The sequence below is a fragment of the Mytilus edulis genome, chromosome 10 (genome assembly GCF_963676685.1).
Source record: "Mytilus edulis chromosome 10, xbMytEdul2.2, whole genome shotgun sequence".
Lineage (NCBI taxonomy): Eukaryota > Metazoa > Mollusca > Bivalvia > Mytilida > Mytilidae > Mytilus > Mytilus edulis.
The window spans coordinates 66,548,699-66,692,877 of record NC_092353.1 but is presented as its reverse complement, the minus strand read 5'-3'; the positions used below and the strand labels follow the sequence as shown (position 1 = coordinate 66,692,877).

The 144,179-nt window shown below is 32.4% G+C and overlaps 3 protein-coding genes across 14 annotated transcripts; 1 reads left to right on the top strand and 2 right to left on the bottom strand.

The window, feature by feature from the left end:
• Positions 1–1,233: 1,233 nt before the first annotated feature.
• On the bottom strand, positions 1,234–27,375 carry LOC139491703 (KH domain-containing RNA-binding protein qki.L-like). 11 transcript variants are annotated; one of them, XM_071279517.1, is made up of 11 exons: positions 27,098–27,362; positions 22,240–22,373; positions 21,354–21,470; positions 19,481–19,624; positions 14,408–14,525; positions 12,495–12,581; positions 11,920–12,012; positions 10,782–10,817; positions 8,829–9,113; positions 6,754–6,841; positions 1,234–4,515 (listed from the first exon to the last, which is right to left on the bottom strand). In XM_071279517.1, exons 1-10 carry the CDS (start codon positions 27,222–27,224, stop codon positions 6,768–6,770), a joined length of 1,215 nt encoding a protein of 404 aa, XP_071135618.1. In that variant the 5' UTR covers positions 27,225–27,362; the 3' UTR covers positions 1,234–4,515; positions 6,754–6,767. The 11 variants fall into 11 exon arrangements, with proteins under 11 accessions (XP_071135618.1, XP_071135620.1, XP_071135621.1 ...); XM_071279519.1 differs by lacking the exon at positions 14,408–14,525 and adding an exon at positions 14,598–14,700 and having other exon boundaries at positions 27,098–27,349; XM_071279520.1 differs by lacking the exon at positions 10,782–10,817 and having other exon boundaries at positions 27,098–27,375.
• A 22,262-nt stretch (positions 27,376–49,637) lies between these two features.
• LOC139492276 (uncharacterized) lies at positions 49,638–94,894 on the bottom strand. Its single transcript, XM_071280493.1, has 15 exons — positions 94,710–94,894; positions 92,304–92,399; positions 91,534–91,587; positions 89,697–89,921; positions 84,927–84,989; positions 83,168–83,306; positions 82,462–82,562; positions 81,586–81,785; positions 79,557–79,671; positions 78,345–78,484; positions 77,148–77,309; positions 62,685–62,837; positions 54,352–54,522; positions 53,486–53,663; positions 49,638–50,771 (listed from the first exon to the last, which is right to left on the bottom strand). The coding sequence occupies exons 1-15, from the start codon at positions 94,729–94,731 to the stop codon at positions 50,638–50,640; spliced, it is 1,953 nt and encodes a 650-aa protein (XP_071136594.1). The 5' UTR covers positions 94,732–94,894; the 3' UTR covers positions 49,638–50,637.
• Positions 66,949–110,539, top strand: LOC139492278 (uncharacterized). 2 transcript variants are annotated; one of them, XM_071280495.1, is made up of 6 exons: positions 66,949–66,976; positions 99,317–99,420; positions 102,553–102,868; positions 103,972–104,157; positions 108,921–109,275; positions 110,201–110,539. In XM_071280495.1, the coding sequence occupies exons 1-6, from the start codon at positions 66,964–66,966 to the stop codon at positions 110,280–110,282; spliced, it is 1,056 nt and encodes a 351-aa protein (XP_071136596.1). In that variant the 5' UTR covers positions 66,949–66,963; the 3' UTR covers positions 110,283–110,539. The 2 variants fall into 2 exon arrangements, with proteins under 2 accessions (XP_071136596.1, XP_071136595.1); XM_071280494.1 differs by lacking the exon at positions 66,949–66,976 and adding an exon at positions 95,014–95,156.
• The last annotated feature ends 33,640 nt before the right edge of the window (positions 110,540–144,179 follow it).

Here is a 144,179-nt window from a genome sequence, read left to right as displayed (position 1 = left end):
AAACAAAAAATATAAATCTCTGACTACATGAAGTTGTGTTGTCAATTTACAAAACCATCGCGATGAACTAACTAAGGATAAATAAATACAAGTCCCACCAAGTTCAAATTTGGGCTACTGAAGTTATCTTATATAAGTACCAAATGTTAAAAAGCCATTGATTAGAAGTTTTGAATGTAGTGTCAGTGTATAAATGGATTTCTGGAAAGTCATGCCGTTAATTATGAACACTCAAAGCATGTTAAATTTGTTAGAAATGTGTTAATAATAAATAATCAAATTTACTATTACATATACTAATATTTATGGGCTATGATTTTTTGGGGGGTTATTTTGTGCTGACAAGTTCACATTATGACGAAGCGATGTCAAATGTAAATTCTCTTTGGAGTCTAAATTCTATCTAAACTTTAAATAACTTTTCCTCTTTGAGGCTAACATCACAATGGGTAATGAATTTTTGATTGTTTTTTTGGAGGTATGCTGCCATTTATTGTCACATGCAAATGCTTCAGGTGTAGGTTCTATATTATTGCTTAGAAGTATTGTTGAGATTTGACAGATAAAACCTACCTTGCTATGCTGTGGTTTGTCCATGCATCAGGTGAAGTTACAGAGAGAGAGAGAGGACTTGGGTCTGAGCAATGGTTAGTTTAAGCTCAAATCAAATCAACAAGCAAAGAAATTAACAGGATAGTAATTAAACTCATTTCATAACAATTGGTTTGAAAAGACACCGATATTCAAACATTAATGGTCTGTATCTTTTTTAAATATTTATATACCCCTGTGAAAAATGTATGGACTAAAATTGGTCCTGAGCATTCAGATTCTAAATATATACCCTGTAGATACCCTGTATACCTGTAAAATGCCCATCAAATGGTCATGTTCCAGACAAATGCATCATATTGAAAGATTTTGTTTTATAATTTTAAACTTAAAGTAGACAATCATTAGTTACATGACCTAATTGAACCCCCTACCCTTTCCGATGCAAAATGTTCCATCTTATCTCCTATTTAATGATGTGACCAGGAGTCGATTTCACAAAAAAACTTACAACTAAGATTGATCTTAATGATTTGTTCATGACTTAAGGTTAATCTTATTAAGTTTTTTTGTGTAACCGACTCCAGAGTTTTAACACATATCTGAATATCAATGTCTCTCAATCAATGGGGTCAACAATGCATGCAATAAGTGTGTTAGTAAAAAACTGAACAGAAAACATTAAAATCCATGTTTATTATCATCAGCAGCAGCAGAGATTAGCAGCAGTATGGAGTATTCATAATATATTGTTAATGAGATTCGTCAAAATACTACATAACATACTGAACTGACAGAATTTACTCAAACATTTTATACCCAAATCTTTCCCATATCTTTTTTGTTCATCTGTACAAGTCTCTTAGTATATACCCTCATTATTCTGTCAGAATCAGTAATCATCTATCAAAGAAATACATACAATTTTACCCCCCTCCCCTTTCCTGGGAAACTTGTATAAAGGATTTACTATTTACATACATGTACCGGTACTACCAATATTTATGGTTCTGATTTTTCTAAACATTAGAAAGAAGTCTCAGTAATTCAAAGACAATGGGCAGATACATATAGTTTAACAGAAAGATCATGTGTCCTATATGCATCCTTTTTGTATAAAACTCGACAGAATTTTCAATAGCTTAAAAAAGATGATTTTTTTCTGTCTCAATTACACAGATCTATTTATCAACCAATTCCAAATGTTTTTAAATCGGATACCACTTAAATATTAAAATGAAGAAAATCCAAAACCATCAAAAAATCAACAAATTAATGAATACTTTTCAATAAAAAAACTTTCCACTATATTGAGTATGTATTTCTATGATAGCAAAACAAAAAGTTTAATTCATAGTTAGTACAACAATATTATGCCTTTAAAACAGTCAACAAAAATCTTTGTATCAAAAATCAACACAAGAAAAATGCTATAGAAATGATCATGCTTGTATATTTTGAGTTATATTTTAGAAATGCATGACTGAAAGTTGACAGATATGTATGGCTGTGAAATGCACTTTATAAATCAAAATCAATTAACAAACCAATTTTAAATAAGTATTTGCTATTACAATTTCAACCTAAGCAATGAAACATCAGGCAGTGTCAATTATTATATTTTGTATATTAACTTTTTTCCACACAACCGTTTACAACCACTTGTTGCCTTCCAAACAAAGAGTGCCTGGAAGCACAGCCAATGAAATTGCTTCACAAAAAAGATTTTCAACGAAACCTTACTCTTCTTCTTGCAATTATTACAACTTTTAAATTATTACTAACCCTTAATAGGGGCTTATTTTTAACAACCTTACCCTTAAAAAACAAGGATTTTGTTTATCATTGAATGATTGGTAGTATTTGCAGATAGATACTAATATATTTATATATAAATGTATCGTATACGATTTTACCTCTATATAGGATTAAGCATTTAACAGCCATACATACGTTGAGTACATTATCTATAATCTACAGTGGAGGGTCTGGTGGGTTGTTTTTTTAATACATGGTGATATAAGAGTGAATTGTATTGCTATTACATAATGCTGTACAATACACGAGTACAATTAATTGCACTTGTAGCATAATCTCATATAAAGTAATTGGTACTTCTGACAGCAGCTGAAGTATAACATTCTCAAGTACATAATTAATGTCCATGTACGGCTTTTATAAAAGCAAATTAGTCCTGATAGAAGAATTTAAAAAAAAATCAAATTGTTAAGTTTTTTTTGTTTGTTTTATATTACTAGGTTAATAAAGCTATATTGAAAAAATAAATAAATATGAAAACCTCTTCAAAGCATAATATCCAAAAGAAAATTTGTTAAGATTGAAACTTGAATTGTGCATATAGCTATGGTCTAAATCCAAGAGCCTAATGTTTCAAAGAACTTCAATTTTTACCAAATAAATTTCCATTCATTTAATTTTAATTTATATACATATCTCTTCGGGTTTATTTTTTTCTTCAGAGATGTGATATAGATACAGCTGCTGTTTGAAGTTAAATGTTAAATATCTACATTATTTTGTGACAATATTATGAACTGTTTCGCTGAGTATGTACACAGGTCATGTGACAGGTCACATGATACATCACATGTTAAATAAAATAATCACAATTTCATTGCATAGCGACTATTATCCATATCTGATTAATGAAGCAATGACTATTGAACAAAGTTAAATTATTATACAAAATCTGGTGCATGTTTCTCATAGAACACTTCATATAAAAATGTAAAATGTAAAAGCCGTTTGATTTGTCATAAATTTTTCTACTATTAAGCCATTACCAATTAAAATTGTTTTGGATTCCTCTTACATTTAACAAGATAGTACATTTTCAAAATGAAAATTGTGAATAATTTAGTGTAACGTTTATATAAGCAATAATAAAATAGTGTTCTGTTCTATAAAGCCATCACAAATACTTAATCTGGTATCATTAATACAATGAACCTAAATGCATAAGTATCTTTGGAGCAATTTGTTCTTCCAAATAAGCACCGAAATAATTAATTACAAATATAATACAACGATCATCTTCAATAAAATATAAAAAAAAAGTTTTGATTCTAATATCTAAGTACTTGATGCCAAAAGTTTGAAAAAATAAAATATATAAAAAAGTTAATCTCTTTCACAAAAAACAATGATATGATTTGTTCTATAAATGTGGATATAAATAGCTTGTTACCATAGTGACAGAAAAAAATCAGTTACCATGGACAATTAATAATATATAACCATAGCAATACACTTGGTTATTAAAGAAGACATGATTGTTACCTTGGCAATTTATACTGGTTATTTTGTGGAAATATCACAAATTAAGTTGTTCTTATAGTAATATAGAAAATTTTAATTAAGGAAAGGCTCAGAAAAATTCACTTTCTATTCATATCAATTCTCAGAATATAAAACTTTTGATATCAATTGAAAATAATATCTAAAATGATAGCCGAGAACAATTCTGAGCCTTTCCCTGGAAGACACCACATGATTAAAGTACAGTAAAAGCACAAAAACTAATGTCTACGTTTTAAACAATAAAATATGAATCATTATACATAAACAACAGACTTCTGTTAATAACAATGTGTTTTCAGCTGAGGTGAATAAATGCAGATTCTTTACATAACAATGTTAAACTTGAGTATAATTACAAAACAATATAGTCAACAACAGTTAGTTTGTCAGGCACTTAACTGGTGATAAATTTGTTGGCACGGATTCGATTCAACCAATCCTGGACAAAAGTTATTGAATCTGTGGTCCTGAGTTAGTCTTGGAGTATGATGACCCGAGTTAGTGTTTATTCAGCATTCTGTGGTACCCACCACAAGAGAGAATTCTCGGGTGCACTGAGAAACTCCTACCAAGCCCTGGTTACTAGTGGAAGCGGATCAGGCATGGGATCTTTGTGACCAGGATTGTGTTAGTTGAATGCAGCTGAAGTTTTAGTGAAAATAAAAAGAAAAAGAAATTTGTTAGTTAAATACAGCTACCTGAATCATTCGGATATTGTCACTAGTAAGACACTACTTACTAGTTAGAAGTGTGCTGACTCTTCAATCTCATGCTTGCCATGTTAGGGCAGTAAGATTTAAAAATTTTTTCATACTTGATCAATGAGTATAATTTCACAGAAAAGAAATGAATTTAATGAAATTTATATATTGTTAAATTTTAAAGATCTGGTAATTGTGATCTTTCATGCTTTGACCGTGGATAAAAGAGAAGGGACCAAGCAAAAGGTCAAAGGTCAAGCTTTTTAAAAGTTGGCTAATTTTTTCTCACAGCACAAAGTTTTATTACAGCACAACTCTAAACAGTTAGTAATGCCACATTAGTGATAAGTAAGCCTATAATAGTATATTATAGAATACGTTGTGACTAATTCCTTTGGTGCAAATCTATGTATTAGAATAACCATGAACCATACAAGATTAGAAGCTACATAAGATTTTAAAGAGTATTTGTTGTTTGCCATTTAAATCTTGACATCATTATTAAACTTTGAACTTCTTTGTCTTTAAGAAGTTTAAAACTTGGCATGCACATAAGAATTATTGTGAATTTTGTGTGTCATTGCAATATTTTAAACTTCTTAATTACCAACATAATGTTTCAGTTTTATATATATTTATATAACAATATAACCCTAATACTTGAGAAGCTTAATATACCAAGCTAAGCATTATTTGTCTTTGTACGTCCCCTGTAGAAAGTTTGCTAGGGAAGCTAGTTGTCTTTGTACATGTGTCCCCTGTAGGAAGATTGCTAGGGAAGCTAGTTTTTGTTGTATTATAGCAGCAATGCATAAAGCTTGCCACTTTTTCACAGTTTCAATACTTGTGTTTACAGAATGAATTCAGACTTCGTTTCAAATTTTTCTTTATTTGATAAAACATGTAAAAATGTATAACAATTGCACGTTTTTCACGTGTTCGACAATAAAATCAAGTCTTTGCTAAAACATTCAACATAAATCTGTACAACATTTTGATCATCAATGCTAATTGAGCGAATTAAATGGAATGTTCATGTATACACCACACTCAAACTACAAAAGACTGTCTTGTTTAGACAGATTTTTTTATATTTCAGTTCGAAATTCAAGAGCGACTTTATACAGAAAAATTTACATTTAATAAACTATTCGTTTTGAATGGTATTTTTGTAAGATTGGATTTAAAAAGTCATTCATGTAAAATATATTTTGAACAACTTAAAACCCATTTTTTATATTATGTCTGAATTGGAAAAATAAATTTCTATCATCTAAACATTACAGCCTAATTATTGTTTGAGTTCAAACACAACACGCCACAACACTGAATATTGCAACAGTGGTAATACTTTTGATAAATGCTCTTTTTCCTGAGACTTTCTAAATGCATGCTTTCAGACAATAGAAAAATCACCCATGAATTCCTACTTTGATGAAACCTAAAAACTAAATTTACACAAATGAATTCTGAAATTCTTTTGTTATCATTTCTTAGGAAAAATGTTCAGGGAGATTTTTGTCCTGTCTGAAACCAATGATTTGTTATCGAGTTTTGATTTTGAGCTTTATACGTCATACACTTCAATTTCACTAAAATATGTACACATTCATTTAACAGAAAAACAACCTAAAATCGGAAAATGAGAAGTACGCCACATAACACGGATAGTCTGTAATAAAAAATATCTAGTAAAAGTCTTAAAATGTAAATATATATATATATTATAATAAATATTTTTCGGTAGAAATAAAACATGAATAATCTAATTGCAAATAAATAAAAGAAGAATGTTTCTTGGGAACCCATGCCCCTGCCTTCAACAGGTGACTCCATTCATCAGTCATTTTCGACATGACAAAACAAAATATATGGCATCATCAAAGGTACACACAGGAAGGGCAATTATTTTTGGGGGGCATCTTTCCAATTTTAATTATATTCTAAATAAAATACGGAAGGCCAAGGGCAATACTTAAATGTTCCCATTCCCTGACAAAAGGGGCATGCAAATCTGATTGTCATAATTCTGAAGCATGAAATATTCACTTTGTGAAACAAAACCAGGTAGGTAACAAAAAGCTTGTCTCATTATCATTACTTTCCCTGTTTTCTTCCCGATAGAGATTTCATGCTTCTCTAAGGTCATATCCCAAGGTCATAACATAGTTAAACTAACCTTCCTTAAATCTATTATGAAAGTGTCACCCTTGCATAAGGGTGCGTTCTAAGTCCTTCGACTGCCCTCCTGATTTTAGGCACAGCACCTACAATAGCCCAATAGTATAGAATTCTACTCATATAAAAATAACCATGTTGAGCTAGTCTGTACATTCAACCATTTTGATATCATTCCGTCTACATTGTATACAACCATTCAATTTCTTTAGTTAGCACAATGAGTATGTTTTGTTAGATGAACCAAATTCTGCATTAACGAATCAAACTTGTTAATATATGATGAAGAGACAGAATTTAACAACAAGCATCATCTTAGCACCAAATTTTGAAAACAAGAAATAACCTGAACATAAGATGGTCACATGATATCAAAATGGTGGAAATACTGGCACCTCCTGGTTCAATATATATAAAACAATTGCGTAATTATAATTCAACAACAACAAATAATAATAATAACTTCTGAAAATTCTGTAAAAATACTCTTTGAAAGACAACTGGTTCTAAAAATTAAAGCCACAGGGATTTATTGCTGGATAAACGGTTAATTCTTGTTAAATGGTGAAAGTTAACAAATTGGTTAATAGGATTAAATTTTCTGCTCAATATAACAAGTAACTGTTTCTATTAATCTAAATTAGGTCAAAAAAAGAAAAAATATTAATTCCCTAGTGAGGTTAATTTAAACAACCAGGAGATGTAAAGGGGACTTAATTACAATGGAGACAAGCTTAAATTAATCTTAATAAACAAAAAGAAACACAATGGCAACAAAATAGTTAAAATCCTATTATGTACACTTTAAATCCACCACCAAACATTTTATAATCTGTTACAGTGAATAGCCACGCTTTTAATCTACCTCTACATGTCCTACTTTTTACCTGCGACAAGAAACAAATTCTGATTTTACACAATGTTCAAATGATTCCGTACAGTTTTCAAAGCTTATTTTCTATATATCCTCAAAACTTAAATCAAAAGTTTATGTAATAATGTAATTCAAAAAAGAAAGATATAAACTTATCGTCAAATTCCAAAATAAATCAAGAAATTTAAATTTTTAGTTAAATAAAGATTATTTTCAATCAATTTCTGAACTTGTCAGCTATGGCAATCATTAGTTAAATGATTTTCAAGTTTCTCTCTGATTTATCAAAAACAAAGTTCTGACTTGTAATACATTCATCAAATTAAATAAAGATCAAATCAATTCATTAAGCATAATCAATAAATTACTGCACACTTTTTTGGAATGTATTTTTTTGTTAGCACTGTGAACAACTTTCTGTACAATAAGCAAATCAATGCTCCTGCATAAATCAACAGGAATGTTTTGTAACAAGCAGGTACAATTTTATACTTATTAAATAGATGCATTCAATTAAAGAACATTTTATGTGTTATGAGGTACTTATTATTAATTGCATAACATTCTGAATGTTTTGATTAAATGTTACCGGGACTAAAGTAAAATGAACAACATCGTACTGAGACTAAACCTACCGTCTTATCCTCATTCTGGTAGGCATGTAAAGTAATAAAAAATCATCTTAACTGTGCGACAAAATTGGCTAGCTTAACAGTATTATAATCATGCTCATACAAGTTGGATTGAAATTTAGTAAAAAAAAATCTACTAAGAGCCACTGTTATTTTTAAAAAATAAATCATTAATTTTCACTAAATAATTCTTAATCATGTGTTTAATTTAAAATTCTTATTGAAGATTCTTCTTTTTTCTCTCTAATTTTTGCTAGCCAAATTAAATATACCTAGCAATTTTCACTGTAATTTCATGCATGAGGGTTTGAAATAAAAAATTTATGAATGTAATAACAATTTTATAGAAATACTGTACATATAAATATTAAGGTATAATTTAAAATTGTAGACTATAAAACAAATTAAACATATATATATATATATATAAATCATAATAATAATGGGATTTGATTGGAATAAATCCTGATTGTCTGGGACTGTTGATTGTCAGTTTGGGACTGTTCTTAAATGTTGTGTAAAATGGAATGACTGATGACTGAAACATCTAACGCACGAAAGAAAACATACCAGCTGCAGTCTGGTCTAAGTGACTGGGATATTCAATGATTGATGCCGCCGGTGAATACCCATAAGGGAAATCACTGTAGGGATTATATATCAGACTAGCAGCACCACTGGCATCTGTTGGTGAAACAAGAGGTGGTGGAGGACCCCCGATCAGGCCGGCTGAACTTGTGGGGATGTTTTGCATTCTTGGTGCCAAGATGAGAGGTGCTCCTGCAGGACCAGGAGAACGCATTGTCTGTTGTACACCAGTCAAAGGTGAAGTTGTAGCTATCATTCTATGAGCCTCTGGAAAAAAATAAACAGATCAACATTAAGACTATTATTCTAGCTCAAAAGTTTGAACATATAAGTTTCAGAAACATAATAATTTTATGTCCACTTCAACTATCTGAGTATTTATAGACAGTATAGCGGTTTTATTTTATTTATTAAATATTACCACTTTTTTCTTGCTATTTTTTCATATGCAATTATATCATTTAACGAGTAACACACTAATGGCTGGTTTGTTTCTATAATTACAATAGCTAAAAAAATCTTGTTCAAATAACAAACAAGCAAACCTGACATTTTAAGCACTGCACACTTGAATACTTCAGCTGTAAGATGGGATTATTCAAGAAGAATCATCCAAACAAATTACTGGAATGTTTTTTGTTGCAGTGTATTTTATAAATTAATTGTCTGTTTGGCAGCATTGTATTTACAATGCATCCCAGCTTTTATGTAAATAATTACATTTTAAAGTGTTATTTTAAGTTCCTTTTGCTTACATTTTCATTTTTTTTTTTACTAAAATCATGTCTTAACAAAATTAAGGTGTAGCAAAATGGCATAGCATTTAATTCAAAATTTTTCTCCCATATGTTTTCAATTTACAGTGGGCAATAATATTTCTACAGTGGCATAGAATAATTAAGTTTACCAATCACATAAAATGGTAAGCCTGATGTAAAACAGATATGGAGCTTCTTATGTACAATTTACATTAGTAATCAACAAAATTATACACAAACAGTTAGCATAACTAACTATTAAATTTATTCTTTTCTGAAGCAGTTATGTGATATAGGTCTGGTAGTAACTTGTTTTTTGTTCAAGAAAAAGTTGTCTTTTTTAAATTCATTAAACATACATTCATTATCTCAATCTAATTCCATGATGTAGAAATAATGTTATGTTAAAGCTGATTCAATTCATATTGTGTTATAAAGATTCATGCATCTATCTCACCCCTCCCTTAACAGACAACCCAACCTTTGTACGCCATACTTCAAACACAATCCTATTCCTATGAACCTTTCCTTTACAGTCGACCACATTATTTTTTTAGATTGAAATTCCATCCCTTTTTCTTCTATATAACTTCAAATAATATACACAATATTCCACACATTTTCTGTTTATTTCCCACATATATAGACAATCACACTCCTTTTACTCTGTTCAACCTTCTCATGACATTTATCCCACTCTTTTTTATACACACTCTTCTTAATAGAGATCCTTTGCTAGTTATTTTTAAGTTAACCCAAGTTGTCTACCCCAAAAAGACGAATTCGGGTTGTATTTTTGAAGTAATCAATGACTCTTTTGAAAGAACTGAAAAAGATGTCAAGTTAAGGCCCAGTGTTTTCCCCCAATACCCTTTCAAAAAATGTAAAAAAAACTACACTAGTACCTAGGACAACACATTGTTGTATTTTTAAGTAAACAAAAATATTTTCTTAATAATTAAGGGAGTGGGACTGTCCTTTCTTCTGGTTAATACTTTACAACTTAAAAAAAACTCCTCAACACCCACCAGAACAATTTTTCACAGAGAGCAAATAAAAAATCAATTTTCTATAAGGAAGTCTTTTTTTTCTTCTTCAAATTTCCAAAATACGCTGGGTTTACAATGATATCTCCTCCTTATTTTTATATTACAAACACATTACTTATCATACATACCTGACAACCTCTGAAAGTAAGAATGTGGGTCATGACCTGCATTGAGGAAAGAAATATCAGGTCAAAGTGGGTACTAAATTTGTTCATGTTAAGTCATATATAAAAATAAGAAGATGTGGAATGGTTGCCAATGAGACAACTATCCATCTATTTATTTAAGATATTCAAAAGTGCAAGATATTATTTATCTATTTTTCATTTTTAATTCATAGCAAATATTTGAGTTTTAATTTTCTAGAGATTCATTTTTGATTGATTGATTGTTGGTTGCTTAACGTCCAGTGGCAAATATTTCATGCATATTCAGGACGATGATTCATTTTTGAATAATTAATCATATAATATAACAATAATAAAATGCATTTTTTTTTATCACACGATTTTCTGGTAATTCATCAAATAACGTTTCCTGAACTCTTCCTGTTTTTATATAAATTCCCTTATATGAAGTTTGAGAACTAGGGCATTTTTGATGATGCAACATTGTTAAAAGTAGTTTTCGATTTAAACTCCAGTAAGAGTTATCTTCCTTACATTTATTAACTACCCCCTTACACTTTTTATTCATTTGTGCTTGAATGATCCATCTTACCCCAATTTCAGGACATTTGACATTTGAAGTCTGATCAATTGAGTGATGTGTGACCATTCTATCAATCAAGTGACTTAATATTGTATTAATGGCTATTAAGAATGCCTAGTAATTTTGGTCATATACGGAAATACGGGCAAGCCAATGAACTGAAAGGAAATTGCAAGTTATGTGGAGATTGGATCAAGTCCCAGGTATGCCCTTTGAAGTTTGGTATATAAAAGTATGAAACTACAAAAAAATCAAAAAAAAATCACCTTCTCACCAGAGCTGTCGAAACATTTTCACTTGCACATTCAACAAATTTACTATTTACCAGAAAAAGTGTGGTATTGCAAAGCTCAGACTATTAACTGTATAATATATGGTGTATATCTATAGTATACAGTAGTCCAAGTTGAGAGAGAACAACTTGTGCAACCAAAAATACTCAGAAGGATCAGTTTGTTATTTTAATTGGAAGCAGTTCCAAAGCGTTTCATTTTTCTGTTTATATTTTTGTAATTCTAAATTGGACTGACAAGTTAAATATAAAATATAACGCACCATGGCCATTCATTTTGGATGGGTCTGTAAACCCTCCGTTTAGTGCAGCAAAAGGGTTGCCAAATTGAGATGACAAGAGCATTCCACCATCAACTAAAATTCAAAGAAACACAAACGTTAATAAGCACCTCAATAATATTGTAAGATCAAATTAGGTCATAAAGATCATGTGCATTTTATAGTTGTGTTCACTGCATAATATTCTTTACACCATGAACCAAAACAATTATCATCAAAACCAGAAACTAATTGAATATTGAAGGTATTTATAAGTAAATAATTCCCAAAAAAAGTTTTGTAAAAAAGACATTTAAGATTGTCTGTGTCCTCTACAATGATGTTTGGACACTTATTTTATACATTTTTTTGGTCATTTCACGTTTAAATAAATAAACATATTTTTGGCTTTAGAACTTTCCTACCAATTATTTGAAGAAATAAGGCTTTTAATTTAATATCAAAGAATATGATAAGTTTGAGCTCCAACCATTTGTTGTTCCTTGGTGAAAAAAAGGTTTCTTGTCTGTCAATAAAGTTAGTAGAACTTAGCAAGACAAGTTAAGTATATAACGCACCCTGTCCATTCATTTTGGTAGGGTCTTGTCCGTTTAGTGCAGCAAAAGGGTTGCCCATTGGGGATGTCAAGATCATTCTACCATCAACTAAAAATTAGAGAATTTCAAAAATAACAAACATGTTAATTCTGTCAAAGTCTACTTTATAAAGATTTTTAGTTTCTCATTTCATTATCAAAAGGCAAAACCAATTTTTCTGAGTTATTGCAGTGACCTATCACAATGCATATGGTGTTTTCTATAAGATATATCTTCATTCTTTTTACTGACTAACTATGACTTGGACTTATATTGAAGTCACAGTACACAAGAAACAGAATTGTACATTTCACTGAAGTGAAGAAATGTACATGAATAAGAGATTAAATATTACTTAATAGTTCCAAAAACAAATTTTTATTCTAAATAGGAAGAGAAACTAAATATCTTTGAAAAAGACAATAAACAGTGAAATGCAAGCATTCGCTGACATGTTGAAACACACGACCTTATAAGGCAATAACTCACATGCACAATAGAATCATCACATGATCAAATTTATCTTCTAATTATTGGAAAAATATTCAAATCTTTCAAATTTATCAGTTTAAAAACAGCAGTATTTCAATCAAAGCAAACTCTACACAAGTTTAATATTATTCCCCCTTTTTCCAAATGACATTTTACATAAATCAAAGGTAAAGTTTGCTTTAAATAATAACAAAAGTTACAAATGTTTTCAATTCATAAATGAGCAATTAAAACTGGAACCAAGGGATTTTGATGAAAAATCAGTCAAGACAACTTTGAACTTTTCATTTGAAATGCAAAAGAGAAATATTTATAGCTAAATTCACACAAATTTACGTAAAAATCTTGACTATTCTTTAACCAAAACCCCTTGGAACCAAATACAATACAAAATGAAATGTAATATCTGTACGAGACTGGTGCTCAATATAAGGACTCTTGTATAAGCCTGAAAAAAAAACATACATTAAATCTACAGGGCTAAGCAACCAGTCTTGCACAGAAACACAATATATCAGGATACAAAATAAAATACAATATAAATCATGCAAACATTTATCCCAAATAGTTACTCCAATATCCAAAACATGCATTGCTGCTGTCCGTTTAAAATAAATTCCCTCCTAACAACATGCATTTTAAACTTTAAGAAAATAATATCAGTATATAAATATAAAAATATTGGAATATAGTATGAAAAATGAATAAAAAATATAATGGGGGTTTAAGAGTTGAATTGAAAAAAAGTAAAAATATGTAGAAAAGAGAAAAAAAAGATTTGTAGAGTACTACACCGACACCAAGGAAAAGAAGTGCTGAAGATATACAGAAGTGACAATTAAAGAAGGTATAGATGTTTAAATTGTTTAACAAATGTTTCTATGTCAGTTATATTGAATAAAGTGTAAGTAGCAAGTTTCATAAATAAATGCCCATATGTAAATCTTAAATTTTGTGTTTTTCTTTTTTAAAATATTAATGAAAACTGCTGCAATTTACAAGTTATCTTTTTTCCATCTGCCAAAATGCAAAAATATGAGTAAAATTCTTACTAAATAATAATTGTATCATCTTTTTATAAGCATCTATACCTTCTAGATTACATAGAAATCTATAAAACCGTATAAAATGTGTGCAAGGTGAGATTTTACTATATCTAAGAGTCTACAAAAGGGAGGTAACTGCAGTTACCACGTGTGAAATATGACAGCAAATCTACCATTAAAACCAAATAGATAAAAAATACCAAAAAATAGCAAAATGAATCATGCATCTAGACATAACCAAGATGTGTAGCCTCATTCTGATGCAAAAAAAGAATATACAGTGACAGGCAAAAAAAATGGGGAAGCTAATCCACTGCACACCGACTTTTGGCAGCATATACAGGCCACCTAACTTACGAGTCGTAGATGTTTGTGAGGCCGATGATGTAGAAGGTTTAGAAGTGTCACGATAAGTGCCATTTATGATAGCTAACTCCATGAGTTGTCGTTTCTTTAAATCGTCTTCCCCATCGGGCTGAAAAAAGGCAATAATTAATTATAATCTGAACGAATATACTATTGAGCAGCATGTAGCTGCAACACTTACGAGTCAATGTTGGGATCATTGCTTTTGCTTGATCTCTATATGTTCCGTTTAATATGGCAAGTTCCATTAATTGCATTTTCTTCAAGTCATCCTCACCTTCGGGCTGAAATTAGACCATACAATGTTAAATATTCCATTGCTTTCACACTCTGAACTGAAAAGACCATTGGTAAAATGTCTCGTTCAGAATAATTGTCAGGTGTTAGTGACAGAAATCATCAATGTAGCTGACAAGCGGAAAATCTAACAAATCGGAAAATTGAAAATCCACTTCTCTATTTATCATTAAAGTTCAACAGGTAAACCATGGTTATCTGGACATCAATCTTACAAACTTGGCTGAATAAGTTAACAATCAAGAAACTTGTTAAAAGTGTGCAAAACAATTTAAGTCTTAGTGAAAAAAATTATCATGGAAAAAGGAAGCTGCTGGTTTTAACTTAAGTTTTGAAAGGTTCTTATCCAAGTGAAAAATAATCAAAACTTAGCATCTACATGTATATTTCTTCATACTGAAATAAATAGACGCACATAAGAATGAATATACTTCAACATCATTTAATAATAGTTATTTGAAAAAAAAACATAAACTGCTGAGGTCCAACATGTATACAATAAACCTATTATTCAAAATCTATATGTGAGCTTTAATTACTCATTGAAGATTTCTATGCCTTTTGATATTGTGTAAGGTCTAATTGCTGACTATTCTACTGGATAACATTAAATCAACGGAGATTACCATCGGTAATCAAATTCCAGGTATGACATCTGATTATAATAAATATACCCTATTCAAAACAGCTTCAGTAAGTCAGGCATGTTATTAAAATATCAATTAGGGTAATGGCATCTCCTTTCAAGTCCCAATCTCCCAAAAAATGAGATTAATTATTGAATATTCATAACTTATTGTCACATATCAATTAATGTTTTATTTATTTGATTTCTGAACCACATTCAAAGTCTACAAGAAATACCCCCATAAGGGTAAAGACAGAAACTGCTGATGTGCATTATATGGAAATGGAAATATTGGATAAGATTCGTTCAGGCGAGACAAATCAGTGTCAAGTTTCCTACCTAGTATTTACCTGCAATTCTCACTCAGGTAAAAATAGGTGAAAAAGCATCCTATTAGAAAACTTAATAGCCGAGGCTTCTTCTTAAATTACAATAATATATTTATAAAGGTATTTACACAAACTCATATATACATACATTTTGTAGTTCTTGAAGGGTTTCAAAAGGATATTTTATTATATTTTTACAAAAGTTCACACCAATTTTCTTTCAAAGCCATCTTTTACATATACTTTACAGGTTTTGGACAAGTACATAAGAAATTAGTGTATTTTTTTTAACTATTTATTCTAACCTTGCTTTCAAGCCCTACAGGTTTATTATTCTAAAGATTTTAAAGCGTAATTAAATAATTTGTAGTATTTAAATGGACGGGAGTGTTTTTTAATCTGATCTGTTTTTGAAACAAGTTTGGAACAAAGTGTCTTTAACATTAATGTGCTGTACAAATACAATCTATACAAGACATGACTTGAATAGCTTTGTAGTACAAAAAGAGACAAAATATCACTGTGAACTTCTACCCTAACATTTGCTCTAATCTCTAAAGTTTTTGTTACAAATTAAATTACTGCATAGAAATCTCCCAACAGCTTATTTGTCGACTAACAAAAGTGTTTATTATTCAACAATTTTCTATAATAAGTTGAAATCAATAATTTGTAGAAGGACAATTAAAGCATTTGAAACGGCTTATAGTATATATACTGTGTAAAGTTTAGTCGAATCACTGAATCCTTTCAACAGTGTCTTCTCTGGAATATGTAGTCTACCTGTGTATTGTGTACCTGAATACATCTCTCAAATCACCTGTGTTTACAGGTCGATCTATGTCAACAGGTCCAAAATTAATTTGCATAAATTATACATATATTATATATACATGCTTTTATTGCTCCATGTATGACTGACAATCATTCACATAAAAGATGCCAAAATGAACAAAATCTTGATTCTTGTCCGAAAATAAAACATAAATTTTATTATTCTTCATACATACAATAATTTTAAGAGACCTTGAGTGGTTGAGTACTTTATTTATGTTTGGAGAAACACTTTGGCCAGTATATAATATAAAGACAGAGTATTAATTAATGAACATTCAAATATCATTCTTATAATCATATACAAAATCAAAATCAAGTTCGACAAAAAAAAAATCTTTTTCCAAGAAAACATTTAACTTATACTAATAAAAGCAATTACTTTGAACAGATTTTTGTTGAAATTAATATCTTTTAAAAATATCTACATATTTTTTTTTAAATATATAACATAATTTGAATAAATTATGCAATGACAGCTTTTGTCAACTGTCGACAACAATTTTACTTCCTGAAACCTGAGATTTGTCAATAGGAACTAAACATTTTACCCAAATTTGGAATTTCAAACACAGATTCAATTTTTAGAAAATAGCAAATTAACAAAGAACAGGGAAATATTTGCCTTGTTAATTGTTCATTAATAATTTCCTTATTACTTTGTCTTCCTCTGTGGGAAATTTTACGAGTGTCAATTTCCTTGTTTGTTATATGCCAATCACAAAGATTATCAATTTTATCTTTCTATCAAAAATGAAATAGCCCAGAGATAATTATCACTCAGCAAGGTGCCCCTTTGTATAAACTAAATCTCCATAGCCTCTGGGATGACTACTTTAACAATAGATGTAAATCATAGCCTTTGTTTAATACTGAGTTCATCCAATTAACCTTCTTTTAAACAAGTTAGAAGAAAGATAAATAACTTTTATTCTTCTAAAACATTAAACAATATTTTTGGTTTTATGACACTTCCCTGTGATAGCCTTTATTTTTTATTCCGAAACAATTAGGTTACATTATAACTCTTGCCTACAAAATTTTAAAGGAATTCATGATTTTTTTAATTTTTTTTTTAATTTCTGACTGAAGCAAAATTATCTCATCTTTTATCAGTCAGGGGTACTACTTTTAAACAAGTGATTGCATTATCACTTCTTCCAGTGATTTTGACTGCAAAAAATTAAAATTGAAGCAATATCAATTCATGATTGTATTTCGGTCTGTTGATCAAAAATGGTAATCAATCCCACAGGGGTAGTAATGTCCTTTATTTATGTAACTGTCTTCAATTACTGACAATCGACTAAGATGTGCTACTATTTGTACCAAATTATAACTTATCTAAGATATTACATTGAATCACTTTACTGTCTGTAATTTCATTCTCTGCCAAAATCTGTGACTTGACAATGATGAATGTTACTATTCACAGATCATTGCTCTAGACACAGCTGGCTATTTATAGATCATTTCTCCATTTCAATAAGGGTGAAAGAAGGTGTCACAAGGGAGATACAAGTTTATCCTTCCATTCTCTCATGAATGTATTAACAGTATTTTTTGGGAACAGACAAGGTTCACTATATTTTTCAAATATTTACCCACTACCTAAAAAATCACTTATACATAATTCGCCATCTATGAAAGATTTCTACTGTCCCCTTAACCATTAAAAGCATAAATTACTAATATTTCCCCCCAAAGTTGATTTTTAGAAGAAACAAAATCTAATTTTCCCCCTGGGTCACCTCTGGAAACAGACAAACTAATTACTGTTTCCAGAGATTACCAGTATACAAAAGTTTGCCTTATTTCCCAAATCAGTTATCTATCTAATCATCTGTAAAATCCGTCTAATTATTGGACTTCTGAAGATCTTATAATTGCAACGACCTCCAAAATTTGTAAGCAAATATCGATCCATGTTAGGTATCAATACATGGGGACAAAGTTTTGAAGCAAGAAATATTCAAATTGGTTTCTATTTCTAAGGTCAAATTCTTCTTACACTAATTTCAACGAAGTGTCGTTCCTTTCATAACTGAAAAATTGATTTGGGAGTTTTTGAAAAACCAACAATTTAATACCTTGAAAATGGAGGTATAATACATTCAGAATACAGAAGGAACTCAACTTAAACAAGAATTAAAGGCCAAGAAGTGCCCTTTACTTAACATATAGTAAACTACACATACATTTAGTACTACTTCTGATAATAACCTGAGGAAATTGTAAAGAATTTAGACACAAGTTGAGTAAACAATTAACTAAGTATTCTAACATATTTGAAAAAGATCTGTTTTACAAACTGCTTTAGGAAACATGTTTTATGTAATTCATATTAATAAAAAGTGTGTTTCCAAGACCTAACTTAATCTTGATCAGCGCAGTGCTTATAAAATTTAATGCATTATTTATCCTATCTTTTAACAGCATTTTTGCAAGATGTTCTCATGTACTGAAAGATCTTATCTGACTTGTAATCTTCTGTATCTATTACATCTTTCTATGTCACTACTTACACAGTAAGTTGGCTTGAAGAAACTGTTTTGGACGAGACCGTTCCAACAATGTTATTCAGTTGGTTATAAAATTCATCAAAACTGGTGTACCTAATTCATTAAGACTTCACAGACTTACTTATCAAAGCAAACATCTTACTATTCTTTAGATTTGCATAAACATCAGAACTTAATATAACCCCCAGCTGACGGTCAATATTCATCATAACTATAGTAGTACATTTGTCATTTTCAGAAAAATCACATTGAATGAATAACATATAAAACTGAAGTTTTGTAATAAAGCAACCTACTTTAACCATGAAATTCTCAATATTTGTAATAAACTGCTGAACTCTTAGCCATTATATTTAAGTGAAAGCATTTTACCTTTATTGTTAACAACTTTCCTGCCATAAAACATAAAATATCATTAAGATTTAGATATAAATAACATAAAATATAAACTTACTGCTGGTACTAATAATTTCTTAACTTCTTCTACTGCCTTTTTTAATTTGGCTTCAGCTCTATTAGCTGTGTCTTCTACTGTTAGTAATACATGTAGTTCATCATTTAAATGTTCCCAGTTAGGTTTGCCCTTATTCTGGTCTTCCTGCAAAACAAAGATTTGTATTGTTAGAATCAAGCACAAGTAGAAACTTATAAACTATCATTAATGTAGACATGCAGTAAAAGAGGTTAAGAATTAATGTTCTAACCAATGAAATAGAAAACTAGTAGTCCCAATATCTAATTTACATGTGTAACATAAGTGAATATTTGCAAACATCAGTTTAACTACTTATCTGGGATAACTATTAAACTAATATCTGTAATAGCACAACCAGTAGGGGAAAGTTGAACAAAAATTGAACAAGTCAAGAATTATAATTTCACACCTGTGTTTCTCATCTTGAAAGTAACAGAAATTTGTCAAACTTGATTTAAACGAAAAGGCAAAAGAAAATAAGGTTTAGAGAAGTAAAAAAATAAAACAACATTTTCAATGTGTAGTGAAATTTGTCTCTGAGGTAAAACAAGGAACTAGAAACATAATTTATTTCTCAATGAAACATATCTATTGCCCTTAATACTGAATATATAGGCAAATCTCAGTCTCAATTGGGTGCCAGAGTTCTATCATGAAATATCTGAATGAAATTTTACATTTCATTTATTTGTTGTTGAAAAATAAGAACAGGTGAATACTGCATCACAAGGTACCTGTCTGAGCCTTTTTTTCTCACTGGTTAGAGGCTGCACAGATTTCAGAACAATTTCTTATCAGACATTTAAAGAAAATTATAGATAAATATCCATTACTTTTCCCTTTTCAAGTTTTTAGAAGATAATTAATGAACACTTGAAAACAACACAGAAGCTGACAGTATAAGATAATGTGTAGGAAATGTACATGTACTGATGCTGAAACAAATTATTCTAAACAACTTTTGCCAGTTTGATGATTAAGGCTGTTTTATCTTTGAAATTATTGTTATTTTATAGATTTCACCAACTGATAGCTTAATCTTGAAGTTATAAAAGAACCCATACTCCAACATAGAATTTCAATTAATTCTTATCATACTGAGGAATACATTATGATCTATTCTGAAATGTTTTGTGCCAATTTGAATAGTATTTATTGAACTCAGAGCCATTAACATAATGAAATATACCAAGAGAACTGTCTTAAAACCTAGGTTTTCCTGAAAGTGTTATACTTCTTTTTGGTACTGACAGCAGTTACCTTATGATAAATTAATGAAATCTGACCAGTGTGCCTATAAAGTTTTAACATAAAACAAATTGAACCACAAGAACAGGTGTGAAGTCAATGGCAATCTTTTAATTTTTGGTTATCAATTATTTGCAATCATTCAAGATTTCAAGATGGTCATGGCTTTTGCGATTTCACTATTACAACTTGCATTAGAATTTTTTTTACATAAGGGTGTAAACATCAACAAAACTCAATAGATAAATAACAAAGACAAGGACCTTACTAAAGAAAAAGTCAAAGTTAAGAGTCTATAAATACTAGTCAGGCCATAAAAGAATATCTTCCTGTTTCTTAATACACAGTGAAACCTGGCTAAACCAAATCCTGCATAAACCGAAAACCAGTATAAACCAAACATGTTCTTAAGCACCGTCATATCAGATTGTATGTTCTATGAACCTGATAAAACCGAACATTAGTCAACACCGAACCAAATTTAAAGTCCTGAAGGGGTTCTGTTTGAACAGTTTTCACTGCACATGCAACTGCTAGAAGATACATAATCAACTAATATTAGCTATAGTCCACTTAAAGGGTGCTTTATCAATAGGTGGCTTACCTTCTTTTTATCTCTCATGGAACCTTTTCCTCGTACCATTATTTTACAGCCTGTGTATTGTTCCAATTCTTTTGCTGTCATCCCCCGGGGTCCCAATATTCGACCCACAAAATTAAACTGTAAAATGCAATATAAACATGATAAAGCTTATAAAAATAATAGAGCTGTTAGAAAATATTGTGAAATTTTTAATACTGCAGTTTCTTTTTTTGATGTACATGTACAATAAAATTCATGGTATTTTTCAATGATTCACCTCATTTTGTAGATTTCGATAAATATTTTGATGTTCCACACTAATGACTTGGTTCAAATTTGTCATTTGTAAATGGCTACCCAAATTCAAACTTGTAGGTAAAATCTAACTGAATTCAAACAACTTATTTATCAAAAGTTTAATATTGAATGCGCAAGTTTCAACATTATAGAAAAGAAATGGACTATTCCCTTTATAATATCGGTTGGTGAGACCTGTTTTACTCACTCCTACATTTGTATATGACTAAGATTGATGGATAGAAATGCAGAATGAGGAGTAGTAAGCATACATATTTCAGAATGTGTAATAATATTATACATATAAACTTGATATTTTCAGATGCAGAGCTAAACACATGCTGAATCTTATTCTTTTATAGTTTTGACCAATAATGAAATCTAATCACAAGTAGAGCTTAACGAATGATTTATCATGACATCCTTGGAGTTGTTTACTTTGATTAACAAGTCAAGATAAAAAATCCAGTTGTATCCTACATGTATAATGGCAACAATCTATGTTTCCAGTTTGACATTTCAATATATATGTGAACCCTAGTTTATATTAAGGAATCTTATACACACACTATTTGGTAAAAAAAAAAAATGGGAATGAATTGAAACCTACTTCGGGGTGATCTTTGGTTGGTACATATAATTTTTCTGAGAACGTCTGTACTGCACCAACTCCATCAGGTATAACTAGCTCTTCTCGTTGATTGCCTTTATGATGAAATAATGCTAATCTCACACGGTTAATTTCTGAAAAAGCAAGTGACTTATTAAATCAGTCTGTAAATATAACATTGGCCACTGATAGAACAAACTTCAACTCTAACCTCTAAAGATAAGGTTACATTTCAATTGTTGTTTTTCCACAAATTATCAAGTCTCACAACTCAAAGAAGATCTGGTATGAAAAAAATTGAATAAGGATCATGGATGACAGACAAACACAAGGTGAAGTCCAGCAATATCCACGGTACAACATAACATGCAGAGAATGGTGTTGAAAGAAGAGACAGGAAACAAAAGTGCCCAGTGAATTGCCATAGTAGGAGTGAGGATTGAGTGTGTGTTCATTGAATTGGCTATATTTATAGACCATTTGCATCTCTCAATTCAAATATTATGGATACCCAAGTCTCCAAAGGCAAAAATATTGTCACACTGTTCAATGGTCAAAGAGTTCTAACCAAACAATGGTCAAAGAGCAGTACAAATCTGGTTGGCAACAGGTGAAATCACTAAATATCTTAAAATTTTGTGAGGAAAGTAGTCAATGTGTCACAGGTGCACAAATCTCGGTGAAGAGATCTAACATAAAGATAATCATTTCACATGCATTTTTTAATAGATTTGTTTTGATTTCTTAGACAAACATGCCTATTTACAACCACCAGTGATGAAGAATTAAATAAATATCTGGGGGCAAATCATGTTATTCCTATTTTTTTCCCCATTTCAACTAATGAGCTTGTCTGGAATTCCTACTGTGAAACAGGGGGGAGTTTCCATGTGAACCAACAAATTCTTCTTCTATTACATATCCCTGACATCTGGAAGCCATAACTACCACAGAGAATTTCTACTTCTCACATTTCAACATTTAAATTATGACTCAAACAAAATTAGAACCTCATGTGTTTTGATGGATATCAAAAGAGAAAGCTATTTTAGCATCAACATATAATTGGTAAAAACTTCTTGTAGAAATGCGTAATTTTTTTCTTTAGAGGTTAATTAATATTCTCATATCTGCCAATTATTTATCAAAGATCTATTTGATTTGACAGGGTTTTCTAGTTAAAAAATGTGAATGTAAGTTGTCTGATCTACAAGCCATATGTTTTCTCTATTTTTAACATATATTTGAGAATAAAGATTTCTTTGTTATATAAAACACATTTTTTAACACATTTTCTGCATGTACATGTATGTATTTTAAATTAGATTCTTGAAAAAACAAATTTTTACAAATACATTTTCTGCATGTATGCACTTTGGGTTCTGGAAACTCCTTATACAAATACATGTACATGTAGCATGACCAACATTAGTGTCTCGTATTAAAGATGTTATGAAACATTGTACATGTACTGATGCTTACAACTGACAACTTCCTTTCAAAATGTATTTGATGTGAAGCTGACCTGTGACTATTGCACAACAATATGTGTATTACCTAAATATTACCCCAAGGGCCAACATTCCACCAGTATTCACTGGTCAATAACTCATGTTCTGACACAATATTCATTAACTTGATGAAATGACATATAAAACACAAGGTCAAGTGGTCATTATTCAGTAATAATTTCACACTTAATGCATCTTCTGACCGATAAAAATTCTAAGGACTATGCAACCTCTTTTATTTACTGAAAAATTATGTTTTTTATGTCCTACCTGTACATATGTACATTTTATAGATTGGTATAATGTCACTCAAAGTTCAAGTCAAAAAGATATTGTAGTTTTTCTGTTTTTGAAGTCTTAAGTCTCTTAAATACAAATAATAAAAAAAACACCAAACTTAAACAGTAACGTCTACTTTTAAAACTACTCCTACAAAGCTCAAGTCAAAAAGATATTGTATTCTTTCAGTTTTGAAGTCTTAAGTCTCTTACAAATGTATAAAATAACACCTCCAAACTATAACATATACTTCTACTCCTACATTTTTTTTGTACATGTACATTGTACATATATAGTGTTTAAAAAGGTTGATACATGATCTCATAATTGAAAGTTAACATACTTCAACATTCATCTTCCTTACTATTTTTTTGCATTTCTATTTTAAACCTACTTAACAATAATCATGATGATAGTATTTTTATGATACCAGGGAATAGTTATCGTCTGATGTAAAAATTGTTTACTAAGACATTAGATTACTTCTGAGGTTGAAAGACATTAAAGAGATACATTTTATTTGTATCTTAATATTACTTACGTAATGTTGAAATTTATTTTAAAATATCTCTTAACGACCCTAATAGCCTATATTGATTTGCTAAGTATTTATATAACCTATTCTTATTGGAATGATATTCGAAATTTAATCAAGCAAGAAAGCTGACACTGGTCAATGCATATACATTGTAGGTTAAAAATACCGTCATATAAAGTCTTTACATGATCCTCTTTTCTGAACAAAACATATTCGTGTAATTCTTTAATAAGTCTAGTAACTTATTCAGTAATACAAAAGACTTAAATCCTTTATTTTGCGGGCAATGTGTACATTATTTATAGAAATCATGGGAATGCTTCCAAACTGAGCAAATCTTCATTTGTATCTTGATCAAATAAAATGGCTTAAATTTCCAAAATCATTCTCTTATTCCAACTTGTGCACCTGTGACGACAAAGTAACCGAGAATATGATACAAAATGACAAAACTTCTCAGATCACCTTAAAAATGCAACATCACCGATACAAAATCAGTGGTGTATTTTAAACAATTTAAAGGGATGTGAAATCCTACCCCATCCAAAGATAATTGTCCACCTAGAATCTGAGATATTTTTTTGTGTGTGCTCATTGGACCTTAATCACCGATTGTGATCACTCGACTGAATTACACAGTTCTATTGAATATTGTCAGACCTTGCAAGAAATAAACAAAGATTTGATGATGGTATTTGTATCAGCCAGATTTTATGATCACTGTTCACATCTCGGCCTTTGTTTGACGATAACAATTGACTAAGATCTATAGATTTAAATAATTGCCACAAATATGCTACTAATCAACTATTTTGGATTACAATGGTCATAGAATTTTTAAATCCTTTTTAACAGCAAAGTATGAATAACTCCATATTTATATAAGTAAGCTGGCAAATAAGAATACACTAAACTGCCTCCAGACATGAAATATTCCATTTTCTTCTATCCATATGAAGTGTCACAAGAATTTGACATTGAAATTAATGATGTTGTCTTTCTGGGAAGATTCCTTTCTACTTCTCTAATAAATGTACGTTTTTTGTCATTAAATCACAACTCCTGTTCTAACTATAGACATAAAGTTATAATGTGCATTCACGTTATAATATATGAATTTGTTCTAAACACATATCATTCTACCATACCTTTGCTTTAAGGTGTCCAAACGTTGTTGAAGCATTATACTTGTTATCCATCGCTGAATCTCCTTGATGCTGTTTATCAAAATATGAATCCTTTTGAATTTGTAGTTCGTATATTTTTGTTCTGAGTTAGTATATTAGATTGAATAAACTCCCAAGTGCTAAGTTCCAGCAGCAAACGATGTACATTAAAAAACGGTGGGATAAATTTGAGTAAACTAACAGCTACATGAGACCATTGTTATTATTGTCACATATAATATAACAGCACTTTTATATAGTGTTCTAATCTTTAAGATGTAACATTGTGAGAATAACTAGTAATTAATTGGTAGTTTATACCAACAAGCAAATCAGAAGGCAAAGAAGTATTAGAGAAGAGGTTACATGTACAAGGTGTGTATTGAAGCATCAATATAATAATGTTAATTGGTAATAAAAACATGCTTGAGATGAATTCTCGTGCGAAAAACATGTGATAAGGGGGGATAACTCCACAAACTGTGCAAATCATAGAGCGACACAATATAACCCAGGATATAAAAAAGCCATACAGGATTAATGATGAACAAATAGATTGTAAGCCATTATCCAATATGTGTTCCCAGTTGAAAAACGTGCAATTTAATACTCAAATTAATTGTTAATTTTTTTTTATTAACCAGAATATAACTAGGGTTTTAATTTTTATCATTTTCTAAATTTCTTGATTGTAATTTTCAAAAAATAAGGAAATTTTTGAATTTTCTGGTCACTGTTCAAACACAGTTGTAAAATCTAAATTTTCTTTAGTGAAAATGACAGCCAGGTGATAATTTAAACAGATGTGTTTACTTTGAGATTATCTGCTTCTGATAACCAGATAACATAAACGCGGGAGATTTTCAATTTTCTATCAAACAGCGATGACAATCCTTCAGAGAATTTAATCATTTTTTACATTTTTAAGCTTTTATTGGAAATTTATTGTTAAAAATCTTGTGTGATCACCAGAGGGCAATAGATTGTTTACGTCGAATAATGGCTGCCGAAAAATGTAGGCCAAGTGTATCGGAATGCTAGCCAAAAACCTGTTGCTGTCAGAATTAAACACTCAAATACTATTTATTTCCTAAAGATTAATTTTCATTAGGGATAAATGTTTGCGAAAAATATTCAAGACTGACTAAAATCATAAAAAGAATCACTTTTATTCACTTTCTAAAGAAACTTTTCTTATAAACTTTCCGAAGTGTCAAATTACTTTACTCCTTACGTCAATAAGAATTTTCTTTGTTTTGACGCGTAGTTGCATATTAAAATTAAAACAAAGTTAAGAAAAAAATGGACAAAATATCAGTAAAAGTCTGAAATATTTTTCATACAACATTTTCATTTACACTTACCTTCATCTAAAAGTTTTTCCAAGTGAATAAAAACACTTGGAAATGCCTGAATTTGTTTCTTGTCTTTTAATAACTGTGCTAAATATTCTGGCGTGTTACGCTCATCTTTGTTAGTTTCAGTCCCCATGTTAAAAGCTTTCAGCTCTGTAGCAAAACTACCTGAGTTAAGAAGGGTTAGATACCAAACTACAAACACTACACTATTCTGATCCCTCTTTCATGAAAACTTTGTTTATGAACACGTGCTGGTCTATGCGCATGCCCAAGACTATACTTATTTTTCAGGTGTATGACAGGATAGAATTAGATATTACAAAACATTACGAATAAAAGTTGTGCAAAATTATTATTTTTCTAACGTAACTTGAAATCAAGGACATTATTATAAATTTATTGATTGACATACATTTTGTTATTATTTTCAACGTTAGTAATGGATTAAATTGCCCAGAGGGTCAGTTTTATACATATGTATATGTTATTATAAGGTGTTTATGATTAACCCATACCGATTTAATGAATTCTACGGTTTCTCATCGTTTATAGTTGTCATTTGTCAAAAGATGACAAATTTCAAATATTTCTGTCAAATTGTCACATCATTTCAATCTCTCTGGATGCATGACCAAGCCGGAATGACCAATACCCTAATACATCTTTACAATAAAACTTGATTTTTACCAAAAAATAAAATCATATTTTAATTATAGTTATCGAACGGAATATTTTCCTGGTTTGAATCCTAATTAACAACATGGAGATTAATTAAATCCCTTTCAAAAATAATCTTTTAATGAACGTCCGAGGAGGCATGATTTTACATGTTTTCAATAGTGACTGTTTTTCAAATTAGCGGCAGGTCTACACGATGTGGCGTGCAAATATACCGTCCGCGGATATAACAAAACATACTCTTCTTTTTGAAGTGGGGATATGCATTCATTATGACTGTTCCTCCTTGTTCCCACTCCTACGATACACTAATCCATTTCTTATTTACATGTATGATAAATATGTAAACTATAATGCAACTTGAAATCGACAAAGACTTTTTAATACCTGAAATATGCTCATTTATTTTATCTTCAAGCTAGTATACATATTAAAAGTTCACTCACATTCGTGTAAAAAACAAGGACTCATCGGTTGTCATCTTTAACTATAAGGGGAACTGACTGGAGTTTTTGTATTCTACGCAACCCCTTTATTTTGTAATTTTCATTTCAATTCAGACCGTGACTCCGTCTATCGTCTGAGTTTGTGATTTGTGAGTGTGTTAACTGGCTAGTTGCAGCTTTTAATCACATGCTTTTTCTAAACTTTATCAAATATTTAAAAAGTAATATTCGGATATTTTTTATATCAAAATTTGTTTGTTTGCTTATCGATTGAGTTGCTTTCTTTTTTGGGAACTATTTACAATTCGGTGCTCTCTAAGACGTCCGCCATTCATTAACGATATGAAAAAACATTAAAAAGTAAACAAAAGCGTAGAATCTTTTTTACTGTATGTAATAAAACCAAATCGATCAATGAAATATGCGAGGAAGAGACGGACGTGGAAGAGTATGATAATAAAAAAAAAAAGTTTGCTTATCGATTAAGGAACTTTCTTTTTGGGGCACTATTTACAATACGGTGCTCTCTAAGACGTCCGCCATTCATTAACGATAAGTGCTTAGTATGCGTCTGCAACTCACACATGAATTTTGCGTACACGTCCGCCGCCAGTAACTTTTACAACTGTCTCTGTTCAACCTTTAGACAATTTATAAAAATTTTAAAAAGTAAACAAAATCGTAGATTTTTTTAGTGTATGTTATATTACCAAATCGATCAGTGAAAAATGCGACGAAGGGCGTAGAAGAGAATAACAAAAAAAAGTGTTTGCGTATCGATTGAGCTACTTTCTTTTTGGGCACTACTTTCAATTCGGTGCTCTCTAAGACGTCCGCCATTCAGCAATGATAGGTTCTCTTCAACTGAATATTGCGTACACGTCCGCCGCCAGCCACTCTTACCATTGAGTTCAATCTTTAGAGAATTTATATTGAATAAACAAAAGCGTAGAATTTTATCGCTGAAGGGTATAATATCGAGCCGATTAGTCAGTTTAAGAAAATACACCAATTGTGACACCGGAAAGAGAAAGAGAAGCAGGGGCGGGTCCAGCCATTTTAAAAAGGGGGGTTCCAAATATATGTCCCCATTCAAATGCATTGATCGGCCAAAAAAGGGGGATTCCACCCCCCGGACTGCCCCTGGGTCCGCCAATAAGAAGGGTGGGGAATTATAATCTCGAGCATAAACTGCAAGTTTTATACATATAATACTAACTATGCTTTTAAACTTGGAGTTGGCGGACGATCTCCAATTACAAGGACATGTAGTATGTGATGAGGGTGGTAAAGGGGGGTGCTTGCACGAAAAAAACGTGAAATAAGACATAATTTCACGTTGCACGAAAAATAAATACTTTTATTTGAACCTTTTGTGACCTTTTTGTATATATTAACTCTTTGTTTTACTTGATATTCCCGATTTAGTATACACATTTATGATATAATTGGTTTACGGCTTTTAAAAAAGTATTTCAGGGCCGTAACTAGGGTTCGAATTCAGGGGAGGCAGGGTTTGGGGGCCGCTCCTAAAAGATTTTTTTTCTCTCATTAAAATGGCTAAAAATGACCCGTTTTCCTTCGATTTTCTTACTTTAAGAAACATCATTATTGCTTGAATCTGGAAGCATTTTTTATGCAAAAACAAGCTGAGATTGTTGTTCGGGGTTAACTTAGGGTTCGTCTTGAAGACCGTACTTTAACCTACAATTGTCAACATTAAATACATTGTGACCGCGGATTTTTTTCTCAATATGGCTAAAAATCACCCATTTTCCTTCGATTTCCTTACTTTAAGAAACATATCAGTATTGCTGGATCCTGGAAGCAATTTTTATGCAAACAATTATTATCTGTTTTTAAAGACATTTTTGTTAGAAATCAAACTGGTAACTGAAAAATACATGTAAAGCAAGTTCATAGAACGCAAGATATTTTTTTTTATCAAGGACCTTGAATTTCAATTTTGTTGAAAGCTGAACAGACATATATAAGTAAACTACAACCAGGGACTTTCTATACTAGTATATACTTAGTGTAGAAAGTATCTGCTACAACAATTAGGAGTGTTTTTAAAATTACTAAGGCATTGACTATAATGTTCTCGTACGATCGGAAGACGTAAAAAAATTAACCCAACAGTTGATTCAGTCGTTAATGAATTTCCGATATCATAAAAGATTAACAATATATTATATATAAGGGAACTTTCTTTGCTTAATTGAGCCCCTAAATACATGTGAATAGTTAAGTTTTATTCAAAATTGTCGAAAGCAAAGTTTCAATCATATGTGTAGCCACATTTTGTGTATCGTAGCCACACGAAAAAAAAATTAAAAAAATACTGAAACGGTCCACTTTCGATAAAAAAAAATCCGGAAAATGACAGATATCACGAATTATCATAACACTGTTAAAACTGTAAACTTGTGTTGTTTATAACATATATTCAAGTTCTTCGTGTACATATTGTCAATATTTCATTTCATTACTTCAAAAAAAAATTTGGAGTAGAAAATTCAGGGGAGGCAGTTGCCTCATAGGTAGTTACGGCCCTGTATTTCTTGATGATCCCTGCCAAGTGTTTGAATTTTATTTGAAAAATACCGAGTACGCAAAATAAGACTTTGAAAATCACGATGCACGTAAAATTAAATAAGCAGAACACGTTGAACGAGGCACCCGTCTTGCACGACTGAACGTCAAATAAAAAAGTAAAAACACGTTGAACGTGAAATAAAAAACGGCGATCACGTTGCACGAAAATAACCCTTTACCACCCTCTGTGATCTTTTTCAAGAGGAAATCTGTTTGTAAATCTCTGCATCATCGATGTCAATTGCTTCGTGTACTTTGTTGTACCATATTTTTACGTTTTCCTAAACATATGCTGCTTGGTATGTATATACGGTCTACTAAACTCATACTTTACTTTACTATACATATTTTTTTCTTCTTCGGTGGTATATATATCGTATCGGTATCGAAAATCTTTTTGGTGTTGCGTAGACTGCTGCCTATATAGATCATATAAGACTCATATAAGACTATGAAGATGTGATATGAGTGCCAACTCTTCATCCAAGTCATAATTTGTAAAAGAAAACAATTATAATTCAAAGTATGGTTTATAACACCGAGTCTTGGCTCACATCTAACAGTAAGCTATACAGGACCACAAAAATGGCTAGTGCTAAACCATAAAAAAGGAAAACCAAAGGTCTAATTTTTAAAAAAAATGTGAAACGAGAAACATTTATGAACCATCTCAACAAACGACAGCAAATGAGCATCAGTTTCCCGACTTAAGACAGATGCAAACAAATGCAACTGGTTTAAACGTATTAATATGTACCAACCTTCACCCTTACACGAAACAATAGTGTAATACCACAATATAAAAAGACACACTATAAGATATCAATTGAAATGGCTTAACTCAATCAAAAGACGTATGCAAACAAACAAGTGTATATAGTTGGTTTAACTTTTTGTCCAGTGATGGTTTATATACCTGCTTCCTATATATGGCCGCAGTCTAGTGCAGCTGATTGTATTGCTGAATCTACTTTGTCAATGACTGTTGTGGCAGTACTGTAGCTTAAGGATATCATGTTTTCAATGCAGTTGGCACTTATCATATACTATATTATAAACACGACCGAGCGAAATACAAGTAATAGAGATGGAAGTCCAAACTGCTTATCCGGGTCATCTGTGGTACCCTGATCTAGACTACTCTAGATTTGGAACGTGTTGCTAAATGTATACTAAATGTATACTAAATGTATACTGTTTTGTCGACCCGTTTTGCTTTGATATCGTCAGCCTGTTTTTGACACACAATGGTTTGTTGTGTCCCTGTATCTTCTTATCGGAGGCAGATTTAGGGGTGGCAGGGATCCTGCCCGGCCACTTTTGTTGGAAAAAGTCAGTGGGCCCCCTTTTATGGAAATTTCTAGATCCGCCACTGTTAATTGTTGGGTTTATATGAAATTGACATGAATATACACATAAAGTAACAAATCAGACTGCAATTCTCACGTACTAGATAACAATGTTGAAAGGCAACATTTTTTCTCTCGAAAAATATCAAATTATATTGTCAGCAATTTTAATAAAAACGCATATATTTTAACTATGAAGCAGGACATACCGCTGAAAAAAACTCTGAACAAGGAAGAAATTGTTAACACGATATGTTACTGCAACAATGAAAAACACAAAATATAAACCACTAAATAACTATTCCTCGATGTTGCATGACAAACGCGTTTATAATACTCGGGTAGTTTTTATGTTCATTTGATTATTTGTTTATATGTCTTTTGAATAATTTGTTAAAATATATTCAGAGGTCGGGGACCTTGTAACAAAAATAAGGCCATATCAATTTTCTTCTATAATAAAGGACACGCAAATAACTAGTTAAAGGAATATTTCGTTCAGTTGGTCTACACGAATGGTATCTTCTAATAGAAAATTAACTAATCAACTGTCATGACTATACTTGTAAATACTTCTGAATACAATCAATGAAAAAGGGCCTTAAATTTATAGCAAAATACATTTACGAACTCAATAATTGTTTGAAATAGATATCTCAATACATGGTGCATGTAAAGTCATGATCTGTACTACTATAATCCTGAGAAATTTGTTAATTCACAACCTCATGGAAATCGATCCTAACCTTTGTTGACATATTAAAACATACTATCTTATCTTTTTGCATAACAAAATGATAAACATGTTAACTTACTTGAAATGTTTAAAATTGGAAGTACTGGACACCTTCATCTTAATTTGTCTTTAGGGAAATGAACATTGGGTCTTTATTGTCGTGAGAAAAATCTAAAATACTTTACAGTTAAAGTCTACCCAAGATATAATTGTATATGAGGGACTCCTGTTAATACTTCTTAGTGTCTTTTTGTTGTTGGGATGTACAAGTACCCGGTCATGTCCACTCTGTGTGTTTTTTTAAAGATTAATTAGACCATTGATTTTCTCGTTTGAATTGTTTTACACTTGTCATCATGTAGTTCTGGGCCTTTAATAGCTGACTATGCCGCCGGCACGGGCTTTGCTCATCGTTGAAGGCCGTACGGTGACATGTGTCATTTGGTCTCTTGTGAAGAGTTGTATCATTGGCAAAGATACCACATCTTCTTTTTTATACTTAATACATGTCTTAAACGGTATGACATGTTCACCCATTGTTGTCATGATATAATGAAATTGTATGCGACTGTCATACAAGTGAGAGGTTCACCTAGCTATGAAACCAGGTTTAAGCCACCATTTTCTACATACGGAATGCTGTACCAAGTCAGGAATATGTTGTTTTCCATTCGTTTGATGTGTTTGAGCTTTTGATTTTGATTTTTAAGGGGACTTTCCGATTTGAATTTTCCATGGAGTTCGGTATTTTTGTAACTTTACTTTTTTTGTAATTATGTCGTCATGCATGCATTTCTATTGATGGAGCCGGTTGAATGTTGCCACATATGTCCTTTGTCTGTTTTTGTTGTGACTTTGCCGTCTCATTGACGTTTACCCCATATTTCCAAAAAATCCGATTTTTTATTTACCGCTATTTGTGGTTGCATAGAATAAACAGTATGAGCTACTGAGAGACTTATTAATTCTTGTAGGTTTACCTTTGAGTTGTCGAGTTTGTCAGGAAGGATTATAGGTACATCCATCAATTAGAGAACGTGTCCCGTATCACCAATGTGACCAATTTACCTTATAAATGTTTTACCCTACAGAGGGATTGATTGGATTATAAAAATTGATGCAGCTTAGTCTATTATGTGTAAAATTCGCGTCAAGAAGACTTTTCTTTTCGCTTCATCTTTAGAGATTGCAATACCTGTCCCTTTTAAGTTTGCCATAACTTTCAAACCTTTGAGCTTTTTACATCGGATAAAGAACTTTTATGCATGCCAAATTTTGTGTCTATGCACAGGGACAACAGAATATTAAGCAAGTGACATTTTATGCGTAAGCCCTAAAGCTTAAAAGATTCCGAACTGTTGCTAAGGAGGTTGTTATATGTTTTTATGTATGAATAAAATGATATATATGTATATGTATATTTCTAACATAGAAAGCAAGTAGATATCAATCTAAGTGTACATAAGTAACGGCAACAGTAGTATACCGCTGTTCGAAAGTCATAAATCGATTGAGAGAAAACAAATCCGGGTTACCAACTAAAACTGAGGTAAATACATCAACTATAAGAGGAAAACAACGAAACAGCAGAAACAATGAAGTGCAACAAAATACAAAACGACAATGCAACACACATAGAAACGAACTACAAGATAATAACTGCCATTTTCCTGACTTGGACTTAGATGTGTCGTATCGAAATCGAAAAGGAAACCTAGAGGTCAGCAACTTATAAAGGTCGTAAAAGTATATACGTGTTTGTATATAAATTCGTCAGCAGTCTCAAAAATGTTGTTAAGAAATTCAACTGAAACTACCAAAGATCTACAATATTTAAAGACTTACATAATAAACAATGGCAGACATCTTAAATTATGGACCTCGCCCCCAAACGGACATATGTTATCAGTGACAGTTCTTAAATATGTCACCTTTATATGTGAATCGGGCAATTAAATAGATTCTCCATAGACATTTTAAGGATAAAGTTTTTTTTATGACCCATCTAGGATAGTAGAAGGGCATTATGTTTTCTGATCGGTGCGTCCGTTCGTCTGTCCCGTTTCAGGTTAAAGTTTTCGGTAAAGGAAGTTTTTGATGAAGTTGAAGTCCAATCAACTTGAAACTTAGTACACATGTTTCCTTTGATATGATGTTTCTAATTTTAATGCCAAATTAGAATTTTTACCCCAATTTCACGGTCCACTGAACATTATAGTGCGAGTGCGTGTACTGGGGACACATTCTTGTTTTAGTTTCTAGTAGAATCTAGTTATTATATTTTAGAAACGACAAAAGGTGAACGACTTATAAGTGAGAAGTATAAAGCAGTAACCATCCAGAACAATATACATCAGAAAATGTCAACCGGCTTAAATATAGTTCTTATTATGCTTTCATTGTTATTTCAGTACCTCTATCTCAAAAATAGAAAATCTGACTGATTTCTTCTATCGAAACAGTTTTGGTTGCTAAGTAATAATAGTCTGCTGAATGAATTATACGCGTTTATTTAATACAATATCTAGTCTGAAGGCTTACAACGTATAACAAGTGTTATTACATTTGAAACAAGTAAAAATATCGTTATATGTTTTTATTAATAACGTGTTGCATTTGAGGTAATGCAATAAAAAGTACATTAGTGACGAATGAATTAAGTGAACACAATATTTGTTTTTACATTTTTTTTACGTGGTTTTTTTTTTTTTTTTTTTTTTTTTTTTTTTTTATCTTGGATTGGAAAAGTAAACAGCTGTCAATAATGATGCAATTATTTTTCTATAATGTCAGTTTATGCTGTGTTGCAGTTAGTTACTGCACAAACTACCTTGATAACCTCCCCTTTGCTGGTTAAAAAATGGATCACAACTACACACAGGAGAACTTACCGAAATATTTAATTTAATCTGATTAATTTTACGTTTATCCAAAGAGGAATAAACCGACCAAAAGTCGAAATATACCAATGTTACCATATACCTTTAGTTTAAAGCGGCTTAACAGCAAAATTTCCCATAAGAAATAAATTGTTCAGATCTTTTTAACTATTTAAATACAACTATTAAGTAAAGTATACCAAGGAATTTATCTTGACCTTTATATTGTAATTAAGAAAATTTAATGTCACCACAATTATATATATAAAAAACCGCAACGTAAACTTTTTAATCTGTACTCATTTGTATTATTGTTAGTTTTTTGGGTGCTTTGTAACGATCTGATGAGTTTAGCCCTTTCCAGCTGATTTTGATAATTTCTTATATTGTACTGTTACACCGCTGTCTTAGGCTAGGGGAGGGTTTGGCGCCAGCTAACAAATCTAACCTCGCCACATTCTCTATGTCCCTGTTATTTGAAGTTGTTGTTAGTTTCTGTATACATATCATATTTGTTCATAGCGAAAGTTTGTTATTTAGTACACATATCAGACAATTAGTTTTCTCGTTTGAAATGTTTATCATTTGTCATTTAGGGGCTTTTTATAGCTTCCTATGCAGTATGGGTTTTGCTCATTGTTGATGGAAGTATAGTGTCTTATAGAATTTCTACGTCATTTGGTATCTGGTGAAGAATTGTCTCATTGCCACACTGGGAATCATATACATATTTTAAATTTTATTTTCATAGCTTACACTAATTTGTTAATATACTCCCTAAAATTATATACCAAATAACTAACCAAATGGCAAATGAACGAACTAACGAACGAACAAACGAATGAACGAACGAATGAACGAACGGAAGAACGAACGAACAAACAAACGAATGAACGAACGAACGAACAAACAAACGAATGGACGAACGAACAAACAAACAACAAAAACGCAAGCAAACAAACATACCCAAAAACAAACGAACGAGTAAATGAGGAACGAACGAACGAATAAATCAAGAAACAAACAAGCAATTGCATGAATGAATGGATGAATGAATGAATGAATGAACGAACGAACGAACGAACGAACGAACGAACAAACGAACGAACGAACGAACGAACGATCGAACGAATGAAGGAAGGAAGGAAGGAACGAACGAACGAACGATCAAATTAATGAATAAATGAGGAACGAACGAACGATTAATCGAATGAATGAATGAATGAATGAATGAATGAATGAATGAATGAATGAATGCATGCATGAATGAATGAATGAATGAATGAATGAATGAATGAATGAATGAATGTATGAATGAATGAATGTATGAATGAATGAATGTATGAATGAATGAATGAATGAATGAATGAATGAATGAATGAATGAATGAATGAATGAATGAATGAATGAATGAACGAAAGAACGAACGAACGAACGAACGAACGAACGAACGCACGCACGCACGCACGCATGCATGAATGAAAGAATGAATGAATGAATGAATGAATGAATGAATGAACGAACGAACGAACGAACGAACGAACGAACGAACGAACGAACGAACGAACGAACGAACGAACGAACGAACGAACGAACGAACGAACGAACGAACGAACGAACGAACGAACGAACGAGTGAATGAATGAATGAATGAATGAATGAATGAATGAATGAATGAATGAATGAATGAATGAATGAATGAATGAATGAAGGAAGGAAGGAAGGAAGCAAGGAAGGATCAAATTAATGAATAAATGAGGAACGAACGAACGATTAATCGAACGAACGAATAAACGAGCAAACGAGCGAACGAATGAACGAATGAAAAACCGAATGAACAAACGAATGAATAAATGAGGAAAGAACGAACGAATAAATTAGCAAATGAACGAACGAAAAAAAGAATGAACAAATGAGGAACGAACAAACAAATGATCGAACGAACGAACGAATGAATGAACGAACGAACGGACAAACAAACGAACGAACGGACTAACGAACGAACGAACTAACGACTGACTGAATGAACACAGACACGAGTGCCTGTGTGAATGAGTTAAGAATAAAGGGATGAAAAAATAGACGAAAGAATGAAGGAATGGAAGGAATAAATGAATGCATGGAGGATATAAAGGAGGAATTCTATACAAATAAGCATCTACTTAAATATATTCATACTATATTTCCGAAAATAAAAGAAGAAAATTTATCATGTTTTGTTATCTTAGTTCAACTTTAAGAATTTGTATTCAAGATATCTTACAAAAATATTAGTTATCATCCATGCAGTAAATTGGCCCGTTATAGACTCCTGTGACTATTATACAACATAACCAGTTTATTAAATGTCATGGGACAGTATTTTACGGAGTACCATCTGTAATTGTGGACATAGTACATGCCAAAATATCACCACAGAGACACCTGCAACAGTAATTAACACATTTCTGCAGATTTTCTGTAGAACTCAAGCAGAACTAATGAAGTCTGTGTTGCTCTGCTACACATTATTATTGATTCTTTGTTTTAAATGTAACCTTGGTCGTATTCTATACGTTTGATGACTTCAAAATCAAGACGGAATTAGAAGCTTGAAATCTGATAGATGTTTTTATTGTTCTAGTGCTGTCTTTGGTGAGCTGACGTCTCATGAGAAAACCTACTGTTTTGTCACTTTACGTAAATTCTGGTTTGTTTAGGTACGTTTTTATTAATATAAAAAGAGAAGATGTGATATGATTGTCAATGAGACTAAATGGCACGGAAATTTAAATCAACTATAGGTCACTGTACGGCTTTTAACAATGAACAAAGCCCATACCGCATAGTCAGCTAAGCTAAAAGGCCCTGAAATGACCAATGAAAAACGAAAAAACTAACGGCCTAATTTCATGTCAATCTCTCTGGAGCATAATATAATATTTAACAAGAGTGCACACGCTGAAATGTCTCTCCTTCTTTACTAATCATTGATATTATGTTGATCGTCTTAAATATAAAGCTTTATTACAACTGTCACATAAACTTAACATTAACCAAGAAAATTAAACATTGAGCAATGAACCATGAAAATGAGGTCAAGGTCAGATGAACCATACCAGGCAGGCATGTACAGCTAGTTGACATATTGCTAATAGTTTAAGAAAAACAGACCAAAACACAAAAAGTTAACACTAAACAATGAACGGTGAAAATGAGGTCATGGTCAAATAAAACCTGCGCGACTGACATGTAAATCATACAATATTTCCATACACCAAATATAGTTGACCTATTGCATAAAGTATTAGAAAAAACTCAGAAACTTAACTTGACCACTGAATCATGAAAATGAGGTCAAGGTTAGATGACACCTGTTATCTAGACATGTACACCTTACAATCATTCAATACACCAAATATAGTAGATCTATTGCATACAGTATAAGAAAAACAGACCTGTCTGACGGGCATGAGGACCTTGCGGGGAACGCACATTCAAAATCTATATTCCTATTGCTTATAATAAGACAGAATTTAACATTACAAAAAAAAAAAATCTTCACTCTCTTTTCAAGTAGTCACTGAACCATGAAAATGAGGTCAAGGACATTGACTGACAGAAACTTCGTAACATGAGGCATCAATATACAAGTTATGAAATATCCAGGTCTTCCACCTTCTAAAATATAAAGCTTTTAAGAAGTTAGCTAACGCCGCCGCAGGATCATTATCCCTATGTCGAGCTTTCTGCGACAAAAGTCGCAGGCTCGACAAAAACTAAAGACTAAGCACCTTAAACCACACCAAAAACTGGGGGTGATCTCATATTTTCTGGAAGGGTAAGCAGATCCTGTCCCATCAGTGGCATCCGTAGTGTTGCTCATGCTAGTACAACACCGATAACAAGACTAATTCGGTAGGTCACATTCACGAAAAGGGGACGGGATTGTAATTACGACATAAGAAGCATACCTGCTGTCATCTGTGAACTGTGAAACGGATATTGCATAATGGCTAACACCCTCGTGATGGCGTCCGTAAAATTTAACTGAGGCTCTCACATGTATCTACTGTTGATTTGGAAATCATGTACAATAAGTTTTAAATCGAAATTAATAGTATTAGATACCGTAATAATGATTGGGACCAAGTTTGGTTTAATTTGGCCCAGTTGTTAAATTAAAGGCAGGTCTTCCCAATACGATTGTGGTCTTACAATAGTCACTGAGACCCCTTCTCATTATTTGAATAGGTTTTCAAGTTGCGCCCAATTGAAATCAATTTTTTCCATAGGCTTCTATAGTTATCCTTTATCTTATATTTTTAGCCATGGCGGCCATGTTGGTTGGGTGACAGTTTTTCAATCAGCTACCCTATTGAAAATTGTGGCTTAGTTTAACTCTATTTCGCCAAGTAGATTAAGTGAAGGAATTGTAAAAAAATCCTATTAAGGACAATATCTCCTTGAAAACTTAATTGACATTTTTTGTCATATGGACTTATTTGTAGCTCGTACTTTGCTGAACATTATTGCTGTTTACAGTTAATCACTATCTATAATGATATTTTAAATAAAAACCAAAAACTGCAAAATTTCCTTAAAATTACCAATTCAGGGCCAGCAACCCAACAACGCATACGGTTACCTATAGTTGTTAATGTCTGTGTCATTTTGGTCTTTTGTGGATAGTTGTCTCATTGGCAATCATACCACTTCTTCTTTTCTTATAACGCATTGTTTGATTTTTCTAAATATATCAGGGCTGATAGATTTAACCGTGTTGAACATTTCTACCCCAGTCAGATTTGCTCTAAATGCTTTAGTTTCAGAGATATAAGCCACAAACTGCATTTTACCCCTATGTTCTATTTTATGCAATGTCGCCTATGTTGGTTGACAGGCGGGGTGATCGGACACATTTTAAAAACTATATACCCCAAGTATGATTGTGGCCTAGTTTGGTAAAATTTGTTTTACTAGTTTCAGAGAAAAAGTTTCTTGTAAAACATTAAAAATAAAATGCTCCACAGGGCGCAGCTTGATACGACCGCAAAGGTAAAACTGAACAGTTGGGGCAAAAATGGACACAACATTCAAGCTTGATACAGCTCTAAATTTGGATTGTGATTAAATAGTTGACACAGCATAGGTTTTTGACACAGAATAAATGTGGTCTAGGAACTTAATTTTTTTTAAATTGGATATTTACCTTTTATGGTCCAATATCCAAAATCGAAGTACATGGTTTTAGATTAAGCATATCAAAGAACCCCAAGAATTCATTTTTTGATAAAATCAAATAAATTTCAATGTTTGACCCTTTAGACCTCAATGTGGACCAATTTGATAACGGGGCCCAACTATAAATAATCTAATTACATGGTTAGATTCAGCATATCAAAGAACCCCATATATTCAATTTTTGTTGAAATCAAACAAAGTTTTATTTTGGACCATGATTTAGACCGACTTGAAAACTGGGCCCAAAATCAAAAATCTAAGTACATGTTCAGATTCAGCATATCAAAGAACCCCAAGAATTTACTTTTTTTAAAAATCAAATTTAATTTAATTTTGAACCCTTTGGACCTTAATGTAGACCAATTTGAAAACAGGACCAAAAATTAAGAATCTAAATACATTGTTAGATTCGGCATATCAAAGAAACCTTATAATTCAATTTTTGATGAAATCAAACAAAGTTTAATGTTGGCCCCTTTTGGCCCCTAATTCCTAAACTGTTGGGACCAGAAAACCCTAAAATAAATCACAACCCTCCTTTAGTGGTTATAAATCTTGTGTTAAAATTTCATTGATTTTTATTGACTTATATTCATTATTATCCGGAAATCATCCGTCTTCGGACGACGCTGACGACGTGATACCAATATGCGGTTGTATAAAAATAATGAAAACATGACTATAAAGGGCAATAACCCCTGAACATTATTGCTGTTTATAGTTTATTTCTATCTATAATAATATTTACGATGATAACAAAAAACTGCAAAATCCTTAAAATTACCAATTCAGATATAAGCCAAAAACTGCATTTAACCCTAGGTTCCATTCGGTTTGTTTACAATGTCATAAATAAGTCACACAGCCGGACATGACTGGAAACGCCATTTTTCAATCTTTCAAGAACCATAACTCCTGAACGGCAAAAGTCAAAATCGTCATAATTGACCTTGATCTCAATTTTGTTGTCAGTAAAAACATATTAAAATTTTAAAAGCTTTGGTTGAACGCCCACCGTACATCCCCAAATCAATAACCGACATTTTTGTCACAAAAATCCGGTTAAACCGGTTAAAAATGTAAGTCACCACTCAGCTTCAGCTTGTTTACAATGTCATCAATGAAATTCACACGGCATCAGCTTGTTTACAAAGACATCAATGAAATTCACTCGGCTTCAGCTTTTTTACAATGTCACCGATGTAAGTCACCACTCAGATTCAGCTTGTTTACAAGGACACCAATGAAAGTAACACGGCTTCAGCTAGTTTACAATAACATCAATGAAAGTCACTCAGCATCAGCTTGTTTACAATGACATCAATGAAAGTCACTCAGCATCAGCTTGTTTACAATGACAACAATGAAAGTCACTCAGCTTCAGTTTGTTTACCAGGACACCAATAAAAGTAACACGGCTTTAGGTAGTTTACAATGACATCAATGAAAGTCACTCAGCATCAGCTAGTTTACAATGACATTAATAAAAGTAACTCAGCATCAGCTTGTTTACAATGTCACCAATAAAAGTAACTCAGCATCAACTTGTTTACAATGACATCAATGAAAGTCACTCAGCATCAGCTTGTTTACAATGACATCAATGAAAGTCACTCAGCATCAGCTAGTTTACAATGACACCAATAAAAGTAACTCAGCATCAGCTTGTTTACAATGTCACCAATAAAAGTGACTCAGCTTCAGCTTGTTTACAATGACATCAATAAAAGTAACTCAGCATCAGCTTGTTTACAATGACATCAATGAAAGTCACTCAGCATCAGCTAGTTTACAATGACACCAATAAAAGTAACTCAGCATCAGCTTGTTTACAATGACACCAATAAAAGTAACTCAGCATCAGCTTGTTTACAATGACATCAATGAAAGTCACTCAGCCTCAGCTTTTTTACAATGACATCAATGAAAGTCACTCAGCATCAGCTTGTTTACAATGACATCAATGAAAGTCACTCAGCATCAGCTAGTTTACAATGACATCAATGAAAGTCACTCAGCATCAGCTAGTTTACAATGACATCAATGAAAATCACTCAGCATCAGCTTATTTACAATGACATCAATAAAAGTCACTTAGCATCAGCTTGTTTACAATGACATCAATGAAAGTCACTCAGCATCAGCTTGTTTACAATGACACCAATGAAAGTCACTCAGCTTCAGTTTGTTTACAAGGACACCAATAAAAGTAACACGGCTTTAGCTAGTTTACAATGACATCAATGAAAGTCACTCAGCATCAGCTTATTTACAATGACATCAATGAAAGTCACTCAGCATCAGCTTATTTACAATGACATCAATGAAAGTCACTCAGCATCAGCTTGTTTACAATGACATCAATGAAAGTCACTCAGCTTCAGTTTGTTTACAATGACATCAATGAAAGTCACTCAGCTTCAGATTGCTTACAATGACATCAATAAAAGTCACTCAGCTTCAGTTTGTTTACAAGGACACCAATGAAAGTCACTCAGCATCAGCTAGTTTACAATGACATCAATGAAAGTCACTCAGCATCAGCTAGTTTACAATGACACCAATAAAAGTAACTCAGCATCAGCTTGTTTACAATGTCACCAATAAAAGTAACTCAGCATCAGCTAGTTTACAATGACATCAATGAAAGTCACTCAGCTTCAGCTTATTTACAATGACATCAATGAAAGTCACTCAGCATCAGCTTGTTTACAATGACACCAATAAAAGTCACTCAGCATCAGCTAGTTTACAATGACACCAATAAAAGTAACTCAGCATCAGCTTGTTTACAATGACATCAATGAAAGTCACTCAGCATCAGCTTATTTACAATGACATCAATGAAAGTCACTCAGCATCAGCTTGTTTACAATGACACCAATAAAAGTCACTCAGCATCAGCTTGTTTACAATGACACCAATAAAAGTAACTCAGCATCAGCATGTTTACAATGACATCAATGAAAGTCACTCAGCATCAGCTTATTTACAATGCCATCAATGAAAGTCACTCAGCATCAGCTTGTTTACAATGACACTAATAAAAGTAACTCAGCATCAGCTTGTTTACAATGACATCAATGAAAATCACTCAGCTTCGGCTTGTTTATAATGACATCAATGAAAGTCACTCAGCTTCAGCTTGTTTACAATGACATCAATGAAAGTCACTCAGCATCAGCTTGTTTACAATGACATCAATGAAAGTCACTCAGCTTCAGCTTGTTTACAATGACACCAATAAAAGTAACTCAGCATCAGCTTGTTTACAATGACATCAATGAAAGTCACTCAGCTTCAGCTAGTTTACAATGAAACGAATGAAAGTCACTCAGCTTCAGCTTGTTTACAATGACACCAATAAAAGTAACTCAACATCAGCTTGTTTACAATGACATCAATAAAAGTCACTCAGCTTCAGCTTGTTTACAATGACACCAATAAAAGTAACTCAGCATCAGCTTGTTTACAATGACACCAATAAAAGTAACTCAGCATCAGCTTGTTTACAATGACACCAATAAAAGTCACTCAGCTTCAGCTCGTTTACACAATGACATCAATGAAAGTCAATCAGCTTCAGCTCGTTTACACAATGACATCAATGAAAGTCACTCAGCTTCACTTTGTTTACAATGACACCAATGAAAGTCACTCAGCTTCAGTTTGTTTACAATGTCACCAATGAAAGTAACTAAGCTTTAGCCTGTTTACAATGACACCAATGAATGTTAAAATTGAGAATGAAAATGGGGAATATGTCAAAGAGACAACAACCTAACCAAAGAGCAAACAACAGCTGAAGGCCACCAATTTGTCTTCAAAGCAGTCAGAAAATCCAGCACCTGGAGGTGGTTCTCAGATGGCCCCTAAATAAGATTGTGTACATAAGTGAAGTCTAGTTGCTTCCAATAAATAAACATTAGTAAGAAAAATTTTAATTTTTCATTTTAAGACAGCATTTCACTGGATCTGAAGAGGCGGATTTAGAAGGGGAGAGGCCTGGGCCCACTTTTTGTTGGAAACAAATTGGTTGATTACAAAGGGAACCACGGAAGCATGACTGGAGCAGACCCACACTTTTGAAAATTTCTGGATCCGCAACTGATCCCAGATGGTAGAGGAAGACCTGGAATGACATGTAAGGGAACTGTAGAGACAAAAGCTTGTAAACATCAGACATGCAAAACTGTACAGAAAACTGTCACAACCAACAAAGATGGAAGATCTTCCTACATGCCAATGGTGTCCAGGGCAGTAAGTAAATACAAAAATATTACTTAAACATTAATGACATCCCTAAAAGATCTAAAACGATTCATTTCAAGCTTCTTCATTTCAGTTTTAAAATATGGCTCAATTTATCATTTACTTACTGCATCAGACAATTTACTGGTAATATTGCGTTCTATGACAAAATGACAAGGGATCTGTATTTTTTTATATATATTTGTATATTTGTTCCACCTAACAGAAGTTCCAATGGAAACTTTGTTATAAACATTGTCATAATATCTATTCCTGTTGGACCAAATATTTTATACCATTTATTCCGTTAGAAACATATACTGTAATATTTATTCCTGTGGAAATAATATTCCAGAATATTTTTTCCTTTTGGAACTTATATTATGAAGGGACTTCTATTCCGTGACAGTTTTAAATAAATGTTATTGAAAATAAATACTGTTTTTCTTGTTTTCTTGTTTTTTTCTTGGTTTCACTTTTGTTGGCCTTTTAGAAACTGTTCTATCAAATTTTGTACAGAATTTGTGTTGCAATGTTACAAAAATTTTCAAAACAAATATGTTAATAAAAAAGAAAACAAAATATGTGTTTGCCACAGTGCAAACGACCTCTTGCCTGGCTATAAAAGCCTTAAATGTAATGATGTCCGTATATCACTTTAATCAAAGTCATTCAAATCATAATACAATTTAACAAAGTTGAGATGGCCCTGACAAGCCTTTATAAATTTTCTTCTTGCAACAAGTTTGTTAATTCTGCCTTAAAACCATAGGGATTTAGATACACTGTATGTCACTATAACAAATAAAACCTAACTAAGAAATAAAGTTCCATATCTCAGTCCAGGGACAATATTAACATTAAACTCTAAAATAAATCTTTATTCCGCAGACAAACTGAAATGCCTATAAATGACCAGTAATTGTCCAAACATTAAGTATAATGGACATGAAATTGATTTTTAGACTTAATACAATTAAAAAGCACTAAAGGAGTTACTATATGAATTCTGTGGGGACTACCAACCTGATTATCTGTGAACTTTTATTACCGTCACCTTCCATAATGGTTGCTGTATAATATGATTACAATCAAAGCATAGACTTTTTGAACAGATTGATACAATTCTTGTTGTCAAATTATGAAGTATAGAATGCAAGGTGAAATAAGAACCGTTATTAAGATTTTTTTCTTTGATTTTAAAACAATATAATAAAAGCAGAATGGGGTGATCATTACTTAGATAGCAACTCAACAAAACAAATAAAAAATAAACCAGGTGCTCCGCAGGGCGCAGCTTTATACGACCGCAGAGGTCGAACCCTGAACAGTTGGGGCAAGTATGGACAAAACATTCAAGCATGATACAGCTCTGAATTTGGATTGTGATCAAATTTTTGACATTACATGGTTTTCTTTTACACAAAACAAATGCCAAGATTTTACAAATCAATTAAAGATTTCTTCTTCAAACTTTTTAAATCTAAAATTAAATAGTTGACACAGCATAGGTTTCTGACACAGAATGAATGTGGTCTAATGAACTTAAAAGGTTTTTTTTGCCTTTGAGCAATTCACTATGCTGTTGAATATTAATCCTCTCAAAAAAATGTTTGAAGAAATTTTCTTTTTATTTATGAAATCTGAAATGAGAAAAATTTAACCCCCCCCCCCTTTTTTTTCACATCCCCGTTTCCCTTTTTCAAAACTGATATCAATTCAAATTTCTAATGGAGTTTGCAACAATAACTACTCATTTAAATACATCATAAAATATTAAGATGTAAAAAAACTGCTTGTTATCACTGAATGGTAAAGATTATTTAAATTTATCAGTTGGTAGTAAAAAGTGTATATACATTGTATATTGTATATAACAAAGATTTAAGTTGATTCTGGACAAAGAAAGATAACTCCAATTAAAAAAAATTCTTGCTATTGCACAATATTGTGCAATAGGATATTTCTTGCTTACTATTCTGGACAAAGAAAGATAACTCTAATTAAAAAAAAATTTGCTATTTCACAATATTGTGCAATTAGATATTTCTTGCCATTGCACAATACTGTGCAATTGAAAAGACTTGCTATTGCACAATACTTAATATAATAATTTTAGATCCTGATTTGGACCAACTTGAAAACTGGGCCCATAATCAAAAATCTAAGTACATGTTTAGATTCAGCATATCAAAGAGGCCCAAGAATTCAATTTTTGTTAAAATCAAACTTAGTTTAATTTTGGACCCTTTGGACTTTAATGTAGAATTTGAAATTGAAAACAGGACCAAAAATGAAGAATCTACATACACAGTTAGATTTGGCATATCAAAGAACCCCAAAGATTCAATTTTTGATGAAATCAAACAAAGTTTAATTTTGGACCCTTTGGACCTTAATGTAGACCAATTTGAAAACGGGACCAAAAGTTGAGAATCTACATATACAGTTAGATTCGGCATATCAAAGAACCCCAATTATTCAATTTTGATGAAATCAAACAAAGTTTAATTTTGGACCCTTTGGGCCCCTTTTTCCTAAACTGTTGGGACCAAAACTCCCAAAATCAATACCAACCTTCCTTTTATGGTCATAAGCCTTGTGTTTAAATTTCATAGATTTGTAATTACTTATACTAACGTTATGGTGCAAAAACCAAGAAAAATGCTTATTTAGGTCCCTTTTTGGCCCCTAATTCCTAAACTGTTGGGTCCTAAACTCCCAAAATCAATACCAACCTTCCTTTTGTGGTCATAAACATTGTGTTTAAATTTCATAGATTTCTATTTACTTAACCTAAGGTTATTGTGCAAAAACCAAGAAAAATGCTTATTTGGGCCCTTTATTGGCCCCTTATTCCTAAACTATTGAAACCAAAACTCCCAAAATCAATCCCAATCTTTCTTTTGTGGTCATAAACCTTGTGTCAAAATTTCATAGATTTCTATTAACTTAAACTAAAGTTATGGTGCGAAAACCAAGAAAATGCTTATTTGGGCCCTTTTTGGCCCCTAATTCCTAAAATGTTGTGACCAAAACTCCCAAAATCAATACCAACCTTCCTTTTATGGTCATAAACCTTGTGTTAAAATTTCATAGATTTCTATTCACTTTTACTACAGTTAGAGTGCGAAAACTAAAAGTATTCGGACGCCGGACGACGACGACGACGACGACGCCGACGCCAACGTGATAGCAATATACGACGAAAATTTTTTCAAAATTTGCGGTCGTATAAAAATTGTGGAATGTGTCCAAGGGACACAGATGATACCCCTGCTTTCATATCATATAAAGCTATAATGGGACATAACTGAAGAACCGTATAAGTGACGCTACCCCAGTTTGAACTTGATCTGTGTTTTTTTGGTAAAAAGTATTATGTATAAATTTCATAACATTTGGTTGAGGCAGACTTAAGTTAGAGAATAAGTAAAGGGGCATAACTCTTAACAGTTTAAGTGACACAACCAAAATTCAAACTTGATCTACATGTATTTTTATAATAAGCATTGTGTATAAGTTTCATAACATTTGGTAAAGTCAAACTTTAAGTTAAAGAACGGAAACCAAAAAATCAGCAATCAATTTTTCCATTTGTAAAAGGCATCACTCTCAGACAGTTAAGGTACCACCACCAAAATTCGAACTTGATCTGTATTTTATGGTAATAAGCATCGTGTATAAATTTTATCTATACATGTACTATTAAATGAGAAGACCTCATATTGTGTGTCGCTTCTCTTCCTTCCACAATAAATTGATCATTATTACTCTGTGTCCTATGGGTACCATGCATAGTCGCATTTGTCATCCTTGCTAATAATTATTTGGTTTGGAATATTTTTCTCTATATACTTTCGATACCTTGCCTAAATTTCCTCTGTCAAAAAATCTTTTTGTACTTTACCATGCACTAAATACCCTCAATATCGCTGGTGTGTTCTAGTAACATTTGATAAAGGCAAACTAAAGTTAGAGAACAGAAACCAAAAGTCCAGCAATTTTTCAATTTGTAAATGGCATAACTCTAGAATGGTAAAAGTGATGCCACCAAAATTCAAACTAGCAGTAGACTCTGTGAAGTGTGACCAACTAAAAGAAGTACAAGCTTACAATTTGATTTATTTGGGGAAATAATTTGATTTTGTTGTGTATAGAAAATATAAAACAGTAAATTTTCCTCATTAACTGCATCTTTTGTTAGCTTTACTTCACTTCTCTTGGATGCTCTTAATTGACAGAGGACCAGAATGTCCTAACACACGAGTGGATAAACATTAAAAAAATGTATACTAAGAGTCAAAAATCATCAGATTAAATACTCTATTAAAGACTTCAAAATGTTTCTCTGAAATAAGTAATTCAATAAACAAACAAACTATATTTTCTAAAATTTACATTTAATGACAATGTATTCATATGTTAATTCATTTTACACATTTCAATTTATACATTAATAACAACATATCTTTTAATAAAAAGTTAACAAGGTATTAAAATATGTCAGTGTACATTATCATAAAAATATCATTTTCCCCCTCTCATGGACAGACTTTCCCCAAGAAATTATTTGAGGGTAAGAGTTTTCTAACTTGGACTAACACATTTTTAACTTTAACTTGTTAGTTATATTAACTGGCACTGTACATTGTATTTGGAGGAGTGGAGATTGTAGAAGAGTAAAAATTTACATCCATTTTAAAGTGCTACTGCTTACACACTATCAAATCTACTTTCTCAAAAAATTTATCAAAATGGAAATCACTGTCTGCCCAAGTACATATACAATCCTAGGCATATCTCTCACAGATTACATAATACCAGAGTTCTAAACTAATATTTGGTTGTGGACATTTTTGCCCTAATATTTATACCCAAATTTCAAAAAAAATCTTTAATATTCGATTTTCTTGCCGTATCTATGTTTGTTTAAGATTGTTGTATTCAACTTATATTGTAGATAAAAACATTTCACATCTTAATGTGAGGATCAATTTAACATACTTTCATAACTGGTGCTGTATTGGAAATCATTTTTTTCTAACATTGATTTCTAATATATGTAATTTCTTTCTACTATAACTCCGTAAACCTGAAACATTTAGCATAATTTGTTATTTGACTTATATGTATTTTTTTTCAACTTTACAATCATCACACCATATAACTTGTTTTTATAATTAAAAACTGTGAAAGAAATGTTTTGATTGATTTTGTTAAATCAGTTTATTAGCTGTCTTCTCTTCCAGTTGCTAACTTATTCAATTCCAGAGTTTTTTCTGAGAAAAATCAATAAGTCTTGAGCTTATCATTTGATAGCATAAAGCTGGTAATTTCCATCTTATATTGCAAAACTCCCATCTCGATATCTGATATTGTCTGATCATCTGGTGAACTTTTTATTGCCCACTTGTTTGTAAATTTTACTTTTATTGTGCTGTTTGTTCCTGTTAAACCCTCCTGGCCCTCCACCACCTCCTCGTCGGACCATCTTTTCAGTCCTGCTACCATGTACATCTTTATACAGTTAAGGCAAATATCAGTGCTTTATTCAGTGTTGAAAACTAAAGTCAGTCTGTTGGCTAAGTTTTACTTTGTTAAAATCTATATAAATTAACAAATCTGAACAATCTCAAATGGGAACAAAGTGTGAAAATATGTGTACATGTATTTTCAAATGGTTTTAAAAGAGGGGCGAAAGATGCCAGAGGAACAGTCAAACTCATAAATCGAAAATAAACTGACAACACCATGGCTAACCAGGTGCTCCACAGGGTGCAGCTTTATACGAACACAGAAGTCGAACCCTGAACAGTTGGGACAAGTATGGACACAACATTCAAGCTTGATACAGCTCTGAATTTGGATTGTGATCAAATTTTTGACATAATATGAGTTTCTGATACAAAACAAATGTCAAGATCTTACAATAAATTGCGCAATATTGTGCAATTGAAGATTTCTTCTTTTAACTTTTCAAAAACTTGAGAAAGGAGTAAGTTCGGTAAGTGCCATATTTGGCCCCAATTATAAAGTTCATGGTTACAAAACAATGATTGTTTTAAGTTGCCTTAAAGACATGTGAGAAAGTTAAACAGAGCTGTTTTTGTCAAAGTTTAATTCTAACACGTTGATTTTTACATCCAACAAAAGGTCAAGATAAGGGATTTTGGTGAAATTTGACAAAATCAGCTGGATTTCAACCAAATAAAGGACCAGGAAACATAGAGCACAGGCGTCGACAAGCTTAATATTCAAATAAGACATGTTAAATGTCTTCACAAACATTATTTTAAAAGATATTTGTTGTCGACGTATGTGCTCTGTTTCCTGTCAAATAATCTTTGGAAAGTTACCCATTTTCATTGATTTTTTCGTGAAAAATCAATATGAGTACAACTTGTGACGTCATAATGAAACGCAGAAACGTAAAATTTTCAACAAAATAGCTTATATCCTATCTAGTCAATGTATTAGCTATAATTTATCGTGATATTGGTCAATAAATCCGAATTTGAAATTTACGCTAAAAAGGGGGCCATTTTAGCACCTTATCGAACATAGTCCTTTGAAGAAAAAAAAAATTGAAAACAACTACCACCCCCCTTTTTTTGCAATTACAAAACCTGACATTTCTTTATACATAATATACAAGTAGTGTAAGGGAGGTAAATCCGAAACATACCCAACATTGAATGGTCAATGTTTTAGAATTACCTCCCTTACACTGCTTTTAAATTATCTTAATTGTCCATTGACCAGAAATACCTAGTTTTTCCCCTTTACTGCCCCTGATTCCGAAACATTTTTAGCCATAAACCCCCATAGTCAATACTAACCATCCCTTCATGGTATGGAAACTGGTGGTTTAATTTCAGAGAGATTCATACACTTAAACATAAGTTATTGTTAGAAAACTACAAAATTGATTATTTTGGGCCCCCTTTTTGGCCCCCTAATTCCTAAACTATTGGGACCATAACCCCCAAAATCAATCCAAACCTTCCTTTAGTAGTATTGAACTTTCTTGTAAAAATTTATAGAGATCCATACACTTACACAAGTTATTGTCTGTAAACTAGAAAGATGCTTCTTTTTTGCTCTTATTCCTACATATTCTGGAAAATTAACCCCAAACTGAATCCCAGCCTTCCCTGTGTTATATGGAGACATGTGGTACAAAGTCAGAGAGATCCATACAGTTACAGACAAGTTATTGTCTTGAAACTAGAAAAAAATGCTGTTTTTTGGCCCTTTATTCATAGACTGTTTGTCCGCAATAACCCTTAAAATAAATCCCAACCTTCTACTCATGGTATTAAACATTGTGGTACAATTTCAGAACAATTAAAATAATTAATACACAACTTTTTGTCCTGAAACTAGATAAATGCTGTTTTTGGCCCCTTATTCCTAAACTATTAGGACCATAACCCCCAAAATCAATCCCAAGCTTCCTTTTGTGGTTATAAACATTGTGTTTAAATTTTATTGATTTCTTTTCACTTATTCAAAAGTTATTAACCGGAAACAATCCGTCTTTGGACGACGCTGACGAAACCAACGACGTGATACCAATATAGGACCAAATTTTTAAATTTTTTTTTTACTTCTGGATACTATCTAATGAACATAAACTAGCTTCTGTCCAAGTTTGGTAGAAATCCAGGATAGTTTTAGAAAGTTATTAAAATTTCAAAAATTTTAACCACAGTGGACGCCGCGCCGCCGCAGCCACCGACGGAATGTAGGATCGCTATGTCGCTCTTTTTCAACAAAAGTCGAAAGGGTCGACAAAAATGTCAATTTTGGGTACAAAACTGTAGCATGACTTAATCAAATATAATAGTTACCCATTTCTCCTATCAGTATTGGCACCTTTTAATTTTATTAGTGAAAAACTTGCATTAAGAAAATATGCCCCCTTTTTTTTTTTTAAAGTAAACTGATTGAATCAGTTATAATAACAAGCTGCACCTCTATTAATCTTGATACAGCTTCTGGAACATGACAGCAAACATGATGTCATATGCCTTTTCAGAATCTAAAGAACTATGGGTAATCTCATTGTTGGTACACCAAAATGAAAATTATGTTACATCATTGGCTCAATTTCAATTATTTAGAACGTTTTGACCAATCACAAAGTTTTGGTGTATGCTTTTGAAAATATTACCCAGAATGCATTAGATTCTGCGAATTAAAGTAGTGAATTCAGTATAAAAGGATACTCAGATCAACAAATGGAGGAACTTGGAAACCAAAAGACAGAGCCACTTTATTCAGGTCTAAGCTGTTTACTTCATAGATGTTCTTCAGACTGTGAGAGGCATAAGCTCTAATGTACGATTTGTAAGCCTCTTGTGCTGACTTGTGCAAGAAGTAGTTCTTTTCTATTAGCTTCTCTAACTGAAAAAAAAAGAAAATTTTTTATGAAATGTATTGGACAACATTTCTTTCTATGAGAAAAATATTATGAATTATATCTAAGAATACAATAATAGGTCAACAAATTATTTGGCAAATAAGTAGGAAGCATTCCCCTTTGGAAGGACATCAAAAAGTGAATCAAATCGAATGCATAAGAATGTGTTGTAGGGTTGCTGTTTCATTTAACTTGACTGTGATTAAAGTGCTCTCTAGGGATGAACACCTACCAGTATATAAAAAAAGTTGAAAAAGGTCAAAGATGTATAAATTTAGGAGTATAAATAGAACCAAAAGTGGTATGAAAATAATTAGCAGTAAAATGTAGTAATTTTTGCTTTAACTAATCAGCACCCATTTTGTACCTGCGTAACCGAACAGATTAAACTTTTACATTTTAATACTTGCAATGATATCAAATATTAGTCTTTTAACTTTTATAGATTTAGTAACTGACAAAAATTGAGAATGGAATGGGGAATGTGTCAAAGAGACATTAGTCCGACCAATGAGAGGAAACAACTGAAGGTTACCAATGTGGCTTCTATACAAAGAGAAAATCCCACACCCAGAGGCATGTTTCAGATGGCCCCTAAACAAAAATGTGTATTAGTTCAGTGACAATAGACGTCATACTAAACTCCGATATATATTTATAGTAGTATTTTACCTGCGGTTGAATATTTGATATTTTACTCCATGAAAATTCAAATTCATTTAGTGGTACTTTGGCCTGCTTGAGGTATCTTAAAAATCCTAACTCCTCTGGTCGGAGACATAACAAAGCATGTCCAATACCACCTTCTCCTCGAGCTGTTCTACCTACTCTGTGGATATACTCCTACAAAGAAAGTATGTAAGTCAGTAAAATATGATGATGCAAACACCTTAATGATCAGGCTCATATTAAAATTGAAGGGAATTTGACAAAGAAGAATGATCTAGATAACAACAAGAGGCTCCTATGCTTTCCAGGCTAAAATATATCTTGTTTTGCTGATAACTTATGCTGATTACAGTATCTTTTCAGTTCATATTTGGTCGAAATTGGTCCAGTGGTTTCAAATGAAAATATCTTTTTTAAGTTTAGGACACTACTATTGACAATATACAGAAAGTTATGATAATAGCTCACATGGCCTAAAGGGTCAACTTAAAACAAATTTATTGTGCAAAATATGTAACTGCTTATTACAAAAAATATATCAAGTAAATCAGCTTAATATTGCACATTTAGAAATAAAAAAAATATTAAATATGTCTGTTTTACATCTATTAAATTATTTCACTGCTTATCTTGACTTTGCCCAATTTAGAGCTGATATGAATAAGAAGATGTGGTAATAAGACAACTCTCCATCAAAAGTCACAATGTATAAAAAGTAAACAATAATGGGTCAAACTACAGCCTTCAACACAGAGCCTTGGCTCACACTGAACAGCAAGTTATAAAGGGCCCGAAAAGGACAAGTTTAAAACAATTCAAACGGGAAAACCAATGGTCTAATCTATGTGGAAAACAAGAAACCAGAAACACTTATTATGAACCACATCAACAAAAAACAACCACTGAACAATAGGCTCCCGACAAGTGCAAACAAAATGAAGCCGGTTATAAATACATTTTAAAGAAGCATCTATTGAAGACAGTACATTGACTTCCAGTTTTCTTTTTGATTTTGCTGATGTTAGGTTGCTGTCTTATACCAAACATCTCATAGGATAATTACGGTCAAGTATACAATAGATCTTTGATGACGTAAGTCTGAGACAGATCACTGATACAAAGTGATGGAAGAAATTTACAATGTTCCAATGGACCATGTGAAGATAAAGCGTATTCCGTATTCTTTTCCATCTTGTAGGTATAGGAAATGTAGTTTTGTCATTACCATCAATAATGGGATACAGTTAACATTAGCTATATGAGCTTACCTCACATGAAAGCAATCTAAATACTTTCTTTCACACAGAATATATTTACTACTACATTATATTTATAAGTAACACATATGAAGAATGACTTTTGTTTTTCATTATGATTATGTTCCTGGATCTTATGATAAAAATAAGTTAATTGAACAAAATAATTAATTGGAAACTTAAAAGATCTGCCATGATACCCAACTATTTATTACTTTGTTGTTTCGTTTGATGTTTTTAGTAGAAACAAATCGTCTGAACTCCTTGAACTTAAAAAACTAAATACTATCTTCGCAATAGGTACAGGGATTATCTGCATCAAGTGCATAGAAAAGATACCAACACAAATTCATTTATTTTTTTTCCATTTGTAATGAATGTTATATAACTGATTTCCTAAAATACTCTAATTCTATCACTTTATTTCTAAATTGAAATATATTATTCCTCTTCAATTCAGTTTTAATTTAAATCACAAATAACGCCAGCTTTATCAAACCAAAGATTTTATAAAGAAAAAAGACATATTTTTCAAAAAACATTATTGAAGGAAGCACTTTCCCTTTTATTAAGTATAAAATGATCTTAAGAAACCATTTTATAATGACCATGGCACATTAATATAGTTTTCACTGCAATAAAAAGCTAAAGGCACCAGACAGTAATGTCTACTTTATCATTACAATGATTAAGGATATTGTATAATTTCAAACAATCAGCAAACATGGAATGGTTACATGACAGAGTTAATAACTGCTTTCTGGTTACAACTTTTAAAACATAATGAAGCTGCAGAACAAATTTTAAATTATTTCCTTTAATACAAAAGTTTTCTTTCAGATGGAAGGACGAAAGGTGAGCAATTACTAGACCTGCTATTGCCTTGGCAATGCAGGTAAAAAATAAACCATAACATTTCTTTAGTTAAATAGAAAATATGATCTAAGGGGGTATACACAAAACTACCTAAATATAACTAAATTGTTAAAATGTTCATTATATAACTTTAATTTTTATTTCTGTATTTTCTGGATGATATATAAAATGAAATGAACAGATTGTTATTAATATATTTTTTTTTGAAATGCACATCCTTTGTAGAAAGCCAAACAAAGTAATGAATTCCTTTATTGCCTCAGTGTAAACACATGTGATAAGGTATACTTGTATATCAGTCTACTTAGAGATGAGAGGATATGAAAGGTAAACAAAAGGTGTTTTATCTTCAGGTGTTAAAAGACGTTGTGCTGTAGCTTACCATTGATAGAAGCTGGTGATGTACAGAGATAAAGTTACAGAGAAACAGTTGTTAGACATGCAACTATTAACAAAAGAGATGAAAACAATATACAAATAACATCCCTATTTCAGAACAAGCTTTGCAAATTTTTGAAATATGAAACCCTTTGAAAGAAGACAGAACTTCAAACAAAATATTTATTTCACAAACTGATGAATATTTAGACAGATTATTAGATAGACATGTCATAAACTATAATCGTTAAAGAAAGAAGAAACTTTTGTCTTTTTCAACTGACAATGAGATTGAGAGGGGTGTATTTGGGAGGGCTTGACTAGGGAGGACTCTGTCTGTCTTATTCGGACTTCCAAACATTGGAGTTGTTCTTAAAAACTTTTTACAAACATCTTAAAGAAAAGAGGATGTGAGAGCAAATGCAATGGAATTTCAGATATGTGATCAATATGTGTATGCCATCCATAATATTAATTTTCCAAGGGGCATTACTCTTTTAAAAACAGTTGATTAGCACTGCTTTTTTGTAACTGTGCTAATAAGTTATTAAAAAAATTATATGATGTAAGTTTTTATAAAATTCTGACAAGAATTAAACAAATGAGAGTGTTAACACTTTTGGATGGATAGAAGCACCAACAAACTGATACCCATTGGGCATGAAGGAGGTAGTTATCTACCAAAGGATATTCTAAAGTTGATAAAAAGAATCAAGACCCAGAAAATTTCAGACAACTCAAGTCAACTCCAGCAATAATGATTTTGTATGACCAAAACCAAACTAAATAGGAATTTTTGGCAGATAAAAAGCAACATTTTAAAAGTCATTATAACTTGTTTACTTTTTTCTTAAAAAATTCAAAATAAGATTCACCAATTTTGTTTTATTCAATTCTCTTAAACCATTAACGTGACACAAAGATTTGATCCTCTCATTTTCACTTAATTTAGGTATCTCAAAAATCCATGTAATTTACATTTGAGATACCAATATAGTCAGAACTAAAATGATTGAGTGTGTTGCCTGCAAGTCTTGAAAAGATAAAAGCAGAAATAGCAAAGTCCATGTTTCTATATGGGAAAATCTCAAAATCAATCATATCAAAAATCAAAATAGCAGGTGACAACTTGATGTATGTTCATGTTTTTACAAGTTTGGTTGAATTGTGTCTAGCTGTTTTGAAGGAGTTAGTGTGACTGCAAAATATCAGAAAACAGATGAGCAGTGACTCCTATGTGGCACTGTCACCCCAAGTGAATGATGTCAGACACAACAATAAATTACAATTCTCATTCTCATCTCAAAACCAACTGGATTGACATTAACTGCTCTTTGGTCAGTAAAACATATATTTCAACATAACATCTTCCATATAATCCAAAATATTTCTTAGCTGTAGCTCTTTGGCATTCTTTTCATTCTGTACTACAGATACTTGAGATTTTTTTTTGGATCAATTTGTATTTTCTATATACACAACAATAAAGCTTTCTAATCTGTTTTTGTTGAGAGAAACAAACATGTAACTGACATCCATTGACAAGCAGATAAATCTACCCAGATAAAGTCAATGACTCTCAGACAGTAAGTGTAAATAGTATCCAATTAATTATAATGTTGATAGTTATCACTCAGATTATTCAAAGTAAAAAGCAGTACATTTTGAAACTAAATATCACAATTAATGGCATCCGAATTAAATATTCCCTACATATTTGATTTTTACATGCAAAAAAAATAATCAATATATGTGGTTTACTGGAAATTTATCAGACGGGTTTACAAAAAGAAAGAATATCATCTATCAGAGTGCTAGCTTGCTAATTTAATGCATTTTGTGTTGCAGAATATTTATTTTCATCAGGACTGTCTTATGCAAGATTCTTTATTTTCAGCTCTTACCAGACATGATATTCATTTTCAACCTCTCCCTTTGAGCACTATCCACAAGCAGGGTTCAAACTTATAACCTCAGTGTTGACAAGTTATTGATGGCCGTAGACCAATAGATGATAAACTGTTTATATCACTCAGCCACCAAAACAAATGTTTAAATAGCTCTAAGTAAATTTCAAATTGAACTAGCAATTGAGGAGAAAACTAGCTAACATCTTATAAGTTTTCATAGATCTTCTAATATACATATAGTTCAAACGCCAACACCATGAAGTTGCATCTTTTCTGTACTTTTAACTGATGTAAAATAACTAATTAATCTACATAAATTATAAGAAGCAAGCATTTCAAATTTGTTCTGCATAATCGTTCAAGCATTAGATTGAAAACTGTTGTTTTAAGACCGAGTATCTTCTTCGTCATTTATCATTCAACAAAAATAGATCTGCACTAGAAAACAATCTCGTTTTACAAGAAAACTGATGATGGAGATTATAACAAAATATTTACAAATCATTACAAAACCATTAGCTAGGTATAAAAGGAGATGGCTTCCACATTTAACCATCTTCTTTAAAGAATCGGCTCATTAAGTGGAAAAAGAAAATGTGAAGATCTGTTGTCGAAACAGATGATATTCTTGTCTGTAATTAAGATGCTGTTTGTTTTTTCATGGGATATATCCAATACATTCATATGTCTGGCATGAGGAAGGAGTTTACAAACCTTAAGACACTTGCTGCTGTACCAATTATCTCAGGGCATGATTTACATACCCAACACATCAGTAAAACCCTCGAAAATTAATGGAAATAATCCTCTGTACAAACATCTACGCATAACCCAAACATATCATTCTCTTTCTGGACAAACATACTTTGTATATTTATGAACAAGGAACAACATTTATATTAATTAGCAGGAGTTCAAATCTATCATTTTAACACAGTAAATATGTAAATAGTAGTCATTATCATCTTTCCAGACTGTATACAATGTCATCAATGACATCATGGCTAGTCATGCTAGTTAATGTCAGATACTATTTATCTAGTAGTACCACACATGATTGATTCCCAGTAAATCCTTCAACATTACAGAACCTTTACAAGGAGGAAGGACATTGTGACATCATGCAGGTTAATGTCAGATACTATTTATCTAGTAGTACCACACATGATTGATTCCCGGTAAATCCCTTAACAGTACAGAACCTTTACATTGTTACATCACTATTATACTGATCTGCTGGATAACCAAAAACCAAAGCCTCACAAGGAGCATTTTTTATATTTCAGTATTGAGCCATTAAATATAGGAAATTCAGGAATAGCTAGCTAGTTATTTCAGGGAATTCAGGCTTTCAGTTACATTGTAATGCGGTAAAAACATTATGTTCAAGGGAATTCAGGAATGGACATTTGTTTTCTTAGTGAATTCAGTTGGAGATCCCCAATTACCTCCTCATAACATCTGTTATGTATCAGAACCATATGAAAGCAAGAGCCTCAGAGTTATACTCCTGATTCCAGACATTTATGGTCAACTGAGAAGCCAAGATACTCCAAGAAGCAATCATATTAGAAGTTTTCTTTACATAAAATGGCAGAAAGTACAGTAAAATCTGATAATATTAATTGATTAAATTATAATTTCTGAAAATAAATCTCTATTCATGTAGTAAAATATCTATAAAATCAGATACTGTCTTATCATATATATGATGCTTTTATCATCTGTAATTTTCAAACATCTTTAAATGTATTTACAGTAAGACATTAAACATGCAGTTTTCTAGTGGATAATCATTTTAATCACTGCACATTTAATGGTGATGTCTGAGGCAAGCTGATTGCTGCTGTAAATAAGTCTTATCATAAACTTCAGAAAAATAATTTTTATTCTTTTTTATGTCTATTTGTATTAAGTTGGCTTTAATAAATCAAGAAACGGAATTCCCTTTTAACCCTAGTTCACATGAACAGTGCTTTATATCTCAAATTTTACAATTTTGTTGTTTCTGCATGTTGAATACAGTTATAAATTCATGGTATTAGATTTCTATCAAGGTCAGAGGTTTTCTTCGGGCACTCCAGCTTCCTCTACCAATAAAAACTGGCCCCCACGAAAATAGCCTAAATGTGGTGCTCAAAAGTGGCATTAAAAACACCAAAAATCAAAATCAAATCACATGGTATTAGACGATTTTGTTTCAAGCATTAGCCAGAGGGAACATTTGAGTTTGAAAATCATTAGACCAAACAGTGCTCTATTTTATCAAGAGTGTAGTCTTTTTCAGCCAAAAATAAGCTTACCCCTATACAAATGTGATAAATTTAGATTTACATCAGAGTTCCTTGTCAGTCATAAGTGAACTATAATTAGTTACTAACATATACATGTACTAAATTTTAGAATTATAGATAGAAAATGCATAACACTTGAAATTTGAGACATTTTAAACATAAACAGGTATCTTGGCATCTTAAATTAAAACAACAAATTTCAACATTAAACTGTGCTGTATAATGCACAGATATATCACAACATCTAAACATTAAGCTTTTGATACATGCCATCGATAAACAGAATAAGAACCGTATTACATGATTCATTTTTAATGTCTTGGTGCCAAAATATAAGAAACTAATATCAAATGGATTAAATTTTCATCTACAGTTATTGTTAATTCAATTTCAACCCATATTTTAACCAATCATTCTACAGTAGATATATTAACACACAGTTTAAATGTATTTTATAAATTAAACTGGGTATACATATGGGGTTAACCCATTAACACAAAACACTTTAATAAAAAAAATATAGGACAACATATTGTCTTGGGACAAGAGTGCACACACTGAAATGTCTCGCCTTCTTTACTAATTATTGATATTATGTTGATAGTACTAAATATAAAGCTTTATTAGAACTGTAACATGAACCAAGAAAACTATCAATTGACCAATGAACAAAGAAAATGAGGTCAAGGTCAGATGACCCATGCCAGTCAGGCATGTTCAGCTAACAATTCTTCCATACAACAAATATAACTGACCTATTGCTTATAGTTTAAGAAAAACAGAACAAAAGACAAAAACTTAACACTGAGCAATGAACAGTAAAAATGAGGTCAAGGTCAAATAAAACATGTGCAACTGACATATAGATCATAAAATATTTCCATACACCAAATATAGTTGACCTTTTGTATATAGTGTTAGAAAAAAAGACAAAATTCAAAAACTTAACTTTTACCACTGAACCATGAAAATGAGGTCAAGGTCAGATGACACCTTCAAGCAAGACATGTACACCTTACAATCATTCCATACACTAAATATAGTAGACTTATTGCAAACAGTATAAGAAAAACAGACCAAATCACAAAAACTTAACTATAACCACTGAACCATGAAAATGAGGTCAAGGTCAGACGACATCTGCCAGTTGGACATGTACACCTTACAGTCCTTCAATGCACCAAATATACTAGACCTATTGCTTATAGTATCTGAGATATGGACTTGACCACCAAAACTTAACCTTGTTCACTGATCCATAAAATGAGGTCGAGGTCAAGTGAAAACTGTCTGACTGGCACTACTTTTTTTTCAAGTAGTCATTGAACCATGAAAATGAGGTCAAGGACATTGGAGATGTGACTGACAGAAACTTCGTAACATTAGGCATCCATATACAAAGTATGAAGCATACAGGTTTTCCACCTTCTAAAATATAAAGCTTTTAAGAAGTTAGCTAAAGCTGCCGCCGCCAGATCACAATCCTTATGTTGAGCTTTCTGCGACAAAAGTGGTCCGAAGCTTGACAAAAACTGTGTATTTCGATTCCTGAATCCTAGTATTTATCATTTTACCTTGGGGTCATCTGGAGGGTCATACTGAACTATCCAATCATATTTTACCTTGGGGTCATCTGGAGGGTCATACTGAACTATCCAATCTACTTGTGGAATATCTAGACCTCTAGCAGCCACGTCTGTACATAACAAGATGGATTCCTTGGCATTACAAAACTGGAAAAATGACTGAGTTCTTTTGGTCTGTTTCTGTTTGCCCTGTAAAAGAAAAATATTCTCAATCACATGCCAAATATAGTTGCCCAACAAACAACCAATAATGAATAACAGTTGATTTAGAAGCAAGACCAGATTGGACCTGTGTCCCTGCATACAATTGGGTACTGTAAATTCAGGAATTAATGGATGTTTTTATTATTGCAAAAAATGTGACAGGGTTATAATCACAATAATTTAAACTCGATCGCATATCGAATTTTTTTATTTGAATCAAACACTATTTTTCTCAATAGCACAAAAAATTTAATCACATTTAAGTCTAAAATGACAAAATTGCAATAATAAATGCATGCAATAATTTCTTAATTTACAGTAACATTCATAGTGAAGCATAATTGGTCATTCTCTTTTATTTTGTCAACAAATTTGCCTTGTATAATGATTGTTGTCAAATTTCAACTATCAGCAAACAGTAAGTGGCTGATTTGTAGATGTAAAAATGATTACCCACACCAACTCAGCATTATGAAACTGCAGATGAAATAAAATGTTATTCCATTTTAGAGAAGCCAAAAAAAAAGATTCACAGAGAAAGTGGCTGCCAGACCGCTGCTTTGGCAATACAGGTAAAAACCATGGATTGATTATTGTTTGCTCAAAACCCAGTGGCAACAAAAACACAAAGCAAAACTTGTTATTTCAAGCCTTTAGATACACCAAAAAGTTATACTCATTCAAAGTTTTGTCCAGAAAAACCAGAAATCCTAGTTTGATGTGCCCTAACTCATAAGTGATTTGGACCATGATCCCTGAAATCAATCAATAACTTTTTTCTGAAGTATGGAATTTTCTGGTAAAATTTTACAGAGATCCATAAAACTTATACAGAAATTATTGTCTGTAAACCATTTAATGTGTGTTTTTGACCCTTCATCAACAGCTACGACAATAACCCTCAAAATCAATCCAAACCTTCCTATTGTAGGGAGGAACATTGTGCTAAAATTTTACAGAGATCCATTCAATGTACTTTTTAAAAACTAAATTTTCAATTATATGCCGTCAGATTTCTGAATGTTTTTACATGAGTGCTTATATACCAATAAATATAATTAAATTGTGATTAAAATTAGAAGCAAAATATAAACTAAGTCTAACTTTCCATCTAAGATAAATTTTGTGTGATTTATACAACAATAAAATCTAAAATCTAAAATGAAATATTGAAGGAATTACGTAAAACATTAGATCAAAAACATAAATTGCCAGTTTGGCAGCATATCTGTGAAAATGAACTGATATTGAATTAAATCTCACCATCCGTATCATACAGATGTTTGATCTAGCTATTACATAAACAAGGTTAATAGAGCACTTACATGCTTTTCACCATTCTTATTTTAGACATCTCAAGAAAAAAAGTTAATTCCCTCTGTGCTAAAATGAAGTCAAATTAGTGAAGTTATTATCACAGTGCAGACTTCATTAAGGGAAGATTCTATCTGTAGTATTAAAGAGAAACTGCATAAAATGTTTTATTTATGTAGTATTTTCAAATGTTTTTTTGTCTTTGAACTTTTCGATTCTCCTAAATTTTCAAGAATATTTTATAATCTAAACCATATTACACCGTTGGTTTTCCCGTTTGAATGGTTTTACACTAGAAATTTTGGGGCCCTTTATAGCTTTTTGTTCGGTGTGAGCCAAGGTGTTGAAGGCCGAACATTGAGCTATAATGGTTTACTTTTATAAATTATTATTTAGATGGAGAGTTGTCTCATTGGCACTCACACCACATCTTCCTATATCTATCTACATATGTAGTTAATACATTACAAGGTGCTAAGAAACAATCAGCAAGCAGGATAAGGGTTTGGCCATTGTTAAGGAATTTGCTTTTACATAAATCTCTTCAAGGCTTTTTATAATACAAGCAAACAAAACTTATAAACTAAGGTATAAAAAGATTCTCAATACGGGGGTGGTTGGTAAAAACTTAAAGATGGACAAGAGCTGCACATCTGCTCAGAATAGGTATATGTTGACATTATCAAGGTCCACTACTTCTTAAATGCAGAAACAGTGCAATATTAAGCAGTTATGGTAATTTACTGTGCATATTCCATGGGCTTTGTCAAAATATCAATTGGCCAAAATGTTCCACTTTGTTTTTAATTAACTTATTTCGTAAAAGAAAACATGCAAACAGAAAGGAATATTTCTGTTATCACAGAGATTGTCTCGGTGTGTAACCTAATCTATTTAATGTGATGCTGCAAAAATAGAAAATAGCACACCTTAGTCTTGTCCCAATATTAATGACTGTTTCTCTTTTGAAACTAGAAATGTGAGTGAAAGAACAATAGCATATTATTCCTCTAGGTAGTGTACTATAACAGTGTACAGTTTCATCAATATCCATCAAGCATTGAAGGAGGATTTGTGCTTACAAGGCTCATGGAGGAACAAACATTCAGACTAACAGAGTGATTCCTATAGCCCCAACCCCCACCCCAAGCATTGGCAGGGGTACTTTAAAATAAAAAGTACAATTCAAATACAAAAATTTACTGATAATAAATATTAGTTATATAAGTCAAAATTGATCTTTGACTGACATTATATATCCCCAAATTTAGAATTTGTAAATGCCTTTTCTCTACCGTATTCCTAATTCATGCCAACAATGAGGCTGATGACCTAGACAATAGAAATAGAAAGCCATTCATCTTCTACTGCTGTCAACTTTGTTTTCTCAACAAGTCTTGTTTATGCATTTCCCATCCCCAAAACTATCTTTTTCTGTATCAAACAATCTAAATTAATGAGAAAACAGTAGAGGAAAAAAAGGCATTTTCAGCGTAATTACATCTAGCTCATTTGTTATTTAATGACGTATAACCAATGTTCCAAGGCAACAGCCAGAAAATACAGGCGAACTAACACAGTCCAAATGTTCTTATTAGCAATCAGAAACAATAACCTTGTGCTTTATGAATCTGACAACAAAAAAATACATATGGTATCATGTGACCCTTCCCATGGTTCAATGCAAACTCATCTAACCAAGCTGGTTCTGTTCCAAGATAGCTGGCATTCTTAGTTTGAATGTTAACATCGATTAACAAGCATGTCAACAATAGTCTCTAATTAACAAACCAAACGTTCCAAATCAAAAGATTTTCTGCCCTAATGAAGATGCTCTGTTCCTCTTCACTTTGCATGTCTCTGTTATTTAACTATCTTTTTTCATATAATTAATTCTGGGTGTTTTCATGTGAACATTTATGTCTATTGTTTTTATGTTTATACCGATCTTTTCACTTAGCCGATTTTTACAATTTGTTTTTATGTTGTGCTGTCACACCACTATTTCAGGTTAGTAGAGTATCAGGAGCAAAAACATTTAATTTGTTTTGTTATAAATTAAAGCATAATGATGAGTTTTCTTATTTGACTTTTTTCAAATTTGCGATGTTGGAGCCTTTTATAGTTGGATTTAAGATATAAGGTTTATCTTATTGTTGAAGGTTGTATGTTGGCCTATTTTTGCTTATATCTACTCATTTGAACTCTGGTGGATAGATGTTGAGTTAACAATCATAATTTATATTTAAAAGAATCTAAACACTACCTCAAAAGTGTAGTTGTTCCAGGAAATGATCACATAGATTGTGAACCAACGCTTTCTAAAGAACTATCAACAAATGTTCATCAATGCATGACAGAATTCCTGTGCTCTGTTGGCTTTTAACTGCCTTTAAAATCAATTCTCTCTGATTTTCTATGCATGATATTAACTCAAACTGTCATTTAACAATTGAATGCTAATTTTATCAAATTTAATCAATATGAACGCACGTAACATGACATATTTTGCATTAGAAGCGGAAACACTTCTCACTTAACGTTGACCTACATTACTTGCTCTCCTATTGCTTAAAACGCAAAGAAACTGTGTACTTATATTTTGAGTACAACCGTTTCATAATACATTTAATAAGAAATCTATACTGTAAGCAATACCATACATTTAATCTCTTGATTTACCGATTACATAACCTGTGTCTTTGGTGGCAAATGCATAACACATAAAACAACGAACATTATATCAAATGCAGAATTACAGTAACTGTCTCCTTTGAAGAGAAAATTATACTCAAGAATGCAGTTTTCACGTAATGTATTACATTTTTTGAACTTATTAACAACTGCAGAATTGGTACATCATCACCAGACTTATGTATCTGTCCATTAACATTACTTTCAAAAATATATAGGAAGAAAAGAAAATCACTAAAAATAAATTAATAAGGAATAAATTATTGGTAGATATGTTGTTTTATAGAAAACCACTTTTGAAATAGAACCATTGAAGACAAAAATTATGACCATTTCAACATTTTAGATGAAAGTTTATAAATGTAGTTTTATATAGTGTAAGTGTTACTATTCCTAGAAGTCCCTGGCAACAATACAGACAATCATTTGTCTTATACTTGTGTTAAAATCTCATTAAACTATAACAAATATTTCTTTGGCTTTTGGCACTTGTCTTATTGTGTTTTTGTGGTATTGGTTATTAATTATAACAGGAATTTTCTTCTATAACAGTATAATCATCTTCAAATTGAGTTAAAATTCCATAAAATTGAGTTAAAGTAAATTTAAGAGTGAAGGGACAGATGGAGGGATAGGCAGTGGAGTACTGCTAACATTGGATGTTACTATTGAACATAAAATATGGATAGTATGGGTAGTATGGTTGTGGTCCTCTTGAATTCTTGATTTGCAATGCAGTCACTAAAAAGTATAAGGACTACTTTTATGACAAAACCACCTAGCATTGCCTTATCCCCTCATCTGACAATACTATAGCTGATAAAAATCAGCATGAGTTTGGTACATTGTTGTAGGTATTAAACAAGGACATCTAATTGCAATACACAAAGTATTTTAAGATGTACTGGAATGATCATCTACTCATATCTCTAGTATATTTACAGGATGCTTTAAACAAATAATATGTATGTCTGCCCATTTGCAGTGACAACTTAAGTCTAACTGGTCATTGGTTTTCTTCCCGATTTAGAAATGGCAGGTATTAGAATAAGTATAAATGACTAGAAAATCAACCTAACTTCCTTCCTAATAGAGGCTGGAATCTGTACTTTTCATGTACTGTGGATTCACTTATTTTTGTGGATTCAGGAGAACTTACATGTTGGTGGATATTTCATTTCGTGGTTTTGCTGAAGTCTGCATACATTAGCCTGTAGAAAATTTATTAATTCCTTGAACATTTGATTTTGTGGTTCATCTGTACCAACGAAATCCACGAAAATTGGTACCCAACGAATAATAATGAATCCACAGTATACAAATTAACATCATTTAGGGAGGAAAAGTAAGGCAATAATAGGCTTGTTAAGGAAAAAGTTTGCTAGCACTGATTATGGAAAATTAGAAAGCTCATTCTCTTGTGAATTCAGAGGAACCAGTTTTTCAATATCATAATATCATAAAAATTACTGTTCTAAAAACTTGTACTTTACTTCACCCAGACAGTTTCTTCCAATTATCTGAAATTTTAATTACTTGCGTTCTCTTTGGTTTAAAAAAGTCATGTAAAATTGCTTTTTTAACATAATAATGCATTAACCATTCCCTTTTCAATGATGTATAACAATTTTTTTCTACATCACTGAAAAAACAGCGATAAAATAATCAAGTCTTTACACATAGACCATCATATCATTCAAATGAAGTAACATATCAATAAAACTAACTGTGCCAAATTTCATACCACTTTCACACATTTATATAATATGAAAGCAACCAATTATAATATACAGAGACAAAAGTCTTATTCTAAGGTTTTAGCTGACCCATCTGATAACCTTTATTGTAATCAGTCTGAGTCCAATAAATAAGTATGTTTGGCCAATATCATAAAGTACAAATGTCGTTCCTTATATGAATTTGTTATATTATAACTATTGATCATCATTTCTAAAAGGAATATCATTGACATTCAATAGTCAGGCTGACATAGATTTTCTAAGAAATCATTGACACAGTTTGTCTAAGAAAAGGCTACACTGAATGCCTAAGAATTTAATTGATACTAATTTTATAGACGCAACATCAAATACAACTTAATTGTGTGATTTACCTGAAGAAAATTGAGATGTTCAGATAATGATATATATATATATAAAGACACAAGCATTTTTATTTTTATAAATTCCTAATTGTTACTTTCTAAGATGTTCAGATAATGAGATGTTCAGATAATGATATAAAGACACAAGCATTTTTTTTTTTTATATAAATTCCTAATTGTTACTTTCTGTTCCTAATTGTTACTTTCTGTTCCTAATTGTTACTTTCTGTTCCTAATTGTTACTTTCTGCTTCATTTGTACACATATTTGAACATTCCAATTATTATTACAAAATGCAGAACCAGTAATTTGACTTTTAATATGCTTATTAAATTAATGTTAAGGTTTATAAGCTTTCTCCTTTTCATATTGTTTAATATTTTTTTTTTTATTCACTTTGAAGTTAGCAGAGTCTTGAAATTATCAACATTCACTTAATGTCATTTTGATTTTTTTGTTTATTTTAAATTTAAATGGATTTCACTAACACATCCCTTCTAATTGACAAATGTGCTTTGGGCAGTGAAAAGTAAAATCACAAAAATACTGAACTCCAAGGAAAATTCAATCGGAAAGTCCCTAATCACATGGCAAAATCAAATGACAAAACACATCAAACAAATGGACAACAACTGTCATATTCCTGACTTAGTACAGGCATTTTCAAATGAAGAAAATGGAATTGAAACTCACTTATAGAACTAATGTTAATGCAACTTTAAGTTAACAATAGGGAAATCCCTCAGTTAGAACTTGTTTGACATGCATTATTCAGAATTAAGGAACAACTTCAAATCCTACAATTTCAAGAAAAGTCAACAGCACTTTATCATATACCATATTCTAAGTATGTATATAGTAACATTACTAAATTGAACTAAATACAAAAATATATGGTACTGCCTAATTGCGCTATAAAAGGCCCCAAAAATGACAAGTATAAAACCATTCAAACAGGAAAACCAACAGGCTAATCTATACAAATAAATGGGGAATGTGTCCATGATGCCCCCGCTTGCATATCATTTCAAGTAAAAAAGAGGCATAACTGAAGGCAGTAAAAGTGACGCTACCCAAATTTGTACTTGATCTAAGTTTTGTGGTAATAAGTATTGTGTAAAAGTCTCATAACATGTGGTTGAGGCTAACTTAAGTCTGAGAACAGAGGCGAAAAATTCAGCAATTTTTTCATTTGCAAATAGGTATAACTCTAAACGGTAACAGTGACACCACCAAAATTCAAACCTGATCTGTATTTCAGGGTAATAAGCACTGTGTATAAGTTACATAATATTTGGTTAAAGCAAACTAAAGTTGGAGAATGGAAATGAAAAATTCCAAAAATTGTATGTATATAAAGAAGTATAACTCAAGAACAGCTATAGTGATGCCACCCAATTTCAAACTTGATCTGTGTTTTGTGGTAATAAGCATTGTGTATAAGTTTCATTTGGTTGAGGCAAACTAAAGTTCGAGATCAGAAACCAACTTTGGGAAGTACGTACATACATACATACAGACCGACAAGGGTAAAACTTAATGCCCCCTCTGCTATGGCTGGGGAATAAAAAGGAGAAACAGGAAACACTTGTGAACCACAAATGACAACCACTGAACAACAGGCAAGTATGCTCTATGTTATCACCTTGCGATTTAATGACTTGACTGTGGTGTTCTGCAGCAGTTGAACACTTTGCTTTGATAAAACAAATTGCAACTGGGTCAGATTTTTTTTATGAACTGCAAAATGTGTAGAGCAACATCAAAGTAACAGGGAGATAATTCAACATTTACAGTTACGTAAAAAGGGAGATAAATTAACACTTACAGTTAGGTCACAGTAAAAGGGAGATAAATTAACACTTACAGTTAGGTCACAGTAAAAGGGAGATAAATCAATATTAATCTATTGATACTTTACTGTGCGTATTGCTATGTGTTTCTTTATTCTACATTACCTAGAGGTTTAGTGGGAAGGTTGAGATCTCATAAAAAATGATTTTCTCTATGTGTGGAAGATCCAGCAGTTGTCTACTCTTTGGTCGGGTTGTTGTCTCTTTGACATGTTCCTCATTTCCATTCTCAATTTTTAAGTCATAAGAAACGAGTGACCGGTGAAAAATAATGTTCTTCCAATTCTTGAACCAATGCATACAAACATCATAAACTTAGTCTTCTGTGCACGAATTTATCATTTTTTTCGCATAAATTTTGTATGTTGGTCAATTTTTTTTTTCAATCTGTCAGTGTTGTTGTGAAAATATGGCAGGTAATTAAAGTTCGTGTTTTGAAGCCGAAGTTTAACAATTGTCACTTGTTTGTCAACAATCAACAAAAAATCAACAAAAAAGCATGGAAATTGAGCACGTGTTCAACATGTAAATTCAGATAATAGTTTATTTTAAGGACATCCATGCGTATTGCGATCACCGGATTTTTACGAGATGGGTCACACTGAGGTCACTTTGCATACGGAAAATATGTCGGGGGAATTGCTTCCTGGAAGAAAGCAATTAAAATAAAGTAAACTTCTTCTAAATATGAATATATTAAAGAATTTTCTTCAGAAAAAAGTATACGTACATAAGTTTTATAATGAAAACTATCCATTGAGTTATAAAAAAACATATGCATTATTTTTTTTAATTTGGGTTTCTTATGACTTTAACTATTCAGTAAATAATGAAGTGTCAATGATGATGCAAGTAAAAACAAAACATCATTGAATAATTACATTAGATGTATGTTTCATTACAATACGTTATTCTGATTGGCTAATTAAGCAGTTGTATCACTCAATAAAACTTCTCATTCATGATGACACGAGGTCCCACAATAAAGTGCACAGGTAAATGAAATAAAAACTTGATAAAAGGCGTGTTTTCATGATCCTATAGGTAAAAATGTAATTATAAGTATTGAATGCTTTTTTTTGTAATTTTATAGGGTTGTAAAAGCGTTGACCGTGCGCACATTTTAAGTATGAAGCGCTTCCGCGCTTCATACAAAATGTACTTCGGTCAACGCTTTTACACCCCAATAAATTTACAAAAAAGAGCATTCAATTCTTAAATAAACACTTTACATTCCATTTAAACTGACCTATTCACCAACTTTTAACATTTGTAGATGGAATAACAAATTAACAAGCCTAACCTGGAATTCCTGTTACCTTAACATAAGCATGGTAGAGATCAGAAGTCTTAGTTACTTCCACAGTTGTGTGGCAAAAAGTTTTCATTGTCTGGTAGTATTAGTATAATTATATATAACAAAATAATTCACTTGTTTACCAGGGACAGGATATCTATATAATTAAGCAAGAGTTGTTTACAGGAAACTGAAATGTTTTGTGTGTTCCATGTGAGTTGCCTGCTATCTCCAAATAAAAAAAATCTGAAATGAATAATTTAATCTTTTTGCAAGGGACTCACTCAAACCTAAAAGTAATCAAAGTGCTTGTAAGTACAGAAGGGTAAAGATTGCATTAATTTATCAGATGAAAGTAAAATAAATATTGCATTGTCAATAAAGCATTGGTTGTAGTTGATTAAACTACAATCTGGACAATGGGAGATAACTATTTTTTAAAGACGACTTTACACAATGACATCATTTATATTTTTAGAACAGATATTAGATTCCTGCACCTTGCAAAAGTGATGTAATTGTCTTGACAGGTGTAACATCATTCTGTGACTTGATTACATAGATAAATTTTTGGAAATTTTCATGGATAGGATGTATAGAATGTTATGATCAATGCACTATATTTGTGTATCAAAAAGGCAGTGGTAAGCCTTGGAAGATTTAGATATCAAGTCAGTAACATAGGATTTTGATCGCATTTCATGCAATCTTTACCCAAAAATTGCATTACAGAAGTGATTGCTATGTGTAGCTGTAGGCCGTCAGGTAACTCAATAATGCAGCAGTATAGGATGATAGATCACTTACATGTATACAGGAGACTGGCAGATCTATATAATTCAGGAGTTCATGGTGATATTTAACAGATAACTTACATGTATACAGGAGACTGGTAGATCTATATAATTTTAACAGTTCATGGTGATACTTAACAGATAACTTACATGTATACAGGAGACTGGTAGATCTATATAATTTTAACAGTTCATGGTGATATTTAACAGATAACTTACATGTATACAGGAGACTGGCAGATCTATATAATTTTAACAGTTCATGGTGATACTTAACAGATAACTTACATGTATACAGGAGACTGATAGATCTATATAATTCAGGAGTTCATGGTGATATTTTATAGATTACTTACATGTATACAGGAGACGGGCAGATCTATATAATTCAGGAGTTCATGGTGATATTTAATAGATAACTTACATGTATACAGGAGACTGGTAGATCTATATAATTCAGGAGTTCATGGTGATATTTAACAGATAACTTACATGTATACAGGAGACTGGCAGATCTATATAATTCAGCAGTTCATGGTGATATTTTATAGATTACTTACATGTATACAGGAGACGGGCAGATCTATATAATTCAGCAGTTCGTGGTGATATTTTATAGATTACTTACATGTATACAGGAGACGGGTAGATCTATATAATTCAGGAGTTCATGGTGATATTTAACAGATAACTTACATGTATACAGGAGACTGGTAGATCTATATAATTTTAACAGTTCATGGTGATATTTAACAGATAACTTACATGTATACAGGAGACTGGCAGATCTATATAATTTAGAAGTTCATGGTGATACTTAACAGATAACTTACATGTATACAGGAGACTGGCAGATCTATATAATTCAGCAGTTCCTGGTGATATTTAACAGATAACTTACATGTATACAGGAGACTGGTAGATCTATATAATTCAGGAGTTCATGGTGATATTTAACAGATAACTTACATGTATACAGGAGACTGGTAGATCTATATAATTCAGGAGTTCATGGTGATATTTAACAGCTAACTTACATGTATACAGGAGACTGGCAGATCTATATAATTCAGGAGTTCATGGTGATATTTAACAGATAACTTACATGTATACAGGAGACTGGTAGATCTATATAATTCAGGAGTTCATGGTGATATTTAACAGATAACTTACATGTATACAGGAGACTGGTAGATCTATATAATTCAGGAGTTCATGGTGATATTTAACAGATAACTTACATGTATACAGGAGACTGGCAGATCTATATAATTTAGCAGTTCATGGTGATATTTTATAGATTACTTACATGTATACAGGAGACTGGTAGATCTATATAATTCAGGAGTTCGTGGTGATATTTAACAGATAACTTACATGTATACAGGAGACTGGCAGATCTATATAATTCAGGAGTTCATGGTGATATTTAACAGATAACTTACATGTATACAGGAGACTGGTAGATCTATATAATTTTAACAGTTCATGGTGATACTTAACAGATAACTTACATGTATACAGGAGACTGGTAGATCTATATAATTTTAACAGTTCATGGTGATATTTAACAGATAACTTACATGTATACAGGAGACTGGCAGATCTATATAATTTTAACAGTTCATGGTGATACTTAACAGATAACTTACATGTATACAGGAGACTGGTAGATCTATATAATTCAGGAGTTCATGGTGATATTTTATAGATTACTTACATGTATACAGGAGACGGGCAGATCTATATAATTCAGGAGTTCATGGTGATATTTAACAGATAACTTACATGTATACAGGAGACTGGTAGATCTATATAATTCAGGAGTTCATGGTGATATTTAACAGATAACTTACATGTATACAGGAGACTGGCAGATCTATATAATTCAGCAGTTCATGGTGATATTTTATAGATTACTTACATGTATACAGGAGACGGGCAGATCTATATAATTCAGCAGTTCGTGGTGATATTTTATAGATTACTTACATGTATACAGGAGACGGGTAGATCTATATAATTCAGGAGTTCATGGTGATATTTAACAGATAACTTACATGTATACAGGAGACTGGTAGATCTATATAATTTTAACAGTTCATGGTGATATTTAACAGATAACTTACATGTATACAGGAGACTGGCAGATCTATATAATTTAGAAGTTCATGGTGATACTTAACAGATAACTTACATGTATACAGGAGACTGGCAGATCTATATAATTCAGCAGTTCCTGGTGATATTTAACAGATAACTTACATGTATACAGGAGACTGGTAGATCTATATAATTCAGGAGTTCATGGTGATATTTAACAGATAACTTACATGTATACAGGAGACTGGTAGATCTATATAATTCAGGAGTTCATGGTGATATTTAACAGATAACTTACATGTATACAGGAGACTGGCAGATCTATATAATTCAGGAGTTCATGGTGATATTTAACAGATAACTTACATGTATACAGGAGACTGGTAGATCTATATAATTCAGGAGTTCATGGTGATATTTAACAGATAACTTACATGTATACAGGAGACTGGTAGATCTATATAATTCAGGAGTTCATGGTGATATTTAACAGATAACTTACATGTATACAGGAGACTGGCAGATCTATATAATTTAGCAGTTCATGGTGATATTTTATAGATTACTTACATGTATACAGGAGACTGGTAGATCTATATAATTCAGGAGTTCGTGGTGATATTTAACAGATAACTTACATGTATACAGGAGACTGGCAGATCTATATAATTCAGGAGTTCATGGTGATATTTAACAGATAACTTACATGTATACAGGAGACTGGTAGATCTATATAATTCAGGAGTTCATGGTGATATTTAACAGATAACTTACATGTATACAGGAGACTGGTAGATCTATATAATTCAGGAGTTCATGGTGATATTTAACAGATAACTTACATGTATACAGGAGACTGGTAGATCTATATAATTCAGGAGTTCATGGTGATATTTTATAGATTACTTACATGTATACAGGAGACTGGTAGATCTATATAATTCAGGAGTTCGTGGTGATATTTTATAGATTACTTACATGTATACAGGAGACTGGCAGATCTATATAATTCAGGAGTTCGTGGTGATATTTAACAGATAACTTACATGTAAACAGGAGACTGGTAGATCTATATAATTCAGGAGTTCATGGTGATATTTAACAGATAACTTACATGTATACAGGAGACTGGCAGATCTATATAATTCAGGAGTTCATGGTGATATTTAACAGATAACTTACATGTATACAGGAGACTGGTAGATCTATATAATTCAGGAGTTCATGGTGATATTTTATAGATTACTTACATGTATACAGGAGACTGGTAGATCTATATAATTCAGGAGTTCGTGGTGATATTTTATAGATTACTTACATGTATACAGGAGACTGGCAGATCTATATAATTCAGCAGTTCATGGTGATATTTTATAGATTACTTACATGTATACAGGAGACGGGCAGATCTATATAATTCAGCAGTTCGTGGTGATATTTTATAGATTACTTACATGTATACAGGAGACTGGCAGATCTATATAATTCAGCAGTTCGTGGTGATATTTTATAGATTACTTACATGTATACAGGAGACGGGCAGATCTATATAATTCAGCAGTTCGTGGTGATATTTTATAGATTACTTACATGTATACAGGAGACGGGTAGATCTATATAATTTAACAGTTCATGGTGATATTTAACAGATAACTTACATGTATACAGGAGACTGGTAGATCTATATAATTCAGGAGTTCATGGTGATATTTAACAGATAACTTACATGTATACAGGAGACTGGTAGATCTATATAATTTTAACAGTTCATGGTGATATTTAACAGATAACTTACATGTATACAGGAGACTGGTAGATCTATATAATTTTAACAGTTCATGGTGATATTTAACAGATAACTTACATGTATACAGGAGACTGGTAGATCTATATAATTCAGGAGTTCATGGTGATATTTAACAGATAACTTACATGTATACAGGAGACTGGTAGATCTATATAATTCAGGAGTTCATGATGATATTTAACAGATAACTTACATGTATACAGGAGACTGGTAGATCTATATAATTCAGGAGTTCATGGTGATATTTAACAGATAACTTACATGTATACAGGAGACTGGTAGATCTATATAATTTAGCAGTTCATGGTGATATTTAACAGATAACTTACATGTATACAGGAGACTGGTAGATCTATATAATTCAGGAGTTCATGGTGATATTTAACAGATTTGCAGGAGCTGAAGAAAACCATCACCTTCTTCTTTCTGTTCTTTTTAAGGAATGTAAATAATAACAAGAATCTTTTGTCTGACGGACACACTATATAGCCCTGAAAATAAATAACAGCACCCTCAGCATCCAGTATGCACTAATAATAACAGCTTCAGTTTCAACATTTCTAAATTCATAATATTATATTGCAAGCTCATGCAATATAAAAATTCTACTCAGGACAATATTCCCCAATATTCATGCAATAACCCTTTTGTTGTATAGCAATAAATATAATATTTGAAAGTAAAAATTGGTTTAAACTAAGATTTTGTCGTTGATGACGTCATGAATGTTGAAGATTTATTGCACTAGTGCAATATTAAATATCAGAATTTATTGCACGCTAACTTTTGGTTACTTTCTGTGGGAAATACTATATTACTATGCAATAATAGGAGGTATTGCACATTAGTTAGATAGCTTACGAATAAAGGGTTTATAAAGAGAAATGATACATTTTGATGGCAATATTTAAAAAGATGGATAATCCCAAAGGAATATTTTAGGGTAACTGTTGTCAATCTTTGGATTGTTCAAGCCTTACTCTGGAATTAAATTTTGAATTATCAAATGCATATTTTTTAAAGTCTTGAACTAGACAATGCTACTGAATAATGTGTTTCATACATTGCTGTTGCAAGACTGACATTTAAACGGGAATTGACTACATGCAATGTTTTTACTGGACTGACTTTGGTCCCCTGTACACAAAATTACAAGGTCCATGTTTTAGTCTAACAATGTTGGGAGGATTGTGTGATGTCAGGATTGATTAATTGAATTTAGTTTTTGTTTAGAATTTTGACTGTCTGTTAATCACTATCAGCAACTAAAGATAAGTTTATGAAAATATCACAAATATAAATAACATTAGATTTAGATTTTTGGTGTTTTTACGCCACTTTTTAAAAGCACCGCATATGGGCTTTTTCTTGGTGGAGGAGGCCAGAGTGCCTGGATCAGACCATCAACCTTCAATAGGAAAACTGACAATCCTAGTCAATTACGATTGGAGTCGAGTGCATCTTCACGAGCGGGGTTCGAACTCACAACCTCAGTGTTGACTGGCTAGTGAATATAGATAACCAACCTGCTCTAATCCTTCAACAGTAGCCTTCTCCCTCTTGTCATCCACTCCTACATATAATGGTTCCTTCTTCAAGGATATACGAGCCAAATCTTCTATCTTCCTGGTCTGTGTGGCGGAGAATAACATTGTCTGTCTTCTCTCTGAAAAACAATTCACAAGGAAACTAATAATAGCAAATCCTTTGTGGATTTCTTATTATTAGTTGGATACCAATTGTCATGGATATTTTGTGGGTACAAGTGAACCACAAATTCAAATGTTCAACAAATTACAAAGGAGTAGGTTCAGTAAAACCCATTTTTGGCCCCAAAATATATCAGTTTTACAAAATTGTTATAATGTAAACTTTTAGCTATTTATTTGAAAGTAGAATACTTCTGCTACATAAATATGATCTGTTTTTGACAATACAATGCACATATATCGGGTACTAGCACCATTAAGTCATCTTCATAATTTTAGCATTTGAGTTAAATTTTAGACGGTTTTCATCTTAAATGGAAGTGGCCGCATTCGTGTTCATTCCTAATATCTAAATGCAAGTTGTATTTGATGGTAGTACATAACATATATAAAGGTTGAGGATGAACACGGATGCGGCCACTTTCAATTTTGACAAAAACTATCTGAAAAGTAACATATTATGGCATATTTGATAGATTTTCCATTTTAAACATGAATATGAGCGTCTGAAATGACAAAATGAGTTCAACTTTTTCACACAAACTGATTGAATCGACTGAAGTAGACACTTAAGTGTTTAAAACCTTTCACTAGATGAACATGAAAATTGAGGCCAAAATAGGCCCTTACCGGACCTACTCCTTTCGCATAGGCTTTGTTTGCAGAGATTGGTAAAACCACAAAATCAAATTTCCATAAAAATGCAAGTTTTCCTCAATCCACAAGAATTGATAATTGCGAAAATAAACGAATCCACAGTATGTCGATAATAGTATTACTGACAGTGTAAGACTCAAAACTACTCTAAATTTGAAGTAAGTTGAAAAACTAGTCTTTTGAGACTGATTTTTTTCTTTCTTTTGGTGCCTCACTAACATGTCTAAACTCACATATAAATTTGTTTCGTAGCATTCACTTTTTTGTTTTTGTTTCAAAGCATATAAGAAATGCAAGGATGAGTTTTCCACAAAACTAAGTTGAATCCATACTATTTTGAAACACTACTCATGATATGCTTTTTAGACTTACTTGGTAATAATTTGATAATCTGTTTCATTTCTTCCTCAAAACCTATATCTAAAATCCTGTCTGCTTCATCAATGATTAAACATTGTAGATTCTTGTACATGAAATTTGCTGTATTCTGAAGTAAAACAATTGATTTTTACAATAGAATTGTTTATATATAGACAAACAGAAAGCTTTCTTTTTTAGATCTAGTAATAAAAAAATATAGTTATATCAGATTTGAAATCCTTTTCAACTGATTTTTATAGTTTGTTTCCTTTTTTGTACTGTTACATCAATGCACCACAGGTTAGGCCCAACCCTCTCCAACATACATTCTGTATGTGCCTGTCCCTAGTCAGGAGACAGTAATTCAGTGGTTGTCGTCTGTTGATATATATCATATTAGTATTTTGTTCATTTGTTTTTTACCTGAATCAGGCCAATAGTTTTCTCACTTGAATTGTTTTACATTTCTTATATTAGGGTCTTTAAAAGCTGACAATGCAGGACGGATATAGCTCATTGTTGAAGACTGTCAATGACCTATAGTTGTCAACTTCTTTGTCATTTGGTCTCTGGTGGCGAGTTTCTCATTAGCAATTATATTACATTTTTTAATTCTAATTTTAATAGTTAATTCTGTAACAGTGTTCTAGCTGGAAAGTTTGAACAGGGCGCAGTGCCTGCCCTTTTTTATTGACGCCCTTGCCTTTTTTCTGTCGTTTATCTGGCGCCCTGCCCTTTTTATAGCAGAAATATCAGCATTTCTGCCTTTGAAAAACCGGCAAATTCGTAATTCTGTCATGTACAGGAAGTTCAGCTGGCTGTGCAAACTGTCCAAAAAATAACCCATTAAGTGCATGGCTTCACTTGACAGCTTTGGTGTCAAAAAAATTATTAATTAACATCAATTACCTTAGCTTTAGGTCATAAATAATTTGCGTATCTTTCTTAAAAATGTTTGAAAAAACAAATGAGTTACTTCCTCTTTTTTACACCTATCACATTATTCTTGTTAAATTTATGTTTTATTTCAGAAAAAATATTTAACTTATAACAAATTAAATGCAAATGCATATTAGAATATTACTTTCAATTATTTTTACATTAAAACATCTAAATAATAAATACTATGAAAGCTATTTTTTGCATCTTCACTTCCATTAATTGATTTATCAATCAATAGACAACTTTCAAGTTCGATGCAATTCCGTCAAAAACTCTGGTTTTAGTGAACGTCATTTATGCGTTTAGGGGCATCGTCACTTCCATTACAATGTTGAGCGAGTGGTTGGAAAACTATAATTCTATATTGTACGAATTATTCAGCAAATTGAATTCTCAAAATTGACAACCAGCATTGCTGTCATTAGGGAATTGTCATTAAGTACCTACAGAACAACCATTATTTCTAGTTTATCCTGCACAATGACGATCACTAAGACGCTTGATGAACGTAAATAGTGCAGGGATACAGGTGACCTCCTCTATCTGGTAAATGTCATAAAGGCGCGTATAATTGACGAGTTTTTTCCGGTGACGGATGAACTTGAAAGTGGTCTATTAAAGTAATATTTAGAAAATATGAGTTTTAAGAGAAAAACATTTTGAAATTTTGGAAACATTACACAGCAATATATATTTACATGATTATCTCAAACTTCAATTTAATTGCTTAAAGGGGAAGGTTTCATGAAGGGTTAAAATGGCCTAAATTTTAAATGTTTTTTAAATTAGGCCAAACATTAACAAATTTCAAATAGAAATACATGTATTAATACAGTTAGGACTAAAATGTATAATTAGGCTTAAACAATTAATCTTTTTTCAGTGACATTAACGCGTCAAATTGCCCTTTTTCCAATGACATATACGTGTTAAATTGCCCTTTTTCTGACTAGCACCCTGCCCTTTTCATATCCTTGCTAGAACACTGCACAGTTTCTGAAAAATTTGAAACAAAACCAAATTTGTCATGGTTTCAATGGTTGATTAACTTGATCCAAATTGTAATGTATAAAGAGATAAGTATCTATAGTAAACTCGCCTGCAAGTGATCTAGTAGTCTGCCTGGTGTTGCAACTAGAAAATTGACTCCTTTGGCAAGCTTCTTTGCCTCATCTTGTCGACTTGTTCCACCCATAATCAATCCAAATGTGTGACAATGATACTTTAATAGCTCTTTCAGTACTCCAAATGTCTGCATGGATAGTTCTCGAGTAGGGGAGATAACTATACAACCAGTTCCTGTTCACAAAATAAAACAAATAAATGTTTATCAATCAAATTTATTTTCTTATTTCTCATTCAAAACTTCAATCATGTAAGAAACTTTTTGAGATACCCCAGGGTTATTATTATTTCAAGAAAGAAGTATGTGGTGTCCTACCTTTCCTTTAGTTTTTTATTGTGAAGTTGTAGTGATTGACATGATGATATTGTAGGGAGAAAATTAAATGTTATTTTAGGTCCTGATATAGCGTATTTTTACAAAGTATTGAATTAGAACTGTCTAAAACTATTCATAAAGTATCATGTCATGTAACGATGATTTATTATTTTTACAAAAGGCGGACTAAAATTAGAAAGGGAGAAAATATCTGCCATTTCACTGGCAACCTAAATGATGAACGAGTTGCATGATGGGAAAGATCAGGAGAACTCTAGCCAGACAACATATTTCAATACAGTGTAGGCAAACTGTTCATTAGATTTTAAAATTTCTTACTATGAATATCCTTGTTTCAATATCTTTTCACCTCCTAAACTTAGCGATATATAGATAAATTTACAGTTTAAGACTTTTATAAGAGGCATCATTATTGTAATAAAACATTACTTTCTTGGGAAAGCAGTGTTTTTTTCTGTCTATCAGCATCAATATTTAAATTACTTATATTTGCATACTTATTATAATATTTACCATTTCTTGGCATAAATTTCAACTTGTACATGAGTTCTACAGCAGGAATTAAGAAGGCTAATGTTTTACCACTTCCTGTTCTGGCAGCACCCATTAGATCCCTAGAAGTAAACAACAAATATAGTACTTGAAAAATACAGTTTTCTGTAAGATTTTAGTCACATAGAAATTTTAATTCATGGAATTAAACAGACTGTTTGCACTTTATAATAAATTTAAAATTTCCAAAACAACCAACGGATATTATGTGAAGGTAGATTTTTTTATTTTATTTCGACTACTATTGGTAATTATTAAAAAACATCCATGAACCTATCACGCAACAATAAAGGAAAAGGCATGATGATTTTAAAATTGTTCCCATGCTTCTTTCCAACCTCTAATGAACTTATAAAGAAATTGAGTTGACCCAAAGTTCTTTGAGAATATGACCTTCTCCCTTGCAAAAGATAAGGAATGGAGATGACCTAATTTTTTTTTACATGTTTGTTAACAAATCTCCCTTGTAACAGATGAGGAATGGAGATAACCTCATAGGCGGGTCCAGGGGGTCTGGCCCCTCCTTTCTTGGGAAAAATTTGGTTGATTATATAGGGAATCACTGAAGCATGACTAAGCGGCCCCCCTTAGGTCAGTCAGCGGGACCTTATAAAAAGTTCTGGATCCGCCACTGAACCTAATTTGTTTTACATGTGTGTTAACTAACCTCCCTTGCAACAGATGAGGAATGGAGTTAGCCTGAATTTCTGTCATGTTTGAAAACCCCATATCCTCTACTCCTTTCTGTGTCAAATCACAGACCTCTAATGATGAAAACATGGACTCTGTCAATATATTCTTAGAACCTACAATAAAACAATTTATTACATTGGTTGCAATGAATTACATTGATTTCCCAGTTAGATAAAACCGATAATTTCACATGTGAAATAAACGTGGTTATTTCACTCTCTGACGTCATACAACAATAGGCGTTGTCAAGACGTTGATATTGTCGGATCAAAACAAATTAGGAATGCGTAGGAAAAACATAGTTTCTTACATTTTCTTCATTAATTTCATAAAAAAAAAAGACATTTGACAATGTAATAAAAAGTATAACTAATCGCCGTATTTGAATATCAAAAATAAAACAACTTGTGACCGAACGCCGCTATGGATTAAACTCGTGCTGCGCACTCGTTTAATCCATGCGTCGTTCGGTCACGCGTTGTCTTATTTTTTATATTCAAATACGGCGATTAGTTATACTATAAATCATAATAAAATAGCTTCAAGGATAAAATCAAATGTTACTAAAAGTCAGATTTTGTTTCTTTAACGAACCAAAGTATTTTGATTCATCAAAATATAATGTAGGCTGGTCAAGTTTTAAATTCACTTAAAAGGTGGTAGAATGAGTTCTTGTATTTGGGAAACAATGGATACATAGAACTTGTCCTTTAAAATTTGGATGTATTAAATATAGTATCAATAAAATATTAACCCTTTCACCGATTGTTGCCCAGACAGAAGCTACTCTGAGACGATGGCTTCCCTGGCTATGTTTACTCAAGTGGGAGATCTTCATAATAAATGTCAATAAAAACTTGTTTATAGTTATTTGTGTATTTATTTTATTCACTAACACCATGTTCACAGTTTTGTTCATGTTTTGATAATTTTTTCTTCATAAAATATTCAAATTTTCAAATTTTCGGCATTATCTAGGTGAAATTCTCAAAATTCTGCTCTAAGACCCAAAATCATAATTTTTTAACCCAAAACGGCAAAATTTTGAAAAATTTTATGAGGCTGTACAAATTCCTCACACTGAACGATGTCCATTCCAAGTGTTTTGTATATAAAACGACATTTTATGTCAAAAAAGTATACTAGTTTGGCTTCAATTCTTCCATATTCTTTCAAAAAAAATGTTCCCTCATTTCAAATTCTCGTAAATTCCGTAAATTTTGTCTGATTTTGACACGGTTTTCAACAAACGGAAGCGCCATGTTTACACTTTCATCCGGGTATTCATCAAAGAAAGATAACTCATGTTTGCACTGTTTTGAGCGGGAAACATAAAAGAGGTATTCCGATCCCGGTAAAACGGGACTCATCGTCAGCTGTCTGAAGCGAGAATCCCGGTAAACCGGGACTCATCAGCGAAAGGGTTAAGGTCACTGTATATGGGAAAATATCGGCCAATTAGCGTTTGGGAAGTCAATAATTCAATATCCATATATTTATGAAGATTTTTATAATATAAAGGATTTTCTTTTGAAAAAAGTTTATGTTAACTTCTTTAAAAGTTAAACTTAGTCATTCATGTACATAAAACATTTCAATTTTTTTCTTCAAATTTGACTTTAAAGTTTTCAATGAAGGGAGACAACTCTGTCCTCATCCATCTTATGTCATAAAATAACATTTAGAATTTATCAAAACATCAGTCACCCTATGTTGTCATAATATCAACTTGCATGTGCTTTTTATATGTTTCTCTGTTTTCTCTGTTGAATTTGCCTTTTGTTTCTTTTTTGGACCTGAAAACAAAAATAAGAGTTTGTTCATTTGAACATTTCTACCACATTATGATAAATTATGACATCTTCAATAATTTCATAACTTTAAGCCTTCAGCTGAAAATAATCCAGCAGGGTACTTTAATATTGTTCAAAAATTAAATGAAACGAGTTGCTCTATCTATATTGTGCTTAAAACATCTTTAAAAATTTGGACAAGAATCTTACTTAAAGTGGTATGGGAGTCTAATTTAAAAAAGCTACAAATTATGACAAAATTACACATTTTGTATGGATTAAACAGGAAAAAACATCATTATGTAATTAAAAGATAAACTAAATGATAGAATTGTAAATAAAATATGAGAAGATAAAACTCAAAATAACAAAATTCCATGTAGATTCCTTCAGAAAAATGAACTGTTTCAGAGGTACTTACTTCCCCTTAAAAATGCCTATTTAAAAACATTAAAATTCAAGCAATAATAATCTACACTTTTGAAATAATAAAATTTATAATAATAATCTTATAAATTTGTTCTTTAGGCCAAATAAAAATATATGTTACATCATCAACAGTGTTCCAGCTAGGATTTCAAAAGGGCAGGGTGCCAATCCTGAAAAAGGTTATTTGACGCGTGATATGATAATATGAAAAGGGCATCATGCCATGTTTTAATAAAGATATTTATCAATCATTGTGTTTATTCTTTGAATCACTGGTTATACAAGAACAACATCATAGGCCCATATAGAACTCTATCTTTCTACTTTTTAGGCTGAAAACTTGTCAAGCAGCCTGTCACACAAGTTTTTAGATCGTTGCTTGGCACAGTTGAGCTTTATATGCAGTATGTTTTGAAAGGTGACCTGCTTCATTCTGTTTCTATGGTCTGACACACTTTACCAGTTTCACCTGTCTACCTCATGCCTAATGGCAATACAGCACAAAACAGCTGTGCTCAGTAAATGAACAATGTTAGGATACAGCAACAGTGAAAAATTGTATTAAAAATAAAGAATACAGAAAAAGATGACCAAGGCACCCTACCAACACTGCTACTAAGACCCTCTTTAACTTAAATTCCCATAACTCAAAATACCTAAACATATATTTTCTTAAGCAAAAAGTATGTAGACATATATTTTAGAATATGTTAAGTGGGTTACTCAATGCTAGGAAAAAATCAGATTGAGTTATCTTTCAATATTCGGGTGTGCTCCTTCTTTGGAGGATTATAAACAGTACGTAGAAGATGTAAATTATATGATCAACAATATGGCGGCCGATTTTGTTATTTTCGTATAAAAATGAGGGCAGTCAATGACAAATACGTGTGAATTTGCTATTTATTTCATGGAAAACAAATAACACGATGTCTGCAACGAGTTGATTATGGTATTCAACTTTTTGTCATTATGTTTTCTCCATGAAACTACGGTAAACATTGCAAATTGTGCCAAAGTTGTTTTACATACATTTCTTCAAAGATAATTGCCGACTGACCGATTCTATTTGAATGAATTAATGTTGATGATTATTAATGACCCATCCGATATACGGATTACCTATAACAACAGATTATGACACCAGTTGTAACCGTTGATTAGCTTGGGGTCCTAAACAAAGTCATAAACTTTTCGCTAGGTAAAATTAGTAATTAGCGGATCATATCAATACGAACAAAATAATATACAATCGATCTTCAAAAAAGGCAGGGCGCCCTGGAAACTGTAAAAAGGGCACAGGGTGGCACTCGGGAAAGGGCGGGCGCTGCGCCCTCTGAAAACGGCCTAGCTGGAACACTGATCAAAATAAATAGGGTAGGTAGGTCGGTATTTCTATTTTATTATTTTTTTCCATTTTATTTTTTGCGCCATGATTTTGAGTTGTGCGGTCCGTCTTGCTGTGGTCCAAGTGGTCCATGGGCGGAGTTTACCTGTATTTTTAACGATTGGATTATTTCCCTTGGTCATTAGCTGGAAAAAATGGCGGATAAGTTTTTATTTCATTACATGAGTTGCACGTTTCTTTAAAACAGCTGTCATATTCACAATTGTGAACATTGGGATGTATCAGGCAATTGATTAAATTTATTAGCAACGCTTACTTCGCTGTTGACACAAGTTCTATTAATTTTTCACTTTAAATTTTTACGAAGGAAATAAAATGGCTTAGGGTCGGTCAGGTAACCGTAAACAGACATATATTTTTTTCTGGCCTTAAATGAAAATTCACATTAGTTATCTGCATTCCTGCATCACATTTTGCTAACTTGATTGAAAACCTGGATCTTGGATTATCTGTATTTTACAATCAAAGATGGCGAAAGACACCCATACCACCTTAATAAAACTCATAGTGGCGAAAGACCTCGATACCACCTTAATAAAACTCATAGTCTAGCATGAAAAGAAAGACACACATACCACCTTAATAAAACTCATAGTCTAGCATGAAAAGACACCCATACCACCTTAATAAAACTCCTAGTCTAGCATGAAAAGAAAGACACCCATACCACCTTAATGAAACTCATAGTCTAGCATGAAAAGAAAGACCTCCATACCATCTTAATAAAACTCAGTCTAGCATGAAAAGACACCCATACCACCTTAATAAAACTCATGGTCTAGCATGAAAAGACACCCATATCACCTTAATAAAAATCATAGTCTAGCATGAAAAGAAAGACACCCATACCACCTTAATAAAACTCATAGTCTAGCATGAAAAGACACCCATACCACCTTAATAAAACTCATAGTCTAGCATGAAAAGACACCCATACCACCTTAATAAAACTCATAGTCTAGCATGAAAAGACACCCATACCACCTTAATAAAACTCATAGTCTAGCATGAAAAGAAAGACCTCCATACCACCTTAATAAAACTCATAGTCTAGCATGAAAAGACACCCATACCACCTTAATAAAACTCATAGTCTAGTATGAAAAGACACCCATACCACCTTAATAAAACTCAGTCTAGCATGGAAAGACACCCATACCACCTTAATAAAACTCATAGTCTAGCATGAAAAGACACCCATACCACCTTAATAAAACTCATAGTCTGGTGAAAGACACCCATACCACCTTAATAAAACTCATAGTCTAGCATGAAAAGACACCTATACCTCCTTAATAAAACTCATAGTCTAGCATGAAAAGAAAGACACCAATACCACCATAATAAAACTCATAGTCTAGCATGAAAAGAAAGACCTCCATACCACCTTAATAAAACTCATAGTCTAGCATGAAAAGACACCCATACCACCTTAATAAAACTCATAGTCTAGCATGAAAAGAAAGACACCCATACCACCTTAATAAAACTCATAGTCTAGCATGAAAAGACACCCATACCACCTTAATAAAACTCATAGTCTAAAATTGAGAATGGGGAATGTGTCAAAGAGACAACAACCCCATCAAATAAAAAACAACAGCAGAGGGTCACCAACAGGTCTTCAATGTAGCGAGAAATTCCCGCACCTGGAGGCGTCCTTCAGCTGGCCCCTAAACAAATATATACTTGTCCAGTGATAATGAACGCCATACTAATTTCCAAATTGTACACAAGAAACTAAAATAAAAATAATACAAGACTAACAAAGGCCAGAGGCTCCTGATTTGGGACAGGCGCAAAAATGCGGCGGGATTAAACATGTTTGTAAGATCTCAACCCTCCCCCTATACCTCTAACCAATGTAGAAAAGTAAACGCATAACAATACGCACATTAAAATTCAGTTCAAGTGAAGTCCGAGTCTGATGTCAGAAGATGTAACCAAAGAAAATAAACAAAATGACAATAATACATAAATAACAACAGACTACTAGCAGTTAACTGACATGCCAGCTCCAGACTTCAATTAAACTGACTGAAAGATTATGATTTCATCATATGAACATCAGGCACAATCCTTCCCGTTAGGGGTTTCGTATCATACCATCATAACATATATGAGAAGAACATAACCCGTGTCATGCCAACAACTGTTTTTAGAATAAATGTGTTTAGTTCTAGCATGAAAAGAAAGACACCCATACCACCTTAATAAAACTCATAGTCTCGCATGAAAAGACACCCATACCACCTTAATAAACTCATAGTCTAGCATGAAAAGAAGTTGCACATAATGTCATGCATGTTAAGCATACCCCAACTCAAAATTCAAAGTAATCGAAAACAGGTACAGATCCAAAAAGCACTCACACTTTAAAAGTGATCACTATAAAGTTGTTGACCATTCAAACGTCAATCTAATCAGTTGTTCCTGAGACAGATGATTGTTGGACAGATTATCAAAAATCATGTTAATTTTAAGCAAGGCAACTTGTACATGAGATATATATAGAGAAATTAGAGAATGAGCCAGATATGTCATACTACTAGTTCCTGACTTGAAAAATTGGCACTGGTTGATTACCTTCTTCCCCTTTTAAATCTCAATCAAATACATTAATAAAACGTACTATAAATACCAGTACAGGAAAAGCGTTAAATAAGCAAAAAAATATACTGTATTAAAGAATGCTTGCAATAACTTAAAACCCTAAATAGATGTATAAAGCCAGATAAAAGTACTAAACCATCTCCTGACAAAACCCTTCTTATAAAAAATAAGTTTTAACAAACTGACCGACAAACAAACATACAAACAAACACTTTCCAACTCACCATGACCCAAAAAAGTTGGTTATAATAATATCTTACTTTCAGATTCCTCCTCATTGTCTTCTTCTTTTTCATCACCATCTTCCTCATTATCTTCGTCCTCTTCTTCATCCATATCTTCATCTGATTGGTCCTCTACAGCATCTCCTGTATTTAATGGAAGGCCTGTATCTTCACTGTCAGATTGACTCTCTAAATCATCCTCATCATCTTCTTCTTTTTCAACTGTTTCGTCATCTTTGTCAGGGACTGTTGGCTGTTTCTCTGAAATTCATCAATGATACATGAGGAGGGGTCAGACTTGTATCGGGACTCCTTGATCAGGTGTTTTTGAGCTGGGTATTGTTCTGGATTTTAATTTTTTTATATTCGGGGCCTCAGGATTTCATGTTTATAAGCTGGGGATTACGGGATCAGGACCCCTAGGACCCCTCCGACCCCCCCCCCTCATACATGTTTGAATACATATAAACCATGTAAGAGGGGGAGGACAGGGGGTACCCTTCTCCCTTCTCCCACCCCTCTTCTCCTTTCTCCTACTTTTTTAATTTACCGGAAAAAAAGAGAGATATTTTATTTTATCATATTTTATTTTTTTCTCTAACTTTTTCTCCTTTCTCCTACCCCCTTTCTCCCTGTCTCCCTTACCCCTGTCCTCCCCCTCATGTAAATTGATACCTTGAACAATTGATGAAATATTTGTAACCAAATGTTCAGCAAACAACAATTAATCAATGAGTCAGCAACCTGGCAAGTACAAAGAAAGTTACACCTAGATCATATGTCAATTTCAGAAAAACTTAAAATTAGTTACTTTTTTAAAATTTCTATATACATTGTTGTACCCTCTTCAGGTAAGATGACACAAGTAAAATTTGCTTATAGAGAATTTCTTCTACCTTGCAACCTCATGATTAAAGTTTATAATTAAGTATTAATATCAAACTATGAGCTATTCCCTAAGTATGGATAACTTAATTTCAAATTCTGGTAATATATGGTATTTAATTATAAATTGTATCAATTAACGCATTCACATTAAAAGTTAAAATATTTAAGATGCAGATTTCTGTGTCCTTTGGTTTTAGCATGACAGATTTAAGAATACTGTACTTTGTCGTATGACAGCAGATTCATGTGCATTTCACAAATATTTCAAATTATTATCTTTCTACTTCATGTTAGAGTAACAACATAAGTATTGAAAAAAACAAACAGAATAAACATCACATATCGTAAAGTATATCATTTCTTTGGAAATATGAAGAACAAGAGGCTGTCACAACGACAGCAAACCGGATTTATTAACATTTATTTGTGTCCTGGCAATATCACAAGAACCATTACTGATGAATGGTGAAAGTGAAAATCGTCAATATCAAATTTGACCTCCATTTTGTCATCAGTATCAACATATTAAAATTTGAAAAGCTTAGATTGAATGGTTCATGAGTAAATGCAACAACGTGAATGGAAACACCATTTTACGATCTTTCAAGAACCATAACTCCTGAATGGTAAAAGTCAAAATCGTCATTATTGAACTTGACCTCTATTTTGTCATCAGTAACACCATATTAAAATTTCAGAAGCTTTGGTAGAACAGTTCATGCATAAATGCACGGACACGACTGGAAACTCCATTTTTCAATCTTTCAAGAACCATAACTCCTGAATGGTAAAAGTCAAAATCGCCATTATTAAACTTGACCTTCGTATAGTTGTCAGTAATAACATTTTAAAATTTTAAAAGCTTTGGTTGAACGGTTCATGAGTTAATGCACGGACAACATTTGATTGCCGCCCGCCCTACATCCCCAAATCAATAACCGACATTTTTGTCACAAAAATCCGGTTAAAAATTAAATATACTAACTTTTTTTCTTTTTTCTTTTCTTTGAGTCTTCATTTGGTTCAACTTTATATATCTCTAAAATGCATACATATACCAGTGAATTACATATATGAATAATCTAATTCTAACTCTAACTGCAATTAAATATTATGGGGACATAGTTCCCAATTATGGTAAAAAAATATGAAGAAAAAAAAATCAGGAAAATTTCCCGAATTTTTCATTCTACTAAAGAACTCAAAATCGATAACTTTTTTTTTCAGACTTTTTCAATTCCCCACATCTGCACAGAAATCTACTTCCTTTTTCCAGTCTTGTTTGCATGAGATTTTGAATAAATATATATTTATCAGTCTAGCAAAATATAGGAAGGAACTCAATACCAATTCATTTTTAATAACTGTTTGATATGAAAAAAACCATAACCTGATGACAGCCTAGCTTTCTTAGTTTTCATTGAATATGATGTCATAACTCAAATAACGCCACAACTAAAATCCCCAACAACAGAACATGTTTGAATTTAAAAAAAAAAAATCCTACAGATTATGTCCCCTTTCACAGGTAATGCCTGCCTCATATCATAAATACCAGGACATTCCTTCTAGATTCAAAGACTACATACATGTACTGCAAACGACACAACATTCCTTTTAAACTTTTAAGGTCAAATGATAATGCTGCTTAATTTAAAATCTTTTTAAATCAAAATTATTTCATACATTTTGTGGTTAAAATATTAGTCTGAATTAAATAATAAAAGTCAGAGAGACAATGCAATAATAGTGAACCTGATTTTTCTGCTGCTTGACCTAATCTATTTTGTTGCACCTTCATTAACTTTTGTTTCTTCCCTGATTTTTTTAGTTTCTTTAATTTTTTTAAACCTACAAAAGAAAAACAATTATAAATGCAACACCTGTATTATACATTGTAATATTTTACTGTTTGAGTCATGATCTTACCATGTTACCGATACTTCAGGAAAAAACTAAAACCTTGTAACAGAAGTTATAACAATATTAAAGCAAAATGCTAGAACAACTTTAGACGAATAAATATAAGAAGAACACATCATTAGTATTTGTAAAGACCCATTGTTGAATATAATTATTTAGATTTAACACAAACATTATTCAAATTAAGTAAAAAAAAAATCACAGAAGAAGTAATAATGAGCAATAAACAATCTTAAAGGAGTAGGTTCAGTAAGACCCCTTTTTGGCCTCAAAATATAGCCGTTTTAGAAAATTGTGAAAATGTAATCGTTTAGATATTTATTGCAAAGTAGAATGCTTCTGCTACATAAATATGGGCTGTTTTTGACAAAACAATGCACATATATCGGGTACTAGCATCATTAAGTCATGCTAAATTACTGAAATCTTCACAATTGTAGCATTTTAGTTATATTTTAGACGGTTTCCGTCTGAAATGAAAGTGGCCGCATTCGTGTTCATTCATAATATTGAAAAGTAAGTTGTATTTGATGATAATACATAATATATATAAAGGTTGAGGATGAACACGGATGCGGCCACTTTCATTTTTGACAAAAAACATCTGAAAAGTGACGATTTTTGGCATATTTGATAGATTTTTCATCTTTAAGCTTGAATCGGGGCGTTTTAAATGACTTAATTATTAAGTAAAAATCTTCCCCATTAACTAATTCAATCAATTGAAATAGACACTTAAGTGTTTAGAAAGTGTCTAAAATCTTTCGTTAGATGAACTTGAAAATTGAGGCCGAAATCGGCCCTTACCGGACCTACTCCTTTGTTTAAAATTAATCAATATCAGATTTCTATGTTTTATATTTCAAACTAAACTTATTGAATTAATTTTCCATTTTAGATTTTCATTCTCATTTGTCTTCTTTTTTATCCATGTAGTTTGTTTTACGCATTAAACATTCATTTAGACAAATAAAATACTTTTTTATTAGATAAAACACATTTATATATTTATCATGTTTATGGGTAAATAAAAACATGACAAATACTTTTACAAATTATGATCATGACTTGAATGGAGAGCTCTCATTGGCAATCATGCCACATCTTTTTATATCAAAACATTTAAACTTGCTGCATTTGTTAACACCTGTCCAAAGTCAGGAACCTGATGTTCAGTGGTTTTCGTAGAGAATATACTGTTGAGTGTTGGTTTTACACTAGTCATTACAAATTATGACTTGGATCAAGAGTTGTCTCATTGGCAATCATACCACATCTTATATCTAAAAACAGCACAAATTATACATTTATATGGGGACGAAGTCCCCAATAACAGTAGAAAATTCGATAAATTTGGGAAAATTTCCTGAATTTTTCATTGTATACTAATGAACTCAAAATCGTTCAAATTTTTTTTGTCGTGTTTTGAAATCCTGGACCTGCGCAGAAATGTACAATGTACTTCCTTTTTCCGGTCTCGTTTGTATGAAACTTTGAGTAAAATAAATATTTATCAGTCTAGTATAAAATAGGAAGGAACGCGCAATACCAATTTCATTTTAAATAATTCCTTGATATGAAAAAACGTTACCTGATGATAGCGTTTCTTTGTTTACATTGCATATGACGTCATAATTTAAATAACGTCACAACTAAAATCACTAACAACAGAACCAAAATCGGAAACGTTCCGGTATTTCCGTTTCTTTTTTTTAACAAATATTTAAGTTACAAAAAAAAACAATTCATACAGACTTCGTCCCCATTTACAGGTTATGCCTGCCTCATATTAAGTTATAACCATCTACATGTATATATCAAAATATCTTATAAACAACCATGGACGATGTGTCTTTACAAACTGAAAGTATGGATGATCTTGTCCTATGGCCACTACATCATGTACATCCTATGGCCATTATGACAGTATGGCCATCGCGTCCTGCATTGAAAATAATTCATGACAGCTGTAGATGTGTTTTCATTTAACAATGTAAATGGGTTGAGCATTAAAATTCCCATTTAACCATTCGCTGTGGTTCCGGATAATATAATCGAATATAAATACCCAACACACGGTTAAATGAGAACAAATCTACGACAGCCAGGAATTATTTCTTGAATTTTTTACCAACTTTTAACAAATTTGATTTGATTTTATTTATCAACTATACAGCTTCTTAGGGACTATTTTCTACAAAAAAAGGACATCGTTTGTAGCGCAATTTGGTCGGTTACCTTTTTCTGAATTATCTTCCATATTTGTAATTTTTCTTAGTGGTCAAATAATCGACCAATTCTGTAAATTTGCCAAAGACAATTTCCACACGTGCTAAGTTTCTCTTTGGTCAATGTTAACCTTGAACTTCAATATAAGGCGCATATTTTAGTTTATCAAAACACTCCCGTGATCTTTTAAAAAATCAAATTAAGTATTTCTTTTTCGACCATTTAAAATATGGATTGAATGAGTTGAGATTAAAAAATGTTGCAGCAATATAAATTTCATACTCTTTTTATAACAATATAATTAACCAATTCCAATAAAGTAACAAACAAACAAATCTGATGATTTATTTTTTGAAGTGAATACTTTGAATTCGAAGCCTTTCATCGGAAATTTGTAACATAATTTATCACCTGTTATTTACGAACGACAACCCCAAAATATGGCCGACGAATCAGGTGCGTATCTAATGACGCCATACATGTTTAAATCGTTTGTTAACTGACCCAGACATCGAGAGATTAAACAAACAAATAAATAGCAGTTTTCTCTACTGATATATCTTGTTTGACCTAATTCTTGAACGTTTGGGACAAAAACGTTAACTCCCATACTCGATCATCTCAGCCTTCCGTCTGACTGTGGTATCCGGTCGTTCCGGCACCAAGACACAAGATGAAAGACTTGTTAGGATCACAGTCAATTGAAAGAAAATGCTAATTACTGCTGATTAATGTTGAAGTCTGAATTCTTCTATATACGTTTTAATATAATTATACCCAATAATCCTAAAAACTTGTAATAAAAACATAATCAACCTATATATAGGCCAGTGTATTATAAAATATTTTCAAAGGCCTTTCTTTTTTTTTACTGTACACCTTTTACATTATAATAAAAATCATGTATACACATTTATGAATTACAATTAATATATATCTTAATTTTTAATCCTTATAAAAATACTTTTTATTGTGGCCGGATCGACGTGGTACGGATCGACGTGGGGCCAGATCGATCCAAAAGCTTATTCTGTGGACTGGAATCCGGGTCCGTTCGCCCTGATTCATGTTCGCCCTAGTACCTGTTCGCCCAGGGTCCATTCGCCCTGATCTTTATTTTTTTCTAATTGTTGTCTAGCATGTCTAGTCGCATTATTTTAAGTTTTTGTACGAACATGACAAAATATGTTAAAGTTTGTTGAAAAATTGACAGAATATTTATATTGCTGCAATCAATTTATCATTTTCCCTTTGATTTGCAGAGTAGAATACTGGAACACAATGTATTTATCTTTATTGATATTTGTTAACAAAATAATTGTATTCAGTCAATTACGAATGTATGCAGTATGACTAGTCTTAGAGTATAAATAAATGAACTTGTAAATCCGTTTCATAATTTACAGTTCGTACATCATTGTTTTTATTAATTTCAAGCTGAATATTTTATTAAAACAAAACGTTTGTTTTTATTATTAATACAAATGCACATCAAAAGACAAGTATCACAATAACCAGTGATCCGAATTATTTTTTCATTGAACAATTAATGATCCTAAACAAGCCATAAATATTTCAATGTTTCCATAAATTTCAAGAATATACATGATATATATACCATAGAAATATCTGAATAAGTTTATTCAACTTCATTGAATGCCTTGAATATTATTATTTTTATATATAGTAGGGCAAATGGACTCTATGGGCGAACGAACTCAGAGCGAACGGACCTAAGGCGAATATGTAATTAGGGCGAACAGTCTGGATACCCGGTGACTGTGAGGGTAGTAATGCCCTTTACCGGCATGCTTAAACGGCCATTTTTGGCTACCGTTTAGCGTCAAATTGATTTTAAATTTACCGTGATTCGTCAAAATATCCTTATCGTGATTTGTCAAAATATCCTTATCGTGATTCTTCAGAGGTCTCACAAAATTATTGTTACTCAACTTACTGTTATTTTTGGAAAAAAATTAACATGATTCATCAAAATCATTCTATTTTTTTATAGTCTAAAAGAAAGTGCATATTTTATCGTCATGCACCACAATAGTCCGAGATTACTCTGAAGTAATGGCTGTTTTGCCAGACAAGCTGGGGCCATGGGACATCATCTAGAGCTCGTCCCATGTCAAAAAGTGGATATTTGCCCGTCCAAAATAAATGCGCTGCTTCGTCGCTTCTGTTGCCAAAAAAGGGCCTTGGAATTACATGTATTTTAATCGGGTATCAATTTGTTCATTTTTCATTTATCTCTTCATTTACGTAAGCTTCACCTACATGCCACCCTTTATTTTTCCATATTTAAACAGTTTTCGCAGTGACCCATCGATTTCTGCATTTTGACTTTCAAAGATTATCACGTGACCATGAGAAAAAAAGTGATGATTTATGCAAATGACCATAATCTAACACCTCGTTCATTTACTATGCAAGTAATCTAAATGTCTGAGAGCCCCAGCTTGTCTGGCAAAACAGCCGTTAGATGTCAGAGTAATCTCGGACTAGCACCAAAAATTACCAATAATGCATTTGGCAATAATTTTTACCGTTATTGGTCATGAAGGTACCCCCATTACCACCCTCTGTGATAAACTGATATCATATGGAACTATTTTCAGAGAGATACATTTACTTAAACTAAAGTTATTGTTCTGAAACCAAATGTGTCATCGAACGACGACCACATGATAGCATTATTACATTGTATATACAAATGCTATTTTTTTTTAAATTTCTTATGAAAATTGCTGTGGCCAGTGTGGGTGCGTGGGTGTATTAATAGTCCATTTGCCAATTACCGATTTGATTCTGTTATTACACACTTTTTAAACAAATTACTTCCCTTTGTCAATCGTAGACTGGTTTCATCATACCAGACAAAATAGGCTCTTGAATTGCCAATGCAAATTATGATGAATTGAAAGTGATGTATCAGCCGTTTAACTATTTTTTCATAAAAAATAATTTCTGATGTCAAAAGTATTTAGATTAATAACAAATTAATGTAATTAAAAGATTTGAAAGCCTTTACTATTACTTACATTACGCACAGGTAAATTTGCACGTTCTGCTAGCTCTCCATTATAAATGAAAACTAATGTCCCTCATAAGGGAGACAACTGAAAGAGGGATCTTCTATTACAGGGTCAATTACAGGAATGGGCAAATAGCCTATTGATGCTACAAAATATTTTAGTAAAGACATCCCAGGAAATTTGTTGTTGCAAAACTAAAAAGTTAGATGAAAGGGGTAATTATGAGGCTGAAAATTCATCCCGCAAAAATGCCAAATACAACTAGGAAAAGCTGAAGAAAAAATGTCTATTGTTGTTAATGGTAAACCATGATCATAATGAGACGATGATTTGTGAATAATGCTGTTAATTTCCCCATTACGCTATTTAAAATTCTACTTTATATGGGGGAACAAACAATATACAACAAGACCAATGACCATGTTTTCTGTGTCCAAAAAATGAAGTTAAAACAACAGATAAAACTGAACAAGTTTATATAACTCATTCACTCATCTTATTTTTTATAGCTTGTAGCATACAAAATTGGTGTCAGCATTATTCAATATATATAAAAATAAGTATATGGGAAATGCAGGAAAAAAACTAATTTAGATTACAATGATTTAATTTGTCTGTAACATGACATATGTGGATTAAGCATTAGCAAACAACTGATTATGTTTTATTGTGTATTCTTATAACTGCTTAATTACAGAGGTACATTTTACATGTCTGTGTCTTTTCTTTTTATGATATAGTAAATGTATATTTACAACTAACCTCTGCAAATGTACATGTACATAGTGTCCTTAAAAATATTGAAAAAAGATCCAAAAAACTATTCTCCTCATACCTCAAATGAAAAGGAAAGAAAAAGATTAAAAAAAAATATGGTGCCAAATGAACTAAATATGCAGAAATGACTTTAAATAGGTGCTTATTTTGACCAATGCCAAATTGACCACCATGATAATTTGACTTGTACTCAATGTATCCTATCCATAAATGATAAATTTGGCATAATCTTGCAGCTTTCAAAAAAGTCTTACTGGTCCAGTACCAGTTACTTAAAGAAATTCTCAGTTTTACTTTTTGTCAAATAAATTTTAACAGGAAATAAGACAATCTTGTTGAAATATCCCTCTGCTATTTGGATGTTTGATGGCCGCCATCATTTCTGATTATTCTGCCACTTTTGGTCAAACTAAAATATTCACAAAAACAAAGCAAACATTGCTGTACAGATAAAAAATGTGATGGTAAAAACAAAGCTATTTACACATTAGTAAAAAAGGCTGTATCTGGTCAAATAGTGTTGTTAGACATACATAAAAAAAGATGTAGTATGAGTTCCAATGAGGCAATGCTTCATCCAAGTCACAATGCGAAAAAGTTCACAATTAAGTGTGTACTGGTAAGTATGGCTTTCAACACAGAGCCTTAGCTCACAGGCCTGGGACAGCAAGCTGTAAAGGGCTCCAAAATTATTAGTACAAAACAATTCAAACAGAAAAACCATAATAGAGCTTGAATACAATTATCTTTAAAATTCTTTTTAATGTTGAAATAATGTTATTTTGTTTTTTGTTACAGATGTCCCTCCCTTGGAGGACATGTCTGATTTGTTACAGAAAGTTCAGATAATAAAAGAAAAAAGAACAAAGACATCTTCACAGAACCAAGTTAAAACAGAAAAGGTATGATGATTACACAAGCATATTTACATAGGGATGTTGATGAAATTCATGCATCCTGTTCTTGTTTTACTTCAAAAAGTATTTATATTGGAATGTGAGTAAATTACTTAATTGTTAAATTTTCTCTTCAACATTTTTATACGACCGCAAAATTTGAAAAAATTTTCGTCGTATATTGCTATCACGTTGGCGTCGTCGTCGTCGTCGTCCGAATACTTTTAGTTTTCGCACTCTAACTTTAGTAAAAGTGAATAGAAATCTATGAAATTTTAACATAAGGTTTATGACCACAAAAGGAAGGTTGGGATTGATTTTGGGAGTTTTGGTCCCAACATTTTAGGAATAAGGGCCAAAAAGGGCCCAAATAAGCATTTTCTTGGTTTTCGCACTATAACTTTAGTTTAAGTTAATAGAAATCTATGAAATTTTGACACAAGGTTTATGACCACAAAAGAAAGGTTGGGAGTTTTGGTTCCAACAGTTTAGGAATTAGGGGCAAAAAAAGGGCCCAAATAAGCATTATTCTTGGTTTTCGCACAATAACTTTAGTTTAAGTAAATAGAAATCTATGAAATTTAAACACAAGGTTTATGACCATAAAAGGAAGGTTGGTCTTGATTTTGGGAGTTTTGGTCCCAACAGTTTAGGAATAAAGTGCCCAAAGGGTCCAAATTAAACTTTGTTTGATTTCATCAAAAATTGAATAATTGGGGTTCTTTGGTATGCCGAATCTAACTGTGTATGCAGATTCTTAATTTTTGGTCCCGTTTTCAAATTGGTCTACATTAAGGTCCAAAGGGTCCAAAATTAAACTTAGTTTGATTTTAACAAAAATTGAATCCTGGGGGTTGTTTGATATGCTGAATTTAGAAATGTACTTAGATTTTTAATTATTGGCCTAGTTTTCAAGTTGGTCCAAATGGGGGTCCAAAATTAAACTTTGTTCATCAAAAATTGAATAAATGGGTTCTTTGATATGCCAAATCTAACTGTGTATGTAGATTCTTAATTTTTGGTCCAGTTTTCAAATGGTCTACATTAAGGTCCAAAGGGTCCAAAATTAAACTAAGTTTGATTTTAACAAAAATTAAATTCTTGGGCTTATTTGATATGCTTTATCTAAATATGTACTTTGATTTTTGATTATGGGCCCAGTTTTCAAGTTGGTCCAAATCAGGATTCCATATCAAGTATTGTGCAATAGCAAGAAATTTTCAATTGCACAGTATTGCACAATAGCAAGAAATATCTAATTGCACAATATTGTGCAATAGCAATTAATTTTCAATTGGAGTTATCTTTCTTTGTATAGAATAGAAGTTGATAATATATGTTGGAAATTTGCCAGACATGACTATGATGTCATTTTCTATTTTTATTTGCCAATAACTTTATGTAAATAACTTCATTGGAAATTTGCCAATATAAAATGTTGCTGATGAAGCTTTTTTTCCTTATCTTATCTAAAATGTTTTTAGATAATGTATGTTGGACATTTGCCAGACATGACTATGATGTCATTTTCTATTTTTATTTGCCAATAACTTTATGTAAATAACTTAATTGGAAATTTGCCAATATAAAATGTTGCTGATGAAGTTTTTTTTATTGTTTTATACAATAAACAATGTATATTCACTTTTACTACCAACCAATCTTTACCATTCAGTGATAACAAGCACTTTATTTTACATTTTAATATTTTATGATGTATTTAAAAGAGTAGTTATTGTTGCAAACTCCATTAGAAATTTGAATTGATATCAGTTTTGGAAAAAAGGGAAACGGGGATGTGAAAAAAAAGGGGGGGGGTTTAAATTTTTCTCATTTCAGATTTCATAAATAAAAAGAAAATTTCTTCAAACATTTTTTTGAGAGGATTAATATTCAACAGCATAGTGAATTGCTCAAAGGCAAAAAAAATATTTTAAGTTCATTAGACCACATTCATTCTGTGTCAGAAACCTATGCTGTGTCAACTATTTAATTTTAGATTTAAAAAGTTTGAAGAAGAAATCTTTAATTGATTTGTAAAATCTTGACATTTGTTTTGTGTAAAAAAAAACATGTAATGTCAAAAATTTGATCACAATCCAAATTCAGAGCTGTATCACGCTTGAATGTTTTGTCCATACTTGCCCCAACTGTTCAGGGTTCGACCTCTGCGGTCGTATAAAGCTGCGCCCTGCGGAGCACCTGGTTGCAAATGCATTCATAATATTTTGCAATGAAATCAACCAAACATCTTTGAAGTCAGTTTAAAAAAATTAAATCAATGTTTATTGAATCCTGTCACAGTGTGCAGTTGTCCTAATATGAGGATTTATCAGGTCAAATGAAGTTGTATTAGAAAATACAATTGCACACTGTGTAATGAACTTATCCTGATTTTGTTTATTACAAATTTATATATTCAAATTCAAATATTAGGACTATAAAGCACCTAAATTTTTTTTGTATTTTTATTATGTCAATGGTATAAGGGAGATAATTTCAATTGATGTCACAAAAAATTGTACTGGAATTTATTAGGACAATATCAGTCATCAATAATTTTTTTTCTTATATAGGATTTTGCTTTATTTTTCTGTAAATTAACTCTGTCTTATACTTAATAGAAAAAAAAAATTAAAAAAATGGGGTCATCGTTCATTTACGCTCACAATCTGCCTTTGGAAGGAATTCGAAGCATACACTATTTTAAAGATTATTTTTTTCTGTTGAACTAATAGGAGAAATATTGAAATAAAAAAATAACTAAATTCCAGAAATCGCTCAAATTTTACAATAGTTTAGTTTTAGTACAGCTTATTTGAAAATAAAAATATAGGTCATCGATTAGTTACAAAAGATATTTCAGTTTTGGCATTTTTGCACCAAAGGGAGATAATTTGGAGCTTTTTCAAAGATATATACATTTTAAAGGTCATCTGGAGCCAAAACTGATTAAATTTTTTAATGATTTTTTTACCTTATGATAAAGTAACAACTTATAAAGTAAAATATATATAATGTGTAATGGGAAAATATTTTTTTTCTGAAATTTTTATACCCTTGAGCCTCCTTAATCCTTGAGTACAGCATATGTAAAATATGTATTAATGATTAAAGAATTATATTGTTATATTTTAGAAAACCGTTTCAAATGGACACTGTATAGTATCAGACAAAAACACGGCTTGTGCCAATAAACCAGCACAAATCCAATCAAAACCTGAAAACACAGAACCAAACCCAAAACCAAAACCATCAGCAGCAGTATCACAATCATCCTCTGGCTTTGGAGGAATGAAAAAAGGGTTCATGTTTGGTGGAGGCTCGTCACAACCCAAACCATCACAAGAAAAAACAAAGGAAGCATCTGTACCCTATGTAAAGAAAAATGAGGAATCATTAAAACTTGATGAAGTACAGCAAGCTATGAGTGATACCATAACAAGCAAGAAAGGTTAGTTTTTGGACATGCTCTAATTAACATACATTTACATATATTCTTATAGACTGTGGAACCAATGGATAAATCAGATAGTCCACTAGTGACTATGTAAGAATGTGTTTCCTTTATGATCGTGAAATGAATTTACAATTTTGATAAACGATTTTCCCCTTGAACATTTGAAATGCCTTCTGCATTTCACAAAGTTGTTAATTTCTCTTAACATCTGTTAGCACAATTTTGATTCACCCAGTGAACTGATAAAGGATATGACCTATCAACACAGCAAATCTTCTTAGATAATTGGCGAATACACATTTTTTTTTATACTATGGGTCCAGAAAGGGTTAAAATGTCAGAGAATTGGAGAAATATATACATGTAGATGAAACTTTAACAAAAATTGCATGGCTTTAAAATATTTGGTTATAGGTTACTATCCTGGGTTTTCCTAGTTTTAATTTTTAATAGTGATCTGTCTCATAATTACCAGCAGTGCAAAGTTTTGTATTTCTTAGTTGTTATATAAAATACTTTTATGTACATTATTTGCATCATTGTTAAATAAAAAAGAGAATATTTTGAAAGATCCATTGACTTCCATTCACCCATTTGCTTTTTTGTTTACCATTAATTTACACTGACATGTTGAAGCCACAAGAGGAAATTCTGACACCAAAGTGAAAAAGTTTGTTGTTTGATAGCAGGGTTCTCGTTAAGAGGACTCACGGGTTTAAAAAATGACGCGTCCAGCTCGATTTCCATGCGTCCAGGACGTGTATACGTGTCTTAACGAGAACCCTGCAAGATACTATAGGTCAATTAAATGTCACAATATCTCTTCAATAGTTCAGGTGTCACAGATTCACAAACAGTGATTAGGTCTTTTAGAGTTCTTCTAAAATAACACAACATTTAAAGTTTTTAAACCTTTCATCTATCCATTTTTAACCTATTGAAAATACATGTACAACCCTGTAAAAAATCTGACAAATACTTTTGAATACATGAGACATGAATAAAACTTGCAAAATTGTTTTTAGCATTTTAAACTGTACATGTATACTATAAATGTATGAATGATTACATCTAATAACATTATTGTCTTTCGACAGATGAATGGATGACAGATGATTTACTAAGTAAGGTAGAAAAAAATGAAACACTTCTAAAGAAACTACAAGATCCTAGATTTATGGAGGCTGTGGAATTGTTTCAGACAAACCCTACTGCTGCTATGGAAAAATATAAGAATGATAAAGAAACACAAGATGCATTTATGCAGTTTTGTGGAATTATGGGTAAGACAATCGAATTGCAAGAGTATCACAAAGCAAAATGACATAGTATTTCAAATTGCTTAGTTTAGCTGACTTTTTTGTTCAGTACTCAACATCAAAAGTGCAAAGAGGAAATTTACATACAATTCTGTATATCTTGTAAGCCTTTTGACCAGTCCGTTATTCCGTCAGTCCTGTTCTTGTTATGACAACTTTTCTGAATCCTCACAACATTGTTATATGAAACTATTTCGATAATTAGGACATACTACATGTATATGTAGACATGCATAATAACTGGAAGTTGGGATTCAATTTTTTTTACTAGGACTAATAGGAGTTATGCCCTGTTGAACTTTAAATTTATGTCTAAATGTACCCAGTGTTCTAGTTACAAAGTTTGAACAGGGCGCAGCGCCTGTCTTTTTTTATTGACGCCTATGCCTTTTTCTGTCATTCCTCAGACGCCTTGCTGTTTTTATCACCAAAAAAATCTTCATTTTTAATTTCTGCCTTTAAAATACTGGTAAAATCGTAATTGTTCCATGAACAGGAAGTTCAGCTACCTGTGCAAGCTGTCAAATTAAGTGACCCATTAAGTGTATGGCTTTACCTGACGGCTTTGGTGTCAAACACAGTGTTAATTAACACCAATTACCTTAGCTTAAGTTCATAAATAATTTGTGTATTTCAAAAAAGTTTGAAAAACAATTTAATTACTTCCCCTTATTCATCACCTGTTCACAATATATTAATTAAATTATGGTTCTTTTCGTAAAAAGATTAAAAATAAAACAAATTGAATGCAAATGCATATTAGATTCTAATAATTAGAATAATAATTTAAATTATTTTCACTTGAATACACTTCAAAAATAAATATTTTGAAAATTATATTTTGCATGTTTACTTCCATGAATTGATGAAGAAATCCTAGTTTTGAAATTTGATTCACAGAGTGGTATAGTAACAGCATCAACCAGATAGCTTCATATACATTATTAGACAAAAGTTTAAAGAGGGTCTCAGCATCATGACCATGAAGTCAACTTTAAAAAAAAATGTGCCAAAAGAATTCAATAACATAACTTCATTTTAACTGAAACTTAATGTTTTAATAATGCATATTAATTCTTATTCTTAAATAATGCATAATAAAAATTATGTGCTTATTAATTATGAGGCTGAAATAATTCCCTTTTTTTAATGATATAAATTTATGGGTAAAATTGCCCTTTTTCAATGACATTTATGCATAAAACTGCCCTTTTTCTGACTAACACCCTGACCTTTTCAAATCCTGGCTAGAACACTGGTACATGCAACAGTTTGTCATCACAACTCCTCTGAAATCACACAAAAGAATTTCATGAAGCTATATAGATAATAAGCACATAAAATGTAGATGTGCATATTCAAATAATTTTTTTTGAAGTTGACTTTTGTAGGATTGAGGTTTTAAGAATCTGGTGAATTTTGTTTGCTCAGTGACAATGTCGGTTGTGGGGTATGTGAGTGTTCATTTATTTTGCCTATTATTTGGAAATTATTAATAAATATAGAGAGACTGTTAATAGCATTAGATTCAATGGTCAGCAAGACAAAATCTACGAATAAGTTGAGCAGCTGAAATCTTCAGTACACTCTTTATTGAAGTTTTGCTCTTTACTTACAATTTTTACCTTTTTTTTGCATGTTTATCTACTGTTCTGTCCTTTCCTTGAAAACTGTTAAAGCTAAAGAGACACTTTGAATAGCATGAATAGTGAAAAGGAACAGCAAGAGAAACTACTAAAACAAACATTTTACTTTAATAGTCGTCTTTTTAGCTCACCTGGCTCGAAGAGCCAAGTGAGCTTTTCTCATCACTTGGCGTCCGGCGTCCGTCGTCTGTCGTTGTCGTCGTCGTCCGTCTTTAGCTTTTACAAAAATCTCCTCTGAAACTGCTGGGCCAATTTTTACCAAACTTGGCCACAATCATCATTGGGGTATCTAGTTTAAAAATTGTGTCCGGTGACCCGGCCAACTAACCAAGATGGCCGCCATGGCTAAAAATAGAACATAGGGGTAAAATGCAGTTTTTGACTTATAACTCAAAAACCAAAGCATTTAGAGCAAATCTGACATGGGGTAAAATTGTTTATCAGGTCAAGATCTATCTGCTCTGAAATGTTGAGATGAATCGGACAACCCGTTGATAGGTTGCTGCCCCTGAATTGGTAATTTTAAGTAAATTTTGCTGTTTTTGGTTATTATCTTGAATATTATTATAGATAGAGATAAACTGTAACAGCAAAAATGTTCAGCAAAGTAAGATCTACAAATAAGTCAACATGACCAAAATGGTCTGTTGACTCCTTTAGGAGTTATTGCCCTTTATAGTCAATTTTTAACCATTTTTCGTAAATCATAGTTATCTTTTACAAAAATCTTCTCCTCTGAAACCACTGGACCAAATTAAACCAAACTTGGCCACAATCATCATTCGGGTATCTAGTTTAAAAATTGTGTCCGGTGACCTGGCCAACTAACCAAGATGGCTGCCATGGCTAAAAATAGAACATAGGGGTAAAATGCAGTTTTTGGCTTATCACTCAAAAACCAAAGCATTTAGAGCAAATCTGACATGGGGGTAAAATTGTTTATCAGGTCAAGATCTATCTGCCCTGAATTTTTAAGATGAATCGGACAACCCGTTGATAGGTTGCTGCCCCTGAATTGGTAATTTTAAGGAAATTTTGCTGTTTTTGGTTATTATCTTGAATATTATTATAGATAGAGATAAATTGTAAACAGCAAAAATGTTCAGCAAAGTAAGATCTACAAATAAGTCAACATGACCAAAATGGTCTGTTGACCCCTTTAGGAGTTATTGACCTTTATAGTCAATTTTTAACCATTTTTCGTAAATCTTAGTTATCTTTTACAAAAATCTTCTCCTCTGAAACTAATGGGCCAAATTAAACCAAACTTGGCCACAATCATCATTCGGGTATCTAGTTTAAAAATTGTGTCCGATGACCCGCCCAACCAACCAAGATGGCCGCCATGGCTAAAAATAGAACATAGGGGTAAAATGCAGTTTTTGGCTTATCACTCAAAAACCAAAGCATTTAGAGCAAATCTGACATGTGGTAAAATTGTTTATCAGGTCAAGATCTATCTGCAACAACAAAAGAGAGTTTTTAAGGACCTCAGCTGGCTATACAACCCTTGCACAATCAACTGAATTTTGCAGAAATCATTAATAGGATAGATTGCCCTTATATGATAATTTTTTATTATATTTGTTTTTTTTGGCAAAGGGGGAGCAGGGGGTTGCGCAACAACAAAACAACTTCACATCTTTCTCATTACTTTGCATTTCTCGTTAGATAAATTTTACAAAATTCTCCCTTGAAACAACTGTCAGATTTAAACAAACTTGGTTTAAATCACCACTAGGATATCCAGGGACCACTGTGTATGATGACCCTGCCTGCCCACATGGCTGAAATAAAACAGGTTTCAAATGCACTTTTTAGTATTATATCTCTGAAACTAAACGACAGTACAACAGTTGCATTTATCATGCATCAATTGTAAATAAAAATATCAGGTGAGCGACACAGGGTCCTTGGACCCTCTAGTTTTTTTAACCTGATTTTTGTGGGCAAAAAAACAAAAAAAGATAGTGAGAAAGTATCACAATTGAATCGCTTTAAAGCATCAATGTTTGTTTATTTCATTAAAAACTTATTATTTGCTGGTCTTTGTGATGCAAAAATTGAAAAATTCCCAAATTCTTATTAAAAAGAGTCCAATAGTATTGTAACAATTTGATTCTAAGACTAAAAAATTATGCCAAAGAATTATGAAATTAACTCCCCTTACAGTATTTCATTAACCAATGTAACTTATTAGAAGCTGAATCCTAAAAATGTAAAACCATTCATTTCCTTTGTATGTTAATATTCTCTCTCCTATGTAATGGTCTACTGACTTTGAAATTTTGCTTATTTTTCATGTATTAGTTTGTGATTAGGTCAGTTTATGAGGAACCACTAGTGGTGAGTGAGTAATAATTGGTATGCAGTTTTATAAGCATTGGCATATCTCATTTTTATGGAGATTATTTGGTCCCGCTCTCTCAGTAATGGTCTATTGGCTGTGAAATTTTTGCTTAGTATTCAGGTATTAGTTTAATTGTGATTAGGTCAGTTTATGGGGACCAAGTAGTGTTAAGTTAATGATAATTCGTATGCAGTTGCATAAGCATTGGCATATCTCATTTCCATGGAGATTATTTGGCCCTGCCCCCTCAGTCATGGTCTTTTGACTTTGAAACTTTTGCTTAGTTTTCACGTATTAGTTTGGGATTTGGTCGGTTTATGGTGGATCAATAGTGGTAGGTCTTTGATATTTGATATGCGGTTGTGTTAGCATTGGCACATCTCATTACCATGGAGATTATTTGACCCTGTTCCCTCAGTTATGGTTTATTGACTTTGAAATTTTGCTTGGTTTACATGTATGTTTGTGTTTAGGTTTGTATAAAGGGAGCTATTTATGATAAGTCAATAGTATTTGGTATGCAGTTGTATTAGCATTGGCACATCTCATTTCCATGCAGATTTTTTAGCCATTCACCTTCAGTCATGGTTCATTGACTTTGAATAGTTGCAAAAATTACATGATAAAGTGTTGCTATATTAATTTCAACATTTGCATTGTCGAAATTTAAAAAAAGGCGAGACGTAGCTCTGTGATAACAGTGTATGATTCTTGGATGTCTTTATTTATAGGAAATCATTTCACAAACATTGCTGACAAAGATGGCGGCAAAACAGAAGAGAAGACACCACCACCACAAAAACCATCACCCAAGATAATAGAGGAAATAGATCCTGCAGACAGTAATAAATACGTCCCTACAAACCCGCCGTCTGCTTCACAAAGGGGGACAATCCTTACAAGACAGTCACAAGGTGGTGCTGACATGTCTGTTAGAAGTTCAACTAATCCAAAACAAGCTACTGCAGAAGATGAGAATAAAATGCAAGATATTTTATCTCAACCAGATGTGATGGACGTTCTAATGGATCCTTGGATACAAAATCTATTTCATGTTTTAAGAAATGACCCAGGGAGTGGACAAAGGTGAAGTGAAATATATTTAATTGATGAGCTATTTGGGTTAATTCAGTTTTGATTTTTAAGGGAGAGTGAGGTCTTAGTCTATATTTTACAACTATAACAAGACTCGTATTTGAATAGAACAAAACTTTTTAAGCTTTCAACACAGTCTACAATAAACAGAAAAGTCCAATCAAATTGAAACTTAGTATGTTCCCTATGATATGTGACATAATTTATAATGATCTTTTATAATTTTAATGCAAAATTAGAGATTTTCTTCCATTTTCACGGTCCAGTGAACATAAAAATGATAACGTGGATGGGGCATCGGTGTACTGGGGACACATTCTTGTTTCATATCTATTAATATGAGCTCTTTTTAAATTTTTTATAAATTTTAGATTTTACGTTTGCCAGTTATTAGGTTTGATTCATTGAAAAAAAGGGGGATTTTTTTATTCATTATAAAGGAGGATTTTTCAGTTTTCAGACACTAACTGAAAAATGCTTTCAGGCTTTCAGCTTTCAGCTTTGTGCAGCTGTTTATTACCATGATATTGTTAGTAAGCCTTCAATTTATGAGGGGGGGGGTCTCATTGGGAGGTTCCAATCCTGGATCCCGCTTACTGTTTTGTCAGATTCCCGTATCCTGCTTACACTATGTACCTAAGCAATTCTCATTTTTTTGTCATTTCCCAGGTCCCGCTAGACCTCATTTCCCGTTTTCATGACACAATAATTTGACTTTCACGCGTCACGCTTACAAAAAATCAGCAATCCCACGTCACGCTTAGACCCCAATGAGACCCACTATGAGTTTTAAATATCCCATTAGTATCTTTCACTTTATGAATAAAAGATCACAAACTAGTTTTATATATATTTTTTTGTAAATCTTTATATAAGAAAATAAAGTTTAACATGTATTTTCTGTTATTAATTTCAGGATGTTATTAGATGCTGACAGTGAGAAGAAAAAGAAAATAAAGAAACTTGTTGATGTTGGAATGTTGCAGTTTCAGACATAAAGGAATGCAACCCAAATTTTAAACATTCCTAAGACTATTCTATACCGAGACAAATTGATATGAAATTCATAAAAAGCAATGTATGAGGGGAAAATTTATACATGAACAGTATTCCTCATTATTAACAAAAAGATCCATAAAGAAATGTGTGAAACAGCATTTAAACAAAAATACACATTTTATGCATTTCATGTTAATTAATTTATGTAGACACATTTTTAATGAGTTGTACAATGTATTAAATATTTTAACAATGTTATAATTATATCATTCATCATAACTGCAAAAATCTGGGATTTAACCATCCAAAATTAAATTAAATATTTAAATAAGAAAATGGGATATGATTTCCAATGAGTCAGCTTTCCACCAGACCAAATGACATAGAAGTTAGCAACTACAGGTCACTGTAATACTATGGCTTTCAACAATGAGCAAATTCCATACAGGATCAGTTTAGTGAATCAACAAACAATTTTATATTAGAATCCATATCTGGCTGTTCTTTATTCAAAACCTTCCTCCAATCTAAATCAGCTGTTGAGTATTGACCATTTTTTAATTTTACCTTTTTAATGACATTTTGGCACTTTTGACTTTGTTTTTGCTTTTTCATCGCAAAAAAGGCCTCCGACATGTCCCATCTACACACTCCTTAGCCAATCACTGGAGACTTAGGGGAATCTTCAGTACCATAGTCATTTACTATGAGAAACAAAAATGAATTATGCCAAGCAAATATAAATATATTTTGCTTTCATATTTATATTTTGATTGGAATAATTCATTTTTAGCTCACCTGGCCCTAAGGGCCAAATGAGCTTTTCTCATCACTTGGCGTCCATCGTTGTCTGTTTCCGTCGTCTGTCGTCGTTAACTTTTACAAAAATCTCCTCTGAAAACTGGGCAAAATTTAACAAAACTTGACCACAATCATCATTGGGGTATCTAGTTTAAAAAATGAGTCAAGTGTCCTGGCCAACCAAACAAGATGGCCACCATGGCTAAAAATTGTTTATCAGGTCAAGATCTATCTGTCCTGAAATTTTTGATGAATGGGACAACCCGTTGTTTGGTTGCTGCCCCTGAATTGGTAATTTTAAGGAAATCAAGCCGTTTTTGGTTATTATTTAAAATATTATTATAGATAGAGATAAACTGTAAACAGCAATAATGTTCAGCAAAGTAAGATCTACAAAGAAGTCAACATGACCAAAATGATCAGTTGACCCTTGAAGGAGTTATTCCCTTGATAGACAATTTTTAACAATTTTACGTATATTTTTGTAAACTTTTACAAAAATCTTCTCCTCTGAAACTACTGAGACAAATTTAACCAAACTTGTCCACAATCATCATTAGGGTATGTAGTTTAAAAAATGTGTCCGATGACCCTGCCCACTAATCAAGATGGCTGACATGGCTAAAAATAGAACGGGGGGGGGGGGGGGGGGGGGGTAAAATGTAAAATCTGGTTTATAACTCTGAAACCAAAGCATTTAGAGCAAATCTGACTGGGTTAAATTGTTTCTCAAGTGAAGATCTATCTGCCCTTAAATTTTTAGTTGAATCAGACAACAGGTTGTTGGATTGCTACCCCTGAATTGGTAATTTTTAAGGAAATTTTACTGATTTTGGTTATCATCTTTAATATTTTTATAGATAGAGATAAACTGTAAACAGCAATAATGTTCAGCAAAGTAAGATCTACAAATAAGTCAACATGACCAAAATTGTCATTTGACCCCTTTAGGAGTTTTTGCTCTTTATAGTCAATTTTTAACAATTTTCATAAATTTTGTAAGTTTTTGTAAACTTTTATGCCCCACTTACAATAGTAGAGAGGCATTATGTTTTCTGGTCTGTGCGTCCGTCTGTCTGTTCGTTCATTCATTCATCTGTTTGTTCATTAGTCTGTTCGTTGGTCTGTCCCGCTTCAGCTTAAAGTTTTTGGTCAAGGTAGTTTTTGATGAAGCTGAAGTCCAATCAACTTGAAACTTTGTACACATGTTCCTTATGATATGATCTTTCCAATTTTAAAGCCAAGTTAGACTTTTGACCTGAATTTCATGATCCACTGAACATAGAAAATGAAAGTGTGAGTTTCAGGTTAAAGTTTTTGGTCAAGGTAGTTTTTGATGAAGTTGAAGTCCAATCAACTTTAAACTTAGTACACATGTTCCTTATGGCATGATCTTTCTAATTTTAATGCCAAATTAGATTTTTTACCCAATTTCACAGTCCATTGAACATGAAAAATGATAGTGCGAGTGGGGCATCAGTGTAATTTGGACACTTGTTACTTAATAATTTCCTCTGTTTATACTAACGGGCCAAGTTCATTATAGATAGAGATAATTGTAAGAAGCAAGAAAGTTCAGTAAAGTGAGAACTTCAAGTTCAAACACATCACCATCACCAATATATTTCCTGTACAGAAAAAATACTGTTTTTATCCACTTCATTTCAATGAATTTCTCTGGAAACAATAGTTTATCTTGAAATACAATGTTGTTCAGGGTGAAGTTCAGGCTAACATATGATATAACTCCTTTCTAAGAAAACATCAAATGAATAGTTGAAGGGTAAATGTTTGAACTCATCACAAGCTTCCTCTTTGAACATATACCACTGGAATTGATACTGACAATTTGACTTTATGTATGTATAAGTAAAATTGAAAATGGAAATGTGGAATATGTCAAGGATACACAACCCTACCAAAGAGTAGAAAACAGCCCAAAGCCACCAATGGGTCTTCAAAACAGCAAGAAAATCCAGCAGCTGGAGGCAGGCTTTAGCTAGCCCCTAAATATAAATATGTACTATTACATATTATGCATATGAATCAGAATGCACCATGCTTGAACTTGTGGAAACAACATATTATTATATACCATGGTAAGGAGATTAAGTTGTTATGGTTGCTATTGGTTGTTTTATTTCTTCATTATGATATCAGTATGTTGACGGTGTTGCTTTTTGATTGTTTGACACTTTCTCCATGTTTTGAGTATTATGGAATTATAACATTAAAATCAACAATAGTGTAAAGAATTATTAACCCAAATTCTAAACCGGGAGACAAATATTGCTTTTTAAGTTTTTATGAGCTTCATTTCTTTTTGACACTTTAAGGTGGTACCTAACACTACAAGGAGATAACTCTGAAAAATCAGCTAAACGTTTTAATCACGTTGTATTGTTAAGGAAATATTTAGCTTCTCAATGATCAAAATTAGTGTTTATCAAACTGCTATATATCCAACTAATTATTTCTGGGAAAGTGATTGGTTCATATTTTTTTTAAAATATTTATATTTTATTCAAGTGGTCAAAGTAAATATTTTTGGCAAAATTTTATGAAAATTAAACGAGCCAAATTAATTTTAGTCATGGTGTTGGGTACCCCCTTAATACATGTATTTGAATTTTTAAATTCCCTAGCTAGTCTTGGCTTAAAGTCTTTAACAATATATCAATCTCTAAGTTGTCCTAAATATAGAAAAATTTAAGATAGACTATATTTCAAAAATCAACCACCAACACTCAATTCAAAAAAATTAAAAACATTAAAATGTATGACACAAAAAACAAGCATCAACAATACAGTGATGGTAGAACTGATCTTCCATCACTGTATTGGATACCTAAACTACATAAATGTCCTTACAAACAACGGTATATTGCTGGGTCTTCCAAGTGCTCCACGAAACCTCTTTCTAAATCATTAACATCTATTTTATCAGCAATCAAAGACGGGCTTTAAAGTTATTGTGAAACTGCCTATTCTAGAGGTGGCGTGAATCAGATGTGCATACTTAAAAAATCCAAAGATCTTTTAGAGTACATGCACTCTAACTCTCTTTCATCTGGTAAAAAGTAAAATCACAAAAATACTTAACTCCAAGGAAAATTCAAAAAGGAAAGTCCCCAATCAATTTAAATAGTATTAAAACATTTGACTTTTCTACACTTTTCACAAGTATTCCACATTCCAAACTAAAAGACAAATTGAAAGAGTTGGTATTGCTTTGTTTCATAAAAAAGAATGGCCAACGTAGATACAAGTATCTTGTCCTAGGTTAAAATGTATATTTAACTCTCAATGTTTAAGTGTTTTGACTTTTGAGCCTCCTCACTCTCAGTTCGTACAAGTTATAGCAGATATGTGATACGTATGGTAGGGGACGTTTAATCTATACCTGTTACGTTCGGAGGACATATTTTATGGAAGCGCATATGGTACACCCCTGGTAAAGTTATTTTGTTGCTAATAAGTCGGAATTATTAGTTATGTTGTGTGTTATAAGCTGGAATCTAATCATCATGTGGAATCAACTTGGAATGATCAGTGGCGGATGCAGGAATTTTCGAAGGGGGGGGTGCTAGCCCAGGGCAACGGAGGGGGTGCAGGGGGGGTGCAAACATATGTCCCGATTCAAATGCATTGATCGGCCAAAATAAAGGGGGGGTGCGGACCCCCGGAACCCCCCCTCTGGATCCGCCACTGATGATGAAGAAATAATTGCATTACAATGTCGACTTGTTAATATAAATGTAATGACATAGTAATAAGAAGTCGACATAATGAATTCAACTTGTTAATTGATTAAGTCAGTCAAATATCAGAAAGAAGTACTAAAAAAATAACAATATGTCGGACAAAAGGGGGATATACCCCCACCATTTAGTCAGGCCGTTTATTTTCCTTAGTTCTCAAATGGAATCAGTATAATGATAAATTCGTGAAGGATTCACTCATTATCGTGAGCCTAAATCCATCAATTGGAAATACAACTTTGAAATTTTGATGGATTCAGTTGAGGATTATGTCAGGCAATGCCGGTGCTAATCGCGAGAAGGAAGACGTAGACACTCTTTCCGAATGGATTAAGGCAGTGAGGTAGTTGATACAAATCAGAATTAAGAAACTGAATGGGTCTATCAATGCCCATGCTACGTCAATCTTTAAAGATCCAAATGTTGCAAAACACCTATCCTACCTCCATGACAAATATGTTGTTGTCCCCGCAAATAAAGCCTTAAACAACATTGTTTTTGTGTGTAAAACTCATTACATTAACTGCTTGATAAACGAATTAGGTATTGACAATTCACTTGGAAACTCAACATATACCCTGACGACACTTACCAAAGAGGAAATCCTGGATAATCATAGGTCTGTTCTGTGTTCCTTTGGAATTTCAACCAAAGATGAAGAACTGGATCTTCCATCACTGTATTGGATACATAAACTACATAAGTGTCCTTACAAACAATGGTATATTGCTGGGTCTTCCAAGTGCTCCACAAAACCTCTTTCTAAATTATTAACATCTATTTTATTAGCAATCAAAGACGGGCTTCAAAGTTATTGTGAAACTGCCTATCCTAGAGGGGGCGTGAATCAGATGTGGATACTTAAAGCTTCCAAAGATCTTTTAGAGTACATACAATCTAATACAATTGAGAATGGAAATGGGGAATGTGCCAAAGAGACAACAACCCGACCATAGAAAAAAACAACAGCAGAAGGTCACCAACAGGTCTTCAATGTAGCGAGAAATTCCCGCACCCGGAGGCGTCCTTCAACTGGCCCCTAAACAAATATATACTAGTTCAGTGATAATGAACGGCATACTAATTTCCAAATTGTACACAAGAAACTAAAATTAAAATAATACAAGACTAACAAAGGCCAGAGGCTCCTGACTTGGGACAGGCGCAAAAATGCGGCGGGGGTTAAACATGTTTGTGAGATCTCAACCCTCCCCCTATACCTCTAGCCAATGTAGAAAAGTAAACGCATAACAATACGCACATTAAAATTCAGTTCAAGAGAAGTCCGAGTCTGATGTCAGAAGATGTAACCAATGAAAATAAACAAAATGACAATAATACATAAATAACAACAGACTACTAGCAGTTAACTGACATGCCAGCTCCAGACTTCAATTAAACTGACTGATAGATTATGATTTCATCATATGAACATCAGGCACAATCCTTCCCGTTAGGGGTTTAGTATCATACCATCATAACATATATAAGAAGAACATAACCCGTGTCATGCCAACAACTGGTTTTTGAATAAATGTGTTTAGTTCCGATGCAAAGACCCTATAAGTGAATCAATATTAATGCCAAAATATGCAATCTTTAATGACCCTGACAACAGTCTCGTAACTTTATCCCTTCTTAATAAGTCTATTCAAAGGTTTTGTTAGTTTTTGAGGTGAATACTGACACCTTAACTCTCTTTCATCTTGTAACAGTATTAAAACATTTGACTTTTCTACTCTTTACATAAGTATTCCACATTCCAAACTAAGAGACAAATTGAAAGAGTTGGTATTACTTTGCTTCATAAAAAAGAATGGCCAACGTAGATACAAGTATCTTGTCTAAGGGAGGGATAAATCCTACTTTGTAAAGGATCACTCTGATACAAACAAAAAAATCTCTGAAACTGATATTATCACGATGCTTGATTTCTTAATTGACAACATATTTGTTACGTTCGGAGGACGTGTTTTTCAACAGACTGTCGGCGTTCCAATGGGAACAAACTGTACCCCTCTATTTGCCGACTTGTTTCTTTATTATTTTGAGGCTGACTTCATGCAGGAACTTCTTAGGAAGAAAGATAAGAAGTTATTAATATCATTTAACTCTACTTTCCGCTATATAGATGATGTTCTTTCACTAAATAATTCAAAATTTGGTGACTATGTGGAACGCATCTATCCCATCGAGCTAGAGATAAAGGATACTACAGATACAGTTAAATTGGCCTCATATCTTGACTTACATCTAGAAATTGACAATGAGGGTCGGTTGAAAAAAACACTTTACGACAAAAGAGATGATTTCAGCTTTCCAATTGTGAACTTTCCATTTCTAAGTAGCAACATTCCAGCAGCACCTGCATACGGGGTATATATATATATCTCCCAATTGATACATTATTCCCGTGCTTGCATTTCCTATCATGATTTTCTTGATAGAGGGTTGCTGCTCACAAGGAAGCTTTTAAACCAAGAGTTCCAAATGGTGAAGTTGAAATCATCCCTTCGTAAATTTTACGGACGCCATCACGAGTTGGTTGACCGTTATGGAATAACCGTTTCACAAATGATATCGGATATGTTCCTTACGTCGTAACTACAATCCCCTTCCCTTTCATGAATGTGACCTACCGAATTAGACTATTTACCGGATTTGTTATCACATAAGCAACATGACGGGTGCCACAGGGTGTGGAGCAGAATCTGCTTACCTCTCCGGAGCACCTGAGGTCACCCCTAGTTTTTTTGGTGGGCCGGTTCGTGTTGTTTATTCTTTAGTTTTCTATGTTGTGTCATGTGACGTGCTGTTGTTTGTTTGTCTTTTTCATTTTTAGCCATGTCGTTGTCAGTTTGTTTTAGATTTATGAGTTTGACTGTCCCTTTGGTATCTTTCGTCCCTCTTCTGACATGATTGTTTTTACTTCAATAAACCAACTGCTACTATTCATTGACTTGATGCACAATTGCCTCCTTGCTAGACGTAAACTAATAATTATTTGGAATACCTCCTTGCTAGTTGTTTTTGGGTTGGGTACATACATTTAGGAAAAGAGTCATAACCTTTAAGTGTATTTGTCTCGGTATTTGTGCTTGTACTGGTAGTATCGCACAGGGGCATGCAGGATAGATCTACCCTTAAGTGCCTCATCTTGCACTGTTAGCCAATCAAAAAGTTCCATTCTTTATCAAGTTGAAACGACAAAGAATACAAAATTATTAAAATATAAACTTTTACATTTTCTAACATTAATCGTCAAATAAAACATATCCAGAACAGTTTCCACAAAAATTAAGGTAAAATACTTTATTCTTTTAATCAACCAATGAAATTTGCAATGACTAGATAAACATAAAAATATGGAAAGTAATTTTAACAAAATCTTGTGATGTTTACAATTTATGCAAAGATGAAAACATTCCTGACTTGGAATAATTTATGAAAATATCTCTTCTATAAACAATAAACAAACAGTAAAGCCCTATTATCATAGGAACTTAGCACTCATAAAAAAAAAAAAAATAAATAACATTATCAACAATTTTAAACATATATCTTATCTATAACAAGGAAAAACATATTTACAGCATAATACAAATATAAAATCAAAGTACTGAAGTACTGAACATACACCTTATCGCTATTAGCCTACTCGGCCGGCCGACCCGGCCGCTTGACCTTTTGACGCATACAACAATCACTTTTCCATTGTGGCGTCAGATATTTTGTTTTATGACGTCAAAATTTTACAGGAACCTGTGTGATATCCAGTAATGGCGGACAAATAGCGATAAGGTGTATTAGATGACCGCTCGTTCTTGTGGATGGCCAAAAGCACATGTCACAGAAACAGACCACATCTCTATACCTGAAACTGAGGTTAATTTACAGAGATATTTTTTTCTGATACAAGTTCGTGCTTGGATGATGAATAAATGACAGGAAATTCAACCTCACTGTAATAACTATCATATTGTAGTGATACAATCAGTATACCTTGGACTATTATACTAATGTAATAATAGTCCAAGAGAATACACTGGTTTGTTGTTATATATTATATTAATATATGCATATATCATCTATTTATATGATATGAGGCAGGCCTGTGAATGGGGACGAAGTCTGTATGAATTATTTTATTTTGTAACTTATAATTATTAAAAAAAAAGAAACAGAAATACTGTAATGTTTCCAATTTTGGTTCTATTGTTACAGATTTTACTTGGGATGTTAATATAGACTGAATAACCATACATTGTCTTGAAATATCAATGTTATTTGTACAAGGCTAAGAAACAGGTAGAAAGCGAGGCTGTGCCGAGCATTTCTACCTGTTTCGAGCCGAGTACAAATAACAGATTGATATTTAGAGACAATGTATGGTTATTCTTTATATACTGCAACTCTTATAACTGTTCAAAATGAAGTATTAGGGTAAAAACCGTCATTCTTTATTTGTGAGCGGACAACGTAAAATTGCCGCGAACCTGAATGTTTTATTGACGTCATAAATAAAACTCTATGGAAACACATTGTCAACGTCATAAACAAGGTGATATACGGTCAGTGACTGTATATCACATATGAATATACGGTCAATGCAATTTGACTGCTCAAATAGCACAGCTGCAGTATATTTTAAGTTATCACGTCATGTTCAATGTAAACAAAGAAACACAATCATCAGGTAACGTTAATTCAGTATAATCAAAGACAAAGAATGATTTAATATGAAATATTGGTATTGTGTTCCTTGAGTTCCTACATTTTACTAGACTACTAAAAGTCTCACAACAACAAGACTGGAAGAAGGAAGTAGATTTCTGCGTTCTGCACAAATGCAGGAATAAAAAAAAACAACTAAAAATGTGGAAATTTAGGCGATAGCAAGCCATTGGAGTGACCTGAAGGTTATCCTCTGTAAAAATATATGCCCTGGGGATTACTTGTCACAGTATTAAGGGGAGATAATAAATCCAAATGACTTCATAGAGGGTGAACAATAAAGATTTGTTTTATACTGTCAGGTTTGAGGTAACCATAGGTTATACTTTGTGTATAATGTATTAAGGGGAGATAATCAATCCAAATGACTTTATAGCTGGTGAACAACAAAGATTTGTTTTTTACTGTCAGGTTTGAGGTAACAGTAGGTTATATATACTTTGTGTATAATGTATTACGGGGAGATAATCAATGCAAATGACTTCATAGGGGGGTGAACAATAAAGATTTGTTTTATACTGTCAGGTTTGAAGTAACGGTAGGTTATATTTACTTTGTGTATAATGTATTAAGGGGAGATAATCAATCCAAATGACTTCATAGGGGGTGAACAATAAAGATTTATTGTATACTGTCAGGTTTGAGGTAATGGTAGGTTATACTTTTTGTATGTTGTATAAAGGGGAGATAATCAATGCAAATGACTTCATAGGGGGTGAACAATAAAGATTTGTTTTATACTGTCAGGTTTGAGGTAATGGTAGGTTATGCTTTGTGTATAATGTATTAAGGGGAGATAATTAATCCAAATGACTTCATAGGGGGTAACCACTAAAGATTTGTTTTATTCTGTCAGGTTTGAGGTAATGGTAGGTTATACTTTGTGTATGTTGTATAAAGGGGAGATAATCAATGCAAATGACTTCATAGGGGGGTGAACAATAAAGATTTGTTTTATACTGAGGTAATGGTAGGTTATACTTTGTGTATGTTGTATAAAGGGGAGATAATCAATGCAAATGACTTCATAGGGGGGGGGTGAACAATAAAAATTTGTTTTATACTGTCAGGTTTGAAGTAACGGTAGGTTATATTTACTTTGTGTATAATGTATTAAGGGGAGATAATCAATCCAAATGACTTCATAGGGGGTGAACAATAAAGATTTATTGTATACTATCAGGTTTGAGGTAATGGTAGGTTATACTTTGTGTATGTTGTATAAAGGGGAGATAATCAATGCAAATGACTTCATAGGGGGTGAACAATAAAGATTTGTTTTATACTGTCAGGTTTGAGGTTACGGTAGGTTGTATTTACTTTGTGTATAATGTATTAAGGGGAGATAATCAATCCAAATGACTTCATAGGGGTGAACAATAAAGATTTGTTTTATACTGTCAGGTTTGAGGTAATGGTAGGTCATACTTTGTGTATGTTGTATAAAGGGGAGATAATCAATGCAAATGACTTCATAGGGGGTGAACAATAAAGATTTGTTTTATACTGTCAGGTTTGAGGTAACGGTAGGTTATATTTACTTTGTGTATAATGTATTTGGGGGAGATAATCAATCCAAATGACTTCATAGGGGGTGAACAATAAAGATTTATTTTATACTGTCAGGTTTGAGGTAATGGTAGGTTATACTTTTTGTATGTGGTATAAAGGGGAGATAATCAATGCAAATGGCTTAATAGGGGGTGAACAATAAAGATTTGTTTTATACTGTCAGGTTTGAGGTAACGGTAGGTTATATTTACTTTGTGTATAATGTATTAAGGGGAGATAATTAATCCAAATGACTTCATAGGGGGTGAACAATAAAGATTTGTTTTACACTGTCAGGTTTGAAGTAACGGTAGGTCATATTTACTTTGTGTATAATGTATTAAGGGGAGATAATCAATCCAAATGACTTCATAGGGGGTGAACAATAAAGATTTATTGTATACTGTCAGGTTTGAGGTAATGGTAGGTTATACTTTGTGTATGTTGTATAAAGGGGAGATAATCAATGCAAATGACTTCATAGGGGGTGAACAATAAAGATTTGTTTTATACTGTCAGGTTTGAGGTTACGGTAGGTTATATTTACTTTGTGTATAATGTATTAAGGGGAGATAATCAATCCAAATGACTTCAAAGGGGGTGAACAATAAAGATTTATTTTATACTGTCAGGTTTGAGGTAATGGTAGGTTATACTTTGTGTATGTTGTATAAAGGGGAGATAATCAATGCAAATGACTTCATAGGGGGTTGAACAATAAAGATTTGTTTTATACTGTCAGGTTTGAGGTAATGGTAGGTTCTACTTTGTGTATGTTGTATAAAGGGGAGATAATCAATGCAAATGACTTCATAGGGGGGGTGAACAATAAAAATTTGTTTTATACTGTCAGGTTTGAAGTAACGGTAGGTTATATTTACTTTGTGTATAATGTATTAAGGGGAGATAATCAATCCAAATGACTTCATAGGGGGTGAACAATAAAGATTTATTGTATACTGTCAGGTTTGAGGTAATGGTAGGTTATACTTTGTGTATGTTGTATAAAGGGGAGATAATCAATGCAAATGACTTCATAGGGGGTGAACAATAAAGATTTGTTTTATACTGTCAGGTTTGAGGTTACGGTAGGTTGTATTTAGTTTGTGTATAATGTATTAAGGGGAGATAATTAATCCAAATGACTTCATAGGGGGTGAACAATAAAGATTTGTTTTATACTGTCAGGTTTGAAGTAACGGTAGGTCATATTTACTTTGTGTATAATGTATTAAGGGGAGATAATCAATCCAAATGACTTCATAGGGGGTGAACAATAAAGATTTATTGTATACTGTCAGGTTTGAGGTAATGGTAGGTTATACTTTGTGTATGTTGTATAAAGGGGAGATAATCAATGCAAATGACTTCATAGGGGGTCAACAATAAAGATTTGTTTTATACTGTCAGGTTTGAGGTTACGGTAGGTTATATTTACTTTGTGTATAATGTATTAAGGGGAGATAATCAATCCAAATGACTTTATAGGGGGTGAACAATAAAGATTTATTTTATACTGTCAGGTTTGAGGTAATGGTAGGTTATACTTTGTGTATGTTGTATAAAGGGGAGATAATCAATGCAAATGACTTCATAGGGGGTGAACAATAAAGATTTGTTTTATACTGTCAGGTTTGAGGTAATGGTAGGTTATACTTTGTGTATGTTGTATAAAGGGGAGATAATCAATCCAAACAACTTCATAGGGGTTGAACAATAAAGATTTATTTTATACTGTCAGGTTTGAGGTAATAGTAGGTTATACTTTGTGTATGTTGTATAAAGGGGAGATAATCAATCCAAATGACTTCATAGGGGTAATCAATAAAGATTTGTTTTATACTGTCAGGTTTGAGGTAATGGTAGGTTATACTTTGTGTATGTTGTATAAAGGGGAGATAATCAATGCAAATGACTTCATAGGGGGTGAACAATAAAGATTTGTTTTATACTGTCGGGTTTGAGGTAATGGTAGGTTATACTTTGTGTATGTTGTATAAAGGGGAGATAATCAATCCAAATGACTTCATACGGGGTAACCAATAAAGATTTGTTCTATACTGTCAGGTTTGAGGTAATGGTAGGTTATACTTTGTGTATGTTGTGTAAAGGGGAGATAATCAATGCAAATGACTTCATAGGGGGTGAACTATAAAGATTTGTTTTATACTGTCAGGTTTGAGGTAACGGTAGGTTATATTTACTTTGTGTATATGTATAATGTATTAAGGGGAGATAATCAATCCAAATGACTTCATAGAGGGGTGAACAATAAAGATTTATTTTATACTGTCAGGTTTGAGGTAATGGTAGGTTATACTTTTTGTATGTTGTATAAAGGGGAGATAATCAATCCAAACAACTTCATAAGTGTTGAACAATAAAGATTTATTTTATACTGTCAGGTGTGAGGTAATGGTAGGTTATACTTTGTGTATGTTGTATAAAGGGGAGATAATCAATGCATATGACTTCATAGGGGGTGAACAATAAAGATTTGTTGTATACTGTCAGATTTTAGGTAATGGTAGGTTATACTTTGTGTATGTTGTATAAAGGGGAGATAATCAATGCAAATGACTTCATAGGGGGTGAACAATAAAGATTTGTTTTATACTGTCAGGTTTGAGGTTACGGTAGGTTATATTTACTTTGTGTATAATGTATTAAGGGGAGATAATCAATCCAAATGACTTCATAGGGGGTGAACAATAAAGATTTATTTTATACTGTCAGGTTTGAGGTAATGGTAGGTTATACTTTGTGTATGTTGTATAAAGGGGAGATAATCAATGCAAATGACTTCATAGGGGGTTGAACAATAAAGATTTGTTTTATACTGTCAGGTTTGAGGTAATTGTAGGTTCTACTTTGTGTATGTTGTATAAAGGGGAGATAATCAATGCAAATGACTTCATAGGGGGTGTGAACAATAAAAATTTGTTTTATACTGTCAGGTTTGAAGTAACGGTAGGTTATATTTACTTTGTGTATAATGTATTAAGGGGAGATAATCAATCCAAATGACTTCATAGGGGGTGAACAATAAAGATTTATTGTATACTGTCAGGTTTGAGGTAATGGTAGGTTATACTTTGTGTATGTTGTATAAAGGGGAGATAATCAATGCAAATGACTTCATAGGGGGTGAACAATAAAGATTTGTTTTATACTGTCAGGTTTGAGGTTACGGTAGGTTGTATTTAGTTTGTGTATAATGTATTAAGGGGAGATAATTAATCCAAATGACTTCATAGGGGGTGAACAATAAAGATTTGTTTTATACTGTCAGGTTTGAAGTAACGGTAGGTCATATTTACTTTGTGTATAATGTATTAAGGGGAGATAATCAATCCAAATGACTTCATAGGGGGTGAACAATAAAGATTTATTGTATACTGTCAGGTTTGAGGTAATGGTAGGTTATACTTTGTGTATGTTGTATAAAGGGGAGATAATCAATGCAAATGACTTCATAGGGGGTCAACAATAAAGATTTGTTTTATACTGTCAGGTTTGAGGTTACGGTAGGTTATATTTACTTTGTGTATAATGTATTAAGGGGAGATAATCAATCAAAATGACTTTATAGGGGGTGAACAATAAAGATTTATTTTATACTGTCAGGTTTGAGGTAATGGTAGGTTATACTTTGTGTATGTTGTATAAAGGGGAGATAATCAATGCAAATGACTTCATAGGGGGTGAACAATAAAGATTTGTTTTATACTGTCAGGTTTGAGGTAATGGTAGGTTATACTTTGTGTATGTTGTATAAAGGGGAGATAATCAATCCAAACAACTTCATAGGGGTTGAACAATAAAGATTTATTTTATACTGTCAGGTTTGAGGTAATAGTAGGTTATACTTTGTGTATGTTGTATAAAGGGGAGATAATCAATCCAAATGACTTCATAGGGGTAATCAATAAAGATTTGTTTTATACTGTCAGGTTTGAGGTAATGGTAGGTTATACTTTGTGTATGTTGTATAAAGGGGAGATAATCAATGCAAATGACTTCATAGGGGGTGAACAATAAAGATTTGTTTTATACTGTCAGGTTTGAGGTAATGGTAGGTTATACTTTGTGTATGTTGTATAAAGGGGAGATAATCAATCCAAATGACTTCATACGGGGTAACCAATAAAGATTTGTTCTATACTGTCAGGTTTGAGGTAATGGTAGGTTATACTTTGTGTTTGTTGTGTAAAGGGGAGATAATCAATGCAAATGACTTCATAGGGGGTGAACTATAAAGATTTGTTTTATACTGTCAGGTTTGAGGTAACGGTAGGTTATATTTACTTTGTGTATATGTATAATGTATTAAGGGGAGATAATCAATCCAAATGACTTCATAGGGGGTGAACAATAAAGATTTATTTTATACTGTCAGGTTTGAGGTAATGGTAGGTTATACTTTTTGTATGTTGTATAAAGGGGAGATAATCAATCCAAACAACTTCATAAGTGTTGAACAATAAAGATTTATTTTATACTGTCAGGTTTGAGGTAATGGTAGGTTATACTTTGTGTATGTTGTATAAAGGGGAGATAATCAATGCATATGACTTCATAGGGGGTGAACAATAAAGATTTGTTGTATACTGTCAGATTTTAGGTAATGGTAGGTTATACTTTGTGTATGTTGTATAAAGGGGAGATAATCATTGCAAATGACTTCAAAGGGGGTGAACAATAAAGATCTGTTTTATACTGTCAGGTTTGAGGTAACGGTAGGTTATATTTACTTTGTGTATAATGTATTAAGGGGAGATAATCAATCCAAATGACTTCATAGGGGGTGAACAATGAAGATTTATTGTATACTGTCAGGTTTGAGGTAATGGTAGGTTATACTTTGTGTATGTTGTATAAAGGGGAGATAATCAATGCAAATGACTTCATAGGGGGTGAACAATAAAGATTTGTTTTATACTGTCAGGTTTGAGGTTACGGTAGGTTATATTTACTTTGTGTATAATGTATTAAGGGGAGATAATCAATCCAAATGACTTCATAGGGGGTGAACAATAAAGATTTATTTTATACTGTCAGGTTTGAGGTAATGGTAGGTTATACTTTGTGTATGTTGTATAAAGGGGAGATAATCAATGCAAATGACTTCATAGGGGGTGAACAATAAAGATTTGTTTGATACTGTCAGGTTTGAGGTAATGGTAGGTTATACTTTGTGTATGTTGTATAAAGGGGAGATAATCAATCCAAACAACTTCATAGGGGTTGAACAATAAAGATTTATTTTATACTGTCAGGTTTGAGGTAATGGTAGGTTATACTTTGTGTATGTTGTATAAAGGGGAGATAATCAATCCAAATGACTTCATACGGGGTAACCAATAAAGATTTGTTCTATACTGTCAGGTTTGAGGTAATGGTAGGTTATACTTTGTGTATGTTGTATAAAGGGGAGATAATCAATGCAAATGACTTCATAGGGGGTGAACAATAAAGATTTGTTTTATACTGTCAGGTTTGAGGTAATGGTAGGTTATACTTTGTGTATGTTGTATAAAGGGGAGATAATCAATGCAAATGACTTCATAGGGGGGTTAACAATAACGATTTGGTTTATACTGTCAGGTTTGAGGTAATGGTAGGTTATACTTTGTGTATGTTGTATAAAGGGGAGATATTCATTGCAAATGACTTCATAGGGGGTGAACAATAAAGATTTGTTTTATACTGTCAGGTTTGAGGTAATGGTAGGTTATACTTTGTGTATGTTGTATAAAGGGGTGATAATCAATGCAAATGACTTCATAGGGGGTGAACAATAAAGATTTGTTTTATACTGTCAGGTTTGAGGTAACGGTAGGTTATATTTACTTTGTGTATAATGTATTTTGGGAAGATAATCAATCCAAATGACTTCATAGGGGGGTGAACAATAAAGATTTATTTTATACTGTCAGGTTTGAGGTAATGGTAGGTTATAATTTTTGTATGTTGTATAAAGGGGAGATAATCAATGCAAATGACTTAATAGGGGTGAACAATAAAGATTTGTTTTATACTGTCAGGTTTGAGGTAACGGTAGGTTATATTTACTTTGTGTATAATGTATTAAGGGGAGATAATCAATCCAAATGACTTCAAAGGGGGTGAACAATAAAGATTTGTTTTATACTGTCAGGTTTGAGGTAATGGTAGGTTATTTTTACTTTGTGTATAATGTATTAAACTTGATTTTAATCAATCCAAATGAATTCATAGGGGGTGAACAATAAAGATTTATTGTATACTGTCAGGTTTGAGGTAATGGTAGGTTATACTTTGTGTATGTTGTATAAAGGGGAGATAATCAATGCAAATGACTTAATAGGGTGAACAATAAAGATTTGTTTTATACTGTCAGGTTTGAGGTAATGGTAGGTTATACTTTGTGTATGTTGTATAAAGGGGAGATAATCAATGCAAATGACTTCATAGGGGGGTGAACAATAAAGATTTGTTTTATACTGTCAGGTTTGAGGTAATGGTAGGTTATACTTTGTGTATGTTGTATAAAGGGGAGATAATCAATGCAAATGACTTCATAGGGGGTGAACAATAAAGATTTGTTTTATACTGTCAGGTTTGAGGTAACGGTAGGTTATATTTACTTTGTGTATAATGTATTTTGGGAAGATAATCAATCCAAATGACTTCATAGGGGGGTGAACAATAAAGATTTATTTTATACTGTCAGGTTTGAGGTAATGGTAGGTTATAATTTTTGTATGTTGTATAAAGGGGAGATAATGAATGCAAATGACTTAATAGGGGTGAACAATAAAGATTTGTTTTATACTGTCAGGTTTGAGGTAACGGTAGGTTATATTTACTTTGTGTATAATGTATTACAGGGAGATAATCAATCCAAATGACTGCAAAGGGGGTGAACAATAAAGATTTGTTTTATACTGTCAGGTTTGAGGTAACGGTTGGTTATTTTTACTTTGTGTATAATGTATTAAGGTGAGATAATCAATCCAAATGACTTCATAGGGGGTGAACAATAAAGATTTATTGTATACTGTCAGGTTTGAGGTAATGGTAGGTTATACTTTGTGTATGTTGTATAAAGGGGAGATAATCAATGCAAATCACTTCATAGGGGGTGAACAATAAAGATTTGTTTTATACTGTCAGGTTTGAGGTTAGGGTAGGTTATATTTACTTTGTGAATAATGTATTAAGGGGAGATAATCAATCCAAATGACTTCATAGGGGGTGAACAATAAAGATTTATTTTATACTGTCAGGTTTGAGGTAATGGTAGGTTATACTTTGTGTATATTGTATAAAGGGGAGATAATCAATGCAAATGACTTCATAGGGGGTGAACAATAAAGATTTGTTTTATACTGTCAGGTTTGAGGTAATGGTAGGTTATACTTTGTGTAAGTTGTATAAAGGGGATATAATCAATGCAAATGACTCTATAGGGGGGTGAACAATAAAGATTTGTTTTATACTGTCAGGTTTGAGGTAACGGTAGGTTATATTTACTTTGTGTATAATGTATTGGGGTGAAATAACCAATCCAAATGACTTCATAGGGGGTGAACAATAAAGATTTATTTTATACTGTCAGGTTTGAGGTAATGGTAGGTTATACTTTGTGTATGTTGTATAAAGGGGAGATAATCAATGCAAATGACTTCATAGGGGGTGAACAATAAAGATTTGTTTTATACTGTTAGGTTTGAGGTAATGGTAAGTTATACTTTGTGTATGTTGTATAAAGGGGAGATAATCAATGCAAATAACTTCATAGGGGATGAACAATAAAGATTTGTTTTATACTGTCAGGTTTGAGGTAATGGTAGGTTATACTTTGTGTATGTTGTATCAAGGGGAGATAATCAATGCAAATGACTTCATAGGAGGTGAACAATAAAGATTTGTTTTATACTGTCAGGTTTGAGGTAATGGTAGGTTATACTTTGTGTATGTTGTATAAAGGGGAGATAATCAATCCAAATGTCTTCATAGGGGGTAACCAATAAAGACTTGTTTGATACTGTCAGGTTTGAGGTAATGGTAGGTTATACTTTGTGTATGTTGTATAAAGGGGAGATAATCAATGCAAATGACTTCATAGCGGGTGAACAATAAAGATTTGTTTCATACTGTCAGGTTTGAGGTAATGGTAGGTTATACTTTTTGTATGTTGTATAAAGGGGAGATAATCAATGCAAATGACTTAATAGGGTGAACAATAAAGATTTGTTTTATACTGTCAGGTTTGAGGTAATGGTAGATTATACTTTGTGTATGTTGTATAAAGGGGAGATAATCAATGCAAATGACTTCATAGGGGGTGAACAATAAAGATTTGTTTTATACTGTCAGGTTTGAGGTAATGGTAGGTTATACTTTGTGTATGTTGTATTAAGGGAAGATAATCAATGCAAATGACTTCATAGGGGGTGAACAATAAAGATTTGTTTTATACTGTCAGGTTTGAGGTAATGGTAGGTTATACTTTGTGTATGTTGTATAAAGGGGAGATAATCAATCAAAATGACTTCATAGGGGGAAACCAATAAAGATTTGTTTTATACTGTCAGGTTTGAGGTAATGGTAGGTTATACTTTGTGTATGTTGTATGAAGGGGAGATAATCAATGCAAATGACTTCATAGAAGGTGAACAATAAAGATTTGTTTTATACTGTCAGGTTTGAGGTAACGGTAGGTTATATTTACTTTGTGTAAATGTATAATGTATTAAGGGGAGATAATCAATTCAAATGACTTCATAGGGGGTGAGCAATAAAGATTTATTTTATACTGTCAGGTTTGAGGTAATGGTAGGTTATACTTTGTGTATGTTGTATGAAGGGGAGATAATCAATGCAAATGACTTCATAGGGGGGTGAACAATAAAGATTTGTTTTATACTGTCAGATTTGAGGTAATGGTAGGTTATACTTTGTGTATGTTGTATAAAGGGGAGATAATCATTGCAAATGACCTCATAGGGGGTGAACAATAAAGATTTGTTTTATACTGTCAGGTTTGAGGTAATGGTAGGTTATACTTTGTGTATGTTGTATAAAGGGGAGATAATCAATGCAAATGACTTCATAGGGGGTGAACAATAAAGATTTGTTTTATACTGTCAGGTTTGAGGTAATGGTAGGTTATACTTTGTGTATGTTGTATAAAGGGGAGATAATCAATGCAAATGACTTCATAGGGGGTGAACAATAAAGATTTGTTTTATACTGTCAGGTTTGAGTTAATGGTAGGTTATACTTTGTGTATGTTGTATAAAGGGGAGATAATCAATGCAAATGAATTCATAGGGGTGAACAATAAAGATTTGTTTTATTCTGTCAGGTTTGAGGTAACGGTAGGTTATATTTACTTTGTGTATAATGTATTGGGGGGAGATAATCAATCCAAATGACTTCATAGGGGGTGAACAATAAAGATTTGTTTTATACTGTCAGGTTTGAGGTAATGGTAGGTTGTACTTGATGTATGTTGTATAAAGGGGAGATAATCAATGCAAATGACTTCATAGGGGGTGAACAATAAAGATTTGTTTTATACTGTCAGGTTTGAGGTACGGTAGGTTATATGTACTTTGTGTATATGTATAATGTATTAAGGGGAGATAATCAATCCAAATGACTTCATAGGGGGTGAACAATAAAGATTTGTTTGATACTGTCAGGTTTGAGGTAATGGTAGGTTATACTTTGTGTATGTTGTATAAAGGGGAGATAATCAATGCAAATGACTTCATAGGGGGTGAACAATAAAGATTTGTTTTATACTGTCAGGTTTGAGGTAATGGTAGGTTATACTTTGTGTATGTTGTATAAAGGGGAGATAATCAATGCAAATGACTTCATAGGGGGTGAACAATAAAGATTTGTTTTATACTGTCAGGTTTGAGGTAATGGTAGGTTATACTTTGTGTATGTTGTATGAAGGGGAGATAATCAATGCAAATGACTTCATAGAAGGTGAACAATAAAGATTTGTTTTATACTGTCAGGTTTGAGGTAACGGTAGGTTATATTTACTTTGTGTATATGTATAATGTATTAAGGGGAGATAATCAATCCAAATGACTTCATAGGGGGTGAACAATAAAGATTTATTTGATACTGTTAGGTTTGAGGTAATGGTAGGTTATACTTTGTGTATGTTGTATAAAGGGGAGATAATCAATGCAAATGACTTCATAGGGGGTGAACAATAAAGATTTGTTTTATACTGTCAGGTTTGAGGTAACGGTAGGTTATATTTACTTTGTGTATAATGTATTAAGGGGAGATAATCAATCCAAATGACTTCATAGGGGGTGAACAATAAAGATTTATTGTATACTGTCAGGTTTGAGGTAATGGTAGGTTAAACTTTGTGTATGTTGTATAAAGGGGAGATAATCAATGCAAATGACTTCATAGGGGATGAACAATAAAGATTTGTTTTATACTGTCAGGTTTGAGGTAATGGTAGGTTATACTTTGTGTATGTTGTATAAAGGGGAGATAATCAATGCAAATGACTTCATAGGGGGTGAACAATAAAGATTTGTTTTATACTGTCAGGTTTGAGGTAATGGTAGGTTATACTTTGTGTATGTTGTATAAAGGGGAGATAATCAATCCAAATGTCTTCATAGGGGGTAACCAATAAAGATTTGTTTTATACTGTCAGGTTTGAGGTAACGGTAGGTTATACTTTGTGTATGTTGTATAAAGGGGAGATAATGCAAATGACTTCATAGGGGGTGAACAATAAAGATTTGTTTTATACTGTCAGGTTTGAGGTAATGGTAGGTTATACTTTGTGTATGTTGTATAAAGGGGAGATAATCAATGCAAATGACTTCATAGGGGGGTGAACAATAAAGATTTGTTGTATACTGTCAGGTTTGAGGTAATGGTAGAATATACTTTGTGTATGTTGTATAAAGGGGAGATAATCAATGCAAATGACTTCATAGGGGGTGAACAATAAAGATTTGTTTTATACTGTCAGGTTTGAGGTAATGGTAGGTTATACTTTGTGTATGTTGTATAAAGGGGAGATAATCAATCAAAATGACTTCATAGGGGGTAACCAATAAAGATTTGTTTTATACTGTCAGGTTTGAGGTAATGGTAGGTTATACTTTGTGTATGTTGTATGAAGTGGAGATAATCAATGCAAATGACTTCATAGAAGGTGAACAATAAAGATTTGTTTTATACTGTCAGGTTTGAGGTAACGGTAGGTTATACTTTGTGTATGTTGTATAAAGGGGAGATAATCAATCAAAATGACTTCATAGGGGGTTAACCAATAAAGATTTGTTTTATACTGTCAGGTTTGAGGTAATGGTAGGTTATACTTTGTGTATGTTGTATGAAGGGGAGATAATCAATGCAAATGACTTCATAGGGGGTGAACAATAAAGATTTGTTTTATACTGTCAGGTTTGAGGTAATGGCAGGATATACTTTGTGTATGTTGTATAAAGTGGAGATAATCAATGCAAATGACTTCATAGGGGGGTGAACAATAAAGATTTGTTTTATACTGTCAGGTTTGAGGTAATGGTAGGTTATACTTTATGTATGTTGTATAAAGGGGAGATAATCATTGCAAATGACTTCATAGGGGGTGAACAATAAAGATTTGTTTTATACTGTCAGGTTTGAGGTAATGGTAGGTTATACTTTGTGTATGTTGTATAAAGGGGAGATAATCAATGCAAATGACTTCATAGGGGGTGAACAATAAAGATTTGTTTTATACTGTCAGGTTTGAGGTAATGGTAGGTTATACTTTGTGTATGTTGTATAAAGGGGAGATAATCAATCAAAATGACTTCATAGGAGGTAACCAATAAAGATTTGTTTTATACTGTCAGGTTTGAGGTAATGGTAGGTTATACTTTGTGTATGTTGTATCAAGGGCAGATAATCAATGCAAATGACTTCATAGGGGGTGAACAATAAAGATTTGTTTTATACTGTCAGGTTTGAGGTAATGGTAGGTTATACTTTTTGTATGTTGTATAAAGGGGAGATAATCAATGCAAATGACTTAATAGGGTGAACAATAAAGATTTGTTTTATACTGTCAGGTTTGAGGTAATGGTAGGTTATACTTTGTGTATGTTGTATAAAGGGGAGATAATCAATGCAAATGACTTCATAGGGGGTGAACAATAAAGATTTGTTTTATACTGTCAGGTTTGAGGTAATGGTAGGTTATAGTTACTTTGTGTATAATGTATTGGGGGGGGGGGGAGATAATCAATCCAAATGACTTCATTGGGGGTGAACAATAAAGATTTGTTTTATACTGTCAGGTTTGAGGTAATGGTAGAATATACTTTGTGTATGTTGTATAAAGGGGAGATAATCAATGCAAATGACTTAATAGGGTGAACAATAAAGATTTGTTTTATACTGTCAGGTTTGAGGTAATGGTAGGTTATACTTTGTGTATTTTGTACAAAGGGGAGATAATCAATGCAAATGACTTCATAGGGGGGTGAACAATAAGGATTTGTTTTATACTGTCAGGTTTGAGGTAATGGTAGGTTATACTTTGTGTATGTTGTATAAAGGGGAGATAATCAATGCAAATGACTTCATAGGGGGTGAACAATAAAGATTTGTTTTATACTGTCAGGTTTGAGGTAATGGTAGGTTATACTTTGTGTATGTTGTATAAAGAGGAGATAATCAATGCAAATGACTTAATAGGGTGAACAATAAAGATTTGTTTTATACTGTCAGGTTTGAGGTAATGGTAGGTTATACTTTGTGTATGTTGTATAAAGGGGAGATAATCAATGCAAATGACTTCATAGGGGGTGAACAATAAAGATTTGTTTTATACTGTCAGGTTTGAGGTAATGGTAGGTTATACTTTGTGTATGTTGTATGAAGGGGAGATAATCAATGCAAATGACTTCATAGAAGGTGAACAATAAAGATTTGTTTTATACTGTCAGGTTTGAGGTAACGGTAGGTTATATTTACTTTGTGTATATGTATAATGTATTAAGGGGAGATAATCAATCCAAATGACTTCATAGGGGGTGAACAATAAAGATTTATTTGATGCTGTCAGGTTTGAGGTAATGGTAGGTTATGCTTTGTGTATGTTGTATAAAGGGGAGATAATCAATGCAAATGACTTCATAGGGGGTGAACAATAAAGATTTGTTTTATACTGTCAGGTTTGAGGTAATGGTAGGTTATATTTACTTTGTGTATAATGTATTAAGGGGAGATAATCAATCCAAATGACTTCATAGGGGGTGAACAATAAAGATTTATTGTATACTGTCAGGTTTGAGGTAATGGTAGGTTATACTTTGTGTATGTTGTATAAAGGGCAGATAATCAATGCAAATGACTTCATAGGGGATGAACAATAAAGATTTGTTTTATACTGTCAGGTTTGAGGTAATGGTAGGTTATACTTTGTGTATGTTGTATAAAGGGGAGATAATCAATGCAAATGACTTCATAGGGGGTGAACAATAAAGATTTGTTTTATACTGTCAGGTTTGAGGTAATGGTAGGTTATACTTTGTGTATGTTGTATAAAGGGGAGATAATCAATCCAAATGTCTTCATAGGGGGTAACCAATAAAGATTTGTTTTATACTGTCAGGTTTGAGGTAACGGTAGGTTATACTTTGTGTATGTTGTATAAAGGGGAGATAATGCAAATGACTTCATAGGGGGTGAACAATAAAGATTTGTTTTATACTGTCAGGTTTGAGGTAATGGTAGGTTATACTTTTTGTATGTTGTATAAAGGGGAGATAATCAATGCAAATGACTTCATAGGGGGTGAACAATAAAGATTTGTTTTATACTGTCAGGTTTGAGGTAATGGTAGGTTATACTTTTTGTATGTTGTATAAAGGGGAGATAATCAATGCAAATGACTTAATAGGGTGAACAATAAAGATTTGTTTTATACTGTCAGGTTTGAGGTAATGGTAGGTTATACTTTGTGTATGTTGTATAAAGGGGAGATAATCAATGCAAATGACTTCATAGGGGGGTGAACAATAAAGATTTGTTTTATACTGTCAGGTTTGAGGTAATGGTAGGTTATACTTTGTGTATGTTGTATAAAGGGGAGATAATCAATCAAAATGACTTCATAAGGGGTAACCAATAAAGATTTGTTTTATACTGTCAGGGTTGAGGTAATGGTAGGTTATACTTTGTGTATGTTGTATAAAGGGGAGATAATCAATCCAAATGACTTCATAGGGGGTGAACAATAAAGATTTGTTTTATACTGTCAGGTTTGAGGTAATGGTAGGTTATACTTTGTGTATGTTGTATAAAGGGGAGATAATCAATCAAAATGACTTCATAGGGGGTAACCAATAAAGATTTGTTTTATACTGTCAGGTTTGAGGTAATGGTAGGTTATACTTTGTGTATGTTGTATGAAGGGGAGATAATCAATGCAAATGACTTCATAGAAGGTGAACAATAAAGATTTGTTTTATACTGTCAGGTTTGAGGTAACGGTAGGTTATATTTACTTTGTGTATATGTATAATGTATTAAGGGGAGATAATCAATCCAAATGACTTCATAGGGGGTGAGCAATAAAGATTTATTTTATACTGTCAGGTTTGAGGTAATGGTAGGTTATACTTTGTGTATGTTGTATGAAGGGGAGATAATCAATGCAAATGACTTCATAGGGGGGTGAACAATAAAGATTTGTTTTATACTGTCAGGTTTGAGGTAACGGTAGGTTATATTTACTTTGTGTATAATGTATTGGGGGGAGATAATCAATCCAAATGACTTCATAGGGGGTGAACAATAAAGATTTGTTTGATACTGTCAGGTTTGAGTTAATGGTAGGTTATACTTTGTGTATGTTGTATAAAGGGGAGATAATCAATGCAAATGACTTCATAGGGGGTGAACAATAAAGATTTGTTTTATACTGTCAGGTTTGAGGTAATGGTAGGTTATACTTTGTGTATGTTGTATAAAGGGGAGATAATCAATCAAAATGACTTCATAAGGGGTAACCAATAAAGATTTGTTTTATACTGTCAGGGTTGAGGTAATGGTAGGTTATACTTTGTGTATGTTGTATGAAGGGGAGATAATCAATGCAAATGACTTCATAGGGAGTGAACAATAAAGATTTGTTTTATACTGTCAGGTTTGAGGTAATGGTAGGTTATAGTTACTTTGTGTATAATGTATTGGGGGGGGGGGGGGAGATAATCAATCCAAATGACTTCATAGGGGGTGAACAATAAAGATTTGTTTTATACTGTCAGGTTTGAGGTAATGGTAGGTTATACTTTGTGTATGTTGTATAAAGGGGAGATAATCAATGCAAATGACTTCATAGGGAGTGAACAATAAAGATTTGTTTTATACTGTCAGGTTTGAGGTAATGGTAGGTTATAGTTACTTTGTGTATAATGTATTGGGGGGGGGGGGGGGGGAGATAATCAATCCAAATGACTTCATAGGGGGTGAACAATAAAGATTTGTTTTATACTGTCAGGTTTGAGATAATGGTAGGTTATACTTTGTGTATGTTGTATAAAGGGGAGATAATCAATGCAAATGACTTCATAGGGGTGAACAATAAAGATTTGTTTTATACTGTCAGGTTTGAGGTAATGGTAGGTTATACTTTGTGTATGTTGTATGAAGGGGAGATAATCAATGCAAATGACTTCATAGAAGGTGAACAATAAAGATTTGTTTTATACTGTCAGGTTTGAGGTAACGGTAGGTTATACTTTGTGTATGTTGTATAAAGGGGAGATAATCAATCAAAATGACTTCATAGGGGGTGAATAATAAAGATTTGTTTTATTACTGTCAGGTTTGAGGTAATGGTAGGTTATACTTTTTGTATGTTGTATAAAGGGGAGATAATCAATCAAAATGACTTAATAGGGTGAACAATAAAGATTTGTTTTATACTGTCAGGTTTGAGGTAGTTGTAGGTTATACTGTGTGTATGTTGTATAAAGGGGAGATAATCAATGCAAATGACTTCATAAGGGTGAACAATAAAGATTTGTTTTATACTGTCAGGTTTGAGGTAATGGTAGGTTATACTTTGTGTATGTTGTATAAAGGGGAGATAATCAATCCAAATGTCTTCATAGGGGGTAACCAATAAAGATTTGTTTTATACTGTCAGGTTTGAGGTAATGGTAGGTTATACTTTGTGTATGTTGTATAAAGGGGAGATAATCAATGCAAATGACTTCATAGGGGGTGAACAATAAAGATTTGTTTTATACTGTCAGGTTTGAGGTAATGGTAGGTTATACTTTTTGTATGTTGTATAAAGGGGAGATAACCAATGCAAATGACTTAATAGGGTGAACAATAAAGATTTGTTTTATACTGTCAGGTTTGAGGTAATGGAAGGTTATACTTTGTGTATGTTGTATAAAGGGGAGATAATCAATGCAAATGACTTCATAGGGGGGTGAACAATAAAGATTTGTTTTATACTGTTGGGTTTGAGGTAATGGTAGGTTATACTTTGTGTATGTTGTATAAAGGGGAGATAATCAATCAAAATGATTTCATAGGGGGTAACCAATAAAGATTTGTTTTATACTGTCAGGTTTGAGGTAATGGTAGGTTATACTTTGTGTATGTTGTATGAAGGGGAGATAATCAATGCAAATGACTTCATAGAAGGTGAACAATAAAGATTTGTTTTATACTGTCAGGTTTGAGGTAATGGTAGGTTATACTTTGTGTATGTTGTATAAAGGGGAGATAATCAATCAAAATGACTTCATAGGGGGTAACCAATAAAGATTTGTTTTATACTGTCAGGTTTGAGGTAATGGTAGGTTATACTTTGTGTATGTTGTATGAAGGGGAGATAATCAATGCAAATGACTTCATAGGGGGTGAACAATAAAGATTTGTTTTATACTGTCAGGTTTGAGGTAATGGCAGGTTATACTTTGTGTATGTTGTATAAAGGAGAGATAATCAATGCAAATGACTTCATAGGGGGATAACCAATAAAGATTTGTTTTATACTGTCAGGTTTGAGGTAATGGTAGGTTATACTTTGTGTATGTTGTATAAAGGGGAGATAATCAATGCAATGACTTCATAGGGGGTGAACAATAAAGATTTGTTTGATACTGTCAGGTTTGAGGTTACGGTAGGTTATATTTACTTTGTGTATAATGTATTAAGGAGAGATAATCAATCCATATGACTTCATAGGGGTTGAACAATAAAGATTTGTTTTATACTGTCAGGTTTGAGGTTACGGTAGGTTATATTTACTTTGTGTATAATGTATTTAGGGGAGATAATCAATCCAAATGACTTCATAGGGGGTGAACAATAAAGATTTATTTTATACTGTCAGGTTTGAGGTAATGGTAGGTTATACTTTTTGTATGTTGTATAAAGGGGAGATAATCAATCAAAACAACTTCATAAGTGTTGAACAATAAAGATTTATTTGATACTGTCAGGTTTGAGGTAATGGTAGGTTATACTTTGTGTATGTTGTTTAAAGGGGAGATAATCAATGCAAATGACTTCATAGGGGGTGAACAATACAGATTTGTTTTATACTGTCAGGTTTGAGGTAATGGTAGGTTATACTTTGTGTATGTTGTATCAAGGGGAGATAATCAATGCAAATGACTTCATAGGGGGTGAACAATAAAGATTTGTTTAATACTGTCAGGTTTGAGGTAATGGTAGGTTATACTTTGTGTATGTTGTATAGAGGGGAGATAATCAATGCAAATGACTTCATAGGGGTGAACAATCAAGATTTGTTTTATACTGTCAGGTTTGAGGTAATGGTAGGTTATAATTTTTGTATGTTGTATAAAGAGGAGATAATCAATGCAAATGACTTAATAGGGGGTGAACAATAAAGATTTGTTTTATACTGTCAAGTTTGAGGTTACGGTAGGTTATATTTACTTTGTGTATAATGTATAAAGGGGAGATAATCAATCCAAATGACTTCACAGGGGGTGAACAATAAAGATTTATTTTATACCGTCAGGTTTGAGGTAATGGTAGGTTATACTTTGTGTATGTTGTATAAAGGGGAGATAATCAATGCAAATGACTTAATAGGGGGTGAACAATAAAGATTTGTTTTATACTGTCAGGTTTGAGGTAACGGTAGGATATATTTACTTTGTGTATAATGTATTAAGGGGAGATAATCAATCCAAATGACTTCATAGGGGTGAACAATAAAGATTTGTTTTATACTGTCAGGTTTGAGGTAACGGTAGGTTATATTTACTTTGTTTATAATGTATTAAGGGGAGATAATCAATCCAAATGACTTCACAGGGGGTGAACAATAAAGATTTATTTTATACCGTCAGGTTTGAGGTAATGGTAGGTTATACTTTTTGTATGTTGTATAAAGGGGAGATCATCAATCCAAACAACTTCATAGGGGTTGAACAATAAAGATTTATTTTATACTGTCAGGTTTGAGGTAATGGTAGGTTATACTTTGTGTAAGTTGTATAAAGGGGAGATAATCAATCCAAATGACTGCATAGGGGGTAACCAATAAAGATTTGTTTTATACTGTCAGGTTTGAGGTAATGGTAGGTTATACTTTGTGTATGTTGTATAAAGGGGAGATAATCAATGCAAATGACTTCATAGGGGGTGAACAATAAAGATTTGTTTTATACTGTCAGGTTTGAGGTAATGGTAGGTTATACTTTGTGTATGTTGTATAAAGGGGAGATAATCAATCCAAATGACTTCATAGGAGGTAACCAATAAAGATTTGTTTTATACTGTCAGGTTTGAGGTAATGGAAGGTTATACTTTGTGTATGTTGTATAAAGGGGAGATAATCAATGCAAATGACTTCATAGAAGTTGAACAATAAAGATTTGTTTTATACTGTCAGGTTTGAGGTAATGGTAGGTTATACTTTGTGTATGTTGTATAAAGGGGAGATAATCAATCAAATGACTTCATAGGGGGTGAACAATAAAGATTTGTTTTATACTGTCAGGTTTGAGATTACGGTAGGTTATATTTACTTTGTGTATAATGTATTAAGGGGAGATAATCAATCCAAATGACTTTATAGGGGGTGAACATCAAAGATTTATTTTATACTGTCAGGTTATAGGTAATGGTAGGTTATACTTTGTGTATGTTGTATAAAGGGGAGATAATCAATGCAAATGTCTTCATAGGGGGTGAACAATAAAGATTTGTTTTATACTGTCAGGTTTGAGTTAACGGTAGGATATACTTTGTGTATGTTGTATAAAGGGGAGATAATCAATGCAAATGACTTCATAGGGGGTGAACAATAAAGATTTGTTTTATACTGTCAGGTTTGAGTTAACGGTAGGATATAAATACTTTGTGTTTAATGTATAATAATCAATCCAAATGACTTCATAGGGGGTGAACCAAAAAAAATTGTTTTATGCTGTCAGGTTTGAGGTAAAGGAAGGTTATACTTTGTGTATAATGTATAAAGAGGAGATAATCAATCCAAATGACTTCACAGGGGGTGAACAATAAAGATTGTTTTATACAGTCAGGTTTGAAGTAACGGTAGGCAAGGCCGTAACTACCATAGAGGCAAGTGAGGTAATTGCCTCAGTAAAATTACGACACTGATATTTTTTTCATATATAGATAAATATAATAGTCATTTCTTGTTCTGTCTAAACCTTTTTTTCTATAACTTATCATCATTCGTTCCTTTTAAATTATTCTTCCTAGATATAACTCAGCATCTCAAAGGGTGATGTTTCTCGATTACACCTGAGGCTACTATAACTTTTTATAGTAGTCTCAGATTACACTCCCCTAATAATGGTAATCATCATGGATTTCTGACTCTTGCATAAAAAGGAAAAGCGATAATGAAGGTAAAGAAGGAATAAATCTAGTAGACTATTTTTTTTAACAGAGTCTGACTATTGAATATAATATCATTAGAACGAATCCAAAAACGAAAAGTAGACTGACAAATCAACTGTGCATCGCAAGGGGGCAGTCCTGTCTGTGTATTCCAACCCAGGACAAAAAAAGGGGGGGGGGAGTCATTCAAATGCATAGATCGTCAAAAAAAAGCACTGTAACCCCCCCCCCCCCCCCCCCCCCCCCTTGGATCCGCCACTGTGCTTACAGGAAAGCAAACAAAACTGTTATTATCGATGTTGCTACCGAATTGCTGATTGAGAAGGAATCAGAAGAAGACGTCGATCATTGTGTTGATGATAGTGGGCTACCCCTAGAATGACAGACTGCCCTGAAACGACTAAAAACTTGGAAAAGAGCATGCACGAGTGGCGAGAGATTGTGCGGTCTTGCCATGCTTCATGTTCCACGCGATAAGGATGTCGGCAGACCAAATATTCTACACTGATTTGACGAAACCATCCGAAGAAAAATTTGGCCAACTCGACTGAATCGATGATTGATCTATGTTCTATGCCGACAGACTCAAATTGATATTTGGATGATTATCTAACATATAAATTTAAATCAAGTTGTTTTTGGTGTTAGTAAAAGTTTTTAGAAAAAATTATAAAAAGTGCCCAAATTTTAAACATTGTCAACTATCTTGAAATGCCTAGAATGCAGGATTTTGCACCATTCATTTCATACCCTCCCAAAAAAACATTCTCAATTATTTTGCCTCACTAAAATAATATGCCTAGTTACGGCCTTGCACTGGAACCTTCAGTCTGTTGTATGAGATTGCTGTTGTCAGTGTAAAATTGTGATGTTGACTATAGAAGTCAATTTTTCTGTAACATACAAGATTTAAAAAATTGTTTTTTTTCTGTAAATGCTTTATTTTGATCTATTAAATCAAAGCATCTACAAAAAAAAATCTTGTATGATCTAAAATATTAACTCCTATAACAATTCATGGAGATTTACAAAACAGTTTCACTTACTGCAAAAAAATGTGTCCTGTTCCCTAGTATCTATGTAGAATCGCAGTGAATTATATCGAAGGAAGAGCACGGGGAGGGATCCGCTAGCTAAATAAAAATAAGGAGATCAGCAAAACCTTTACCGCATAGTAAGCTATGAAAGAATCCGAAATGATATGTAAAACTACATCGGCGGGAAACCTAATAATCTAAATAACGAAGACGCCGACTTCACTACTCAATAAAGTTGTGAGATGTGGTGTGATTGCCAATGAGACAACTAGCTACCAGAGTTTAAATGCAGAGAATTTCAGCAATCATAGGCAGTCGTACGGCCTTTAATTTAGTCGGCTATAAAAGACCACCACGTGGAAATGTGAAACAATTCAAACGAAAAATGTATCGGCCTTATTTATAACAAAACAATTTACAAAAAACAGATATGAAACACACGAACCTACGACAACCATTGAATTACAGGCTCTTGACTTGTGACAGGCATGTGAAGAATGTGGCGGACTTAAACATGTCTGTGAGCGCTCAACCCTAACCTAAACCTGGGACCGCCGTGTCACAGCACAACAAAAACCATAAAAAATCAGCTGAAGCTGGATAACTCAATAGATCGGTATTACTGGTCAAAATCCGGCGAAGATCTCGAAAATTGAGATGATCCTGCTCAACGTGCGTCACCTGTCGGATTAATCGTGAAATTACAAACCCAGTGATTTGGTCGAATGCGGTAGGTCATCCTTGAGGAAAAGCGGAAGGAAATATGGTTACGACAATTGGAACATAAATTATCCGTTGTTTCCCTGTAATTAAGTGTGAGATGATTAAAAGTGTTCCATTTGTTGACAATAAAGTACTAGTCGTTTGATTAGTGTCCAATCTAATTAAAAACCGATCTCTCATCGCTTCTGTTTCTGATATGTCGCGTGGGAGATCTAACGAAACCCGCTTTGAGGTCACATGTGAGTGACCTCGTAGGTGTGTCTTTTTCGACCAATGAAATTGAGTCTTCCACGATCTTCGAAGTTTAACGTAAGGCAAAGGGATGTAACTTATTTTATTTAAGACGAAATCGTCAGTCATAATAATTCATAAACTTTTTTGATTGGCTTATTAATAGGTCGTCAACTCATTTGCATATCTTTATAAATTCATGACTTTTAGTTCACTCACATGTGACCTCAAAGCGGGTTTGGTTAGATCTCCCACGCGACATATCAGAAACAGGAGCGACGAGAGATCGGTTTTTAATTAGATTGATTAGTGTCGAGCCTGCGACATTAATGTCGCGCGCGGAAGTGAGGCAAAGCAAATCTTTATTCAGTAGTCGGTATTAATGGCGTCCGCGTGTTCGTCTTTTGGATTGTTATGTTTCTCATTTTTGTTGTTGTTCACATTAATCATTTCGGGAACTTTCATAGCTTACTATGCGGTAGGGGTTTTGCTCATTGTTAAAGACCATATAGTGACATATAGCTGTATACTTCTCAGTGATTTGGTATGTTTTTGAGAGATGTCTTATTGGCTATCATACCACATCTTCTTATTTTTATTCAAGTAAAAACGAAAAACAAATATGTCACACATCAACAAACGACAACCACTGAATAACAGGCTCCTGACAGTGGGCAGGCACATAGATATAGAATGTGGCGAGGTTAAACATGTTAGCGGGATCCTAACCCTCTCCTAACTTTGGACAGTGGTGTAACATTACAACATAAGAATGAACTATAAAAATCAATTGAAAAAGGCTTAACTCATCAGATGGATACAAATAGAAATAATACACAGACTGGACATGGCCGGGAACTTGTATATCCCAATAACAAAAAAACACGAAGTACAATTCTGAGAGTTTTGTTTTGCAGTCAATAAAACTTTGTTGTCCTGATAAATTTGTAAATCTCTATTTATGTTATAAATCGTTGTATAGGAGTTATCTTTTAGATCAAGATAAAGCATCTACAGAAAAAATCTATTTTTTAAATCTTGTATGTTACAGAAAAAATTAACTTTTTAGAGCAATCTCAGGCAAAGAGAGAGGGTTCCGTGGAATCTTTCACGAATTTAGTATAGTACTGATTCCATTGGAGAACTA

What these genes read in the sequence shown, in the direction of transcription:
- LOC139492276 (XM_071280493.1), bottom strand. Translation starts at nt 94,731, where the DNA reads ATGGAAGATAATTCAGAAAAAG. An exon ending in TACCAGTCTCCTGTATACAT is followed by an intron (nt 62,838 to 77,147) that starts GTAAGTTATCTG and finishes TTTCTTTTACAG; the next exon opens with GGCAAACAGAAACAGACCAA. An exon ending in TATCAAATATTCAACCGCAG is followed by an intron (nt 53,664 to 54,351) that starts GTAAAATACTAC and finishes TTTTTTTTTCAG; the next exon opens with TTAGAGAAGCTAATAGAAAA.
- LOC139492278 (XM_071280494.1), top strand. An exon ending in TACCATAACAAGCAAGAAAG is followed by an intron (nt 102,869 to 103,971) that starts GTTAGTTTTTGG and finishes GTCTTTCGACAG; the next exon opens with ATGAATGGATGACAGATGAT. An exon ending in GCAGTTTTGTGGAATTATGG is followed by an intron (nt 104,158 to 108,920) that starts GTAAGACAATCG and finishes CTTTATTTATAG; the next exon opens with GAAATCATTTCACAAACATT.
- LOC139491703 (XM_071279517.1), bottom strand. Translation starts at nt 27,224, where the DNA reads ATGGGGACTGAAACTAACAAAGATGAGCGTAACACGCCAGAATATTTA. An exon ending in GGAAAAACTTTTAGATGAAG is followed by an intron (nt 22,374 to 27,097) that starts GTAAGTGTAAAT and finishes TTGCTTTTTCAG; the next exon opens with AAATTAACCGTGTGAGATTA. An exon ending in CTTAGACCAGACTGCAGCTG is followed by an intron (nt 6,842 to 8,828) that starts GTATGTTTTCTT and finishes GGGCTATTGTAG; the next exon opens with GTGCTGTGCCTAAAATCAGG.